Source organism: Aulonocara stuartgranti, assembly GCF_965226115.1.
Source record: "Aulonocara stuartgranti genome assembly, chromosome: 3".
Taxonomy (NCBI): domain Eukaryota; kingdom Metazoa; phylum Chordata; class Actinopteri; order Cichliformes; family Cichlidae; genus Aulonocara; species Aulonocara stuartgranti.
The window spans coordinates 60,950,183-61,092,641 of record NC_138941.1 but is presented as its reverse complement, the minus strand read 5'-3'; the positions used below and the strand labels follow the sequence as shown (position 1 = coordinate 61,092,641).

General features: G+C 41.4%; 9 protein-coding genes and 1 pseudogene across 14 annotated transcripts in view; 4 read left to right on the top strand and 6 right to left on the bottom strand.

Moving 5' to 3' along the window:
- LOC309700487 (alpha-tectorin-like) overlaps positions 1-9,691 on the bottom strand; it is an 18,336-nt gene extending 8,645 nt beyond the window's left edge. Inside the window, exons 1-13 of the mRNA XM_082524032.1 lie at positions 9,325-9,691; positions 8,709-8,784; positions 4,455-4,546; positions 3,942-4,166; positions 3,199-3,273; positions 2,945-3,050; positions 2,689-2,818; positions 2,306-2,555; positions 1,934-2,084; positions 1,719-1,806; positions 1,550-1,612; positions 1,163-1,362; positions 1-102 (exon numbers count right to left, since the gene is read on the bottom strand). The exon at positions 1-102 is cut by the window's left edge and continues 30 nt beyond it. Of these exons, the coding sequence (XP_082380158.1) occupies positions 1-102; positions 1,163-1,362; positions 1,550-1,612; positions 1,719-1,806; positions 1,934-2,084; positions 2,306-2,555; positions 2,689-2,818; positions 2,945-3,050; positions 3,199-3,273; positions 3,942-4,166; positions 4,455-4,546; positions 8,709-8,754 (1,528 nt within the window). The 5' untranslated portion in view covers positions 8,755-8,784; positions 9,325-9,691. The remainder of the gene's footprint in view (positions 103-1,162; positions 1,363-1,549; positions 1,613-1,718; positions 1,807-1,933; positions 2,085-2,305; positions 2,556-2,688; positions 2,819-2,944; positions 3,051-3,198; positions 3,274-3,941; positions 4,167-4,454; positions 4,547-8,708; positions 8,785-9,324) is intronic.
- Positions 9,692-15,408: 5,717 nt separating this feature from the next.
- LOC309703162 (alpha-tectorin-like) lies at positions 15,409-18,734 on the bottom strand (annotated as a pseudogene). Its single transcript, XR_014280828.1, has 11 exons — positions 18,486-18,734; positions 18,095-18,264; positions 17,930-17,983; positions 17,752-17,814; positions 17,394-17,593; positions 17,153-17,284; positions 16,873-17,059; positions 16,561-16,712; positions 16,234-16,423; positions 15,980-16,142; positions 15,409-15,670 (listed from the first exon to the last, which is right to left on the bottom strand). The product of XR_014280828.1 is annotated as an alpha-tectorin-like (transcript).
- Positions 18,735-20,990: 2,256 nt separating this feature from the next.
- LOC309703161 (uncharacterized protein) lies at positions 20,991-28,934 on the bottom strand (the record flags this gene model as incomplete). The annotated part of the gene is made up of 6 exons (XM_082527871.1): positions 20,991-21,142; positions 21,342-21,728; positions 27,262-27,693; positions 27,837-28,223; positions 28,412-28,611; positions 28,888-28,934. 6 exons carry the CDS (start codon positions 28,932-28,934, stop codon positions 20,991-20,993), a joined length of 1,605 nt encoding a protein of 534 aa, XP_082383997.1.
- A 10,124-nt stretch (positions 28,935-39,058) lies between these two features.
- Positions 39,059-57,463, top strand: LOC309703317 (uncharacterized protein). Its single transcript, XM_082528100.1, has 5 exons — positions 39,059-39,306; positions 44,795-45,479; positions 46,762-46,923; positions 48,776-48,980; positions 49,405-57,463. Exons 2-5 carry the CDS (start codon positions 45,335-45,337, stop codon positions 51,455-51,457), a joined length of 2,565 nt encoding a protein of 854 aa, XP_082384226.1. The 5' UTR covers positions 39,059-39,306; positions 44,795-45,334; the 3' UTR covers positions 51,458-57,463.
- A 46-nt stretch (positions 57,464-57,509) lies between these two features.
- cyp17a2 (cytochrome P450, family 17, subfamily A, polypeptide 2) lies at positions 57,510-68,152 on the bottom strand. Of its 2 annotated transcripts, XM_082528104.1 has the most exons (9): positions 67,810-68,152; positions 63,911-64,031; positions 62,209-62,347; positions 61,392-61,621; positions 60,827-60,913; positions 60,263-60,475; positions 59,875-60,044; positions 59,539-59,642; positions 57,510-59,438 (listed from the first exon to the last, which is right to left on the bottom strand). In XM_082528104.1, exons 1-9 carry the CDS (start codon positions 68,043-68,045, stop codon positions 59,173-59,175), a joined length of 1,566 nt encoding a protein of 521 aa, XP_082384230.1. In that variant the 5' UTR covers positions 68,046-68,152; the 3' UTR covers positions 57,510-59,172. The 2 variants fall into 2 exon arrangements, with proteins under 2 accessions (XP_082384230.1, XP_082384231.1); XM_082528105.1 differs by lacking the exon at positions 63,911-64,031 and having other exon boundaries at positions 67,810-68,042.
- Positions 68,153-75,259: 7,107 nt separating this feature from the next.
- On the top strand, positions 75,260-77,521 carry LOC309703320 (uncharacterized protein; the record flags this gene model as incomplete). Its single annotated transcript, XM_082528106.1, has 2 exons — positions 75,260-75,386; positions 75,515-77,521. 2 exons carry the CDS (start codon positions 75,260-75,262, stop codon positions 76,681-76,683), a joined length of 1,296 nt encoding a protein of 431 aa, XP_082384232.1. The 3' UTR covers positions 76,684-77,521.
- A 5,084-nt stretch (positions 77,522-82,605) lies between these two features.
- LOC309703318 (F-box only protein 41-like) lies at positions 82,606-97,530 on the top strand. Of its 3 annotated transcripts, none has more exons than XM_082528101.1 (17): positions 82,606-82,828; positions 84,690-84,861; positions 86,216-86,737; positions 86,819-86,898; positions 88,149-88,221; positions 90,040-90,270; positions 90,394-90,458; positions 90,541-90,696; positions 90,782-90,951; positions 91,089-91,312; positions 92,087-92,202; positions 92,741-92,893; positions 92,966-93,061; positions 93,249-93,367; positions 93,532-93,693; positions 93,781-93,896; positions 94,966-97,530. In XM_082528101.1, exons 2-17 carry the CDS (start codon positions 84,712-84,714, stop codon positions 95,026-95,028), a joined length of 2,496 nt encoding a protein of 831 aa, XP_082384227.1. In that variant the 5' UTR covers positions 82,606-82,828; positions 84,690-84,711; the 3' UTR covers positions 95,029-97,530. The 3 variants fall into 3 exon arrangements, with proteins under 3 accessions (XP_082384227.1, XP_082384229.1, XP_082384228.1); XM_082528103.1 differs by lacking the exon at positions 82,606-82,828 and adding an exon at positions 82,832-82,901; XM_082528102.1 differs by lacking the exon at positions 82,606-82,828 and adding an exon at positions 84,281-84,521.
- Positions 97,531-99,099: 1,569 nt separating this feature from the next.
- Positions 99,100-104,645, top strand: LOC309703326 (ceramide-1-phosphate transfer protein-like). The gene is made up of 6 exons (XM_082528116.1): positions 99,100-99,376; positions 100,591-100,655; positions 101,213-101,394; positions 103,690-103,846; positions 104,080-104,276; positions 104,368-104,645. Exons 1-6 carry the CDS (start codon positions 99,268-99,270, stop codon positions 104,594-104,596), a joined length of 939 nt encoding a protein of 312 aa, XP_082384242.1. The 5' UTR covers positions 99,100-99,267; the 3' UTR covers positions 104,597-104,645.
- A 19,302-nt stretch (positions 104,646-123,947) lies between these two features.
- On the bottom strand, positions 123,948-132,919 carry LOC309703999 (uncharacterized protein). 2 transcript variants are annotated; one of them, XM_082528945.1, is made up of 8 exons: positions 132,839-132,919; positions 129,140-129,479; positions 128,246-128,326; positions 127,358-127,493; positions 127,101-127,216; positions 126,613-126,839; positions 126,288-126,394; positions 123,948-125,597 (listed from the first exon to the last, which is right to left on the bottom strand). In XM_082528945.1, exons 2-8 carry the CDS (start codon positions 129,390-129,392, stop codon positions 124,328-124,330), a joined length of 2,190 nt encoding a protein of 729 aa, XP_082385071.1. In that variant the 5' UTR covers positions 129,393-129,479; positions 132,839-132,919; the 3' UTR covers positions 123,948-124,327. The 2 variants fall into 2 exon arrangements, with proteins under 2 accessions (XP_082385071.1, XP_082385072.1); XM_082528946.1 differs by having other exon boundaries at positions 123,948-125,594.
- Positions 131,372-142,459, bottom strand: part of LOC309703998 (uncharacterized protein) — a 21,350-nt gene continuing 10,262 nt past the window's right edge. The window contains exons 16-19 of the mRNA XM_082528944.1: positions 141,932-142,047; positions 141,333-141,568; positions 138,878-138,984; positions 131,372-138,653 (exon numbers count right to left, since the gene is read on the bottom strand). Of these exons, the coding sequence (XP_082385070.1) occupies positions 137,558-138,653; positions 138,878-138,984; positions 141,333-141,568; positions 141,932-142,047 (1,555 nt within the window). The 3' untranslated portion in view covers positions 131,372-137,557. The remainder of the gene's footprint in view (positions 138,654-138,877; positions 138,985-141,332; positions 141,569-141,931; positions 142,048-142,459) is intronic.

Genomic DNA, 142,459 nt, shown 5'->3' with positions numbered 1-142,459 from the left:
CAAAAATGGCCCGACAAAAGCAGCGAGTGTCACCACTGACCGTCTTCTCACCACAGAACTCGTGATCGCTGCAGGTCCTGTCCTGACAGAAGGCCTCAGAGGCTACAGAGGAACACACTCATCTATTATCCTGAAAACATGGGAGCTCTAAAAATCCACAGTTCAGTTCTTTAACAAAGGAGAGCTTATTAATAGGGGTGGGTTTTGATTAGTGATTTATCGATTAAAATCGATTCTAGCTTGGATAACGTGATATCGATTCATTAAAATCCTGAATCGATTTTTTAATCTAAATTTATTTTGCCCAAAAAGCCAGAATCTCAGGTTAAACCTCACAAAATTTCAACAACCACCAAACAGCTAAAACAGTAAATGAGAGCAGGTACACGGATTCTGCACAAAGACGTAAACACAAAGCGCGGACCCGCGGATCAGGATCAGGATCAGTGAGATGTTGCCTTTCTCACCCGACGGCACGGACTGGGGCTGAAAGCCGACAGCTCGCTGATTCTGATGTTTCGGCGGGTCCACGCTTTTTTGCGCTAGATTCCGAAGCTGCAGGTTTCTCTCTCCAACCAAAATTCACTGAACCAGCAGCAAAAGAAGCAGCAAACTACGCTTCACATTTGATAAACATCGACGTGAATTCCCTCTTACTTTTGCTGTTTTGCTTCCACCACGATACAATCACACTTCATGCACAGCTCTCGCTCTCTCTCTCTCTCTCTCTCTCTCTCTCTCTCTCTCAGTCTACTTCAAGAACAGTTTTGTTGAGCTAGTTAATAGGTATGCCCTCATTGTCATCTGTTGTGATTTTATTTTGAAAGGATGCTTCCTGTTATGCTGCGGAGTATACGCGAGAGTTCAATAAACAAAGTCACCTTTTGGTGTGAATGTTCCGATAAAAGCCGATGCCCCACGTGTGATTATTCCTCCGTCTAGATAATAAGTATCTTCAATATTTGATAAAGTCTCGCAAGTGTCAGCTTTCTTTTTATAGATATAAAAATATAGAAATGTACCGATGCATGATCTGAATTATAATATTTCTGACTGTCTGAGGCCAAATTTCCCCGATTCAATTCAAATCGAATCAGAATTGAATCGATTCTAGAAATCAGTGACAATCTGACGTCTTATTAAGGTCTTATTAACATCTTACAGCAGCCGGTCTTTGATGTCCAGCCATCCAGAGCGTGGTTGTGTTGACTGCAGGCTCTGGCGTAGGCCTTCAGGAACTGACAGTTGAGTCCGTCCACTGCAGGATATTTACACAAAGTGTCGGTGCAGGCGGTTATGTAGGGCTCTGGGTCGATGTCAGTGTTACAGGAGGAGAAGGGCGCCTCCTTCAGGAGATTACAGCTGTACCACAGATAGAGAAACAAAATTGAAGACAATAAAATAATAATCTGTAATCAGTTGTGTTTATCTTCCATCTATGCTACAGTCACATGTGATGTACCATGTAATTTACAAGACAGATCAACACACATGTTTTTTATTACGTCAAAGGGTAAACAGATCCTGCCTTGTGGATCAGTCTGCTCACCGTTCAGTCACACTGGTGCAGTCGATCGTGCTGTCAGCAGTCTCACTGTACTGCATCTCACAGCTAGGGGGCGACAAACAACAAAGTTCAGGCTCATTCATACAAACAGAATATCTGCAACATCAGCAGCAGCAGTCAGAGGGACTCTGAGCTTGTGATGAGGTCTTACCTGGTGGAGCTGTACTCAGAGAGTCTCAGGTCACTCAGAGAGCTGCTGGAGTTTCCACACAGACCCTCCACAGATGAACCAGCAGGTCCTGCACAGGATCAGGACAGAATGAGTCAGATCAGCATCAATATTCAAACTGGAGGAACACAGCAGCTCAATAAATAACAGCACAGTTTACAGTTTACATTACATGATTTAAACTTTATTTTCTGTACCTTCTAAGAGGATCTGTGCGGTGTTGCCATCAAAGAAGACAGAGATGTTGAGGTTGGTGAGTTCGGCAGTGACTCCAGTTTGGTCCTTAGAGAGCTGCACACCATGAACCAACTGAGGTGAGCTGCTGAGGGTCAGTGTGGAGTCGTCCAGCTGCATCACAGCAGAGACAAAGTGGTGGAAACACTGAGTGAAACATGTCAAACACACAAACAGGCTGATTTCACAGCAACAACCACTGAGTTCAGCAGCTCTGAAAGAACTGCTTCTAACAGCCCTGAGAAGAACGATGAGAGGAGACACAGCAGAGGATGAGGGAGGACTTTGGATCAGACTCCACTCTGACACATGAACTGTGGCTGTAGGTCGCTTACCTGAACTCTCCCACCTTGTTCCAGGTGAATGTCATGCCCGTCCACACGCAGCGTCACACTGTCCAAAAAGCTCACATCTTTACGACGTCTGTCCCTGAAGTTCCCCAGAACAAGGAAGTCTGGGAGTGACGGAGTCGAGAACAGAGAGTATGCACAGCGATCCTGGATGGAGTTCATATGGCCGTGGACGTCGATGACAGTGGGGCCGGTCACAGTGCAGGTGGAGTCTAACATGGTGTCCAACACACAGCTAACAAAGGCAACCAACCACAAACATCACCATGAGTTGCTGCCAAAGAAGGTTACCCCAGGGGACCCTCTATTTCTTAAGTTATTTCACTGTAGAACCTTTTAGTAACAAAATATGAAGAGAAAATATTTACATGCCGTTGCCTTGACAATGCTCCAATGGACCACAACCAGAGGTCTGGAGGGTTGCAGTCTCAGAACAGGTGACACTGGAGCAGATTTGTGGGTCAGAGTTGACCACAGTACCAGGTTTATACACAGTATCTGGGAAGAGAGGCTTCACTTTAGTTCAACAGTTTTCCAACTGTAAGTGCAAATAAAACAGTAACAATCAAATCTTTCAGAATTACATAATCCCAAAGTCACGGTAGGAGTTTAAGATTCACTAACCTGAGTGTCTGCATCCACTGATATCTATGGTATGATTTTGAGACTTGTAAACAATGTTATTAACCTCTACTTTGTTGATTACGACATCACTGACCTGAGTATAGAACTAAACAGAAACAAACACAGCTAATGTTATAATCACAGAACAGAAAGAACTGACATCAAGCTGAAAACAGACACAAATGTTGGCATTAAATATAAAGTATTTAACATATTACGTCAAAGTGTTATTGTTCATATACACACAGACTCACCGCCACTAAACCAGTGCCATGTGCTTCCAAACTCAGAGCTGCTTCTGTCCCAAAGTTGAATAGGTGTAAGCTAATCTGTAAACAGGTTAACAGGAAAGATTCAGTCACTGTGAAGAAGTTTCATCTGAAAGTGTTTAGAAAAGCTCAGGTTCACAACATTAACATTGGGCCTGTTGAGCTGCATTGCTAAAACATTTTGAATTTCATAATGGAGTGTTTCCATATGCTATAAAAACTACAGTCATCACACATGTTTTTAAATCAGGTGATTATATAACCAATCATCAGACCAATCCTTCTGCTAGCAACAAAAATAGCAGAAAAAGTGATTTTTAAACAAACACGATCATAATCCAACATGTTGTCATATACTGAAGTGGTATCCATGCAAGTCTCTGTTTTCATGGTCTGTATTGTCTTAAAGTGCTTCTGTTTTCAATCTTTAATAGTTGCTTTTGATGTTTAGTTTGTTTGGTTATGATTATGCATTACTTTTACCATTCACATGCGTTGGTCCTGTCTCCTGTCTACGCTTAGATGCCTTTGCATCTTTGGTTTTCCTTCACCCTTCAGGTGAAAACTAGCCTGTACGGCTGCATCTGACATACTCATGTTAATTAGTCTACAATGTCCCTTTAAAAAATAAAAAAAACATTTTTCATTTTATGTTTGTTTTCAGTGTTGATTGAAACTATTCATTTTAGGCACACCCTTCAGGCTTTGTGATGCAGAGCAGGACTCACCTTTGAACTGCTGATCTGCATGGTTATTTGCACACTGCATCTCAAACTGTTCTGAATTGTTTGTGTTTTATTTTTAACCCAACGTTCAAGAACAGACTCTGCTTGAACTATATTAAAAGCTGCTCTCCTTTTGTCAGGTGAGCTCCCCACGATGCAGTCGCCTTCATTCCTAGGGTCGTAAAACTTGTCAAAACACATCACAATGTCTCGTCTTGTGAAGGTCACCTGTAAAAATCAGAGACACAACAAATCAAATAGCAAAATATTTTGTGGGTTTTTCTGTCATGTACAGCTGAACTGTTGGTGCTCAGGTTTCAGTCAGAGCTCTCGCTCTTCTTCAGGAAGCTGCATCAGGTGATGGTTACATACTCAGCATCACTGCAGAGGACATTAATAAGACGCTGATCTCTGAACTCTTCACTCAGTCTGCAAACATCATCTCTGCTACAGGTGGAGATTAAACAGCAACAACACATAAAGCTCTGCTAAAACATCAGGCTTCATCCTACTCACATAGAGCTTCTCGTACTTCTGTCCATAATATGTGATGGGACATGAGCTGATGTCCACCACTGAAGCTTGAGTGACTGACTGTTGCTGAGCACCTGAAGACACAGACACACGTGAGAGGTGTGAGCTGCAGCTTGTTAGCTGTTAGGACAAACAAAGGTTCACATTCACGCGTTTGTAGAAACAAAGTATTCGTACAAGTTGCCAAAATCTTGGAAAAGGAGGGTAGATTACAAGTTAAACTTGGGGAACTTATATGGATGGGTATAGTAGACTTAACTTTTTTATTACTTACTCACTTTACACTCTCATTTGTAATAGCAGAGCATACTCGATGCAGCGATGGACAGCCGGATAGGTCATGATCAGTCTCATAGCTGGTGTAAAACAACTATTCAAATTATTTTGCTAAAGAAATAGGGTTGATGGATATATGGGGACTTATGAAGTCTTATCTATGTTACGGTAGTACATTAACATGTACTCTCACGACAGGCCTAAACACTAAAGTACAGAAAGGTTACTATGTTGTAACTTCAGATATTGCATCGTATAGATCAGCTATGCAGTGTTTGGAAAAGAGAATGAGAGCTGTTTTGATCTGAATATGTTGAGTTGATAACATTCAGAGTGCCAGTGAGGCTAAAACAAAGTAAAACAAAATGTATGAAATACATGACAGGGACTCACAGATAATCAGGGTGAAGCTGAAAAACCAGTAACAGACAGATATGGACAGGGAAAAAACTCCAAATGCAAAGACTGGAGGTCCACTACGAAGCAGGATTCAAGGCAAGGCAAGGCAAGGCAAGTTTATTTGTATAGCACAATTCAACAACAAGGTGATTCAAAGTGCTTTACAGAGACATTAGAAACAAAAAAAAAATAAAAAGCATGATTTAAAATTGATTAAAACAAGCAAATAAACTAACTAACTAATTAACAAATCAAATCAAATCAAATCACTTTTTATTGTCACATCACATGTGCAGGCACACTGGCACAGCACATGCGAGTGAAATTCTTGTGTGCGAGCCCCACAAGCAACAGAGATGTGCAAACACAACAACACAAACGAGCAAAATACAAGAATGGCCAACCTGAAACTAATAAAACAAACAAACAAACAAACAAACAAACAAACAAACAAACAAAACAGTATATAAAATCAAAACAGATAAAAACAGAACAGTAGATAAAATCAGTAGTTAAATGTAAGTTTTGAAATTTAAGCTTAAAAGTGTGGATTCAATCTTATTTACGCTGGGTTTCCTGTCCTGTGAAAGTGTGACTGGGGCATATCATGATGGTAACTAATACTGCAAACCTAACCTGCACTGGGTAAGAGATCAGTCACCTATTCTCCAGAAATGAGCTTGGCCATTTCTGGGAGATCCCTCGGACCTCTGTATGGCGAGCAGTGTTGGTCAAGTTACTTGAAAAAAGTAATCAGTAACTACTGATTACCTCCCCAAAAAATAATGCCGTTACTTTACTGATTACTTATTTTCAAAAGTAATTAATTACTTAGTTACTTAGTTACTTTTTAAAAACACGATTTACAACCTGAAGAGGTGATAAAGTGATAGATCTTTCAGCCCAATTCTACTTTTTCTGCATAATCCATCATACAAAATGTAATCAAATGGAAAAGTCTCTTTTTAAAGCTTGTTTTATTAGTTTTAATCTTTTAACTTTTTGCATCAAGCAAAACTTAAATTATATGCAACATTCTCTGACTTGAATAAATTAGTTTAACATTTAAACCTATTTTCTGCACATTCCAGCACATAAAATAAAATATTATTTTGTGTTTACACTCACTCTTTCAAATAGATGCAAGTAAAACACAGCAGAAAATAAATAAAATCAAAGACTCAGCGGTCCTTTTGCTCTATTTTCACCTGTGAAGCAGGAGTAGGGTAGGCGGATGCTTGCCCTGGTGCAGGTGTGCCGCGGTCAGTTGAAGAATCCGCGAGTTTCTCTGTGAGATTCCCATTATGTGGTAGCTACTCGGTGCTTGCTTGGAAGTTTAGGGGGTTTTTTTCGCTGTAAAAAGAAGTTTTCTTCCCACGCACGATGGACGCTAATGTTTTTGTCACTTTTTATGGAATCAAACTCAAAGTAATGTTTTTGTATTTCTCTGAGTATCAGTTAAGAAAAAAAAAGATTCTCAACTTTATTTGCTGATTTTCTCCTGGCTGGCTGCAGATATCTTAACACATCTTTTCTGTTTTATAAGCATTAATATATTATTCTAAAAGAGAGCAGATATTTGTATTGGTGACCTTGTTAAACATTTTTCAGTTTTACTAACTGAAGTGCTTGAAGTATAAACTTTTAGTACTATATATTTCTCTACAGTGCCTTTCTCTTCACACACACACTGCTATTTTTGTGTGTAGCGATCCATATTTTCCCCATGGTACAGTTTTATCTTCCTGCATCCAGTAAATATGGAAGCTTGTTTCTGCCACTGAAAAAAATGCTGTCAGTTATCTGCAAGTTACACTTTTGGTTTATTGTCTTTAAATTTCAATTTAGTAACTCAAGTTTAGGATCAGGACTAGGGGTTATAATTTGTCTGAGTCTTATTAGTTCAAAATGCCACGAAAATAACTCAATATTAACAAAAAACAGGACTTGAAATGTTCAGTTATTACGTGAAAAGTTTAAGATGAGTGAGTTAAATTGAATGTGAACAGAAAACAGGAAATAATTTCTTCCACATAGAACCAAAACTATATTTAGTGTGTCTGGACCCTGAAGGACACAAACATGTTAAATGTGAGCAAAATGTTAGTAGAGCTCAGTGTTTTCAATGCAAAAAAGACCATAGCATTGTCAAACGCGCCAAACCTTCCACGAGAAAATCATAGAAACTAAAAGACAAGACAGGGCGTTTGAAAGAGTTCAGGGAGTCGTGTTGAATGTAATTAATGAACCATCAGATTGATGGATGGGCGGATGACAGAGATCTACATCCCTTGAACTCTTTAAAAATGCTTGTTTGTTTGTATGATTGTTTATTCTAAAATAAAGATATGAAAGCAAGGATCCCAGGAAAATCTGTCCATGTTTGTCAGATTATCAGCACTTCAAATGGCCTTCACTGTCCCTCCTCACTTCAGGTCATTTGGTCTTTGTTCCTCAGTCTCTGATTATCAGTTCCTGAATACTAATCACCAAATACTCAAGTCTAGTAAGGATTAGGGATGGGTATCGTTTAGGTTTTATCCGATACCGGTGCCAAATCGGTACTTTTGAAACGGTGCCGGTGCTCAAACGGTGCTCAAACCGGTGCTTAAAGAATGGAGAACACAAAATTGGTCCAAAAACCTCTCATGTTCAGCTGTTTTTTGTAAAAAGACAACAATGTTAGCCTTTTCTGCAGCTATGGGGCATGTATGGTATCACTCTTGGCTGGAAGCAGTGCTTAAACAATGGAAAAAACACCAACTTTGTCCAAAAACCTCTTGTACCTTTTTAAGGTAATGTTCTTTCTGTCTGTTATGAACCAAATAGGGCCAGGCAATGACATGAGTGAGGTTTCCCACTTTTTCTTTGGTCATTTTAGCCTTTTTGGCCAGGGTGAAGGGAGTATCTGCCATCAAACAAGAAGACAGCCGCATGTAGCTATGATGATGTTTGCTAGTTCACCTTACATGCATTAATGTAATAACGTGGTTAGCCTACTCAACGTAAACTACACACGAACAACATTAAGCTACTCACGCAGAGAAGAACGGCTGCTGCTGCATCATCATCCTCATCATTTCTGCTACACTGGCAGGGCTAGGGGCCAGGACTCTCCTCTCGGCTGCTGCTGCCATCAAATACGGCGCATTTCTCGGCTTTTAAAAAAACGCTATGCGTCGCCAGGTGTTTCATCAGATTCGAGGTGTTGCCTCCTTTGCACAGTATCACAGTATCAGCTTAAAGCACTTGTTGCTGCTGAGTTTGCATATTTTGCTGTGAAGTACAGCCAGACTTTTGAACGCTTCACCTTGGACATTTTTAATCTGTAGCTCTGCTCTAAAAGAACGTACGTACCTGGACCCGCCTACTATCCTCGGAAACGTAAAATGATTGGCTAGAATCTAAAGTGTATCACAGCTCAGGAAAAAAAAGCACCGAAATAAAGCACCGAAATGTGCGCTGCTTTTTGGTCTGGTTACTACCGTTTATGTCAGAACCGGTGCACCGGTACCCATCCCTAGTAAGGATACTTTTAAAGTAGCTGCGGTGCATGCTTACCTGCCAGTACAATGAATGCAGACAGGAAGAGCAGTGGGCACAGCATGTTGGAGGGAACCAATCGCCTGACAAAGACCTGAAAGAAAAAAAAACACAGTTGGACGTCTGTGATTGGACAGAAAGTAGCACAAACATCAAATGGTAACACTTGGAGTTATTACTGTACATCATCTGTAAGGTTAGGAAAATCCCAGCATGCAGAATGTTTGAAATTATGACTCTGATGATGTCACAGAAACAGACTAACTGAACAATCATCACTGTGCGAGTTAAACATCTCCATGCTCCTTCAGCTGTCAGTGAAATTTGTCTCCTTGCACCAACACTTGGCACATTTCCTCTCTGAATCTAAGTTTATTTTCTCATTAAACACCAAACTTCAAAGAAGAGAAACATAACAATATGAATAAAAGACTGGAGGAATGCGTATCATGAGCAAAAAAAACAACGAAAACCCTGAATTTATCCTTTAAAAGGAGGACTCGGCATTTAAAAGTTCTAAAAGTCAGTGTGCGAGTTTTGCCCACTCCTTCGTCTGTCTGTTATTTATCCTGTTAAAGCCACAGAGATGCCCGTCAGTGACTCTTTATTGTTCTACTCGTGCAGCTCGTCTTACCTTCTGGAGCTCTGTTGGAGGATGAGGAGGGTGGAGGCTGCTGCTAAGGAGGCTGTCTGGTGATGGTGTCTCTGTGAGCCGTCCGTCTCTCTTTATTTGGATCCTTCCTGCTGTCCACACCCAGGTAGAGAGGAGGGCTGGAGGAGCTACCTGATGGGAACCTCCCACTGATGAATCAGCCTCTTACAGAGAGACACCTGAAATAAGCCCCCGAGAGCTTCAGGTGTTTTTTGAAACCTTTCAGCATATAACATTTATGTCTTCTTAAATGGAATAAAATTAGAAATAATTCCTTATGAATTTTGATTGCTGAGATTTTTCTAGTGACCAACATCTTGTCCCGGTCCCGTTCGTAATCTCAGCTTTCTAATCACCACGTGGCTGCAAACACAAGTGCACACGGGCAAGAAAGTCGTCAAGGCCACCAAGATACAGAGACGGCAGAGATGGAGGAGAGTCCCAAGGCTGGAACGTTTGAGGCCAGAGATATCGTATCAAACAAAAATTCCTTTAGTTCACTCCTTGTGCTGAAAGTTTTCGTGTCACCCTCACTGCACCTCATCTTTGGGATGACTGTGTATTCACACTGTTAGAGTCCTGTTAATGCCATCATATTACAACAACTTTAATCTACATCTGCTTCTGCTCAGACGGTACCTTTTTAGGGACCAGGAACCAGTGGGGTAGAGAGGAGGGCTGGAGGAGCTACCTGATGGGAACCTCCCACTGATGAATCAGCCTCTTACAGAGAGACACCTGAAATAAGCCCCCGAGAGCTTCAGGTGTTTTTTGAAACCTTTCAGCATATAACATTTATGTCTTCTTAAATGGAATAAAATTAGAAATAATTCCTTATGAATTTTGATTGCTGAGATTTTTCTAGTGACCAACATCTTGTCCCGGTCCCGTTCGTAATCTCCGCTTTCTAATCACCACGTGGCTGCAAACACAAGTGCACACGGGCAAGAAAGTCGTCAAGGCCACCAAGATACAGAGATGGCAGAGATGGAGGAGAGTCCCAAGGCTGGAACGTTTGAGGCCAGAGATATCGTATCAAACAAAAATTCCTTTAGTTCACTCCTTGTGCTGACAGATAAACAAAAGATTAATACACTAATCAATTTTTGTCAGAAGCACGTCACATATGCCAGCAACACAACTCTGAGTAGCTACAGAGAGACTGATTAAGCAGTAAGAGTGAGTTACCCAGAATTAAACACAGATCGGCCACAACTGTTATAGGTAAAAATGGAATAATGTCACTCTTTCACTGGCTAATATGATCACTTCACTGTGGGTCATTAGTCGCTCAATGAACATTTCATTAAACAGAGCAGGAATGTTTAAAACAGCGTGTTCAAACATCCTAGTTTTATTTTGAATGCTCACATTACTTCTTACTTTGCAAAAACACAAAACTAGCAGGGTCAGAATTATTAGCATCACTGATGCTAACAGTCAGCTGTGTGTGGTCTCTGTTGGATAACAGCCTGAACCGAGTAACCCCAGCCTATTCTTCTTTTGCAAAATTCTCAAGCACCTCCAGATTTGATGATCATCTTTTATGGAGCTCGGTCTTCAGTTCCCTCCACAGATGTTCAGCAGGCTTCAGGTCAGGACTTTGTGCAGGCCAGTCAGTAATGCTCATTGTGAGCTGGTTTTTCATCGCCTCCTGAAGGAGCCACGTCTGTTTTGTTTTGCGGTTATGTTGGAAGACAAAGTGAAGACCCAAGCACAGTTTTGCTGCTGACTGCTTGATGTTTTCCTTCAGGGTTGTCACATTTTCTTTCTTCATGTTTCCTTCCACTATGAAGCATCCTCACCGTGTTTCACTGTGGGGACGAGGTTCGCTAGGAGTTGGTTTTTCTGGGGTCTTTAGACACGTCTCTCACTAGTTTTCTGTCCAGTCTTTGAGATCTATTCCTTCCAGTCTCTGCCAGGCTTGTTCTGTACTGTCTGGCTGTCTTTGAATGTATCGATGATCCTTCTCACTCCACTTCTTGACACCTGGAAAATTTTTGTTAATGTTGTATTTTTAGCTCCAGCTTTCTGAGCCTCAGCAAGTCTTTTTCTCAAGTCTAAACTGATTTCTTTTGGTTTTGGCACAATGTGTCTGTGTAAGTTGAAAGATAATCCTCAGTTTTAACTTATTTCACAAGTTTTGTGGATTTAAAGTTAAACTAGATCATTTGCACAGCTGTGGCTTAATAAAAAAGTATTTTTTTCAGGATGGGTTTGATTACAATTTTGTTGTTCTTGACAATAAGATTCTGAAACAGAAATAATTTAGGCTTACTTAAGAAAACTAGTATGTTTACACATGCCATGTTGAAGTTTGAAAAGTTTTAACCCAAATTTTAAATTTTAGCGGATGAATGGAGGGAACATATCAGGATGTAAAATATTGGTCATTACATTTAAAGATGTTAGAAGGATCGTTGTGCTTAGTCTTTGGACTCACTGACCCATTGATCCAATCCTTTGTGAGCAGGTTTTCTGATGTTTGACAAAATTCTCTAGTAAGTGTCATTAGCATCAGCTTCATGTCAGAATTATTGGGTGTAACAGATAGAAAAGCTCCCACAGTCCCTTTATCAGCCCTCTGAAATATCAAAAGATGCATTTGAGTACACAGCATGTTTACAGGTTATCGTGTCAGTGTTACGTAGTTGTTATCAGTCCTTAACACACTCATCTGAAAAACCCCATTATACGTCATGTTGCTTTGACTCGGTGTAGACACAGATACAGGATGTGGAACAGTTTGGATAATAAGGACTTTAGTGTACATTTTGTTCCCACTGGGATTTTATTACAGCTAACAACAATACGCACTTTACATTCTGAAAGCCTTCCTTTACTCTGACATTTGGGCTCTGAATCAAGAACCGTTAAGTTTGTACATGCTTCTCTGATGGTGAACATCTGTCAGCGTATGCTTATGTACTCGGGCGAACAAACTGCACCACAGAAAGTACACTATGTGTACTTTCAAAATGCATTTCTTGCAAAAATTTAATTTTTGTCATATGTACATCATCTTCATCACAGTCTCACTTTTTCAATCACATGACATTTTACTATGGTATTCTGGTTGTGCTTTTGTGCAAGAACACGTATTTTAAACTGGCCAGACTGCATCGAGATGGGATTTTAGTGGAGCCGAGTGTAAAATGAGGATCTTTCAGTGCAATGATGTCATTTTGCATGCACTGAAAGTTTTCGTGTCACCCTCACTGCACCTCATCTTTGGGATGACTGTGTATTCACACTGTTAGAGTCCAGTTAATGCCATCATATTACAACAACTTTAATCTACATCTGCTTCTGCTCAGACGGTACCTTTTTAGGGACCAGGAACCAGTGGGGAATGTAGACAATTTAACTTTTAACAATTTTACTTGAGTGAACTATGTGAAAACCTCCTTTATTTATGAAGAGTCAACAAAATATTTGCAAAAACACAAAACTAGTTACAGTATCATCATGCAAGGACACAAAGACAATTTTTAGGTATTTTGAGATGAGACATCTAGAATGTCAAGGCTTGGGAGGAGCAGATATAAGGGCGCATTTCACATTTGATTTTGAGGAAATCAACATACTTTGGGTAAACCATGTGGAGCGATTCTCACAGAATCATAAACACAAAAAACTTGCTGTGCTACAAATTGAAAGACATCACCACTGTCGTGAAGGTAAATGCTACTAATTAGTGAACTAAATGACACATTCAGAATACTTTATTAATCCCTGAGGAAATTATGTGGTTACACATAATTAATGTTAATTAATGCAAATCAAATTAATTTGATTTACATTAAAATTAATGTAAATGTCAATGAAAAGGTGACAGGCATGTTTTCTGGAGTGCATCTTGCCAAAACACCTAGTGTGACAGACCTCATTCCAAAAGGTTGGACAGGATGTGAGATTGAACATTACACAACTTTTTATTTATGTCTGTTCCCAGAGGCCATTGTTGAGTTGTGGGCAGTACACCATCGACAGCTGGAGTGCATCTAGGATCCACCATACATGGAAATTTTTAGGTGTAGGGTGAATTCCAGTGTTTTCTGACAGGATGTCAGGTAAAAGGTGTATTGTGTATATTTGTCTGTAACAAGTTAAGCATGTGATCGTGTTATCATTGTCATTAATTTGATGATTATGTTTAGGTCCCCACCGTGCAGCACAGCTTTATCGCTGCAGTGTGAAGCTCTGACAGGAGCTCGGTGCTGTATTTGGTTGTCAGGGATGAAACACAGGGTTGTCTCTGCGAATGCTTCAACTCTAACTGTTTGGAAAAACTGTTGAACCTAAACTTTGATTGTGTCCTCTGTTTTATGTTATTTGAATTTTCTTTTAGATGTACATAACTTTAATCATCAGCTGTAGTTTTTAAATGTACTTTAGAAATAAACTTGACATATAATTATGACATTTTTGGTTTATTTTGAGTTGGCGTGCTTGTGCTTTCCTTGTGCCATTGTTGATAATTTAGTTCAGCTGGGTCTCGTTCTACATGGCTGTCTGCACTTCCCTGAATTTCCCTCTGTGTATACTTCAGTTGCCACATTCTGTATATACTAGAGATGGCACGATACCACTTTATATGTCCGATACCGATATGAATCCGATATAGTGTATTTTTTAATCATTAAAAATGTTTTTTGAATATCTTGCTGCATTTTGTATAAGTTCATTCTCAAGTTTAAAAAACAAAACACTAAAGCTATTCTGTTATGCCTGTATGCAAAAAACACACTGCACTCAAAATATTTCATAGTTCAGCAATACTGATCAATCTAATAAACTTAAATCCTCCATCCTCTCTATTCTGGTATTTTAAAGAGTACTTGGCAAAAACATTAAACAGCCAACTGAAATAAATTTTTCTAATGTTTAAAGTGTCAGGAGGCTTTTAAGAAACTGAGTGGAAGGACTTGCTTCTTGGAGGACTTTGAGTCACCAAATACATTTCTCACTTCAAAAATGATGTGTTCAATTTATTTCTAGAAGCTCAAAATCATCTGCAAGTATTCAGGCCTTTATTTTACCTCAGATACACAGCTAGAAGCTGCTCCTGTTCCCTGTCAGTCAGTTCCCTAAAATTACTTCTCTGCCTCCACAGATGTCTTCCCAACTCTGCTAACCAAACCTCAAACTGCCCCACTGACATCCTGAAAAATGCACGAAAGCGGTCATGGTACAGATTTAAACTCCTGGATCAAATCTCACCGGCGTTCTTCTTGTGAGAAAGTGAACCCAAAAACTCATCCCAAAAAATTCTGAAATTCTTGTAGTCTTTTGCATAAAACTTAGTTTTTGATTTGTTTTTAATGCTCTGAAATAATCTGGGGTGCATAGTATTGTGTACATGTGTGGTCAACTTCTAAATTCTGCCTAACAAGATTTAAAATAGTTCAGTGCTTGCCTCATCTCCTACAACATTAGTTTCCTGTTTGCTATGGTCACACCTCTGTTTTCATCAAAAACTGTGTGCTCAAGGGGGGAAGCTATAAACAACTGAAACGTAAAGCTTGCAGAAACACAGAGATGAGATGAGCAGACTTCAAAGTCCAATACAGCACTATATGTACACGGAGAAGGGGGAGTGGAGAAAGCCGGGGATAACGAGACACAGGTAAACTAAATTGAAGGGTGAGCCAATGAAAGGGTAGCTAAAATCAAGGCACAAGGAAAATGCAGGAAACCACATAAACAAGTAAACCAAGAGTCAAATAGAATATTTACATAAATAAAACGAAAGTCCAAAATCTTAAAAACACTTGGTCAAATCACCCAGGACCGTGATACACTGTATGCTTTTGAATCCATTAGGTGGCGTAAAAGGAGAAATCGTCAGCTGGATAATTACTGGATTTCTACCTGAATGGTGTTTGAGCCAGAAAACAAGGATCAAACTCAGGCTGGTTGTTGCCACATTCTTTATTTTTTTTTGGCAGAAAGTACAACAATAAAGATAATTGTAGGGCCTCTACAATATATAGTGCCTCAAAGCAACTTTTGGTGTGAATTGGCACTATATAAATAATATTGAATAAAGAAGATGGAGTGAAGTAGTGTTTCTCTGTGTGTCTGCTGAACACTGTCCTCAAAAACAATGTTCAGCATTTGGTCGGCAACTGGTCATTCAGTCGTAGTCAGCATGGAAACCACTCTTGCCCTCTCGTGATTCTGTTCGCAGCCAATCTTACTTCTTACACCACTCATTAGATTTGTCACCTGAAGTTACCTAATGAGTCCAGGACATGCCGATGGAGGCTTCACCTTTGTATTTGGATCCAACTGATCTGCCTCTGCGAGCTGCTGCATTACAATTCTGGATGTTCAAACAAAATACAACTGAATTCACTTCATGTTTTCAGTGTTGTGCTGTGAGTGTAGTTAAGTGAGGATAAAAATGTACAGAACAATATAATCTAGTAATAAACAGGTGTTTAGTTAGAACGTAACACATGCACCTGCTTTACTTAAAGCACCAAAATGATTATATATGACCATATATGTTAATGGTGTGCTTTGGAACAATGAATAGATGGTTAGGTTTGTGCATAACAAATCAAGCCCTCCTGTAACAGGTGGGATGAATAGGTAAAGCTTGCTATGAGTGTTTGACAGCGAGGCCTACCGGTATGCAGCTGGTCTCCTCTTTGGGACACAGGTGGAGTTTGCAGTGCAGGTAGACTTCACCAGAACCCCCAGTGAACCGGAAGATGTTGAACGAAAACAAGGTGGAGGTTCCCAGTCCGTTTTCCTCCACTGCCACTGTCAGGTCAGCGGGGTTTGCACAGCTTTTCATAACCACGAAAATACATACACGTTATTGAGGAGCTGATAAAGGTGATCAAAGTGAACTTATGAGTGACTCTGAGTATCTCTCACCGTTAATGATCAGATCATGTCTTGGACTGCTGGTAGGTGATGCCTGGTTGGTTGCCCAGCAGGAGTCGCTCACCACAGTGACCATGATTCCATCCAGCCCATTAGTCTCCAGCTCTACCCAGATCCTCTGGTTCAGTCTCACTTCACTGTTCAGCTGCACAACTTGTGTCCACCCAGCGTCGGTGTAGGCCTTGATAATCAGAGTGTAATTCCAAGCTCCACATGAGATCTTCTGTGCAACGGAGCTGCAGAATGCACACATTTGCACTGTTAACAATGCCCACATTTTAACAAATATTCAAACAATACCTAGCAGCCACTACAAACCAGTCTCTGATTCTGAAGGTTGCAATGTGGATGCTTGGCTGACTGTGAACACAGGAGAAGTCGATCTGGACTTGGGCGTTGCGAGTGATGACGTCAAAAGAGTAATTCTGGCTCCTGATGGTGTTCTTATAGATGACGTAGCTGTTGTTGGTCTGCAGGGTCACATAATCAGATACTAAGCAAGTTCTTCATTGTTTCATCTTTAACATCTGATACTCTTTAAGATGTTGACTGACTGGTATAAACTTCAGATGACCAAAAATTTTAGAATTCACAGAGATCAAAGCTTAAACAGCAGGAGATGAAACCCACCGTGACCACCGTCCCACATCTCTTGCTGCTGTTGAAGCTGAAGGTCACCATGTGGTGAGCTCGTCCACCTGACCCCTGCAGGTCGGGTCGTTGAGGTGTAAGGCAGAGTAATTGATGTCTTTGTCCTCCAGGAGACAACCAACCAGAGTGACTGAAGCAGAGTCCTGCATGCAGACCGTTGGATCACCTGAACGTCACAATATCAGTCAGAAAAATCACAGTTAGAAGTTTTCCTCCATTATTCAGCCCTGTTGTCATGGTGATGTCACAGCTGTCGTACCCAAAGAGTTGTTTGCTTGGTACTTGGAGGCAAAAATGTCCCGACAGAAGCAGCGAGTGTCACCACCGACCATCTTCTCACCACAGAACTCGTGATCGCTGCAGGTCCTGTCCTGACAGAAGGCCTCAGAGGCTACAGAGGAACACACTGATGTATTATCCTGAAAACACGTGAGCTCTAAAACTCCAGAGTTCAGGTCTTTAACAAAGGAGAGCTTATTAATGTCTTATTAAGGTCTTACAGCAGCCGGTCTTTGATGTCCAGCCATCCAGAGTGTGGTTGTGTAGACTGCAGGCTCTGGCGTAGGCCTTCAGGAACTGACAGTTGAGTCCGTCCACTGCAGGATATTTACACAAAGTGTCGGTGCAGGCGGTTATGTAGGGCTCTGGGTCAATGTCAGTGTTACAGGAGGAGAAGGGCGCCTCCTTCAGGAGATTACAGCTGTACCACAGAGAGAAGAAGAAGTTGAAGACAATAAAATAATAATCTGTCATCAGTTGTGTTTATCTTCCATCTATGCTGCAGTCACATGTGATAATTTAGAACAGAGATCAAGGTACAACACAGATGTTTCCTGCTGTGTGGATCAGTCTGCTCACCGTTCAGTCACACTGGTGCAGTTGATCGTGCTGTCAGCAGTCTCACTGTACTGTATCTCACAGCTAGGGGGCAACAAACAACAAAGTTCAGGCTCCTTTATACAAACAGAATATCTGCAACATGAGCAGCAGCAGCAGCAGCAGTCAGAGGGACTCTGAGCTTGTGATGAGGTCTTACCTGGTGGAGCTGTACTCAGAGAGCCTCAGGTCACTCAGAGACCTGCTGGAGTTCCTGCAGAGGATCAGGACAGAATGAGTCAGATCAGCATCAATATTCAAACTGGACAAACACAGAAGAATAAATAACAGCACAGTTTACAGTTTACGTTACAAGAATTAAACTTTATCTTCTGTACCTTCTAAGAGGATCTGTGCGGTGTTGCCATCAAAGAAGACAGAGATGATGAGGTTGGAGAGCGACAGCTTGGCAGTGACTCCAGTTTGGTCCTTAGAGAGCTGCACACCATGAACCAGCTGAGATGAGCTGTCGAGGGTCAGTGTGGAGTCGTCCATCTGCATCACAGCAGAGACAAAGTGGAGGAAACACTGAGTGAAACATGTCAAACACACAAACAGGCTGATTTCACAGCAACAACCACTGAGTTTAGCAGCTCTGAAAGAACTGCTTCTAACAGCCCTGAGAAGAACGATGAGAGGAGACACAGCAGAGGATGAGGGAGGACTTTGGATCAGACTCCACTCTGACACATGAACTGTGGCTGTAGGTCGCTTACCTGAACTCTCCCACCTTGTTCCAGGTGAATGTCATGCCCGTCCACACGCAGCGTCACACTGTCCAAAAAGCTCACATCTTTACGACGTCTGTCCCTGAAGTTCCCCAGAACAAGGAAATCTGGGAGTAACGCAGTCGAGAACAGAGAGTACGCACAGCGATCCTGGATGGAGTTAATCTGGCCGTGGACGTCAATGATAGTGGGGCCGGTCACAGTGCAGGTTGAGGCCAACACACTGGGCATCTCAGGTAGAAATTCTTAAAAAAAAACATAGGGGAAAGGGTGTCTTAGTATCAGCTCTACAAGTCTTCTGGATTTTGGAAGTTCTAAGTTATTTAGAACTTCTTGAACAGTTTCACAAGATATCATGATAAGTTCAGGAGATGCATATGTGAATATCTAACCATGGTCACACTTTTAGTATGGATGATATAACCTCTGGAAATGACTGGTCTCTTGGATTATCTTTAAGATAACATTTCAAAATATCTCAGCACACAATCTACTTTGTCTTTTGCAGAAATGACCAGAAGTGAGTGACAGGTGGTATGAAGCAGACTTGTTTGGGCATTTTTTGTTGTGTCGTTTTCTGTTTACTGGGGTGGAAAGATTGTTCCTTACAGCCAGTGGATGGAACTGGGTACTGGAAAATTTTGAACAACTTCAGTATGATCGATTTTAATTCTCTTCATGCAGCTAATATTAAATTAAATCATTATCTCTTAAGATACAATTTATGTTCAAATATAATGCCTGTAAATGTCAAAAAGGCCTTAAAATTTTAATTAAAAATAAACATCTGTATTATTTTGTAAATAATTATCAAAAAACCAGAACAGATACAATGAATGAATTCATGTCCAAAAAAGAAAGAGCTTGTGGGTAAAACAGTGTAGCATAAATCAAAAAAATCATAGTTGTTGACTGCAAACCTGTCAGCTAATATCAAGAGCTGTGGAAACGCATTGCAGTTTGGTGTTTTATTTTGGTGTTGTCCCACTTTAACGAAAACTCAAAAGCCTCCCAATTTACCATCACAAAGAGCTGAAAGAAGAGTTGGTTCAAGTGCAAAGCCTGTAAAGAGTAAAAAATCATCCAAATTTGCATTTTAAATAGAAAATGATGGACTTTTTGTTGGGTTTACAGTAAGGCTCCAAGATATTGTCTGTAAATAAAATATTCAATGTGAAAGAGCTTGTGGGCAAAACAGTGTAACATAAGTCAAAGCTATCATAATCGTTGACTGCAAACCTGTCAGCTAATATCAAGAGCTGTGGAAACGCATTGCATTTTGGTGTTTTATTTTGGTGTTGTCCCACTTTAACGAAAACTCAAAAGCCTCCCAATTTACCATCACAAAGAGCTGAAAGAAGAGTTGGTTCAAGTGCAAAGCCTGTAAAGAGTAAAAAAATCATCCAAATTTGCATTTTAAATAGAAAATGATGGACTTTTTGTTGGGTTTACAGTAAGGCTCCAAGATATTGTCTGTAAATAAAATATTCAATGTGAAAGAGCTTGTGGGCAAAACAGTGTAACATAAGTCAAAGCTATCATAATCGTTGACTGCAAACCTGTCAGCTAATATCAAGAGCTGTGGAAACGCATTGCATTTTGGTGTTTTATTTTGGTGTTGTCCCACTTTAACGAAAACTCAAAAGCCTCCCAATTTACCATCACAAAGAGCTGAAAGAAGAGTTGGTTCAAGTGCAAAGCCTGTAAAGAGTAAAAAAATCATCCAAATTTGCATTTTAAATAGAAAATGATGGACTTTTTGTTGGGTTTACAGTAAGGCTCCAAGATATTGTCTGTAAATAAAATATTCAATGTGAAAGAGCTTGTGGGCAAAACAGTGTAACATAAGTCAAAGCTATCATAATCGTTGACTGCAAACCTGTCAGCTAATATCAAGAGCTGTGGAAACGCATTGCATTTTGGTGTTTTATTTTGGTGTTGTCCCACTTTAACGAAAACTCAAAAGCCTCCCAATTTACCATCACAAAGAGCTGAAAGAAGAGTTGGTTCAAGTGCAAAGCCTGTAAAGAGTAAAAAAATCATCCAAATTTGCATTTTAAATAGAAAATGATGGACTTTTTGTTGGGTTTACAGTAAGGCTCCAAGATATTGTCTGTAAATAAAATATTCAATGTGAAAGAGCTTGTGGGCAAAACAGTGTAACATAAGTCAAAGCTATCATAATCGTTGACTGCAAACCTGTCAGCTAAACATCCTGGACATATAATCAAGCAGTGGGACTTCAGTGTAAGCAGCTGCACAAATTTACCTTCACAGATGACACCAGCGTCCTCAGAGTGTCCACAGTTGTGAGATCCAAATCCTAAGTGCTGGCACTGAGTGAGATTTGATTCACTGCCTGAGCAACTGACATCATCCAACCAGATGGGTCCGGTGCCCTGACCAAACTGAGCATTTGCTGGTGCTGAGACGACCCTGCCGCAGCCCAGCTGTCTACACACCACCTGAGCATCCACTAGGTCCCATAAATCATCACACACCGTCCCCCACTGCCCACTGTGGAAGATCTCCACCCTGCCAGAACACGAGCTGTTTCCTCCAACCAGGCGGATGCGCCCCTCCACTGCTGCACTGTTGCTCACTGCTGTTGTAGAAGTGAGCCTGACATGATTGGCTGTAGAGGTCTGCGGTATTGGAGCAGGTGTGGTTGAAGAAAGTGCAGATGTTGTTGTGTTCACCTCTGTTTACAGTCAATACATAAATGAATAAGTGAGAGTACTGCGGTAAAGCTGAGAGCATTTTCCTTCTGAACAGTTGAATTTAGCAGCAGGATGAAAAAGATGAATTTGTTACAGTGTGATCATGCTTAGAGGGCAACAATACCTGCACAGTATGCAAGGTGGCACACAGATGGCCTCTCAAGTTTGTAGACGTAGTAGTTTCCATAGCATAGTTTGACTTGGATGGTGTGTGAAGGAAACTGGCAGCAGCTTCCAGACCAGTTGTTGCACACAGTGCGATTTACAGTTTCACCTGGCTGTGAGGGATGAGGTTGTGTTATCCACAGAGGAGCATGGGTTCCACACCTGTTTGAGTCTATACACCTCTCGGGAATACGAGCATTGGAGCTCCCCAGAAACAGGCGGTACCAGCCTTGCCAGTTAATAGATTGATCACAGTGTAGGTCCTGAGTGTTTGTGTTGTTTGTTGAACGCCATTGATCATTCAGCACAGTGTAGTTGTAACAAGGATCGACACTTTGGGAATATCCTGAAGGATGAAAAGAAGTCATCTTTTTAAACAATCACACACACTGATAGATGCATTGGGGACAAATTGGGTTCAATGTCTTGGCCAAGAAAGCTTCGACATGCAGACTGAAGGAGCAGGGATGAAACAGCGTGTTTGTACCGGTCTTAAAGATTTCTGTTGTGCATATCTTTAACTAAATTGTCTCTTTAGTTTCCAAACTTTTTTTGTTCAATACAATCAGTTTTTGGTATGAACACTGCAAAGATTTGACATCTAAATATTTGGCATGAAAAAAGTATTTAATTTCAAAAAAATCCAGACTATAATCAAGTGACATAATGTCTCGACCTTAGACATGTGAGAAATATCTTAAAAGAATAGTTGAAACATTCATTCCACCCACTTTATTGTGTCAAATAAACTCAAAACAAGCCTGTCGGTGCTTCTTTCCGCATCGCCTCTTCCTCAATTTAAGAGAAAAAAAATCTTAAAACAACAGCAAATGTAAAAGATGATTCTTCTGGTCACAAGTCAGTCACAGGGCTTACAACCACACGGACATTTTAGAATCACCAGTTCACCTATCTTCAGGAACAGCAAGTCATCGAACTGTGGGAGGGATCCGAATTACCCAGAGAAAACCCACAAGGAGAGGCCTTGAAACCAGGGTCCACAGCTAAAAATGGCTGTAAAATACAATGTAAATTCCAACAGTGTGGCCATATGAATTAGTCTAATATGCATGTAAAGTGCTCAATTTACGGATTTAGAATAGAATAGAATAGAATACAATTCAACTTTATTGTCATTGCACATGCACAGGTACAGGGCAACGAAATGCAGTTTGCATCCATCCAGAAGTGCTTTAGTGATATAGATATATTACAATATATATTAGCAATAGTATAGATATGTAAGTATACTACAGAAATGGGTCTATTATGGTATGTTATAATGTACACGGTATGAAGCATGTTGTGAATATTCTATAACTAAGTATGTAAAGGCTGTAGTGAGTACAAGCTATGTACAGGCTATGAACAGGATATAAATATGAAAAACTATACAGAATATGAAATAAATAACTTTACAGAAATCTGAGATATACAGCTATACAGAAATGGGAACTATGCAAGTTGTAAACAGTTGTAGGATTAAAGATTATTGAATGTACAGAATGATTATTTACACAGAGCTATACAGTAGTGCAGTTAAGATAAGTGAGGGTGTAGATAGTTTCTACAGAGGCTATATAAAGTGCTAGTGGTTGTGAGTGGTGGTTCAGTCCATGTTATTATTGTGTGTTTGAGGGTACAGTTGTCCATTGTGGGTGTGTGTATGTTCAGTCCATGAGTTTAACGTGGGTCAGATGCAGAGATGGGCAGTAACGCGTTACTTGTAACGCGTTACTGTAATCTGATTACTTTTTTCAAGTAACGAGTAAAGTAAGGGATTACTATTGCAAAATCGGTAATTAGATTACCGTTACTTTCCCGTAGGAACGCTGCGTTACTGCGTTACTAAAACCGTGATTTTTTTTGCGAGAATGTCTCATGACAGTGACGTAAGCAAGTGCGACGTTGGTGACAGCAGCTGTGTGCAGATCAACAATGGATAATATATCGAGTGCGGGAGAGAGTATGAGCGTGCAGCGTTTAAAGTGTGGAAATACTGACCTTACTTTGAGTTTGATTCCATAAAAAGTGACAAAAACATTAGCGTCCATCGTGCGTGGGAAGAAAACTTCTTTTTACAGCGAAAAAAACCCCTAAACTTCCGAGCAAGCACCGAGTAGCTACGACGTGATGGGAAACTCACAGAGACACTCGCGCGGATTCTTCAACTGACCGCAGCACACCTGCACCAGGGTAACCCTCCGCCTACCCTGCTCCTGCTTTACAGGTGAAAATAGAGCAAAAGGACCGCTGAGTCTTTGACTTTATTTATTTTCTGCTGTGTTTTACTTGCATCTGTTTGAAAGAGTGAGTGAAAACACAAAAAATATTTTATTTTATGTGCTGGAATGTGTAGAAAATAGGTTTAAATGTTAAACTAATTTATTCAAGTCAGAGAATGTTGCATATAATTAAATGTTTTGCTTGATGCATAAAGTTAAAAGATTAAAACTGATAAAACAAGTTTTAAAAAGAGACTTTTCCATTTGATTACATTTTGTATGATGGATTATGTAGAAAAAGTAGAATTGGGCTGAAAGATCTATCACTTTATCACCTCTTCAGGTTGTAAATCGTGTTTTTAAAAAGTAACTAAGTAACTAAGTAATTAATTACTTTTGAAAATAAGTAATCAGTAAAGTAACGGGATTACTTTTTTGGGGGAGTAATCAGTAATTAGTTACTGATTACTTTTTTCAAGTAACTTGACCAACACTGGTCAGATGTAGAGATGGCACGATACCACTTTTTTATGTCCGACACCGATACCGATATCATAAATTTGGATATCTGCCGATACCGATATGAATCCGATATAGTGTTTTTTAATCAACAAAACTGTTTTTTAAATATCTTGCTGCATTTTGTATAAGTTCATACTCAAGTTTAAAACAACAACTACACTAAAGCTATTCTGTTATACCTGTATGCAAAAAAAAATATTTCATAGTTCAGCAATACTGATCAATCTAATAAACTTAAACCTACACCATCCTCCCTATTCTGGTATTTTAAAGAGTACTTAGCATAAATATTAAGCAACCTAACTAATAGGGTTCCAACTCCCAGCAACAACAAAAATAAATAAATAAAAAATAGGGAACCACCCCTCACGCTCCACCTCATGATGCTTAATCGCCGTAATCAACCTTAATTTGATGCAGTGTGAAAAAAAATGCACAGAAATCAATTATTTTTCAAGAAATATTAAATAGATTCAACATCTTTCTTCAACAGAATTGCAGACTGCACAGATGGTACCTTCCCAAAGGAAAAAGTACTATAGCTTACTAGGGTATATATATTAGACTTAATAGTTACTATATACAATAATGGACTTCTATTCATTTTGCATCAAATTAAAACTTTGGGTGTCAGATAATTATTTATTAAAAGCTAGACATTTTAAATGAGAATAAGAAAGAAAAGTATGTCTTTGTGCCCCCTTTTCCCTGTTAATGCCCTATCGGCCCCCCTGGCTAAACTTTGCTAGATCCGCCCCTGCACAGTTACCAGCCGTCAGCTACGTAGAAAAAGATCCTGGAGTAGAAAGTAATATTAAATACATTCTAACAACAGCTTATCAAGCTTAAACGTGCTGCTGTTGTTCAGCCGCTGGTTTCCTCTTTCTGGTGCAAAGTGGGCCAAAAGCAAACTAGAGACACGGACTCGCGACAGAAAAGCCGATCAGCTGATCGTTAAGCAGTTTCATGATTGAAGTAGCAGCAAGAAGAGGCAGTCGTTTGTTAAGCTTAACGCAGCAATGCTTTACAAACATTCAGAGATGGACTTACACACTTGCTTTACTTCTCTCGGGATAACTTTGTCGGAGATGAAATGCCGGGTTGCTAGCGAAGCTCCACATGCTATCCAGACCACCGACAGGTCCTGCATGCCACAGCCGCTCTATCACGTGATGCATACTGCTCCGACGTGCTAACATTCTGAGGTGAGTTACGGCGTGTTGCAAGTTTTGTGAGGTGCTTTCGTGATATTTAATGGATCGGATTACATTTTTTATTTTTCTCCGATATCCGATCCAGTAATTTAGGTCAGTATCGGACCGATACCGATACGTAATATCGGATCGGTCCATCTCTAGTCAGATGTCAGGAGGCAGAGTTCAGGAGTCTGACAGCTGTGGGGAAGAAGCTGTTCCAGTACCTGGTGGTCTTAGTCCGGAGGCTCCTGTGGCGCCTCCCAGAGGGCAGGAGGGTGAAGAGTCCATGTGATGGGTGACTGGGGTCTTTGATGATTTTCCCAGCCCTTTTCAGACACCGCTTCCTGTAGATGTCTTTTATGGCAGGAAGTGGTGCTCCGGCGATGCGCTGGGCAGTTTTCACGACCCTCTGCAACGCCTTCCGGTCCGAGGCAGAGCAGTTCCCGTACCAGACTGTTATACAGTTGGTCAGGATGCTCTCGATGGTGCAACAATAGAAGTTCACCAGGATGTCTGAGGACAGGTGGTTCTTCCTCAGGGTCCTCAAGAAGAAGAGGCGCTGGTGAGCCTTCTTGACCAGCTTGGAGCAGTTGGTCGTCCAGGTGAGATCCTCGGAGATGTGGACTCCCAGGAACTTGAAGCTGCTCACACGCTCCACAGCCGTCCCCTTAATGTGGATGGGTGGATGTGGGTCAGCATTCCTCCTGTAGTCCACGATGAGCTCCTTGGTCTTCTCGGTGTTAAGCAGCAGGTTGTTTGTGTCGCACCACTCAGCCAGACGATCCACCTCCTCCCTGTAGGCGGCCTCATCGTTGTCACTGATAAACGATGTTTATAAACAAAATAAAAAATAAAAGGCATATATTCTCAAAAGAAGATTAATGATCTCGTTCATCGTGCTCTTGCTTACCCTGTTAGTCTCAAAACAAAATCAAAAAGACTTTTTGCTGGATATAAAATTGTTAGATTTGCTGAGACAGACAATTTATGTCTTGCGTACACGGTGTTGTTTCAGCAGGCATGAACACACATGAGCATGTAGGAACAGAGGATCACCGGAGAAAACTCCTTTTTTATTTTTCTCCTTCCCAAGTACCACAACAACAAGGATATTCATTAGCGCCCTCCAGTGCTTCTAGTAAATGCATCTACAGAACAAAATGCAATAGTATGTGGACACAACACAGGGCCATAACATTTCAGTGCATGTCACATGTCCAGCAATCAGGGCATTTAATGCAGTCACATGGGTGTTTTAAGTCTTGGATATTATTTTGCTGCTCACAGTCAGAAAGAGGGACTTCCTGTGGACATAAGGTAAGGTTATAGAGGACCCACTAACTATGTTTCATGCAGCTGTGTATCATTTGCAGAACCCACAGTGAAAATGTAGTCTAGAATGGATAAAGTTTAAGCATTTAATCCTGAAGTCCTGTTTCTACCAGGTGCAAGTATGATTGTGACCAAATATTGTTACTTAGACGTCTCCAGAATATGATTCTCATGGAGCCTGTAAAAGCAGGTACATGTTGGATAACATATATTTGAGTGGAGCAATATCAAGAGCTGTGGAAACGCATTGCATTTTGGTGTTTTATTTTGGTGTTGTCCCACTTTAACGAAAACTCAAAAGCCTCCCAATTTACCATCACAAAGAGCTGAAAGAAGAGTTGGTTCAAGTGCAAAGCCTGTAAAGAGTAAAAAAATCATCCAAATTTGCATTTTAAATGGAAAATGATGGACTTTTTGTTGGGTTTACAGTAAGGCTCCAAGATATTGTCTGTAAATAAAATATTCAATGTGAAAGAGCTTGTGGGCAAAACAGTGTAACATAAGTCAAAGCTATCATAATCGTTGACTGCAAACCTGTCAGCTAAACATCCTGGACATATAATCAAGCAGTGGGACTTCAGTGTAAGCAGCTGCACAAATTTACCTTCACAGATGACACCAGCGTCCTCAGAGTGTCCACAGTTGTGAGATCCAAATCCTAAGTGCTGGCACTGAGTGAGATTTGATTCACTGCCTGAGCAACTGACATCATCCAACCAGATGGGTCCGGTGCCCTGACCAAACTGAGCATTTGCTGGTGCTGAGACGACCCTGCCGCAGCCCAGCTGTCTACACACCACCTGAGCATCCACTAGGTCCCATAAATCATCACACACCGTCCCCCACTGCCCACTGTGGAAGATCTCCACCCTGCCAGAACACGAGCTGTTTCCTCCAACCAGGCGGATGCGCCCCTCCACTGCTGCACTGTTGCTCACTGCTGTTGTAGAAGTGAGCCTGACCTGATTGGCTGTAGAGGTCTGCGGTATTGGAGCAGGTGTGGTTGAAGAAAGTGCAGATGTTGTTGTGTTCACCTCTGTTTACAGTCAATACATAAATGAATAAGTGAGAGTACTGCGGTAAAGCTGAGAGCATTTTCCTTCTGAACAGTTGAATTTAGCAGCAGGATGAAAAAGATGAATTTGTTACAGTGTGATCATGCTTAGAGGGCAACAATACCTGCACAGTACGCAAGGTGGCACACAGATGGCCTCTCAAGTTTGTAGACGTAGTAGTTTCCATAGCATAGTTTGACTTGGATGGTGTGTGAAGGAAACTGGCAGCAGCTTCCAGACCAGTTGTTGCACACAGTGCGATTTACAGTTTCACCTGGCTGTGAGGGATGAGGTTGTGTTATCCACAGAGGAGCATGGGTTCCACACCTGTTTGAGTCTATACACCTCTCGGGAATACGAGCATTGGAACTCCCCAGAAACAGGCGGTACCAGCCTTGCCAGTTAATAGATTGATCACAGTGTAGGACTGGATTATTTATGTTATTCGTTGAACGCCACTCATCATTCAGTACAGTGTAGCTGTTACAGGGGTCAACATTTTGGGAATCACCTGAAGTAAAAAAAAAAAAAAAAAGCAAAAAACTTTCACCGCAAGCAAGAGACAGTCACATTCATACAGGAAAATGTTGACTGGAAAAGCCAGGGATGGAATATGAGGTTTTAAGGACTTCAAACTGGAGGAACACAACAGCACAGTTTACAGTTTACATTACATGAATTAAACTTTATCTTCTGTACCTTCTAAGGGGATCTGTGCGGTGTCGCCATCAAAGAAGACAGAAATGTTGAGGTTGGAGAGCAACAGCTTGGCAGTGACTCCAGTTTGGTCCTTAGAGAGCTGCACACCATGAACCAGCTGAGGCAAACTTTCAAGGGTCAACATGGAGTCGTCCAGCTGCATCACAGCAGAGATAAAGTGGAGGAAACACTGAGTGAAACTTGTCAAACACACAAACAGGCTGATTTCACAGCAACAACCACTGAGTTCAGCAGCTCTGAAAGAACTGCTTCTAACATCCCTGAGAAGAACGATGCGAGGAGACACAGCAGTTTCTTTGCATAACCTAAACTTGCACCACTGATCAACAATCGACCGAATTGTTATGACCATTAATTAATTGCCATGAGCACCATTGAGAATCGGGGAATGGCTGCAACAATGTACATGGCAATATGGTTAAAGATGTACCCTTAGCTTGCCTGACGCAGCTTACCCAAACTCTCCCGCCTTGTTCCAGGTGAATATGAACACCTGGCCCATCTAGACGCAGTATCACGCTGTCCAAAAAGCTCACATCTTCACGACGGCCGTCTCTGAAATTTGCCACGAGGTACAGGTTTGGGATTGACGGAATAGAAACCAGAGAGTAAGCACACCGATCCTTGATGAAGTTGAGTTGGCCGTGGACGTTGATGACAGTTGGGCCAGTCACAGTACAGGTGGTGTCCACTACACAGCTGATGGAAGCAAAGAAGAAAACAATCAACCACTAACCTCATAAGCCGCTGATGAGGAAGAGACCAAATACACTAAATAAAAAAAATTAATTAAATTACTTTAAAAAAAAATCCCTTAACGCGTCAGATCTTTCTTTTAAATATAAATGGGGTTATATTCACGTGTTGTTTCCTTGACAACGCTCCAGTGGACCACAGCCAATGGTTTCAAGGACTGCAGGTGAGTTTGGAGCAGGTTTCTGGATCAGCGCTCACCACAGTGTCAGGTTCATATGCAATACCTGAGAAGTGATGGACGGTTTACTTTAGTTTAAAAACCAGCAAGAGCAAGCAGAAAGGCACAGCACTCCCTGTAACATCCCAGAGTCAAAGTAATGAGCCTGAGATTCACCAACCTAAGTGTCTGCATCCACTGATATCTTGTATTGTATTCTTGTACACTGTAGTCACTTTGATACCACCGATGTAAACTTCCAAGTCCTAAGCAGAACCGCACAAAACTCATATCATGATCTCAGAGTTGAGGCAAATCATTTCAGACATATTAAAGGTGCAGTAAGTAATCTGTAGGTCATCTAATAGACAAGAAGAATGTTGTACTTCCAGATGTACGTTGATTAGTGGCCAGCCAGATACGTAGTACACCTTATAAACTACTTTTTAATATAGTGTCATCAGACAGAAATTAGCTTCACTGACTCATCAACTCATATTGCACTCCTTTCACAAACTTTACAAAGTTTACTTACTCATAAAGAGTAAGTAAATGTGGACGCATTGAGAGCTGAGGTAAACGGCAGACTTACACCCTACACTTAATGCAGAAGAGTGATTTAGGGGTAAAAACACTAATACCACAAACAGTGGTATGGGAATGCAAAGCAGCCAGCTGTGGCTGGTTATGGCGCCCAGTCTCCATTTAGTGTTTTTCATTTTCATGTGCTGTGAGATTTGTGAACTATATGTGCCTTTCAGCCCAAGAGTGAAAAGTATCTACCAGATTATTTGGTGCATAAAATGGTTCTCTCATATTAAAGTACACACACAAGTGTTTACAAACTCACCACATTAGTTGTCACATCTGTGAACACAAATAGAGCTGCTTGTTTCCCAAAAGTTAACAGATACAAATCGGCCTGTAAAGGGTGAACACAGATCCAGACACAATCAGGATGCTTGATTTCATTGTTTTAGCAGTTAATTGTAAGCTGTGGACTCTAAAAGTCAAGTTTGACTTCTCATGTCAATCAACAACACTTACACTTGTCGCCTTGGTGTATTCCATGAAGAATTCCAAGTTGCATTTCAAACTGGCCTTAATTGATGGCACTTCTTGGTGGACTTGTGATTCCAATTTTGAATTTTTTGAATTTATGTGTAAGGTAACATAGCTGGCTGCAGGCCCCACAAGACAGTCTCCTCCAGTTTGAGTTTTGAAGAAACCATCAAAGCAGAGTGCGAAGTTTTCAGTCGTGCTGTTCACCTGGGGAAGTCCGAGACAAACATCAAGAACAAACTTTACTTTATACGCTAATGGTTTCCTTATATATTAAAAACATCATTCAATATTAACTTGTTATTATGAGGTTACTACCACAAATCAATATATAAAAACTTGAATGCAGAGATGGTATCATGATATTACCACAATGTTATTACAGTGTTACAAAAATTACTCTATAATTAGTAACTGTTTTGCCTCATAGGTGTGTGTGTTTCTTTCCACATTACTGCCACATTCTTGCCTCTTATTACACAGTTACACAAGTGTTACAACTCGTCTACAACCACTGTTGATACAGGATAATTACATGGGCATTATCACTGATGATAATGGTAATTAAATGACTTGCTATTTACATATTTGTTCCCACCATATTACTCCACTATTTCCATTTTTATTACTGAGCTGTAATTGAAAATGTTACACATAATTCAAGGATTGCTTTAGTTCATCAATCAATAACAATGGTCTTCTGAAACATCACGTTTCTACTCACATAGATTTGTTCATACTTCTTTCCATAATACGTGATGGGACATGAGCTGATGTTCAACACTGAGGACGGTGTAATTATCTGCTGAGCACCTGAAAACATACAGAGGATGGGTGTTAGCTATACCTTAACAGGAAGTACTGTACGTTCAAGTGTCGACTTCATGAAAGGTCAACACTTCTATCATGATGTCATCATTTAGCAGTTCTTACGAAGATGGCAGAAATATCTGCCCATGAACACTTTCTGCTTTTTCATTCCTATACTGTTCAGATTTAATTATGCTCTTTCTATTCAGGTCTTCTAGGCTGCTGTGCCGATGCTTACATGCAAGTGCAATGAGAGTAGACAGGAAGAGCAGAGGGCGGGGCATGTTGGAGGGGAGACAATCAGCTCACAGAGACCTGAAAGACACAAGTTTTCTGATTGGACAGAAAGTAACAGCCACAATCAAACTGTAACATAGCCACATCAAAGTCCTATACAGAATCAAATTTACTCCATCACCATGGAACTTGAAATAGCTGTAGGCTAAAAAAACAACTGTCAGCGTAAACAACATTTTTACCTTGAATAAGTATATGACAGAGAGTGTATGACTGGCCTCTTAACAGCAATATAATGGAATGACTATATACTCGCTGTTTTCCACAACTTTTGTTATAATGTTTTCCCAACTAGTCATAAAAATATGACTTATCTTGTGAGCATGCTCATGTGTGGGGTCACCTTGATGCAAGGCATGTCCTCCTTATCTTTGTTTTTAAGTTCATTCATGCTCAAACATGGTTTCCAGACTGCTGTTCCAGTTCTCAACACGTGGTGAAAACACACCCACAATGCCCAAGTGTTTTACAGATCTGATATGACATGAGTGGCCATACAAAATAAATTTCAAATACAGGTCACTGTGGCTTGGAAGGTAAAGTGGGTCATTTACCAATTTAAAGGTCCATTTATCACTGTTGGCCCAGCTACCGGAAGGTCCCTAACTCCTCTAGTCTGCATGTTAAAAGTACCTTGGGCAAGGTACTGAACCCTGAGTTGACCTCAATGCATCTATATTAGTTTAGAAGCACTCTGGCACAGAATAAAGCATTTGTATAAATGTGTATATGAATGAGGCAAATGTTCTTGTGTTAAGAAAACACTTTGAGTGCTCAAATATAGTAAAAAAGCACTATATAAGTATTTTTTTCCCTTGTCTTCATGTGGTTAATTAATGGGTGGGCGTGACTGTACGACAAAAACGAAGCGCTCCTAAAAATAAGTCACAATAAGGTAGCTCCGACTTAAACTGACAGGATAGTTTGACAGGAAAAGCAAAAATGGTTTTGAGAGGTGATACAATAGTTCGTATTTATCAACAGCTAACACAGACTGAGTTACTTTAACCATGAATATAAACAGGTGACGACAACTGTCTATGAAGTCCATGGAGGCTGTACTGCAGTAGGTGTCTGACCAGAGTCTGTAACCTGGCTGAGCTGCTGATGCTTGTTGTTGGGAATTGAGGAAGTAACTGCTTATGATGTAATACTGCTGATCAATTAGGTTTCTTTAAAATGTTGTCTTACAGGTTTTATTGTGTCAGAGTGCATGGAAAAAGGCTCTTGTTGGACTAGAGTTTGAAATTAAAGGTTAAAAGTGTATTTCTGACACCAAACTATTCAACTATGAACTACTGCTGTTAAAAAGGAGCCAAAATTCACCCTTGAGTTGAGTTCATTTTTGTTATTCTTCCTGTTGAAGCCTGCCCTGAACTCAGACTGTTGCTTTGTATTGTTCTGCTCACACAGCTTGTTGGGAGTCTTAAACTTTAATAGCAACCAGCTATAAGGTTTGGATTTTTCAAACCAAGACAGTAAAAATTGGCATCAGCATGTGATACGGTACTCTAGGTGGCTTTTGTTTTGAAATAAAGCTACAGGAAGCTATTGTTGACCCTACAGTCCCTCTCACTTGTTTCTGTTTTGGGGGCAAAGTTGATGTATGAACAATCATGAGGATTGAAATCTGGTGAATTGTTGCTGCAGATGTCAGTGGTGTGCAGATCCTCTTACCTTCTGCAGCTCTGATGGAGGATGAGGTGGCTGAAGGCTACTGTTCAGTAGTTCTGAACTGTTCTCTGGTGATTCTGCAGCAGGTGGAGCGAGCCATCAGCTGTCTCTGTTTTCACGTGGATCCTCGCTGCTGTCCCCACCCATGAGGAGTGAAGGGGTGGAGGTGGAGTCCACAGCGGTGGTAAATCATGGAAACCTCCCTCTAAAGATTCCACCTTCTCCAAAGCAAAATCATAAGGTTTCTTTGTGTTAAGAGGGAGTTTTTCCCTTCCCACTGTCACCAAAGTGCTTCCTTAAAGGGGTTTATCTGATTGTTGGGGTTTTCTTTTTATTATTGGAGGGTCTTTGCCTCACACTTGTAGGTGACAGTTGCTGTGATTTGAGGCTGTATATATTGATCAACGGGTACTGACTGACATTTAATGGCTACCTGCAGATGTGTATCCTCCTACTATGGTCCATCTTCATTCTTATGAGAAATATTGGGTTTAAATTAGGGACTTTCTAGCCTTTTTTCCCCTTTTGTAGCTGCATCTCCTGATCTTTGTGCAGCTACAAATACACAGACAACGTCTTCAAGGCCACCATGATAAAGACGACATAGACAGAGTCCAGAGGCTTGAGCCTTTGAAGCCAGAGATATTGTATCAAAGAAATTCAAAAATTATCATCGGTTCTCTCCTTGTGCTGACTGTTGTATTAATCTTTTGTCATACATGAGACACACATGTCAGCAATGCAAAATGAATATGAGCAGTCTGAGAAAGATGCAATGGCTGGTGATCAGTGGGATTAAACAATAAAAGTGTCGGGTGCACAGAATTAGAGACTTAGAGGTTTTGTTTTCACTGAGATGCTTTACTGTTTCAGTGGCTAATACAACAGCTTCAGTTGTAATAACTGTAGGTTATGATATGGTAACGTGAATGAAGAGAACATAGTTGGATGTAAAATTTGGATGATTACCTTCATGTCAGAACTGTTGGGTCTAAAGGAAAGAAGAGCTTGAAAAACTCCCAATGTCACCTTATCAAGATACATCTGAGTACACGGCGTATTTGAGATTATCATGTCAGTATTGCGTAGTTCTGCCTGACACACGTACTATCACACTGACCTTTCAGCTGTTATGTGTTTGTTCGGCTGAGGTTGCAGTTTTGTTTGGATGCAGACGGAAGATGTAGGATACTTGAGATAATCAATGTTGTGGTGTACGCTTTGTTCCCGCTGGCATTTCATTAAAACTTATAGCATTCATATTTTAAAATTTCCTTTTCAAATTCAATTCTAAATTTTAAAAAATGGCCCTCCGCATTTTCACATGTAACTTGTGTTCATTTAACTCATTCACTGCCAGCCATTGGCAGTGAATGAGTTAAAATGACGTTGACAAATATGTTAGTATGTGAATGTCCAGTCCATGCTTGGGTATACTGTCCTTTTTCTGTCTTCAGTTAATCAAAGTTTTGCTCATATGCTTAACTTTGGGAAGAGGAAACATGAACCACTAAAAACTTAGATTTACATCAGTGAGCTTCAGTTAACGTTTACAGTAAAGTATACAATCCAGCCAGCAGAGGGTGCTGTTCCATTTCCAGCCATGTTTCCAGGTGTTAAATCAAATCTTCAGCAGTCCCCACCTCCATCAGCCGCAAAACTCAACTAAAAGTTATATTGTATCCCATTCTTATTTATTTTATCTTTTTATCCTGTATATATTCTTATTGGGTCATATCTTCAGTGTTTCCTCGGAGGGGGCTCTCTGCACCGGGGCTGTGATCGACCGTGGCTGCTGGGGCTCTGCCTGTCTATTCAGCCTGGCTGGGGGGCTTCTTTGACTCCCTCCTGCTGTGTGCCCAGCCTGGTGGCTGCGGTCTGTGACCGGCTCCTGGTGCAGACGGCTCCCTGTGATAGTGTTTCCTCACCTGGCTCATGTGTCCCCAGCCCAATTTTACTCTTTAAGTGTGTGTGTGTGTGTGTGTGTGTGTGTGTGTGTGTGTGTGTGTGTGTGTGTGTATTATATGAAAAGTGCTTTATAAATAAAGATTGATTGATTGATTGATTGATTGATTGATTGATTGATTGATTGATTGATTGATTGATTGATTGATTGATTTGGATGCAGACTTAATTATTTAGAATCGCCACTATCATTTCCTACACGTGAATAATACAAATAAGGAGCAGGATTTTAAAAAAAGTTTTAAAGATCAAACATTTTATTTTAATTTTGACCTTATTTGACCTTGAAGATGAGGTCAGAGATCCAAAGTAACGTGATATTAAAAATCCCCATATATCATTCCCTATATGTCGACATGCTGTCAATACAAACAATAGTTTCAAACAGCCTCATAGTTTATAATAGATTTATAAAGTCCTTGTTCAGTTAAAGAAGAATTGTTAAAGCTCTGAGTTTTCTCAACCCTCTTAATGCATTTCTCACAACTCGGAGTGATTTCTGACACAAAAAACGGTGCGAAGCAGATTTTCAGATGTGTGTCAGAGCACGTGATTCAGCGAAGAAGAAAGTTTAGCAGTAAAAGTTTCAATAAATTCACCACATTTCCTTTTTTACTCTTTTGAGAAAAGTGCGAAACCCTTTGGTGTTTCTTCTTGTTGCTAGGACCGGCAAAATCCCTCAAGGTGTTCTGATTGGCTCCCAGCCCGCCACCTCGAGCCAATCAGATACCAGTGCGTCCGTACTGAGAAACCATGGTCCTCTTTTTTCTTCTATACTAAGATTTATTGTTAGGACCTGTTTATTTCCTGTGAAACCTGAACGTGCCTTTGGTCTGAGGTTTTCTGTACCTGCGCGCGAGGACATGTCGATATAATTGATTATTTCTTGATGAACATACAGACACGTCCTCGTCGGTGAGGTGTGTTTTTTTCTCTCTCCTGGTTTCACCGACACACCGATAGGGATGTGCTGCAGCAGCAGCTGTTGCTGGCTCGTGGCGGTGCAGTCAGAGAAAAGCGCACACGCACAACTTCCGTTTTAGTTTCATGGTTTTTACAAAATAAAACTCGCAATGGGCGACGCTACAAATGTATCGACTTTGCTGCATAAAAAACTGAATAAAGGTGAAACTGTCTTTCGATGATGCCATGTGAAACATTATATTTACTTTAGATATACACTCGTATTTTATATAAAAAACACATGAAACAACATGACTCTACACAGATTTATTCTTTTATATTATACTAATAACTTAAAATATACAAACACTTCTTTAAAACATATTTTATATTTTTAATATTTATATTATATATAGTATATAGTTTCATGGGGTACTTTACTTTAACCGCATATCTGTTAATACTGTATTAATACTGTATTTGCAGTTAATATTGTGCATATCTTTCTAAACATTTTGCTGTTGCTACTCTGCACATTAGTCTCCTCTTGTTCCAGGCTCTTGTTCCAGGCTCTTGTTCCAGGTTCCAGGCCCCAAGCCAACTTCATTTATACAGTTGGCTTGGCAAATGCTGACCAAAATGTTTGGAGTCTACACGATGTAGCCACCATGATTTCACTCACTGGTTTTGAATCTTGAAGCCACAGCTTTTTCACTGCCAGTATGGTGGTTTTAGGCAAGATCTGAATAAAATCCTAGAATTTCATTCACTATTACTAGAGCACAGACATCTTAGATGACCTCTTAGTAGAATTAACTGCACAGCAGCCTTGTTATTTGTCAGATACTTTCATTAAAATGGACTTTCATTAAAATTAAAAGGCATCAACAGCACAAACACAGTTCAGGTGGCGCAGGCTAACTGAAGTCAGCCCGTGCTGCCATCCACTGTCAAAGCACCTGCTTTGGCTCATCATTATCAGTCCATTCAATGGACGTTATGCTCTCCATTTAAATAATTTTACCTGTAAATATTGCCTTATCAACTGGAAGCCAGCAGCAACAGATTATGGAGTCTTCCTATACCTCTGTTAGTGGTCATCTATGTGAATGGATGATTAAAAAAAAAACTTCTAATAAACTAGTAGGTGTCGAAGGCCCCTACTGCCTCCTGTCTATGGGGCTGCGTACCGCCAATAATGTTGATTGAATAAGATCAGAATTAAGTACCACGCCCCCATCATGTACATCATGTACATTTTAAGCCTTAATATAACACAATAGTGCCCTGCACAAAGCTCACAAAGTTCACAAAGCTGAGGGATCTGGGACTTAACAGCCGTCTGTGTGCATGGGTGTTGGACTTCCTCACTGGCAGAACTCAGGTGGTGAGGGTGGGCAGGTGCTTCTCCAACAGCATCACCATCAACACAGGAGCACCTCAGGGATGTGTCCTCTCGCCACTGCTCTACTCCCTCTACACTTCAGACTGTGTGGCCACCCATGGCTCCAACAACATTGTGAAGTTTGCTGACGACACAGTGGTGTTGGGTGCCATCTCCAACAACGATGAGGCGGCCTACATGGATGAAGTGAAGAATCTGGCATCGTGGTGCCAGGACAACCACCTCCAGCTGAACGTCAGCAAGACCAAAGAGCTGGTGGTGGACTTCAGAAGGAGTAAGCACAGAGACTACAAGCCCATTATCATCAATGGAGCTCCAGTGGAGAGGGTGCAGTCCTTCAAGTATCTTGGTGTCCACATCTCCTCAGACCTGACATGGGCTGCCCACATTCAGGTCCAGACCAAAAAGGCTAGGCAGCGCCTGTATCACCTACGACAACTGAGGAAGTTCAGGGTCTCTCCAAAGATCCTCAGGATTTTCTATACAGGCGCTGTGGAGAGCATCCTCACACAGAACATGACATCGTGGTTTGGGAACAGCTGTGTGAAGGACCAAAAAGCTCTCCAGAGAGTGATCCGTACAGCAGAACGCTGCTGCAGGATTGCTCTCCCCCCGCTTCAGGACACCTACACCAGGAGATGCCGGACTAGAGCAGCGCAGATACTGAAGGACCCGTCCCATCCTGGCAACAAACTGTTCCAACTTCTGCAATCTGGTAGAAGGTTCCGCATCTTCCGGGCAAGGACAGAGAGACTCAAGAGGAGCTTCTATCCCCAAGCCATCCGTGCCCTAAACACACACACCCGCCCTCTCACATCATCTATAATTGACTGAGACAGGACTCTCTTCCAGACACTCTAAACCAAGGAACAATGTACATTTCAATTCCTTTAATTTTAAATATGTTTATATTGTCTATCCTGTAAAATAGTCAGATGTCTATTCATATTAATGTACAGAATTCACCTGCTTGCTGCTACTACTGCACATTCACCCAATGTATGTACTATATATATATATATATATATATATATATATAATGTTTTTCCTCTACCCCCCCCCCCAATTCTTTTTTGCACATGTCGAGGAGCGTGTCAGGCTACATTTCACTGTGTGTTATACTTGTATAACTATGCATGTGACAAATAAAGAACCTTGAACCTTGAACCTTGAATATAATTTGATAAGGTAGTTATTTAAAAAGAATAGAAGGAAAAATAACCCATCGATCACTTGTTGCGAGTTGTTGTCGTTGTTTTTTTTTAACAAGAATATAATTTAAACATGAACAAGAAGTATAGGCTCTATATCAGAGCCCTGTGGAACTCCATGGCTTGTACAAATTCACCCCTCATTCCTGTTTTCGTTTTTCCCAATGCTCTCTGTTTAATGGTGCATGCAAGAAAACCCATATTTGAGTGTAAAATCCATCAGGTCAGACTTTCAGAGACTTGTCATAGATGTGTATGTAAAGTGGTAAAAAACAAAGTTTTCGTGATTAGTTGACTGGTTTGCATTTTGTGGCACAGTTATGAAAATACACATTAGTTCTGTTGCACTTTTTAAAAGAGGTATTTACTTTGAAAGGAACAGTGGTGACAGGGCGGAGGTGTGTGGTCTCGCGCTGTGCATGCTTGACGTTCTGCTGGCGCTGATGGCGGCGGGGCTGGCGGAGGGTCGCACTGAGAAGGGAGCGCGAGGAGGCGGGGGACCAGAGAGACTGAGAGAGGAGGCCCCGGCGTACCCAGCACCGACACCGCGGCAGACAAACAGGAATCACACCGACTGCAGAAGCAGCCAGTCCCGCAGACTGACCCAGTGGAGGACGGGCGGACGGACGGAGCGGTAGGGCTGTTTTTGTTTATGAGCTACCGGGGGGTTTTACCGTTAACGGCAGCTGAGGTCTACAGACTGCCTGGGTCTGAGTAAAACCTGCGTTCAGTCAGCGGCTCCAGGCTTCTGCGGCCATAAATAACGTGTACGTGTTTACTACTGACGTCTCTCTGTATGGACACATATGGCCTTTATGTGTGCGCGCGTGTTGCCTTCACTGACCATCAGCCATCATGTTTACCAGGCTGCAAAGAATGTGTGAGTGCGTGTGCGCGCGCGTGTTTGTAGTACTGCAGAATGCAGCTAGAACTTGGCCCAGTAAAGAAAGTCCTGTACAGACCACCAGCTTTTCCTGTGAACTCTGCAGCACTGTGTTTGTCCACTTGTCCATCTGTCAGTGTGGGGACCACTGAGTTTTAGGGAGTGAGGACATCTATACGTACTGAGGACATTTTGGTTTTTACCTTTCTACAGGGCTTTTTTGAGGGTTTAAGTTTATTCCACACACAAAAAAAGAATCACTGTTAATGTTTGCATTATGAATTCCTCCTTTGCTTGCTGAAGAAAAACAAGTATGATCGCATTTTAGGAACTCTCAGTCAGATGTCACGTCCTTCTTAAAATAAGAGAAATCAATGAGTTATAGCAATGCAGTTATAAATGGGGAAATTAGATGCATAAACCAATGCAGAGTTGGATGTCTGATTTACTTTTGAATTAAGCAGTTTTCAACACTTCTGTGCTTTGGCTTTGTTTATCTTTTCTGCCATCTTGTTTATAGATGGTAGTCAAGAATGTGGTAATGATATTCGGCTGGTGTATTTGTGTATAATAGAAACATGAAAATTAACTTCATTTTAAAGACATAACTGTTTGATACAGAGTACAATGTGATCAGGCTACAACCAGCTGCTGCTGAATAATCTGTTATTATTGCAGAGTCTTGACCTTATATATAAAGTGCCTTCAGGTGACTGTTGTTGTGATATGGTGATATGTTTGCTCTGTAATATAGTGTTACAATAAAACGCCAAAAACAAAACAAATTTCACAATCAAATCTCTTTTAAAAAGGTTATTTTTTTCAGTTTACTTCTCCGCCAGCTGGAGCATTAGACACGACTGAGAACCTGAAACTAAAGATTGTTTTACGTACACAGATCACAGATTAATTTTCTTCTTATTGATTAATCAATAAACGGGTCTATACTGAAATGAGTTAGAAGCAGCGCAGTGTCTCTCACTCATCGGACGGTACAGAGGGGAATGTGAATCTTGCCAGAAATTTTTAGCTAAACATTTATTTTACATGCAAAAAAGGAAAAGCGTCCTCAAAAACTGAGCCACGAGTAAGAGAGACATCGGGATGTCGCTAATTTCATTTTCCTTAACTACACCAGTGAAAACAGACTTCCTGCAGACGTGAAAAAAATCTCTTTCAGTTTTAAGGATTTACAAGCTCAGATAAACAAACCATGTGATGTGATTGTGCTGTCATTCCTTATTACATTTTATTTAACAAAAATAAAGCTAAAATGAAGACGCAGTGTGTGAGAATCTAAGCCCACCCCATGATTTCATAGTTTGCAGCCAAAGGTGGTTCTGATGTCCTGTATGACTTTATCAGCTCCTCACGTCGCCTCTTCTTGACAGCATTGTTTCAGCACTCTTTAGGACTAATGGCAGCTTTCCACTTTGCTGTCTAGACTTTGACTGGGCCACTGCAGCACACTGGTTATTATGTTTTTCAGTTGTTGTGTTGTAGATTTGCTGGTGTTATTGGGATCGTTGTCCAGTTGCGTGAATTAAGATGGCCTCACATTTGACTCCAGAATACTTTGTTATATAGGTCACTGTTTCCCAACCTTTTGGAGCCACAGCACATATTTCACATCAGAAAAATCACATGGCACACCACCTAAACAAAAATGTCACAAAAACCATATTGATAATTATCCCCGCACACTAGGGCTGCCACAAACAATTATTTTGATAGTCGACTAGTCACCGATTATTTTTGCGATTAGTCGACTAATCAGATCATCATCCATTGGACGTAAAACGTACAGCTTATTGCACCAGCATGCATCTGCTCTTATATAACTATCATTAGCTTACAGCTTTAAGTGTTTAATGTATGTGCTAACTAAAAATAAAGACAAGATGATAGTTTATTAAATTTTAATGAAATTCGCAGATTGTCTCAGTGGAGTTTAATAAACTCAGCCGTCTGCTTCTCGCTCGCTAAAATATAACAGGACATCGGAGTATATTCTCGACCATCTCACACTTCTGTTTAATCAGATTTCTGTTTGACGTTTATTCTATAACTTTAATCTCAGCCAAACCGATTTACTCAGGAACAAGTAAAACACTGAAAAAATCCAAATAATAACATTTTTAAGTTACCTAAGTGACTTATATATCATGTTTAACTTGAGTAGTGAAAGACGGCGGTGGTTTTAAAAACGATTTGCCGGGAGTCCGGTGTTCTCACGGGCTCTAGTGAGCCTTGAACCCCGGCTTGCTATCGAGCTGGTGGGTAACAGACGTTTCCGAAAACGTTGGAGCGCTTTTGAAAATATGTGGTGTCTTGATAAACTGAGCAGATATTTGAAGTTTACACAGCTACATTCTCGCCTGAAAATATGCTAAACGTTTATTTTGTGACCCAGAAAGAATAATAAGAGTAATATTAAAACTAACTAGCTGCCGCCATTGTTGTAAACTGAGCTGGGCCGTGCTATGAATTCTGGGATAGGTTGGGCCACAAAGAATACACCCAACCCATCCTTCAAATCTGGGGAAATGAAGGGCGCATTTGTCGGCTGCATTTGTCGAAGTCTTCGAATTTGGACAGTCTTCGTCGTGTCGCTGTAACGTAATAGGCCTACAAATGCGGCTACAGGAGGATGTGGTTCCTGAATTTGGACACAGCTACGATACCAGACACTGCTTCTTCTTCTTCAGGGTTTAACGGCAGCTGGCATCCTTGTACATGCAGTGCTGCCATCTTCTGTTTCAGTCCGTTATTACACGCTTAAATCCTACTACTTATTTCTGCGTCTTTTGGGATCTTACAAAGCTTCAAATGACGCGTCGACTATTAAATTAGTCGTCGACCGTGACTAGTCGACTAATTGGGCAGCCCTACGGCACACCAGGTATAGCTGAGTTGGCTCGGCTTGTCCCCAGTATACATTTTTTGCTTTTTTTTCTGACCAGTACTCATGCTAGGGCCTTCATCTGGGTCAGAATTTTCTCCAGGACCCAGGTCAGATAGACTACTTTTTCTTTTCAAATACTTATCTATTGCTATTACGAGCTGCATCATCTCACTTGCAGCATGACTATTATGTCATTCCTTCTTCATCTTCTTCTGTTTTACTGGCAGATGGCAACTTGTTTAATTAGAGCAGGTAGTTGCACTGCCCTCTAGTGGAAGAGAATGCAATTGTTCTGCCTGTTACTCATGCCGATCACTAAGGCTACGTTCACACTGCAGGTGAAAGTGCATCAAATCCGACCTTTTTTGACACTATGCGACCCATATCCGATCATGGTATGACAGTGTGAACAGCACAAATCAGATTTTTTCAAATCCGATCTGGGTCACTTTCGTATGTGGTACTGAATCTGATACATGTCTGATGTTTTACAAAGCGACTGCTGTTTGAATGGTCATGTCGCATTAAATCCATCTTTTACGTCACTGACACAAGACAGACGCCAATTATCAGCGCCAAAGAAGACAAACCTCTGCACGGAAGTAGCAGCCACTGCATCAAACAAGGCCATTGTTAAAGCACGGGCTCTCTTTTTTCTCAGTGTCTTTCTTTCTCTAATTAATTTGTCAAAATTCTGTCGGTTACGACTGCTCACAAATTGATAGACTGCTACAACAACACCTACTAGCTCTGTAGCCGCCATATTTACTTCTGTAAACAGAGCGTGTTGTGTGTGACGTCTTCTTTTGTGCATGCGGGCCGCTTTGAGGGTTCACACTAGAGGGCGTTTGTTGTCACATTTTATTTGTAGTGTGAACAACCAGACCAAAAAAATCGGATCGAAAAATCGGAATTGAGCATTAAGACCTGCAGTGTGAACGTAGCCTTAGAGTACCAATCAGGTGAAACCGGATAATCTTCCACGGCACACCTATATGCCACGGTACAGTGGTTGGAAAACACTGACATAGAAGAGTTCATGGTTTGCTCAATGACTGCACCGTGCCCAGGTCCTGGGCTGCAAAACAAGCCCTAATCATCACCTATCCTCCACTATGCTGACAGTTGGTATGAAGCAGTATTCGTGCTGATGTGCTGTGTTTGGTTTTCTACGTTATGGCCAAACGTCTCTGCTTTGGTCTGATCTGTCCAAAGGACTTTGTTCTAGAAGTCTTGAAAAATAGATTTTTTCAGAAGCAAACCTAAGCCGTGCTGTTGTGTGCTTTTTAGAGAGAGTAGGCTTTTTCCTGGCACACCTGTTCAGTCTTTTTCTGATTGTGCTGTCATGAACTTTAATGTTTAACATGCTAACTGAGGCCTGACGAGTCTGAGATGTTGCTCTGATTTTGTGGTGAATTAGCTGTGATGTCCACTCATGGAAAGATTGTCAGCTGCCTTCAGTGTTTTCCATTTCAGAAAATGATGTGGAATGATGGACTTCAGATTGTTTGGAAATATCCTCATAACCCTTCCCATTTGATATCAACAGTTGCTGCTCTAAGATTGTTGCTGATATCTTTACTCCTCGACATTGTGTTAACACACATCTGAATGCTGCAGACCAGCAAACCACCAGAACGCCTGCTTTCAGAGAGGTGCTCACGCTTCCTGATGATGACTTTAATCAAGTGCATTTGATTATCAGCAGCTGGCTGCTGCTTAGCCTCTGAATTCCTGTAAGGGTGTACTTTTTTCATGCACTGCTTCTGCATTACTGCTAGAGTTACGTTAAACAAACAATGAAACCGTGTAATAAGCTGTGAGCCGTTGTTCATCTTAGGATGTATTTAAATAGTTTTAAGACCTAAGAACTGGAAGATTTTTATATGCTCAGATTCATAAAAAATTAGAATAAGAATGAAGATGTACTTTCTTTTTACCATGACTGCAAACATCAGCAGTTTATTTTAATTGCTACTCATTAACGTTACTCTCATGTCTCAGTGCCACTTTTACTTTCTCACCTGAAGTTTTTTTAAATGTTGATCCTCTGTCCCTGTGTGTGAGCCCGTCCATCAGAGTTGGGTGGGACTCTGGCGGTGAATTATGCCAGCAACGGTTCTCACAAGGACACAAGTGCAAACACGGGTGTGTGTGTGTGTGTGACATGGACAGAGTGGCAGCTTTGTGTCACTTGTGCTTTGACTCGCTGCGGCAATGAATATCAAACAGGCCTGTAGTAGTGTGTGTGTGTGTGTGAGAGAGAGAGACACCCTGTCTTGTTTCTTATCAATTAACTATTGTTTTCTTCTTGTTTTTTTCCTCTCTCTCCAGTTCAGAGCCTCCTACTGGCTGTCATCCTGTCTCCTCCCCAGCGCTCTCTTGCAGCTGCAGTACTAACAGGATTTAGTAGCTGTCACATGAGGGTGGTGTAGGTGCTGCTGTTCTGTAGCCTTTAAATCGTGCATGAGTGGTGCTAACGGATGAGGAAGCCCCTCTCTGCCCCGTCGGTCTCTCTTTGGATGCAGAAGTTCCCGCCTGGTTTCTGGTCCTTCTTGGTGATAAGCTCAGTAATTTGCTATCACAGAGGCGTCGCTGAAACTGCCTGAATCTATCATTTTAGGTGTTTCACCTGCGCTGAAAATGTAGATTAGCTTAATTTTGAAGCTATTTGGATTTACTGACTGACCAGAATTTAAGAATAACAGGCTATCTGCTCCTGAAGTAAAGTTTGGCTACAAAACAGATTACATGAAAAAATGTAGCTGGATTTGCAACCGGGATCACACGTTTTAGCAGCTAACGCCTAGTTAGCGGCTTGCGGCGAGCAGGCAGCGGTGGCTCGGGGCTAAGTGTGCATGAAGCAGGGGTGCTATGGAGTACCACTCCGGTGGCAGCCAGCCCCTGCTGGGCAGACCGCGGTACTGCCCGGGTGCCAGCGTTAACGGAGGATACCTGTGTGAGACAGGACACTGCTGCGGAGAGACCGGCTGCTGCACCTACTACTACGAACTCTGGTGTAAGTTCATTTATTAAGGCTCAGTGTAATGTAGCGGTGACTTAAGGTGCTGTCTCAGCATCATTTTGCACTCCTAATTGGGTCTGTCACTCTTATACATGCATGTATGCAGCTGTAGGAGTGCTTGTACTGAATAATAATAAAGGAAGCCTGCTTTACTTGCTGCTGCTTTACAGTTAGCTGATTTTTATTTATTTATTTAACAGAAAAAGAATATCAAACCACTAACAACCGCTTAATGGGCTGACTTGAATTTTTTATAGAAAAGTATGAGTGAATTATCTCTTTCAAAACAAGGCTGTTATAATATTAGCATTTAGGAAAACAAGTTAATTATGTTTTTGTTCATTTTTTTTATCATAACTTCATTCTTCTGGATGCAAACTAGATAGCTTTTGTGTGATTTCCAACCTTTGATAACATTTTTCTGCTGCTCGTCCAGGTAACAGGACCTGACCAAATCCCCCAGCTCTTGTCCCAGTTGGACATAACCAACATAGCCGAACTCACCAATGAGGCATCACATGATCAGATGCCTGAACTTCTCATGGCTCCTTTAAATGTAAAGAAGTAGAAACCCCTAGTCCCTCCCAGATGGCTGATTTCCTAAAGCTTCAATTTTGCTTCCTGTCCTCGACTCAGTTTATGTACATGCGAATCTGAATGTGAATTTAATCACTAGATGGCGAGAGTGAGGGTCAACCTTTTTTTTTGTGACCACACAGACGCGTCTGCATGCGCTCCAGCACGTCAGCACCTACTCCTCAACTTAGATGTGCCACTTCCCATTAAAGCCATGTTACACTCCAGAGCAAACCGCCCCACAGTTTACTGGAGGTCAACGCATGATAAACCCAGCACAGCAGCAGAGAGGTCCTCCACATCTCTGCTGTTGGCTGCGCCTAAAAAAACCAGAAGATTTGGTGACAAATGGCGCCCTTGATGGTGTTCAACACCCACCAATAATGAGACTTATGTGACAGGGTGGTGGTCCGAGCTCTCACTGTACAAGAACCCACAAAACAGTTTCCTCATGTTTCACTTTTCCCAGAATATTTGAATCTCTCTGCCAAGCTCCTGTAGACTCTAAGCATTTACTGCACTTTGTAAATTACTCTCATACATTTTCAGATGAACAACAATGCTTTGCATCACGTCATGTCATCGTTGGTTTATTTGGTTCTGTATATAAGGACTTATTCTTGTATGTGACTAAACATTTAAAGTCAATGAAGATTTTCATATGATCACAGTGAAATCTGTGTGTGTGTGATGTGTTCAGGGTTCTGGCTGCTGTGGACCGTCCTCATCCTGTTCAGCTGCTGCTGTGCGTACCGACACCGTCGAGCCAAACTCAGAGTCCAGCAGCAGCAGAGACAGAGAGAGATCAGCCTGCTGGCCTACCATGGAGCCAACTCCTACCCCTCCTCTATGCTGGACCTCAGTAAGAAACCTGAATCTGTGTTTTCTGGATGCTTTCAGTGGCTATTTGAAAAATGAGGTGTTTAGATTAGGCTTGTTTTTTTTCTATCCGTACCTCATCACAGCAGGGCTAAAGCGAGAACCAGCCACAACAAGACTCGTCAAAACTGGACAGAAGGTTAAAGATAAGATGCTCCAAACTTCATCTTTTTCTGGCTGATTGGAGAAAAAAAAGGCTTCGTTCTGAAGCTCCGAGCACTGTTACAAAACAACAGAGGCTGGAAAACCATAGGTTTCTGGTTTTCTAGGACCTTTCGGATCTCTGTCTGTATGAGAGCTGCCTCTAAACTCCACTCACAGCATCAAGACAATGAAGCCTGTTCTTGTTTGTGACTGATGCTCGGCTGTCAAGTCAAGTGACGTGCCGCTTTTGTAATCTGTGGCTGTGACGACTCAGTGGAAATTTACAGTGTGGAGGCCTTAAAGAATGATTCCTGTGAAGACGTTTACCCTCTTTTCTTCTTTTTCTTCTCTTTTCTTTTAAACGTTGGAATAATTTTTTGCATGACTTAAAAATATTCACTGGGCGCTACATATCAGCTCATTTTAATGCATATTAGGCTTCAGCTGTGTACAGTCTATGTACTTTTGCTTCTTTATATGTTTAAAAAGGTTTTCAGCACATTTCTTCAAGTGTTGCAGAGAAAAATTTAAGTTGCAGTAGATCTTCATGTGATGCATCTCTTCCACACATCCCATTCTTGGTCTGTGTCTGCAAAATAGCACAAATGAATGGTTAATTTACTGAAGTCTTATTATGCAGTCAGTCATTTTCCAATATGCTGAAGTAGAAGCAGGGGTCACTCAAGCTAGGAGATGTTGGATCATGCTAACGCTGTGCTAATCGAGTTAAAGTGGCATCACAATTGAACCACTTCTTGTTTGTTTGATTTTTATGAATTTGCCTTATGCAGTTGCACCCTTTTGCGGTTCGTCACAGCAGATCATCTTCCTCCATTTCATCCTGTCCCCTAGCATCCTCCTCTGCTACACCCACCCCATGCAGTGGGTTTGCATGATCAAAGAATTCTAAGTGTCTTGCTACTTCCAGATAAATCACACTGTCTTCATCACTTGTTCTGTCTACAGCTGGCAGAAAAAGCTCCATTAGCATATATCTTGCCTGCATAATGAGTTACATAGACCAAAGGTTTTCAGAAACTTTGTGCTAAAATGCACTCCAAAGAGAAGTGCATCTGTAAATGCATCAGGTTTTGTTTGTAGAGCCTCGGCATCAAGCTGCCCACTTGTCATTATTGTAATTCAGATCAAGGCTACGTCATATAAATCACAGATGCTTGCTGGACCACAACACCTCGATCGTCTTTTAAACTCGGGTATGGACTTTTTTGGGGTAGATCACCCAGGCGTAATTTATAATTACCCATGAGGGGATAAAAGCCGCTTTGGGAGTCCAGCGTAAAAAATCTAATTTGTGGAGCTACTCGCTGTAGCGCCCCCCTTGGCAGGGGGGTATTGTTTATTTATTTGGAAAACCATGATATCTTGCATGTCTAGGAATACAAATGAATTCACATTCTATAGAAAAAATATTGCTAAATAGGACAAGATTTTCGAATCTTGGTTTCCACCTTTTGACATGGCTGCAGGAGAGAGCACTTTTGTTGAGTTGGGCTTTTATTAAGTTCAGTTTAACAAAGTTACCACTATCAACCTGCTGAGGGACTGCTTAAAAAAAGCAATCCCACTGCCCTCTAGGTGCATTACATCAAAACAAATGTAGAAAAAAACAAAAGAAAAGGGCCACTGACCAGTGTCTTTGTGCTAACCTTCCTTCCCTCTTCTGCTTGTAGGTTTCTTGGCATCCCTGAAGTTGCCTTCCTATGAGGAGGTGGCAGCTCAGCCCTCGACTCCTCCTCCTCCTTACAGCTCCGTCTTCACCACCCCTCGATACCCTCAACCTCCACGCACCGCCGACCCCCATCTGCTCACACAACACGGTCCCTTGCTGCACCGGCCGCACAGCGATGGGCCGTCCTCCCTCAGCTCAGACAACAGGTAAGAGTTTTTCTAATGGTACAGGAAGTACAAGTGGTGATACTACTATAACTACTACCGCAACAGCAAAAGTAGCAGTAATTACTGATTTGGAACCAGGCGCTTTTCCTACCTCAGCTCAAGTGTAACGTCAAGTGTCACTGGTATTAGTGGTACTATCACAAATAATAGCTACTCCCAGTATTTTTGCTACCGCTATTATTTATTTAAACTACTGATAATACCGTCTTGATGCACGTTCAATCCAGGTAAGAAAATCCCAGAAGGTTCATTTTGTTCATCAACGTAGCATTTTCAGTACTGATAATACCATTCAAACAATTTTTCTGTCACTGATTACTGTGTTTACCTTATGAGTTGGATTTTTGCAGCTTTAGTATATAATATTCAGGTGTTATTCAATATCTGTAAATCTTTCCTGTAGCTCCAGCTGTTCCTGTGATTCCTGCTGCCCCTCCTCTCCGTGTAGCTCCTCCCTGTCGGCACCCATTACATATGAGACTGACACTAGCCATGCCTCCACACCCAGCGAAGCCACGCCTCTCACCCTTGATGTCACCATGGAGACCATCTCTGCAGCTGCAACCTACTTGAATTCAAACGAGACGCAGGTTGCTTCTGAGAGGATGGTCCTTGACGTTGCTGACGTAAGCGGTGCTGGAGCTCATACAGCAGTTGCCACAAACTCATCGGTTTCCAACCAGACTGTTACTGTGGCGGTTGTTACCAGGGCAGCCTCCCCTCAGCCTCCACCCTCACCTGGTTTTCAGCTCACCCTCCCAGTCGGGACTACATCTCCCATAAAGCAGCAGCTTGACATAGCACCATGTACCCCAATAGTCAGCACCTGTAGCTCAAGTACACTCCCTAGTCCAAATGTTGTTGACACAGCACTCCCCTCCATCCAAATAATACAAAGCCCAGCAATGGACACCAATACTGTCCAAAACGATACCCCAAAGATTCCCTTAATGTCAAGGCTTCCTACCCCAACTGCTTCTGACTCTTCTATAACCATAAAATCACTGGAAACACTAAATTTAACAAGGACTTTTGATACAGTCAGTTCTCCTAATAGCCCAGCCTCAGTTCCATCACCAGATGCTGGAAGAACTTTGTCTCCAATAGCAAGCTCTGTTTCTGGTTGCCTAACTCCTGACCCAACTCTTGTACCAATTCCATCACCTACAAAGCTTACCCAGTCTCCAGTCCAAGAACCTACAAAGCTTACCCAGTCTCCAGTCCAAGAACATACAAAGTTTACACAAGGTCAGGAACCACAATCACTATTTCTAAAGCTTACACAACCTCCAGATTTGGTAACTTCAGATCATATCCTGCTTCCAAATCCACAGCCTAAAGCTGGGGTAGTTGCAGATTCACCAGTTAATAGCCTTCTGTCTCCAAGGCATGCAAATCTTGCCCTAGTCACAGATGCAGCACCAACTTTACCCATCCTAACTCAGTGCCAGAACCTAGAACTATCACCTGGATCAGGTTTAGTCGAGGGTCATCCCAGCCCTGGGTCACACTTATCCCAGCATTTAGGGTCTATTGCTGTTTCAACATCTTGCCTGGATTCAACTGCAGAAACAGATCATTCAGGTCATTCTCTGGTCCCGCCTCGATTGTCTGAGTTTGACCATATTCCTCCATTGCCTTCAAATGCCCAGGCGTGTTTTAGTTCTGGTTCTTGTTCTGGATTTGAATTGCGCCCTGGGGCTGGTTCTGAGTCTGAGCCTCTGTCCACCCCTACACCACTTCTCACTTTCTCAGAACAAGTGTCCACTGCTTCCCCCTGCCCAGCTATAACCATAGAGTCTGAATCTTCTTATGCTACTTGTCAGTCACCCCTTGCGACTCTCTCCCCATCCTCACCCCCATCCCTTTCTACTTCTCCTCCTCCTCCCCTAACTCTTCAAGCCCTTTCTTCCACCTCCCTTCCTGCTCCAGCCTTACTTCTGGACCCCCTTACTGCTTTCCACCAGTCTGACAAAGGTGGATCTTCCTCTGGCCACGCATCCTCCCTCTCACCATCACCTCGTGCTACTCAGTCTCCACCAAAACAGACTCTGTTTTCCCCCTGCGTGGATGTCTTTGAGCCAGGACCACCCAGTTGGGAGAATGAGGACGAGGACCAGGAGGAGAAGGACAATGACGAAGACGACGATGAGGACATGGGAGCTGATGAGAGCCAGTATAGACACCGGCGACTCACAGGTGACTCTGGGATCGAGGTGTGCAGGTGTCGAGTAGAGGAGGAGGATGAAGAGGAGGAGGAGGAAGGTGGCAGGAGAGGAAATGGAGGGGAGAGAGATAAAAGAAATAGTGACTCTGATCTCCATGACAGTGTGGACTGCCCTGCAAGGGGTCAGGTGACCACAGAGGAAGGACTTACACTGTGTACTCCGACCGCCACCACAACACCAACATCTGAGGACAGCGGCGAAGTCGTCATTGTCATGGAGACAGTGTGACTGACATAAGTAGGGTCATTTGCCATCCAGACAGGGGTTCCAGACAACAAGAACTGATCGATAGTGTTTACCCTTAAATCTTTCTGTAACTGGAAAGGCTTTAGTTAAATGTGATTTTGACTGAGGATAAAATAGGTCCCGTTAATAGGCATGCACAATTTTTAGATGGCTGACTTGAGAGTTTCTTAAAATGAGTTGGAATCATAAAGAGTCCTTGTGCCAACTTTTGACATATCCAGGTACAAGAGCGGTTTTCACTCAAATACCATGCAATGTTGGAGAAGTTTTAGGACTACCACACTGCAGAGCTGTTGTCAGCTAGGTGGGCCCCATCTCCCTAATTTTATCTCATTTAGATGGTGCTGCAAAAGCGGCCTCTAAAATTTCTACCCATCCATTATTACTTCATTTTGGACAGTTGCCTATTTATGAAGAAAATCTATATCTCTAACAAAGATTATGGAGCATTATCTGAAGCACCCAATCGTAAAGGATCTGCACATCCATTAAGTGGCGTTCACAGTTACAGGAAAGTCTTTGTAAAGTGGGAACTAAACCCTAAAATCTAATCTGTGGTATTGAACAATAGGTTTTTTTAGCTTTTGAAAGTTGTTCTCCTGAGCTTTGGCATCCAGGGCAAAAGAAAAACTGACACAAAACTTGAAACTAGCAAAAATATAGTTTTCTTTATTCAAAACATTAGGGTTACAGTTAGAGTTAACCTTAACTCTGATTGTAGGATCGTCTTGAGGTTGACGTTTTCAGTTCCAACGTGATTTTAACTCATGTACATTGGAGGCTTTCACAACAGATGGAGTAATTTGTTAGCCAGCAACAAAAATTGTAAACACAAAGTAATTGATGACATTATTAGTTTCCATTAAACAAATAACCATCTCAGTCATGGTTTGGTTGTGACAGCAGATGGACATGCCATTAAATATCTACAAAACATATGCTGCATGCAGTCATCAAACACTTGATGATAATTGCTAATAATTTTGGTTTCTACTTCAAGTTCATTTTTCTAACCATGTTTGCACAGCAAGTTGCATGAAGGCAAACAGTCAGGGATTGGATTTGTGTAATTTTACTTGCAAAACCACAAAATCATTAGCTTTTAGGCTTTTGCTAGCCTAAGTTTTGGTGCATTTGTAGACCAATGACTCATGGGCAGAAGTAGTCTTGATACAGACTTTTGTTGGCTACACCAGAAACCTTAAAAAGTGGTTGTTTCCCCCAAATTCAGCAGACTAGCAGATTAATGCTGTTTTAGTGATGCAGAGGATTTAAATGCTCAGAGAGAAACTCAGCCGATCCGATGACTGTCACAATTCGTCATTAATACTGAATTAAGACTGCACAGATTGTCGCTGTAGATTGCATCACACCCCTCACAGAAATTATGTTGTCCACGGTTAATAAAAAAAAATAAGGAACTTTAAATAGTTAGACATGTAGCCAGAGATGCCTCGCTCGTCTTGGGGGATGACGTAGGTTTGGCAATGTGCTGGGGACAAATTGGCTGGTTTGGAATTGAAGAGAGGCTGATGTAGGCGGATGATTCACGCTGACTGACAGCAGGAAAGCTGATTCATTCATTAAGGGGACGTTTTTGATGAAAAAGTCTGTCAGAAGGGTAGAATTAGGTGGGTCGCTTTTTTTATTTTTCATTTACTTTTTTCTGTTGATGTTTTTTTTTTCCTGCGATCCTGATTGTGTGTAGAAGATTTTCGGGGTGGACAGGATCGGCAGGCTTCCTGTGCGTCAGCCATTCAACAGAGAAAAGCTCTTACATAAATAAACGCAAACAATGGGTACGTTTAGAGAGAAACAAAGCGCCAAACACAGCAGAGACAAAACACGTCATGGTTCCCGTCTTGCCTTCTTTGCCTCTTTCACTGAGTTTGAGGTCAGATGATACAATACATCTAAACAGTAGCATCTTGCTTTACGCTTCATGCACCTCTTATTCATAGACAACTCTCCTTTGTCCTGGTAAAATGGGATCAAGTAAATGTATTCCAATCAACGTTTTGCCAGTAAGTCAAGATATTTTAAGGCCTTAGAAATGATGCCCCACAATCTGGCTAGAACTGTGATTTATTTTTTTGGCAGCGGTTGGTACCAATTAATGTTTCGTACACTCTTCACATAATAAACATGTCAATATTGATATTTTGTGACAAAAAGACTTGAAGGTAGAGTATATTTTGTCAGTGACACAGAATAATGTTTGTATAGTAATGGCTAATGTGTTTAAAGTCACCTTAGAGTGTGAAATTAGTGAAAAGCAATATTTTTCAGCAAGAGTCTGTGTGTAAATAGCCAGAGAGAGAGCTGCAGAATAACCACCTCTGAAAGGCTTCATAGTAAGAATGCATCATCATTGATTGTAAAATCTGTAAGGTTTGGATTTCTACTGTGGTTCAAGCAAATTCTGCCTACCTTTGTCTGTGTTTTCTTTTCTTTTTCACCTGACAGCAGTAGAATAATTGTGCAGTTTTAAGGACACAAGTAATTTCCAACGCGCTTGATGGAAGTGCGCCATCACACATTTGTGAGACTCTGTGTGTCGGTGTATAACATCAAGTCGAATGCATACAATTCAAAAATGTATACTGTCACTTTGTTATCTTGTGTTGTAGCATTGTAGCGCATGGATTCTTAAAACTGAACTGGTTGGAGCACAAAGGGTGAGATGCCTTCATATCTGCTCCCACAAAGTGCACTTGTTTTTGCAGCCTGTTAATGTTAGCTGCGTTTGAAAGTTTTCACAGACGTGTGTTAAATTTGCAGTGTGTTGGAAAGTGTGTTGACTCCAATAAGAGAAATAGTGCACAGTGGTGTTATTGGATCGTACTGGCAGGTGAATGCTTAAACCAGAACTCTTAAAGGTTGGAATGTTTAACTGTTGCCTAAAAAAAGCAAAGACATGAGAATGGTCAGGTCCCCATGGTGCAGGGTTCACCTGGTGATATCCTTAAATCCTGTGTCCATGCTGCATTACAACATGTATTTCACGTACTTCATGTACAACTTTCTTGGCAGAGGTGTCCATACGGATACCTCTCACAATATACGACGCTGTCATGGACAGAAGCAGTGTCCCACCATACAAAGGACATGACGAAGCAGACTGTTTTGGTAGCCAACGTACAAAAGACTGGATTAATACTTGGATCAGTGTGCATATATCTGGTTTTGAACCTGGACTTATGTGAGTCTGAACGGATTCATCTTATGGATTGAGATCAAAGAGTTTGCCGTGGCTGACGGACCTCCAGAAAGTTCAAGGATGACAACAAGCCGTTGATGTTGTGGTAAATGTTGTTACTGGTGGTGTTTGTTTTTTTTGTTTTGTTTATTAATTTTGGTTTGTTTTGAAGTTTTTTGTATACCTGAACTAATAAGGTTATATATATCTCCATGGTTAATGAGTGCTATTTCTACTTGACAACTGTTACTACTTAGCATTAGCTAGAGCTGTTCTCGCTCTGTGTGTGTGTATGTGTGTGTGTGTGTTTGTGTGGACTTTTGACCAGAATGACTGGGGAAATGTTGCCTGAAATCTGTCTGCAAGCCCGGGTTCCCAAAGCTGTGGAGCTCTTTAATCTGCCTTACAATTCCTTAGTCACACAAGCCAAGAGACCACTTGGCGAACCTTGGCAAGGTCCAGTCAGTATGTAAAAATATGCATTCCCAACCAGATGTGGAGTATTTGTTGGAGGTAACTCATTGAAATTGATCACAAACAGCAACAGAAATCTCCTTGTGATGTCTTTGATTGTTAGCAGATTGCAGCAGTTTCCTGTAGTTTATACTGAAGATGCAGACTTGTCTGCAAACAGTTGCAAACTACTCACTGGTGGTTCTGAAGGTCTGAAGAGTGCAACATGGGGCTGAAATAGAAACCATTGATACCATCTTGTTTGAAAGGGCATAACTTTTACTTTGGAGGGAAACAATCTTATTAAACTTTATGTTGCACTTTTCATTTTCGAAGCCACTCAGTGATAAGTGTTTGCAGATAATTCTGCATCACGCAACCACTGCAATCTCCTAGCAACCAAAGCAAAGGCAAGAAGGTTTTAGACTCAACATCATCTCTATCTTGTGACTTATTTTACCAAGCAGCATCAAGCAGCCACCTGGCAACCGTTTGGGGAATACACATTTTTCCCTGGTAACTAGTGGTTACCAGAAGTCACTTGCCATTGTTAAGCCACTTGCAACCAGTTGGGAAATGCTAAATATTTCCTTGCAACCAGGAGTTGCCAGTCAGTGTCAAAGAGTCTCTAGAGCTGTGTGATTGTGACTTTAGAGCTGTGACATGTAGACCATCAAGAGTTTTTACTGAAGCTCTTGGAAGCCAACATGGTAACTGTCTCCTTTGGCGTTTTGGGGATAAAATCTTCGACCCATTGTACCCAGTCTCCTTGAATGTGAGGCTAATTTTAGAACTGAATAACTTTTGGAAACCCCAGTCTCTGTCTTTTTGTTAGAGTTAAACCGGGACTTATCATTTTCATCAGATGTTAACAAGTGTTCTCTTGCACTGAAGAGTTTTACATTTACTAGCACGTTGACAGGTTTTGCATCGACAGGTCACATGTTTGTAGTGTCACAATATGTTATTTTAAACTTTTTGCTCAAACAGAGTCAAAAAGTATCCATGTAAAAGCATTTAAGTTCCTGTTTTTCTCTGACTCCATACATTTGAGGTAGTGTAACCATTAAAGGGAACTGATCACCTACCTAGCCCATTGGCTAACCACTGAAATGGTTTTTTTCTTAGACCATTTTATAAAAGTATACCATAGTTGCTGTAATCTTACTCTGTGGTTCCTTATCTTAAAGGCCATACCATCTTGTTATTTTAGCTCATCTGGCCAAAGGATCGTTGAACTTTGACCATGTTGAGGCATCTGCCTTCTCTTAATAGTTCACAAGAATCTCTACTCTTCCTGAAGTATTTGCGAAGTTTTAGTGGAACTTGCACAAAATGATCAACTAATGTGTCTTCACCTAAACTGTACTTAAGGTCAAGATCAGTTTGTTATTTTCAAGTTAATAAGCAGTGAATTGTGATGGATTGTAAGCCAGATGACCTATTGCGTCATTGACATTCTGGCTGAAGTCAGAAGAGACCAGGTTTATTTAACTTCTGGAGAAAGACGCATGCTTGTTTGATGATTACGTGAAGATTGTGGGCGAATGTTACAAGCTAAATTCTGTATTCTCATCATAACTTCTCATCAGAGTTGCTAATGGTGGGGGCTATAAATGGAAGTCCATCCTGAGATCCAGGAGCAGGAGCTATTTGGAGGCAATGAATCATGTTTTAATTTTTGGGGTGACCTGTTCTCTTTATGTAAAACTGCCTACATTGATGCTAACAAAAGACTAAATTTGGAACTAAAGTCTGATGACCAAATGTTTGGTCATGGTCATGGTACAGTCAGTATTTGGTCATGCAGAGTCTGTACCCTGTTATTATTATCTTACCCTGTGAAACAAACACAGATCTTAACATGACTAGAGTCCGTTTAGATTTTTGAATAACCAAATTTCTCTCTTTTTGGCTCTTTGATCAATTTTCACTTTTTGGACGATGCAACTGTAAGCAGCTTCACCTGTGGTGTATAGCAAAATTATTTAATTTTCTGAAAGTGTTGTTGTTCCTTCTATTGTAGGGATCCATCCCTCTGTCTAAAGGATGCTATGCTCTTCTAGTAATCTCTTCCGTCCTTCCTGTATGCATGAGGTTTGTCGGCGATGTCGAAAGAAGCACCGAAGAGATTAGTTGTTAAAACCCATTAATATTACAATGGCAACGGAGCTAATTAGTAGTAATACTAAATTAATAGCTAGCGTGTATGTATGAGTGTATGTGTGTGTGATCCAACTAAACCAGCCTGTTCTAAAAGTGTGTGAAAATATACTGAATAAACTGTCAAATCTAAAAAAAAAAAACTGTCTTTCTGCTCTTTCTAGTAGAACAACATTTCATCCATATAGGACAGAAAATGAAGAAGTGCTACAACCACACTGAAGATTAGTCATCATTTATTCATTTGAAATAATAATAATGACAGACTGTATTTTGTAACAATTACAGATGATGATTGAACAAGTAATAAAATTATCACATAGTCGTTAATACTAAAGTTTAAAAAAAGTAGTGAAAATTTGAAGGTATTAGCAGCTTGAAGCTGTAGGGAAGGTTCCACCATTACACTAACATTTCTAAGGATTTACAGTGTTCTTGTACATTTTTTGTCTGTTATTTAAAGAAGAAATCAGTACCTGGTTTCATAGTGTGGTGGTAAACTTTGATTCCAGCTGGGGACATAAGTTTGCTTGTCGTGTCAGGAAGGGAATTCAGCATAAAACTACCAAGTCAAACAATTTCTTGTCAATCTTCTCAGGGCATTTTCATACCTGTAGTTTACAAACTCATTATATTAGATGATATTTCAGGATGAACTGTAGTCTGTGTCTGTAGTGCTCTGCTGCACACCAGATTGCAGACCATGGCTGGCTACGGGCCGTCTAACTCAAAACTGCAGCATAGACCTAGTACTTGAGTCGGATGGTTCTATAAAAAACTGCTTTGGAGTTTGTTTGAAACCCGACCAAAACCACTAAAGGGTCTCTGTCCACTCATATTGGCCCACGTCTAAGTGTGATGCCCATATTCACAACTGAACACACCTTGAGTGGTTAAAATGAAGTCAACTGGACTATGTGAAGTTGTTTTGCCTTGCATCCAGGAGGATTCTTCTAAAATAACTGACAGCCCAGAGTATTTAACCCCTCTTGGTCATACTTTTTTTTAGGCATTCCTGTGGGTCATTAAAACACTGTTATCATGTGAGCCAAAATGTGGGGAAAAAATCCACAGGACATTCCTGTTACCAAGCGCAAAGTGTGACACCTCTCAACCAGAGTTTGACTTGAACTGACCAAACTGCACGGGTAGGAAAACCCCCTAAAAACGGCAATAGTGGCAGGTGATAGTTGCTAGTTTTATACTAATACTTTATATGGTATACTTCATAATAATTTTATACTAATTAGTAACACGTTTATTGGTCAGATCTACCCAATGTTTATTTAACAAAATAACTGTGTTTTTTGTTTTATCCAAATATGATGGAAGTATGTTACGACAAAGAGCTTCCTAAAGAACAACAACAATATAGAATATTTTGACTAGAATAATGGTTTAATGGGTTAGTTTAATGGTTATGGAAGTGCTTAGCTTACTCTCTTAGCTATATGTGCATTATGGTTATGGTATGGCTCCATCACAGTTCATAAGCTTTAATAAAATCTCCCCTTTGCCTGAAAAAAATCCCAAGGTTAAGATTCACATCTTTATGTAAAATTTCATATTGGATAAAGGACTTGCAAACATGAATCCTCAAAAAACAATGCAACAAAAACATTTAAAAACATTTTTTTTCTCTGTTTTTGTTTTGTTTTGTTTTTTGTGAGAAAACTAATGACAGCAGAGACACCACAAACTGGTATTCCTCTCTCTGTTGCTATTAAGAGGTGTATCTTTCACCTGAATTTGGTTTTCTTCCTTTTTTTTTTTTTTTTTGCTTGGATTTTGGGCAGTAGGAGGCACGTGATGAAATGACATGGAATGAGCAATTTACGTTTCTGTTTCTCATCACCCAGCCTGACTGTCTGCCTCCACTCTGTCATTTTCCTCCATCCTCCCATCCAGCCCTGGGAATAACAACAACTTTAAAAGGCAATGGCTGCAACACCACACCCAACCGTCCCTGCAAGTTGGGCAGAGGAGCACCATGTGGCACCCTGAAGCTCATTCGCTGGAGCAGAGAGGACAAGAAAAGGAAAAGCTCCAGGATAGCCAGTGATTTGCCAACGCAGACTCGAGGTCCCGCCCCAAATGGAAGGAAAGAGGAGGGTGTGACCTGCTGACCACGGTGGTCAAGAAAACGTTCTGAAATGATGGGACAACACAGGAGAAGGTGGTGTGATCAGGTGCTCTTTTTTAAAAAAAGCTGGAGTTACATTGTTGGTGTTTATGTGCATCTGTTAACCTGGTTTGAACAAATCAGGTTTGTCCCAGTGATGGGGGTCGTGGTGAATCGACCACATGTTGACCAAAACACGTGTCCCCTTGCTGACAATGTGGCCTCCAATGCTACCAGAGATCCCCAGTTATTTAAGGTTTTCTTATTATACAAAACAATCAGATTACCTTATAATGCATTTCTGTTGTAATCTTTTTTTAGCTAACAGTGCTTCAGTTCAGCAGAAGACAATGGATGGAGAAAATAAGCTAATGTTTCCTTGTTCACATTTTCATCATAACAAGAAACTTAATGTACTAAACAAATCAGCAATGGCTGCAATACAGATTTAAACTGGTCTACCTGCTGTTGGTCATAGCGGTGTGTGGGATCAGCACGGGACTCACTGGCCGGATCCTCATGCCCTCGTTAATGACACTGTTCAGGTACGGCAGCTGACCACGGTCTGATATGGTCACAGTCCGCTCACTGCCAACATGCTCATCCAGCTCCTTCTGCACGCGCTCCTGGACCTAGAGTGGGTGAAGCATATTGGCAGACCAAATTGACCATTCATAATTAAAGACTACAGAAAAGGCATCGAGCATGATGGAGGGCACAAGATGAAGTGTCTTATATGCCGCCAGTTTTCTGCCCAAACGTCTTCATGTTTTTCTTGTTGGGCTGATAAACAGAAAGTCCTCATAATGCCTTTTCTTTTACATTTCTTTGACCGACATTATGTTTCTACCTCAGGGTGATGCAACAGGTAGGCCAGAATCCACAGTAGTGTGGTGGATGTTGTCTCCACTCCAGCTCCAAAAGTCTCGGCCGCTGTCATCAGGACATGGTCGTCAGTTAACTCGTCGTCTTTTGGCTCCGAAGATTTTTGACCCTGCCCACCAGTCTGGCCCTTTAACAAGGCATCCAGGAGGTCACGTGGTTCTCCGTCACTTCTTGATAACTGAAAACAGATCAGGTAAAACAAAACAAAAAATCAGGCAAGATCAAAGACAATTTTCTAGAATTGTTTGAAGATATGTAAATATATTTTGAAACACAGGCAACAACACGTGCTTCATACATTATAAATTGAAACCTTTATCTCATCTTTAAGGGTTTAATATACCCACAATGCCACACTGTTATGCTGTGTGTTCCTTATTTCCCCAAGACAAAATCCTGACGTTGCCTACTGGAGAGACCCATCTTCAAGTTTTGAGCCTTGAGTGACTCCTGATGCTACGTGATGTGTTTCTATGATAAAAATCCATTCTGTTTGCTTATATTAAAGTAGTGTAAGTTTGTTTATTACCTTGTGTTCCTGCAGTTTGCGGGTCAGTAGTTGGTCTCTGATAGTGATACACTTCTTCAATTTACTGAGAGACTTGTTGGGGAATACCTGCGGGATAGAGTTAGACTCTTACAGTTTATTCAGACAAGGAAAGAAGCAATGTTTTGCTTGTGTTACTATAAATGCCATCACTGGATGGTTTTGGATCTTTTTTTAACTGCCAAATATTTGGGCCTTGTATCATATTTTTACAACTTATCAGTAAGTCCTCATGTTTTATTTTTGTTTGTTTCTATGTAAAGGTTAAGTTGAATCATACAGCTCCAGCTGTCACCAAATGGTGACAATAAGTCCTTGAGAAAGTTTTAGCTGATCATTTTAGCAACACAGTGAGAAGAAATGTGTTCTCTAAAGTTAAATATTTACATGTATTTGTTAATTTGTCAGTTGACATCTTTAAATAAAGTTTGAGTGAGTTTGAGTTTGACTTTTTCAAAAAGGGCAATTTTCTTCTTCTTTTTTTTCAAACAGATATAGGATATAAGATTGTATACAGAGCACCTCAGTACCAAGTATAGAATTATACCTTCAGCCAGGGGTAGATGTCAACCAGTCCTCCCCTGGCAATTGTTTCCACAATCCCATTGTTGTATTGAATCACCTCCTGCAGCTCAGCATCGCCGTGTCGATAGGTGGCACTGAACACTAGTGTGCAAATAATATTCGTGACGGCTCTGGTTACTGCAGAGGATGGATCAAACCCCTGCTTTTCGCTGGACAACAGCTCAACACACAGACTGTCCACCTCAGACAGAACTGAAGAAAGAAATGATAAAAAATGTAAAGAAAAAGAAAAAAGATCAGAAAATGGCACAATCAGAATTTCAACAAAACACTTTTGAAATTAAAGGTTTTTCTGAAGGTACCATAAATCAGGGTTACAGAGAGTCGCTGCACTGTCTTGTGGTAGGAAGTGGTTGTACATAAAAGTACTGCCTGACCCTTTGCCAGCATCAGTAGGTATCGCTTCAGTACAATACAGAGACATTTAAAAAAAACTAAAAGTCTGTTTCTTCATATTCTGAATGAACTATTTATAGTCTATGGAGTTACATGCTGTTTATATCCATCAAACAATCAACATAAACTGGCACATTTGAAAAAGCATTTCCTTTTTGCCTTATATTAAACATTTCTTCTGAATTCCCATGCCAACCTGAAGGCTATTTAGGTTTACGTTAGCTTGATGCTGATTTTGATGAATATTTTTTACTTTGCCTGTCAAACAGCAGTGTACTTCAGCTAAACCTGTTAAAATATTAGAAGTGTGGGGTTTTGTTTTGTTTTTTTTTTACGAAACAGATGGGTGAATTAAAATCAAGTGGCAGGATGGAGCCAAGTACCGATGTCTTGCAATCGAGTTGTTCCTTCTCCGAACAGAGTGAAGGAGTTGTGGACGAGGCGACGGTGATGCTTCCAGAGAGGGGTGTAGTCTGAAAATGCGATGTCTTTGCCTCCTCTGGTCAGCAGGTTGGTGGTGACCTGCAGGGAAAAACAAGGATGAATGTAAGAACAGTTTCAAAACAGTACTTCAAAATAAAATGGAAGAAAAATATTCAGACAAGGACACTGCTGAGAGCAGCACAGAGACAGGAAATGACATTGACCTGACACCAAGGACGAAAACCAACAGTATTATTTCTGTGAAGGGTTTTCTAAAAATGCAGTGGGTTTTTCTTCTGTTGTGTTTTTCACATCAGAGTAGCTGTGAAATGGTTTACAGGCATGAAATATACATAGGAAAATCCACATTACGTAACAGTTACATTACTGAGGTTCTCACTAAGCTAGGGGCATCTTAATGAAAGACTTCACATGTGTTTAATTAAGGGTGGGAAGTACAGTAAAGGTGAAGGGTTTATAATTATGGATAAGCGTTAACCTCAAATAAACTTTGTAAAAAAAAATAAAATAATTTTTGTAAAATGAAATATGAGTTATATAGTTTTTTGATTTAGGTAAAATGTTCCATAAACTGGATGTTCTGCCTTGAGTTTATTGCCCCCTACTGGGCCTTGTAAATTGTTGTTAATGTGACATGCACTTTGACCCAGAACAAGAAGATGACCATGTTAGTTAGGGTAAGCAGGTTCACATGTGCTGAAGGGTTCCTGTAGTTATCCACTGCAATCCTCTTTCTTGTTTATGCCTTCGAAAGCAGCGTCTGTAAGTACTTGTTGACTTAACAGTATAGAGCCATATTTTAGTAACATTTGCTAAATTTGCTAAGCTAACCACATGTCATGTATACATAGGATGACCTATTACATGAATATGTCTTTGTCTTTTGTTGCTAGCCTTGACTTGCTATAGAGTAGATAATGGCATTTGTAATATATCATTGTGTTAATCACCTTACTATTGTATTATTTCTTCTTATGTTTTAGTTTCCCTCAGATTCAATGGTGTATGGCGGTGCAATGTAAAATAAAGCACCTGGAGCTTGGACGCTATATGCTGACTCACGTATTCTTTCAAATGGAGTTTGGCTGGCTGCGTGAATTGTGTACCTGCACACACAAGGAGAGCAGTACACTAAAGCTATAGTGAAGAATTGAAGAATTCTGGTCATTATCAATATATATACAGGTTACAAAAAGGGAGTTTTTCCTTCCTTCGCCAAGCGCTTGGTGGATAACGATATGATTGTTGGGGGCTCTTTAGAGTCATTACCCTATAATGTAAAGCTCTTTTAGGGAGCAGTTGTTGAAATGAAATTTTATCAAACTGAATAAAATTATTTCTCAATTATCACAGATCACATAAGACATGAGTGTCATTAAGTACCAAAGGGTCTAACCAACAGCCTAAAACCCAAAGTATTCCAGAAAAAATCCAGAAAATCAAACACTAAAGAGCCTAAAATCATTTCCCACTTTAGAAACTAACCAGTCCAGTTAAAATTAAATTTAGATCATGAACCTCCATATACCCTCTTTATGCCCTTCAAGCTGCAAAAACATAATTAAATTGAAGAATCTGGGCAATTGTTGGAACAGAATATCATGTGGGTATTTTCTCTGTCTTTACATCTGCATGTCTCACCATGCTCGGCCGTCCAGCAAAGTCCTTGCCTTTCTGCATCAGAACCTCTCTGGCATGTTGATGGCTGTTTATGACCACAGTGTAGTGAGGACCGAGGTAGAGCCCAAACAGAGGCCCATACCTGAAATGGAACAGTGCGGACACTGATGCATAAAAACGTGACCACAGTGAATTGAGATACACTAACTAGTCATAGTAATCAGTAAATTGTCCTTATACACACTAACTCATCCTCCCCCACTCATAAATATTTACTATATTTATTTAACATTTAATATTTACATCACTAACATTTACTTGTCCTCCTCAACATTATCTAGATCTCCAATAATGAATGCATACTTACAAACATTAACCTGTCCTCCTATCCTTTAACTAGTCCCCCCAAACATTAACCAGTACTTCCATAATGGATTTATGGATTTATGGATTTATATATACATATATATATATATATATCTACATATATATATATATATATATATATATATATATATATATATATATATATATATATATATATATATATATATATATATGTAGATATATATATATATATATATGTAGATATATATATATATATACATTTACCTACTAAACATAGCTGGACTGGCCATCGGGCATACTGGGCATTTTTCGTTTTTATGGGCCGATGGTTTTTTTTTTTCCCGTAATGGTATAAACACTGAAAGGTGTTTCTCGTTTGGCTCTCGGTGAAGGCAGTCTCACTTTTTCTCCTCTCCTCCTTCCCCTTATCTTCCCTGCTTAGCCTCTTGTGTCCTTGTCTTGTCTCGTGTGCATTACTTTCCCTTGAACCGTCTCTCACTGTCTGTTTCTAAAACCTAAAAGAGAATTATGGATTTGATCAACTGGTCTCTGAATGCTATTGACACCCTTTTCTCAATGAGAAGTCTGGGCTCGGGAGAGCCCGAGTGCCCTGGAGGGACTTTCCCTGCCGGATACACGATGGACGGGTGGCAGAACTGGAGGATCATGTGCCTGGCGGGACTGTCGATCGAGGACGCTGAAGATATCTACCTATGCGGAACCATGATAACAGGGTTCTTGCTGATCGGAGTTTGCTTGGCCCTGGCTTATCGGAGAATTAAGACAGCGGAACCGACTGTTCAACCCCCCCCCCCCCCCCCCCCCCCCCCGGCCTCTCACAACGAACGCAGCATGGTTAACATCTTGGAGACGCTTACAGCTGCCGTGAAGACTCAAAATAACACCATTGAGCGTATATTGGGATACATCAAAGAGAGGCCTGCTCAAAATGAGACCCTTGAGTGAAAGTTGGATCACATCACAGAACGGCTCACTGCATGTTGTGGGGTCTCAGAATCACAAGAATGACAACACCACGGAACAGAAGTTTGATACCATCATGGGGAGGCTCGCGGTTCTCCAACGGGAAATTGAGAGACCAGTGTCGGAGTGTTAAAGAACAACTTTGAAATTCTCCTGAGCTGCTTGCATAAAAGAAAAATCAACAATATTCAACATGCGGACACCACGGTGCCAGCTGCACGGGCCCAAGGCTGGAGCCGAACAAAAACTCCCTGATAACGACTGTGTGATGACTATTCTTCCCATCCCATGCAAGGCCACCTGGGTTGGCTGGTAGACTGTTTACTTAGCCTGATAGGGTGAAGGACACTGTCTCAGCTGAACTATGGACACGCTCACACATACACTTACACTGATAAGCACTCACATATCCCCCCCTCCTTCCAATGCCTTCGATGCTTGTTGCCTCCTGGGAACACAAGGCGGGTCTGGGCAACCTGCATGTGGCGAATAAAATTTGAACTTGAACTTGAACTTGAGGTGGTGGATTGGCCAGATGAAGGGAGATGTGTAAAAATGACTGTTTGGTGGTGGCTATTGCGGAGCTTCCACAGATTCAGTAACATTAGCAAGTGGTGGAGGCCAGCAGGTGCAACACGCTGGCAGGTGGATGACGGAAAGGCAGGAGGAGCAGAGACCTGAGGTGGTGAACTGAACTTCAGGTAAGAAGTTATGACCTGCAGTCTATCTGGGTCAGATATAAAGTTTAAGTGTAGTTTATTTTCGTTATGCTGACTTTTTACAGTCAGTTACAATAACTCGAGTAGCTAGCATGACGGAGTTTCTATACAGCTGGGCGGGTGCTATGATTTTATTGATGTTGAACTTGTTTTATCTTATTTTATTTATAAGGTTAGTTATTAGAGTTTCCAACTGTCCCGTAAAAAACAGAGTCGCCTTGTATTCAGAGAAAATATTGTGCGTTTGGTATTGAGGTGAAAAGGAACAGTTTGTCACGGACACAAAGTTGGAGTTATTCTGTGTCTTTGCTGCACAGCTGCCTCTTCCTCTCTCATTCTCTCCCCCCTCCCTCTCCTGTTTCTACTTCAATCATAAAACTGATCAATGATCAGCTGATCGGCTTTTCTCTCTTGTTTGTTTATCGCCCACTTTGCGCCAGAAAGAGGAAACCAGCGGATGTCGCGCTAAACAACAGCAGCACGTTTAAGCTTGATCAGCTGTTGTTAGAATTTATTTAATATTAATTTCTAGTATCAGCTGATGTTTGCTGGAGCCACAGCTGTAAAGCTGTTGGTCATGATGTCGGTTTGGTTATCTGGTGAGAGGGAAACATGAAGATGAAACCAGGAGATGTCCTTACTGAATCATCAGAGCTGTGATGAAGAAACAGGTTTACCTTTTAGGTGACATGAATGAGTTGAAGGGAAGTTATGAACTGTTTCTGAGAGACAAATAACACCAGGATCCTTTTTTAGGTAGCTGACAGCTGGTAACTTTGCAGGGGTGGATCTAGCAAAGTGTTGCCAGGTGGGCATGTAGGGCATTAACAGGGAGAGGGGGGCACAAAGAAATACTTTTCTTTGTTATGTCATCAAAAAACTTTGAATAAATAATTATCTGAATCTTACAACAAACCTTTTCATCTGATGTAAAATATAGAAATCCATTATTGTACATAGTAATTTTTTGAGTAGCTAAGTACTGTACATGATGCCAGTATTTTCCCACATTTTCTAGATACTGCACCAATACTTTGTGTAAAATGCCATCAAAAAGTCACTTAAGCTTTATTCTTTCTCACCTGTCTTTCTGTCTCCTTTCACTTTTTAAAGGTTGCCATGTTAGAAAAAATATTTTGCCCTGCCATGCTGTTTATTGATGTGGTAAATGAATGGTTTATGGAAATATATCTAAATCTGTCATCAGTAATCAGTAATGATCATGTCTCACCTCTAGTCTTCTCCGTCTTAATTTCAGGTTTTCACCATGTGTTGTAGATAGTTCAGGAGGTTAACTCGACCAAGCAGTCTACTTTCAGGTACTGTTTAGAATACCAGAATAGGGAGGATGGTGTAGGTTTAAGTTTATTAGATTGATACATATATACCAACAAGACAGTGTACATCACTGTGACAACGGCGTTTGTTTTCATTCAGAGGATTTGTGGTTTTTCCTATAATACCTGGTGGGCCGGTCTCCAGTCAAAATGTCTGGGCCGATTTTTTGTCCCAGTCCAGCCCTGCTACTAAAGTTAATATTAAGTATTCCTCTCAAACATCAACTACTCATTCCATGATAAGTAGTAGTAGTAGTCCCCCAAAGATATACATATTTGTATAGTTTGTCTTCCTAAACATGCACTAGGTTTTCCACTTATTTTGTCCCCCAACTGAAGGAATATTTGCCGACTAACATTAACTAGTCTTCTCAAACATGACTACACGTTAAAAGGTCCTGCCAAAGTGTCCCTAAAAATGAACCAGTCCTTCCATATCTGTGACTGATTGCTGTCTTGTAAACATGACTGATTCCTCCTGACAAAACTCGTGACCAAACTCACGACCAGAAAATTAACATGCCGATCTCACCTGTGGGACATCTGCGTGAAGAGGAGATGAGGTGGGAGGCCTCCTCCAAGCCAGGGGAGACTGCCCAGGAAGGGGAGCCGTGGCAGGCAGGGGATGGAGCCCCGAGCCGAGGGTTCGGTTACAGGAACGAGCCGGCATGTGGTCAAGAACAGGACGACCACTACGACAGTAAAAAGGGTGATAAGGACAGAGGGAGAGAGCGAAGGAGACAGGAATGAGAGGAGACAGGTGAGCATGTCTGCGGTGAGGTGGAGGAGAGTGCAGGGAGACGCTGGAGAGCCCCGGCTTTAACCTCTTACACGCACAAAAAAACCTTGGAGAGGTCGCTGTGTGTGTATGCGGGAGTTGTTTTTGTTACTTACGTATGACCGTGAATGTGTGTGTGCGCTCGCTGGCGGGTGTTTATGTTGGTTCGACAACCTTGATGTTATCAAGCTGCATATCTGGTTCCCATAGCAACCTTAAAGGAGAATACGACCTCGTCAGTGGGTTTCATCCAAGTCAGTTTGTTCTGTTTCACCACAGGATGAAACTTCAAGGTGATATTCGAATTTATCTCCTGGATAGCTGTAAATCAATGGACCACATGCCAGATGCACACCAGTGGATTTGTGAGCGTTTCAAAGCACTTATTAATGTGTTAACGAGCTGTTACTGTTATTAGTCTATCATTCGTTGTCTGTTTGTTCAGCAGCAGCACAGATACCCAAATGTCCACAGGAGGCTCAGCAAACATTTACAACTGCTGCTCTAAAGCTGAAGGGTTTCAAAATAAAACGCCTTTAACCATGGACTGAGACTCACTCTAAACTACCATTTTACATCATATTTATTATATATTTATATTTATTATAATGACACAAAATGAGATGGTGTGTGTGTTTGTGTATACTTATGTGAGTTTGTATTATGCTGTCTGTTGTTGCTTAATTATATTTGTTATGTTGTGTTTGACAAATTAACTTGTTTTAAAAACTAGTTTTGAGCTTTGTTTTTGGCTTCATTGTGGTCTCTTTTTAATTTGACTCTTGTTTGAGTAACTCTGTGGTACAGTGATACGGGAAAAGTCTGTTTCTGTTCTTATATAAAGACCCGTGTAGCACTTATTACTGGACCTCAGGTTAACTCCATGAACATTTCAGAGAGTCAAAAAGGCACATATTCAATTTCAATTCAGTTTTATTTATATAGCACCAAATCACAACAACAGTCACTTCAAGGTGTTTTGTATTGTACAGTAAAGATTGTGTAATAATACAGAGAAAACACCAACAATCAAACAATGCTTTATTTAGAATACCACCTTTTGCAGTCATTTCCTGTTTCATATGTTAGGCTATCCCCTCTCTATCGCTTCTCCAATTTTGGTGATTAAACAGAGTTGGGTCCACTTTAGCTCAGTTGGCTGATCATGCACTCATATGACACATGGTTAAGGGCTGCTGGCTGGGGTTTGAATCATTTTTATTTATTTATTTTTTTACTCAATTTCCATCTGGGATTAATGCAGTTTCTCTGATTTGGATTCTGATTGCCCAAAACGCAAACAAAAGACATAATAAGAGGCTCTAATGTAAGTATTCTGTTAATGTTGGTGGCCTCAGTTACACAATGGACTCAGAGCCAGCGGTACACGGGCAGGAATGCTTTTCTTACTTGGAAATTCCGACACCACTTCATAAGATGAATGGGATGGGCGAAACTTCAGTATCTGCCATTATTAGCTGGCGTTAGCTGAGGTTAGACTGACTCGTAATTTAACTGTGATTAATATTTGCAATGGAAATTACACATGACATAAAAAAATTACAGATGATGTAGTAGGTTTCTTTTTAAAAAAAAAAGATAATTTAAAAATATCATTGGTTTCATAATATCTAATAAGCTTCATACAGTTAACCACAATCACTACATGACAGAAACACAAGCTTCATCTCTTAATAAAAGCAGTGCAAATTTGTACCTGAATAAAAACAAACATGGGATGTTAGAACACTTTAAGCACTCAAAACTTACAATAGACAGCTGGTTTGGAAGAGAACTGAACAAATATTTAAAGTATAAGCTGATCATTTTTGGAGCAGCCTTCAGGATCTCCATGTATTAACATGCTGTTTTTAGACTTGATGGATAGCATTAACAACCTGCTAGCTGCAAATAATCATGTGCAGTTCCACATGATTATTAACAGACAAAAAGAAAACATATTACTGATACAGAAATGGTTTTCTATACGAGATGACTGCAAAAAGTGCAGCCTTTCGTCCACCCTACTGTTACTCATTTTATGTTAAGATTTAAATTGGTATTGGTATGGGGAGTAACCTTCAGTAACAGTAATAAATCACACAGCAATAGTACATTCATGATATTCAAAAATACGTTAGCCTACTCTCAGTGAGCAACTTATAGGAATACATTACAAAATACATTTTGGGGCATGTATTCTGTAATCTGTAGTGGAATACATTTTAAAAGTAACCTTCCCAACACTGTTTATGAGCAAGCACTGGGTGACAGTGGGAAGGAAAAACACCCTTTTAACAGCAAGAAACTTCCTGTACCACCCAGGTGGCCATCTGTCATGACCGGCTGGGGCTGGAGGGAGGAAGACAACACAAGGACATTCTGTGAAAGAGAGACAGAGATTAATAACAGGTATGATTCAATGCAGAGATGTCTATTAACACATAGTGAGTGAGAAAGGTGACTGGAAAGGAAACACTCAATGCATCATGGGAATCCCCCGGCAGCCTATGTCTATTGCAGCATAACTAAGGGAGGATTCAGGGTCACCTGGTCCAGCCCTAACTATATGCTTTAGCAAAAAGGAAAGTTTTAAGCTAATCTTAAAAGTAGAGATAGTGTCTGTCTCCCGAATCCAAACTGGAAGCTGGTTCCACAGAAGAGGGCCCTGAAAACTGAAGGCTCTCCCTCCCATTCTACTTTTAAATACTCTAGGAACAACAAGTAGGCCTGCAGAGCGAGAGCGAAGTGCTCTAATAGGGTGATATGGTACTACAAGGTCATTAAGATAAGATGGGGCCTGATTATTTAAGACCTTGTATGTGAGGAGCAGGATTTTGAATTCAATTCTGGATTTAACAGGAAGCCAATGAAGGCAAGCCAAAGCAGGAGAAATATGCTCTCTCTTTCTAGTCCCTGTCAGGACTCTTGCTGCAGCATTTTGGATTAACTGAAGGCTTTTCAGTGAGTTTTTAGGACATCCTGATAATAATGAATTACAGTAGACACTCTGAGACAGGATATTTCTAATTTTAGAAATTTTGCACAAATAGAAGAAAGAAGTCCTACGTATTTGTTTAATATGTGCACTGATGGACATATCCTGGTCAAAACCGACTCCAAGATTTTTCACAGTGTATTGGAGGTGAAGGTAATGCCATCCAGAGTCAGCAAATGGTTTTTGGATCAGTGCTTGGACTCCTTTAGTTTTTCCTTATAGTCCTTCGCTACAGGAGTATGGAAAGTTTTAGGCTCTAAATGTAAATTCAGAACAAAATAAGGACTTTTTATTAAATAACCACCTTCTTACAGAGTAAGGTACAAAACACACTTGTGCCCCACATTTTGAAGTTGGTGGTGGACTCGTCATGCAGGGCTCGGTTGATTTTAGACGCCATGATGTTAAGATTTGTGCTCTTGAGAACCTGAAAGAGCACAAATCTCATTCCTCTCGCAGTTGAATTTGGTTCTTTGTGACTGTGGCTGGATGCTAGGGCTTGCTGTCCTGCTGCAGGATGAGTCTGGGGCCAATGAGATGCCTCTGCGATGTAGGAGAATCTGGAAAATCTAAAGCAGCCAAATACTGTACAGAGTGTGAGTCAGTGGCTGCAGATGACAGAAACTGAAGGCCGCAGCGCTTCTGACGCCACATTAATGTCTCCATCGCAGTGTGTTATTTGTAACAGGTGGAGGGAACAGGAGGTGGCAGAGTGCCATGGCAACAGCCTCTCTTACTTCGCCCACACACACTCCCTCTTCCATCATCTTTCTTGATATAGCTTCCTTCTCTCTTCTCTCTGCATCGTCAGCTGACTGTTTTTTGCAGCCCTGTCGCCTGAACGCTCTCACGCCGATGTGATCGGGCTTATTTTAGTCACCCGGGATCCAAACACTCACAAACGTAAGCAGCACCAGAACCCGAGCTGATTAAATATGAATATACAGAACAGAGGGTGCTAAAAATGCCCGAAGCCGCAGTTCCTCTGAAAGCCACCAGATGCTCCCGGGGAATGCTCTGAATGTGTGGAAGTAAAAGTTAAACTAAAAAATGAAGCTTGTCTGTTTGGTCTAACAGCATACTCAGAGACTTGAGCTAAACCCTCCCATCAGAAAGAGTTACACATTCAGGGTGTTGTTATACTAATATTACCTATTCATTCATTTATTTTTATTTATGATAGCATATAACATATTTCATTTATGTTTTTCTGTATACACTAAATTGAGCAGTGCTCCTAACTTTGTTGTATGCTTACACTTAGAGCGATGCTGAAGGTCAAAGAAAAAGTATCTGAAAAGTTTGGGCACTTTTCTGAAATATGTCAGAGATGTTTTCAGCAGAAATCAGAGCAGCTGTTTGTTGTTTGTTGCACAGTTTTCTGTTTTTAATCAGTTTTTTTAATTGAGGGCTGGGTTTGATCTTAGCTTAGTTGAACCACCTTTAGCAGCAATAAGCTAAAGTGATTATTTTCTCTATGACTTTGTCTTCTCTGCTTCAGGTCACTGAGGTTCGTGCACAGCTCTCTGAAGGTCTGGACTTTGACCTGACCGCTGCTGCACTGACTCTTTTAATATTCAGGGAATCTGTTGTAGATTTGCTGCTGTGCATGTGATCATCATCCTGTTCCATGTCTCAGTTTCAGCCAAGCTTTAGTTGTCACACAGATGGCCTTACGTTAGACTCGAGCATACTTTGGTACACAGAGGAATTCATGACGGACCAAGTGACTGCAAGGTGCGCAAATCATCACCTCCCCACCACCTCGCTGACTGTTGGTCTGAGGTGTTCGTGCTGATTTGCTCCACACAACATCATTTTGGTCCCATCTGTCTAAAGGACGTCGTTCCAGAAGTTTTGCGGTTTGCTCAGGAGCACCTTCTGTTCTTTTTAGAGTGAAGAGGCTTTCTGCTTCCAAACAACTAGTTTTTTTATTTGTACCGTCATGAACTTCACTGTTTAACATGCTGACTGAGGCCTGTAGAGTTGGATATTTTGCAGTTTCCCTGATCATCAGAGGGTCTGAACTCACAGTGAATTTCTTGGATGTGGGAACACAGCTGAATGCTCCAGACCTGCAAATGTGTAAAACTTCTGCTTTTATAGATGTGCTCGGACTTCCTGATGATCATTTAATCAAATGCATCTGATAATCACCCCCTGGGAGCTATTTTGTTTTGCCATGACTGTTAAGAGTCCTGTGAAAACTTTATATTCAACATGACCGTATGTCATTTGTTTCATAGTTTGAAACTAATAACTTTTTATTAAAATCTTTTTCCACCTTGTGTTTTTAACTTAATGTTATATTTCTTCTTTCAGGTTAAAATAATCATAATGCAGCACTATAGTGTGCTAATGATAATAATTAATATTAACTAATGCTATTAGTTAATTATATTATATGTGTTTCACTTTTTTAAGTGATATTAGTATAAGATGATAAGATGTAAAACTCATGTGTATATGTACTGTAGGTAGTCTCTGTAAAATGTGAGATGGGCTCCTTTATTAAAATTATTTGAATATTTACTTCTCTTTACCTCACCCTGACAGCACACTTAGCCCAAATTTGGTGTATCGAGGCTCCTTGTAATTCAGTCGCCATTGCTGATCACCCTAACACTAACCTATCAGAGGATGTAGTTTGGTCTTTTTAATCAGGGACAAGAGTCATAATGTTTTGACTGTCACACATCAAAAATTATTGATTGCGTTCTTCTAAAATCTCTCCCACATTGGCTTTCCTTCATTGGCTCCCTGTTAAATCCAGAATTTAAAATCCTGCTCCTCACATACAAGCTCTTTAATAATCAGACCCTGTCATATCTTCATGGAAATATATTGTCCCATTAGAGCACTTCAATCTTAGACTGCAGGCTTACTTGTTGTTCCTAGACTAATAAAAAGTAGAATGACAGTCCTTCAGCTTTCAGGCCACAGCTCCCAGACTGGGTTCAGCAGACAGACACTAGCTCTGCTTTTAAAATTAGGCTTCAAACTCTTATAGCAGAGGTCGCTGATGTCCACTCGGAGCCTCTGGTTCATCCTTTAATAACTAAATTTAATTTTGAACCGAGGCAGACACTCACATGTGGACATGTCACACCCACATAACTTCTGTGTGGAGCCGTAGAGGCCACTGGTCCTGCTGTGCTTTTATTTTATAAATGTGCACACACAGAAATGTGCACACCACCAACCAGCGCTCAAACACAATCTTAATCAGCAGGGTATATGGGTAAATGATTCTATTTGTCCTCCTGTCTGTGACAGCTGAATCGAGGATGGATGGATGGATGGATGGATGGATGGATGGATGGATGGATGCCTCCCTGAGCACTGATATCACCAGCCACCTTCAGTATTTTAATGCTTTACTGTAGTTGTCATTAAGCTGCAGTCTGTGTGGCTTTATGTAGAAAAATGTACAAACAACATCAAATAAAAAATAAAAATCTAAGTAAACTCTGCTCCTTTTACATGCCCTGAATCTCCCTCATCTCCATGGAGACAACATCACCGCAGCTGAGCCAGAACGAGGCTGTGCAGGAATGTCACTAACATGTAATCATGCCACCCTCTCTCTTTATCGCTCTCCGTGTTTCCTCTGGGTGTCTCTCGACCCTTCTGCAGCACTGCGGACTGTGTTTACCTGCAGGTCTGAGCAGAGCAGCAGCCTCTTTGTCCTCAAAACAAACTTCACTGACACCGGTCACAGCCTCAGTCTCCCCGCGAGGCCAAATGCTCCTAACTTGGAACTCCAGCTTCAAAAACAGCCCGCTCCTCTCCTCCTCCATCTCCTCCTCTGCTTGTGTAACTCCTGTCTTGCCGCAGTGGAGGAAACCCCTCTCTCCTCTAGCTCTACGTCGCTCTGCCGCCTGTCCTTTTAAGGCATGGGGGATACCCGCCGTCACGGCCGGATGCTGCCCATATTTGGGCAGCTACGAAGCGTCGCGGCGGGGGGAATCCCTCGCGCCGGTGTCGACCAATAAGGCCCGGACGGGAGTTACCTAGGAGACGGAGAGTATAAAAGCGCAGGGAGCCCAGCATCCTCAGCATCTTCAGCATCCTCAGCCTCAGAGCGTGGACTAACCGACCCGCTCCGGATTAACCGCCGGATTATCGTTTTTAAAGGGAATCCCGGCAGCACGAGCCCAGCAGCTTTACGTTTTTACTGGATTTTTGTTTGTGATTCGTGTAAAAATGCTTCTGGAACGCGAGGACAGCTTCATGTCGGAGTTTGAGGACGCGTGCAGCGCCTGGGTGGACAGTGTGGGCTCGAGCCTCAGCGACCCCGCAGACTCGGACGTGGGATCACCTTTCTGCCAAGGTGAGTGTGATAGAGCAGCTGTGCCAGATGTTTGCACCTGTGACTGATGTGTGACGAGGAGGCTGCCCGCTGATTATGCAATGACAGTAACGCCCCCTCTCTCCCTCCCTCTCTCTCTCTCTCTCCAGTTTTCTCTCCGGGCACCGACGCCTCTGACTCAGATTTCTTCTCCGACTTCAGCGACTGCTCCTCGGACACGCTCTCGCCCTCCCTCGGCTACACCGGCAGCTTTTTCGCGGAGCCGGAGGCGGCACCGGCGGGACTGAGCAGCACCGCGGACGCGATCCTCAACATGATCACAGAGATCGTGGGAATCTGCACAGAGATGGAGCAGCAGCAGCAGCCCGCCACCAACACCATCACCTCCACCACCTCTGCAGCCTCCAGCTTCGCCCCAGCACCTGTCCTGGACCTCCCTCCACCCCTGCCTGCCGCCCAGCAGCTGCCCTCCACCTCCGCTTCCCTGCCAGCTGTGGTCAAGAGCGAGTTTGTGGCTTCCAGTTGCAGCAGCGGGTGTGAGCCGCTCTCCACAGCCGGAAACGACGCGCTGTACCCTTCCAGCGCGGACTCGCTTCTGCCGCTGTCAGCTCTGGAGCAACAGGTAGATGTGGCGGATCTAATCGACTCGCTGCTGAGCGCTGACGCCGCACAGGGAGACCTGAAGCCCGCATGCGAGGTGAAGCAGGAGCCGCTGGGGCTGGAGGACTGGCTGAAGAGCCTGTCCGCCGCTCCCGTTACCGGGGGAGATTCCGGCAGCTACGTCATCAACAGACCGCCGATAAAGACGGAGCTCGTGCAGAGCGGGAGCGACCTCCACTGCGCCCCCTCCTCCCTCCCCTCAACCCTCGACTCCCAGCTGCTCTCCTCCCTCCTGCAGGGCGTGTTCCCGATAGTCAACATCGGCGGCGTGCACGCGGCAGCAGCCCCCAAGCTGTCGCGCGGAGGCAGGCGAGCCCCCGCGAAGGGGGGGCCGAAGGCGAAGCCGTTCCCGTGCTCCGTGCAGGGCTGCGAGCGCCGCTTCTCGCGCTCCGACGAGCTCAACAGGCACGTGCGCATCCACACGGGACAGAAGCCGTTCCAGTGCACCATCTGCGCGCGCAGCTTCAGCCGCAGCGACCACCTGACCACGCACACTCGCACGCACACCGGAGAGAAGCCCTTCTCCTGCGACGTGTGCGGAAAGAGGTTCGCGCGCAGCGACGAGAGAAAAAGGCACGGGCGCGTGCATGTCAAGCAGCAGCTGCGCGCACAGATGATGGCCGCCTACTCCCTGGCCCTGAACGCGCCTGGCGTCTAAAAGCAAAGAACAACAGCAGACGAGCTCACTCAGAGCTTCAGGATTTGAACCGTCGACCGGAAAGCGTCCGAGACACCTTTCCACATAACGTCACATCGTGGACGATTTTGGCTGGACCCGAAAGAGGAGGAGGACGTGCCAGGCGTTTACAGGTGTTCGGGGGACTACCAAGTGCACGTTTTGGTTCCTCTCAGGGCGCATGCGCAAGCGCGGTCCTGCAGCTGGACTGTGAGCAGGGCCGCACAGGAGAGGGCTGTACCGCAGGTGCCACTGACGTGTTTCCTGTCTGCGCCCGCCTGCCTGCTTACTGTGGTGGACTGTTAAAGGAGCAGTCCGCTGCCCGCTGGGAGGTTTCTCCTGTAAAATACCAACCTGTGACTTTTCTGCATGAGGACGTGAAGAAATGTAGACGTCAGAATGTCGTGCTTTGTTTTGACTGCTATTTTTATGTGAACATCTTTATATTCGAGGAGTTCTATGTTTGTAAGATAGCTCTATTTTTCTAGATGGCTCGTCTACCTCTTCGTGTTTACAATCAGATTGTATATATTTCTAAAGATGAATGTGCTGCGATGTCACTCTTTCTTTTCTATGAGACTGATTATGAAACCAACGCTCGCGTCTTTGGACGCTGACTGAACTTTATATTACTGCGGGTGCAGGTCTGAGCTGCACCGGTGCATCGTGTTGTTTGTACTGTGACGGTGGAAAAAAAAACTGAACACATACCAGCTCAGTGAGAGCTGAGCTCCAAGTAGCACACATGGCTGTGCAGGTTTACTGTTCCCTCGTTCTGCATGGAGGCTGCTGTCGCTGTCAATAAACAAACAAACAAAGAGTGAGCGTGTCCGACTAATTCTTCTGCTGCTTCATAACACAGGTCTAATTTATATGGGTCTGTACGGGGGGGTTCAGGCTCTCTTCACTCAGAGGTGATATGAGGGGGCACTCTGTGTTTTTCTTTGATTTCCACCCACTCACAGGGCAGACACCCCTGATCTCAACCTCAACTTCTTTAATTATATTTAATCATTACTCATTTAAAAAGGAGGTTGAGTTTCAGCCCGGTCCTCCGTTGTTCTGCTTTATCAGCATTTTTAAGTGTTATTAGCACAGACCTTCCCAAAGTGTGGGGCCCGCCCCCTAGGGGGGGCGCAGAGCCATGGCAGGGGGGGGGGGGGCGCGGTATGAAAAAGAAAAAAAACAAAACTCTTGGACACTGCTAGCACGGGGCTCCCACAGAAATGCAAAGCAGGAGGTGAAGCATTGCTGAATATGTTTCCAAACAAACTATCTTCCAAGCCAAAGACTAGAAAATCTGCTGAAGCATATCTTCTCTTTGGTTTCACCTGCACAAGTGCCGAGGTAGGTCTCCCCTGCGGGATTGGTTTTCCCTTCGTTGGGAGCAGCGCTGGGCTTTTCATATCACAGACAAACAGTATCCCACATTATTGATTTTTAGTTCACAAACACTTGTTGTAACGACTAACTACTCCTGACATTTTGGAGACGTTAGCTCTTTATACAGTAAAGTTACAGCGGGATACAAATAACATCCGGCTGATCCTGCCACGATTTGTCACCCCGGTTCAAATCACGGACAAACAGTATCCCACAGCTGTTTATATTTTTAAACCCATTTTGCACAGAGAGGCCTTTTTTTGAAAAATGTATTGATAGCAATCTTGAATATTATTACACAGAAGAAAAACCCCCAACTACATGTAAAATAATCATAATAATAATAGTAAAATAATCACACGGTGACGCCTCTGCCTCTGTAAATGGAGAGACAGTAACTGCCTGTAAAACCTGAGGATAGTCAGATTAACAGTAACAGTATTTTGTCTCTCTCTGCCATTCTGCAATTCATCTCATGTAAACAATAAGTGGCGCACAGCGTGATGTGAAAAGAGGCACATACCAGACGAACTCTGTATTCCTCGTCCACACGTAAACCACAAAAAAGGAGTTTTAAAAAATCACAGTTTTCGGTGATTTGAAACGCCATTTACGTGTGGACGAAACAGCTGCGTTTTCACAAATACCCGTGTAGGTGCGGACGTAGCGTAAAAGAGTTAGTAGTTTATTTTATTACTACCTGTCATTTATTGCTGGTTACTTGTATTTGCTTAATTGTTTACTAAATATTTGAGGTGTGGAGCAAAATATGGGTGTGTGTGGTTGGAGGATGTGTTAGTGCGTGTGTGCGCGCGCGGGGGGCAAACGTTTTTCGTGTAAAACAAAGGGGGGCCCAGCAAAAAAAAGTTTGGGAACCACTGTATTAGCAGCCACTTAATACGATTAAGTCCACAATTCACACCAATTAAATGGTAATTGTTGGGTCTGTCTAGCACAGGCCCACCGCTGGAACGAGACAATTTAAAAACACAGCAAAAGCATTGAACACCAAGTAGGCAAAGTTCTTCGTGTTACTCATGCATGAGGGAGACCTGCCTGGAGCCAAGTGTCATTCCACCACCTGATCTCCATCAGACTCTCAGCCAGGTTCCCCATAGCACTCCTTTTATTGTGGTTAAATGAATATGCATAGGGTCATTAACGCCACTGCTCTACTCCCTCTACACTTCAGACTGTGTGGCCACCCATGGCTCCAACACCATTGTGAAGTTTGCTGACGACACAGTGGTGTTGGGTGCCATCTCCAACAACGATGAGGCGGCCTACATGGATGAAGTGAAGAATCTGGCATCGTGGTGCCAGGACAACCACCTCCAGCTGAACGTCAGCAAGACCAAGGAGCTGGTGGTGGACTTCAGAAGGGGTCAGCACAGAGACTACAAGCCCATTATCATCAATGGAGCTCCAGTGGAGAGGGTGCAGTCCTTCAAGTATCTTGGTGTCCACATCTCCTCAGACCTGACATGGGCTGCTCACATTCAGGTCCAGACCAAAAAGGCTAGGCAGCGCCTGTATCACCTACGACAACTGAGGAAGTTCAGGGTCTCTCCAAAGATCCTCAGGATTTTCTATACAGGCGCTGTGGAGAGCATCCTCACACAGAACATGACATCGTGGTTTGGGAACAGCTGTGTGAAGGACCAAAAAGCTCTCCAGAGAGTGATCCGTACAGCAGAACGCTGCTGCAGGATTGCTCTCCCCCCGCTTCAGGACACCTACACCAGGAGATGCCGGACTAGAGCAGCGCAGATACTGAAGGACCCGTCCCATCCTGGAACAAACTGTTCCAACTTCTGCAATCTGGTAGAAGGTTCCGCATCTTCCGGGCAAGGACAGAGAGACTCAAGAGGAGCTTCTATCCCCAAGCCATCCGTGCCCTAAACACACACACCCGCCCTCTCACATCATCTATAATTGACTGAGACAGGACTCTTCCAAACACTAAACCAAGGCACAATGTACATTTCAATTCCTTTAATTTTAAATATGTTTATATTGTCTATCCTGTAAAATAGTCAGATGTCTATTCATACTAATGTACAGAATTCACCTGCTTGCTGCTACTACTGCACATTCACCCAATGTATATACTATATATATATATACAATGTTCTTCCTCTACACCCCCCCCAATTTTTTGCACATGTCGAGGAGCGTGTCAGGCTACATTTCACTGTGTGTTATACTTGTATAACTATGCATGTGACAAATAATAAAGAACCTTGACCTTGAACATATGACGTCTACATACAAACGAAGAGTACCTTGCCTTTGTGTGTGTGTGTGTGTGTGTGTGTGTGGGGGGGGGGTGGGGGGGTCAGAGTGTGGCCCCATAAACGACTTCCCTTAACCTGCTGGTCTGGAAAATCCAACAGTTCATCTATATGTAAAAGGCACTTAGACTCAACTACGTTAATCCTGCCATAAAACAATAAAACAAGGTACGACCTCTTCCCGTGCTCCCAGGATGTAGGGGTGCATTCCAGAGTGGAATACACACAAAGTTTGCAGACTATTAAGGATCAAACCTCTACCAATCTAAAACTAATTATAAAACTCTAAGCATATATAAGTAGATATTTCTAAGCATAAATGACAATCAACAATACAAAACCTAACAGTAATTATTATACCAACTTATCACCTTCATCTTCCTCATGACTTATCTATGCATCATCACTTCAGTCGTTCTCGGGTTTCTCCAGATTTCTCTGTTTTCCGTGCATCAACAGGTTTCTGTTGCCAACACTTTTTTGAACAGTGAAGGTCATGTTGCTATGGGAACAGCAGTTTTACCCAGTCTTATTCTCTCTCCCACACACACACACACACACACACACACACACACACACACACACACAGGCACACACACACACACACACACACACACACACAGGCACACACACACACACAGGCACACGCACACATACACACACACACACACAGGCACACGCACACATACAACACACACACACACACACAGGCACACGCACACACACACACAGGCACACACACACACACACACACACACACACACTCATTTTCATATCTTCGTGAGGACATCTCATTGACATAATGCTTTCCCTAGTCGCTTACCCTAACCATCAAAATTGAATACCTAAGCCTAACCCTCAGCCTAAACCTAAACATAACCAAATTGTAACCCTGATACTAAAATCAGTGCGCCCCAGGGTGGCTGTGGCTACAATGTAGCTTGCCATCACCAGTGTGTGAATGTGTGTGTGAATGGGTGGATGACTGGATATGTAAAGCGCTTTGGGGTCCTTAGGGACTAGTAAAAGCGCTATATAAATACAGGCCATATAAATACAGGCCATTTGGAAACACACGTTTGCTTTCAGAGATCTTTGGCCTCCACTGCAAACTAAATAGGATAAAAGCTTTTCCTGAAGGCCGCGGGATTCTGGCGCCCTCCAGTGGCCACCACATTATCACAGAAGCAGAAAAAATAATACACTCATGCACAAAAGAATGTGTCACAAAAAATGCCTTTTACACAGATTGCAAAACAGAGACCACCTAATATCCACAAACTTGTAGTCTTGCTGTCGCTCTGTGGTCATATAGACTGTACAGGGAGCCATCTCATGATGAAATTTCAACATGATTACAGATTACAGAACAAAACTTCACACGGAGGAGTTTCAGTGATTCAAACATCTTCATCCAGCAGGACTGTTCTGTGTTTGACATCCTAATCAGTTAATCAGTTCCACTGGGAAAACAGATCTCTTAATTGATTCTTTCTGCTTGTGGTTAGGGTTAAAGGTCAGACACTCTGTAGAGGAACTGGCTGGTGGCTGGAGTTATTACAGTGAAATCTGGGTAGTGATGATGATGATGATGATGATGATGGCAGGCTGCTGCTTATGTATAAAACACAGACATTTATTTCCAGTCTTATTAAAAGCGGCACGAAGCCCATTCTGTCATTTCTGTGGTATGAAAAGTTCCCCCGGACAAACAGAAACACCAGCAGTGTCACTCTGGGAGAATAAAACTTGTCGGTGAAACCAAATATACTCATAAAATAAACACTGTGTCACTGCACTCCTTCTACATTACACAAATGACTTTAATTAAGGATGCTTTGAGCTGGAAGACTCTGAAACATTCCCATGATGCTTGAAGTTGTTTTTTTTCTTCCTCTATGGAGAGATGTTTTGGAGTACACGTGTCTCCTTGGTTACAGGGGTGAAGAAGTGAACTGATTCTCAGTTGAAAAAAAAAAAGTGGTCTGAACGCCGTGAGAAGGACACAGTTTCCGTGACTTCCAAAGACACACTGAAGCCCGCGCAGTGGATGTGTGTTAATGAATATCAAATTATCTACAGATCGCCTCGCGCGCGTCGCCGTGTTCATGCTTTTATGTCCAATTCAGTCTAATCTGAACGATAAAAACACAAATGTGTGAAACCAGAGAGCCTTGGCAATCATGGCCCACATCACGCGTTCTCTACGTCAGCAACTGCACGCACACACACAGACACGCACACATTCGCTCCGTGTGCAATGCTGCTGCTGCACGATAAAACGTGGTCGGTACCGGGATGATGGACCATCGATCCGAGAGGAACTGGGAAGAACCGGGAAGAACCGGGAAACCATGGCAACGGGATTTTGGGGTTGAGTGAAGCAGGCGGTCGATAAGGGTGGGTTCAGGCAGCGCGAGGACCAGACATCCGCGGATCGATTGTCACAGGTACTGATAGGTGAACCGGGCGCTCGCGCGTGTGTGTGGCAGCACAGAAGCTGTCATCAGTCTCGATATTTCGGTAAGAACCCGAAGAGCAGCTCGTTCTCCTCACAGCTGCAGGCAGATGTTCGAATAATCTATCAGTTTCTGTCTGTGTGGCTCAACTTTTACGTTCTTTTACGTAATAAAAGCTGTAATGTAAGCTGTACTCTAACAGCTGGACACAGAGTGGGCGGGCTGATTAATCAGTGAAACCCTGTCCAGTGTTCATACTTTATGCTGCAGGTCATTCGACAGTCTTTTCTTTGATTTGTGCTCAGGTCTCATTTTTTTCAATTCATGAATTAAAGTTTTCTCGTGTCACAAATCAAACTTTTCCAAAATAGTTCTGACCAATCTGTCATTTGTTAGTGTTGACTTTTTTTTTCTAAAAGCTTTGATTTTACATCATTGTTAGTTTTTTTTATGTTTACATTTTATAATGATACATTATAGCAACATTTTCTTTATATTTTTCACGTTTTTTAAAAAATATATTTACATTTTATATTTTTTTCATCACAGAACTAATTTTACTTAATTTCTTATTTTGACCTTTCTTTGTAATGTATTATTTTATTTATATTTTAATTAATTAGACTGTTTTGCTTACCTTTTCACTTATTAGGTTAAACGTTTTAAGTTTTAATTTTCCAATTTTGACATTTTTGCGTCATAATTTGACTCTTTAGAATAGAATAGCCTTTATTGTCATTGTACAGAGTACAACGAAATTGGAGTGCCACTCCCTTGGTGCAAGATTCAATAATAAAAATAAATGTAAAATATAAAAAGTAAAATAAAACAATCACAAGTACTCAAACAATAGTAAGTACGATATATACAGGATAGCAGCATTAATATAATGACAGTATGAATAGCAGCATAATTAGTGGCATAATTTAGACTTTTTATGTCAAAATATCTCAAAATTCTAAGTTTCTTAGTGGTTAGTTCTTAAATGTATACTTTTCTTTCAGTTTCAGTTTTCATTTAAAAATGTTGCTGTATGTTTAAAGCTTTAATTTTTCTGATCACTTTTACGTTTTATCTCATGATTTTGATTTGGTGACTAAAACATTTTTGTTTGTTACGCTGGTGTTGGTCTGAGTGACATAAATTTAATCATCAAAGGCCTCCACACCAATTTGTTTGTGAGTGTAAGGACATTCAGTAACTGCATAAGTCCCTTAAAACAAATGTAAAAACTGAACTGTGAACAAATCCTCCTCTGTGGCACACAGAGGTAGAGCATATTTGTGCTGCTTAAAGCACAAATCTGCTCTTCTTCTGTATTTGTATAAGCTCTCAGGCGAGTCACTGTAATGCAGCAGCCCCTCGCTGTAGTCCTTACCAAATAAAAACTCCTGAATGGAGGGCATGGAAAGAGGAAGAGGAGGCTGAAGTAGGCGAACACAGAGACTCCACGCCCCAGACGTTTCTTTCTTCCTGCTCATCCATGCGTGCTTAAATTCCTCTGCACGGGTCGGAGCAGCGGCGTGAAAGATTGCTGCCTCACAGAAACAAACACACACATGCGCCCCACTAACATCAGACCCAGCAGCTCGCCACAGGACACGCATGTGATGCTCCAGCATGGATCCGGCTTATCCGTGAAGAATAAATCAAACACACGTGTTCTGCTGTCTTTAATGTTCAGGTCTGAGCCTCGTTACATCTTCATCTGCATAGAATCAATTATGTAGAGCTCACACGCACTCTGACCCAGTTTTCACTCCGGTTTACTCTGTGTGTTTCTTCTTCTACTCTTACTATCTCGTTGCAGTCTCTTTGTTTTTCTCTAATGAGCTCATATCTTTTCTTCCAGGTCTGCTGCTTCCTCGTGAATCATGTCTTCCTCCTCGTCCTCCTCCTCTTCCATGGAGCTGCCCTACTTCTGTCCTCGTTGCGGGGATGGGTTTCGGTTCTCATCTGTAGCTGAGCTCCGGGCGCACCTGGTCAGCCGACACACCTACGAGACCCTGCTGGTGCTCTCCCAGGTAACCAAGCAAATGATCATTTTCACGACTGGTTAACTGCTAAAGTACTTTTGTTGTGGAAGATTTCATGATATGTGACAAACTAAAGAGATTTGAGTTTACTGTCATGTGGAACAAAGAAATAATGTGTCCTCCCAGAGGCCACATCGTGGAAACGATTGCAATTTGGACACATAATAATGGATCTGATTGGGAAATCTGTCTGACATCACCCGGTGAATACGGAATATGGATGGAAAGCAGCTATATGGAGCTACAGAGACTCATTAGTTATTCTACATTAAAACAAACTGATGTTGTCTGTTTCATTTTTCAGCCTCTCAGATTTAAGATTTTCTGTTTCTGTTTGACACCTGCTGGTAATGAAGCTAGCCAACAATACATGACTTTGGTAGCTTTAATTTCCTAGCAAACATGGTTGAATTCCCAACATAATCTGCCTGGTCATAACTGATCATGCTAGGACTGCAAAAATAAACCATAGATCGATGGATGTTCGTGCTGTTTGCACACAGAAGTGAGGTCGTGTCAGACCTTAGAAAGGGAGAAAAACTGACCAGATTATTGCAACGAAGAAAATAAGTGGCTGTGTCTGACAGTTAATCTGGTTAGTGCATGGTTTGTGAATAGAAACAAACACAGGCTTTTATTTTTATTTTTCTAAATAATTAAGACTCTTAAACTGTTTAGATTTATGTGAATTCTGTCAAGCATCACCTCTCTGATCCTCATGTCAGCATCATAAACTCAGGGATGTAACTAATATTGTGAGTTTGTGACACCCATGAAATTTATACCAGTGTTATTCGTTTCTTCTCCTTCATTTTATTGAGAATATTTTAGTTCTTTGCATTCTAAAAGCGGTGCAGGACACATTTGAAGACAGTGAGACAGTAGGAGTGGCAGGTGGGTAGAACCACATTAGGGTTTGGCTTTACCCCCCCTTATTTAGAGTTATGATAGACAGGTAGAGGAAGATAGAGGAAGTCAGACGGGAGTCTCTGTGGACTCTGATGTTTGCAGATGACACTGTGTTCTATAGTTTGAGCAGGGAGAGGTGGAGGTATGCTCTGGAGAGGAAAAGAAGGTGAAGGTGAGTCAACCATCCAAAGCAATAGACAGTGCACAAGAGCGATGAGGAAGAGAGTGCAGGTAGGGTGGAGTGGGGGGAGAGTGTCAGGGGTAATTTGTGAATGAACGATAGCAGCAAGAGTGAAAGGAAGATTTACAGGATCGTTTGGAGACCATTGAGATGATCCAGATCTTCCACCTGTAACTAATACATTTTTTTTAATGTCATCAGCCCTTGAACTGCGTTACCAGTGCCAGTATTAACTTTGTCTTAATGTTTCAGGCTCGGGTCAGAAGCTCCAGAACCAGTTCTCTCCTCCCACTCCCTAGCCCAGCTGTATCCCAAAGTCAGAGCACTTCTCTGGACATGGAACATCAAAGCCTGCCCCTGCCACTGGCCTGCTTGGATCTCGCCTCATCATCTGCCTCCGTCCAACTGCTCAGGGAGATGTTCGGTGCTTCAGATTGCCCTCTGCCTTCCTCTACGGTACATTCAGAAGGCCCCTCCACTGCTCTGGCCCTTCCTGGATCTGTGGATCTTTTTGCTGGGAAGAACCTTGGAGAGGTGAGGGTCCAGCTAGGCTTGGTGGAGATTGGGCTGGAAGAGCGACTGGGGCTCGGGCTGGATCATAAAATCGCCCGGACTTTCGCGGAGGTTGAGGAGAGGGTGAACCGACGCATGGCCCGACTGAAAGTAGAGCTACAGAGGAGAGAGATGGAGCTACAGCGGGCGAGGCGAGACAAGGAACGACTCAGGAGTGAGAAACAGGAAGTGGAAGAGAAAGCAGCCTACCTGTCCCGACAGGTGGGTGGGGCTTTAAGCAATGTTTTAAACACGATTTTGAAGTCGCTGTATATTCACTGTTCTATTTTTGTATTCCTGCAGGTCTCAGCTGCCATGGAGATGATGGAGAAATTAAAGAAAGATCTTACAGGGAAAGAGAAGGAGCTGAGCAAACGACAACAGTCAGTATCTGGACGTTTAGTGGATAAAACTGTGTTTTCAGGATTTATTTTCCCTCTTTTTATGGAACAAACAAGACATTTTTAGATGAAAGTTTTCTTCATTGCACCATTGTTATTATTCATTTATGATCAGCCACTTTTCTATGTTCTATGGACTAGTCATCACAATAACAATGGTAAAAAGTTTAACATGTTCACGTATTTATTTTAAATAGTGTACATTTTTTAACTTGTTCTGTAAATAGACAAGGTTGAAAAGACTAAACAGCAGTTTAGGGCTGCAGTTCCCCTATTGTCCACTTGGGGCAGGGTGTAAAAGTAAATGAGTGCCCATAGACTTCCATGTTAAATTTTCCAACTTTACAGCAGAAATAAACATGTCTGCAGCCTGCTACAAAACCAGTTTCTGTTGGGTGTTTTAATTTGTTTATATCACACCTTTTTATTTTGTATGAAGGACTAAAGTTTGGAGTCCCTTTCCGATTTATCACCAATAAAATGACCAAGACATCCATAAATTCTTCTGAAAATTATAGAAAAAAAACACTTTTTCTTAGTGTAGCGCTTACCTAAATCTTACCGAGCTTTAAAGTTTCCTCTAGTACTACACTCATCCAGTAATAGATCTCCAAGCACTGCAGGCAGCAACTGCTGAGGTTGTTTTTGGCTAATTTTACTCAGCCCTCAGTGGCAAACTTGAACTCTGGTGTAGAATGTAAGGCAAGTATGCGGAGGTGAATGGGGTCAGATTTAAATACCAAGTAGGAAGTGCTTTGGGCATTAAAATCTTTTGCACTCGTATCCTCTGGCAGCAGTAGATGCAGTGTGGCAGAATTTGTCGTGTGGTCAGTTTTTGTTTGTGGAAAATGAAACACTAATAGCAGAAGCAAACAGCATGTAATGTAATATCATGGAACTACAGCGCGCTGAGCACAGAAACACGGTGCACAGGCAGAGGACACGTCATGTTTAATCTGCCTCACTCTGTGTTTCTCTCTGTCTCTCTCTAACACACACACACACACACACACACACACACACACACACACACACACACACACACACTCTGCTGCGGTTTGCTGGGATGATAAATGTAAGATGACAATGAGGCAGAGCAGCCCGAGGGTGTGTATTTTTGGGAGGTCACTCGGTTTGTTTTGCGTGTTTTTTGTGCCGTCTATCTTATTTAACTTATTTATCATTTGGGTCACTGAATAACGTGTACATTCTGAACTGTGTGTGTTTTTCAGGGAGATGGTGGACATTGAGCATTTTTTGAGGGAGACGGCAGACAAAGAGGCCGAAGCCAAATCCAGGCTGCAGGTGATGCAGGAGATCTTCTGTTGTTGGTTCTTTTGTAATTAAACTCTGGGTGGTTTATTTTGATTTGTTTGACAAGAGTGATGCGTGAGATTAATCTGACCCAGCTCACACAGGGTAACCCGACAGTTTTTATAGTGGGGTTGGCCAAGATGAGGCTGTTATTTACACATGAAACGACGTATTGGAGGGGGGCAAGTATGCAGCATGTGCACTCGTCTATGAAATAATCCTTTGTCATTCAAAACCTGTACAGTTTTATATTATACTTTATATTTTAACTTAACCTTTTCTTCCCACATAGTTTGGTTAGATTTTTAGATTAGAGTTTGGGTCAAAATCATAGAGTTCATGTACAAGAACGTGTTCAGATTCCAGAGAGAAAATAAAGGACACTGGGCAGAGTTAATATACAAAAAGCAAGCTTTTGTTGGCAACTTAAGAAAACTCCTGCAAAATGCACAGATGTTAATTCTATTGCGAGTTAAATATGTAAGTATCTGTCATAGGACTCCTTTCAGGCCTTAGTGTCATCCAGGCTGTTTAGTCTGTGGGCCCACAAACACTGTTGTCACTCAAACTAGAACTGTAAACAATTTTAAAACACATCCATTGAAATTGGATCTTAACCCACACTGAGTTAAGAGACCCACAATGAACATGAGGAACATGGGGGTGCACATGCAGCGCAAACAAGAAATTTAACTGACACGGGTGCAGATAACAGTGCACACACACAGTGAAACTAATGCGAGTGGCGTGAACAATCACAAAGGAAGGAAAACTACAAGACATTCACAAAAATACCCAAAATATTCGATTTCAATAACAAACCCAAAAGTGACTCATCAAACTTGCTCTAAGGCAAACCCTGCCTTGTTTGCCTCGTCCTCTTCCCCTACTACAGCTTTCCAGCCAGTCCTGGGTCTGTCCCAGAGCCTCCTCTCAGTTGGACATGCCCAAAACACCTCACCCAGAAGGGTCCCAGGAGGCATCCGAGTCAAAGGCTAACTCAGTGTGGAGGAGTAGCGGCTCTACTCAGAGTACCAACCAAACGGCAGAGACCCTAAACCTCATTCTTTCTGTCACTACCCAGAACCTGTGGCCACATGTGAGGGTGGTAATGTAAAACAACAGCTTTACTTTCATGCTCAGCTCTCTTTTCACCACATCAGACCGGTACAGGGTCTGCATCACCGCAATGCCACACCAGTCTATTCATCAATCTCCTGCTGCTTTCTTCTCTCACCCATTAACGAGACCCCGAGATACTTGAACTCTTCCACTTGGGGTAGCGATCATTTCCAACCTGTCCTCAGACTTTGAGGTCCAATTTCCTGATCCATGCTGGAGCTCATTGCTCAATAAAGCCATCAGAGCCAGACTGTCCAGTAATGTCCTGGTGAAGTCCAAAAGCCACTGAGCACAAGTCTGTCTTATTGCCTTGGGCAAACGCCCACATATTCCTGAATATCCTTGAGAAGAGCTGGTCCAGTGCTTCCTGACTAGGATGAAAACCTCATTGTTCTTCCTGAATTGTAACTAAAGACAGCCTCTCTTCTCAAGGACATTGGCTGCTGGCGATGCTAAGGACTGTAGAGCTGGAATGAGATATTCCACTCAATTCAGTTTTCTTTAGTCATGTCTTGGTGCTTCATAGTGTAAGAGAACCTCTTACAACTTCATGTTAGTTCATGATTGTGGGGTGTGTTAGTAATTCCTATCAAAAACCTTTGGTATTCAGATGCAGCTTACAGTAAACATACAGAAGTCAGCAAATCTGATAAAATCTTTCTGTTGTGGTGCTTCGCTTGATTACAGATGTTCATTGAGACACTGCTGGAGCGAGCAGATTGCGCAGAGAGACGGCTTCTGATGCTTGGCTCGCACGAACATCGCAACCTCTTCCCAGACAGTGACGGGTACGCATACACCGAGCCCTATTTGCTCACTGAGGTTTACGAACCTACACGGAGCCAAGGGGGACGCAGTCTGGATGGCAGCACTGATGACATCATTGCAAATAAGATGCAGGAAACCATTGGAAACAGGGTGGGAAATACAAACAAACATCTTTGATTAAAGTATTCATGAGAGTATGTATTGTCTATAGAGAGGAGCAGGACCTGGAATTTGTTAGGTCTCACTCAACATTTCCTCATCCTGCTCTTCCAGAGGAGTTATAGCGTGTCGAGCTCCTACAGGCTGGGAGAGCAGCTGCATGGACACCATTGCTACAGGTACCTGAACACACCTGACTCTTTCAAAGAGTTTACAGTGTCAGTGAAACGCTCACACCTCCTCTCGGTTTCTGTCATCAAGTGGTCTTGCTGGACGAATGCGAACCTCGTCTCTGGGTTCGGGGGGTTGGAACTGCGAGGCGGCATCAACCCATCTCCATCCGAATCCCTACGCCCAACCCTGGACTCAACGAGAGAGAGGAGAAGGAGGAGAAGATGGGAGGAGGGAGAGGTTCTGGTATGCAGATGTTTGTTTTGTGACTTTTATTTTGAACAGGGCTTAAAATTTTAAAGAGCAAGTCTTTCTTCTGCTGTGATTTCAGGACTGCGGAAGAGGGATGGGGGAGAACGTGGAAGAAAAGAAACTTTCGTCACCATAGCACCGAGGAGGAAGACGAGGAGGAAGAGGAGGAAGAGGAGGAAGATGAGGAACTGTGGACCAGTGCTGAGATGAGGAGACTCATCTTTGCCAGGACACACACACCTGGATCAGGTATATAATTTCTGCCCATCATTCCTGTGGTCTTTCTTTTCCCCTCTGGCTGTTACAGGCTGCTTTAATGCAAAACTTCCTGTGGCTGCTTCACAATAAAAGCTTCTGCCTTTCATTACTCTGCTCTCCTGACCCAGATACCCCCTCTTCCGTCCGCTCCACACCCTCCCGTTGCTTTGGTGACAGACAGCTGGTAGCAGACACCCTGCGGCTGAGGGCGGGCCTTTTTTGCATCTTCCCATATTTGGACGTGCGCTCAATGCTGCGTGCAGCCGAGGTGTGCTCTGATTGGCGGTTCGTTGCCAGGCACCCTGCTGTTTGGACACGCCTCCAGCTGGAGAATGCCAGAGTGTCTACAGAGGTATCGAAGTCCTCATCATCTTCAGATAGTTACTAATGTCATCCTCTTATAGCTGTCCCTGATAATCTGCTGGCCATGTAACATTTAACTTGTCCGCCATTTTGGACATGTGACAGTCATGGTGACAGTGTAGGGTGAAGGGAATAACGCCCCACTCACACAGGTTTAGAAACTAGTCAGTGACCCCCTGGCAACCACTGGTTGCTAGGGGAAAATGTGTATTGTGCATGTTTGCAAAAACATACATGTGATTGCTTTAGTCACTAGCAGAATGCCAAGGTCACCTCCACTTTGCATGAAAGAAACTGAAAACTGCAACACTAACCACTTCATGCTTTCAGTTTGGGTATTTCCATCCAAACTTAAGCTTGGCTGGTTGGTTTTCTTTTTTGACTTCATACTTGGAATTTGTCTTTTTTCCATAATTTTAGCCCTACAATTACAAGATGGGGCATAGTAGCTTCAACAGAAAGATAAAAGAAAGAGCAGCATCTATACAAAATAAATATGTGTTTGCTTTTTGTCTCAGTTTTAAAATTGTTGCTAATTTAAAACTGTGTTCACACATAGAAACCTTAATTAGGCAGAATATTCTTTATTCAGTAATACTCCAAAATCAGATTTTTATTCAATAAACAGTTACTGTCTTGTAGTATTAAACTGTGTGGCAGAGTGACTACATGAAAGATGTTGTCAGGGAAAAAATGCAGGAATTATTAGGTTTATACTTTAAAATGTTTATTTCACATTTAAAATGTTTTTCTTTGTGTGTAGTTCCTGACGACGCTGTCACAGTGGTGCACTCAAACTCAGGCCGTGGTGCTCAGCAACCTGAAGCCTCGAAGTCGTCGAGCCAACGAGACGCGAGAGGATTACCACAGAAACATACGGTAAATTAAACTCAAGGTTTGACTTTCTGTACTTCTGAGGGCCCTGGTTGTAGCCCAAGCATAGGTTAAGTCTTTAATGTTACTGGCAAGCCAAAATGTCCAGACGGTGATGATTTAAACCAAAAATAACCACTGAGTCAATAATAATAATAATGGATTGGATTTATATAGCGCTTTTCAAGCCACCCAAAGCGCTTTACAATGCCACTATTCAAGCCCTCATTCAAACCTAATTATTTACATTTTGAGGATTAATTTTTGTCCCCACAGTGTGACTGTGTGAGTTGTGTCCCTACAAAATCAAAAATCCAAGCCCACAAACACACACCGCTCTCAAGGATTAATGCTGCTACCGAGGAAATGTACAAGCTTTTCTTATCTTTTTGAAATGCATGTTGTCATGGTAACGCAGCTGTTATCTGATTGGTCAGTGCTCAGTGCATTAACAGGTTTCTGAGACGTTACAAGAGAAGAAAGCTGTCCTGTGAGTGGATTGTGGGTACTGTAGTTGGCATACGTCTGTTTGTGTGTCAATCAGAGGGAGTGTGGAGCCCGGGGTGGAGGCCCTGCTGCGGTCAGCAGGGGGCAGCTTGCTCCATCTGTCTATCTCTCAGTGTCCCCACATCCTCACCGATAGGACCCTGTGGCTGGCCAGCTGCTACAGCAGGAACCTGCAGATGCTCACATACAGGTGAGGCTGTTTACCTGTCCCCTTCTTCACCTGTCTGTCCGCTTACTCGACTGTCTGTCTGGTCCTCTGCAGGAGTTCATCAGATCCTCTCGGTCAGGAGGTTCTCTGGGCTTTGGGTGCTGGATGCAGGAGCATCACCAGCCTGCAGGTGGCGCCTGCTCATCCCTGGTTAGTACACACACACACAGTCCACTGTGATAGCTCCATACTGAAAAACAACAAATCTGTTTCCCTTTTTCTAAAAAAAAAAAAAATTCCTGTCCTGTCTGCTGTGAATCCAGTCTAGAGTGCAGGAACAAATGAGCAGATTTGAGTCACCTTGACACCAGTCTTTTTCTCTCTTCAATATTTCCAGCCAACAGCCAACTCGTTTTGGTAACCGCTGCTTGCAGACAATTGGCCGTTGCTGGCCACACCTCCGCTCTCTCAGTGTGGGCGGAGCTGGCTGTGGGACTCAGGGGTTGGTTGCTGCTGGTCAGTGAAAAATATGGTTATTGACATTTTTGTTTCTTCTCCTACATGCTTGTACAGATTAAATCCGTAGTAACTGTAAAGTTACAGTTTATTTTGGTGTAAAAATACAATGCATTATACCATTAGCTGTGTGGGGGTTTTTTTGTTGTGTGTTTTGTGTGCAGTACGCAACTGTGCTCAGCTACAGGTGCTGGAGTTGGAGCGTATTACTGACCTCGGCCTGCAGGCGGCGACAGAGCTGTGTAAGGCTGGACTGAAGAAGAACCTGCAGACGTTGATCTTGACACACACGCCCGTGAGCGGTCAGGCCATCCTGCACTTCCACAGTGAGTCTCTGTAACTGAAGGCAACACAGAAATGTGAGATTATTATTAATCAATGATTGCTGATGACTCCTCTGTGTACCTGTGCAGGTGAGTGTGAGAACATCAGGTCAATCATTGTCGAGGTCTCTGCGTCAGATTACTTTGAAGAACCGGACACTGAGGAAGCACAACATCTGTTTGGAGAGATTCTCAGTACACTGAAGGTGAGTTATAAATACTGCTCTTTGATTGGCTGTCAGGACAAGCAGACAAATATTTATTTCAATGTAAAGTGTGCACTGAGAGAAAATAAGACTGGGCTTATGGGCAGGGGGCTAAATCAGCTGCTCCTCAGCAGGCTCCACAAATATGATCAATCACCCTTGAGGAACTACAAAAAAGCCAAGTATAAGACAAAGAAGGATTATTTTTAACTGTGAATCACTAAAAGATAATCTAGAATAAAAATGTGGAACAGTAAATTAGCAGAATAGTTCCCCTCAAATGTACTTCACTTATGTTTAACATGAAACATTAAAACATCAAATAAAACACAAATATAAACAAGAGTAGCTCACATTTGCTGCTTGTCCCACAAGTTCCTGACACTGCCCCCTGGTGACTGTACATAGCTACAACATGGGTCTGCAAAGCTCTGGACTTGGGTCTAATGTTTTTCTTGGAATGATGTGCCTGAGACGTGCCAGTCATAAATAAACCCCGCTCTGAATTGCTCAAAGACAAAAACACTTTGGTCACTATCGGCTTCATGAATACTTAATAAATCATCACAAACATCACAAACAACTGACATCACTGACAGTCACTTTACAACTTGCTTTGTTTTTAGAACTGCAGAAGCAGTTCTACAAGTTTTTCAAGCTCTCAAAATACTTCTGGAAGTGTGCTTTCAACAAGCAGAGTGCATCAGTTCACTCTGCACTCGTGTGATTTTCGGACATTTGTGACAAACTGTCTACAGACAGAAACCCTCTGACCAATTCAGGATATATCCGTATAACGGTGCAGGCATACAAATCTGTACAAATGCAATCCCACAACGTCAAACTCAGTGGTCAGAACATGCTTGTACTACTTAACCACAATGTTTTTGTATTTTCCTGTAAATCTGTAAATGGTCATGGTTGGATTTACCAAGGATCTAATTTCCTTTAAATAAACCCAACTCTGGAGGACTTAACTGGAGAGGAAGTTTTTTTTAGGTCAGCTTTAAAACTCAGAGAGACTTTAAGCACAGACCACCTTCATGTTGTCATTTTTGTGCCCCTTCAGGTTCTTCAGACGCGTCCTGGTGTGAGTGACGTCCTGCAGGTTAAAGCCGACAGTTTCTCCTGACCTCAGCGCAAACTGCTTTCTTTTATACGTGAGAACGTCTAAATCTGGGTTTTGTGTTTGTTTTTTTTTACCTGAAGCCATTAATCTTTCCCTGAACTAATGTGTGCAATATTTACTACACACTGGCCCAAACTGTTTATGAAACTGTTTTTTGAGGAAATAGGCTACCTGTAGCTTGATTTATTGAAAAAAAAAAAGAAAAAGAATAAAAGGTATTTAATGTGTTTTTAGGAATTTAGGCTAAAATAAACCATACTTATCCCTTAATATCTGTGCTAAACCCATGCAAAGCAGTCAAGTCCCATGGCGTCAAATACTGCCACTCTATCTGATGCTGCTGTTGTCCTATTGATAGGTTTCCTTTGGCTTGATTGTCCTGACATATCTAACAGTCCTCTTTTAAAGCTACTTATTTCAAAAATTGTTTAAATCCTTCAAAATCAAATTAAAGCTGAAAAGCTCAACAGAACTAAACACTGTGTTAAAGAAAAAGCAGTAGTTTGGTGTAATACCACTGTATACCCAAAGAGAGTGCAGCGACTCAGTGGAGACTTTTTTAACCAGAAAAATGATTAAAGTTATATAAGAAAAAAAAACCTCTCAAGGAAATGGGGCTGCTAAAAGAAATTAGTTAGCTGTAGGCACGGAAAACTACTTGGTCAAGTTTGTTTGGTTTTTTTTTAAAGGCAATAAGTAGGGCTGTGCGATATGACCAAAATCTCATATCCCGATATAAAACATCTATCGTCCAATAACGATATAAATCACAAAAAATGTAATATTTTCTGTAAATTCTGTGAATCTCGGGTAGGTGAAGTGTTTCCAGCTGGGCATCTTGTACCTGGAGTTGAGTGTTTTAACCGATGCATGAAACTACACATTTTTAGACATAAGTTGTAAAGGCCGCCGTTTTCTTTGTATTTATTACACGGCGTGCTGCGGGGAAAAGCCTGTTCTTTTTAGCACCTGACGGCTCTTTTTTTGCTTCTCATCCGTCAATACTCTGCATCTTTCACGTGATTCCGTTTATTTTGAAAAGCCTCAATAGGATCTTGAGCTTTATTGTGAAAGGTTTATGTGGAAAATAAACAAGCGGACATGCGATGGTTTTACCATCGTTGTTGCTAACGACAACCCATAAAAAGAGACGCTTGTCCGTCCGTAGTGTGGTTATATTAAATATAAGAGAAAGAGAGAACTTTAAGAAATTAATATAGCCACTACAGTGACCATCAAAACCATGAAAAAATATTGCCGTAAACAGTTTATTTTGCGACACCACGAAACAAACGATAGCGTAAAATGAAACGTTTTTATATCGTCATCCGATATATATCGTTATATCGAACAGCCCTAGCAATAAGTATGGCCTTATGTTAAAAAATTATGTTTAAATGGCATGATACGAAAGGGCCCTTCACAAGCGTCGATACATGAAGAACAAACACCAATTTTCATTTTATCTTTGAGATGCCACTGGCTAAGAAACATGGCAGTATTTGGAACTCTGAGAATGAGACTGGGCTAATCGAGGTCATCTTAAAGCTTTTAAAATCTATTAATAATACAAATAGGACAGACTAAGTGGCAATCAGGCTAAAGCAGGCTAACCCCTGCTCACTCCAAAAGACTAAAACTCAAAAAGTACATCTGAGGTTTCATATTTTCTTAAGCTTTAATTTTCCTGCAGGTCTTTTTTTTTTATATTATGAACAGCTTCTAACATTAAAAATAAGACTTAAAATAATTGTATGAGTCACTCATTGAGTGAAATGGGAAGGCAAGACCTCAAACTAAAATCTTGATCCTTTAACTTTTACTTAAAAGTGTGAATAAGAACTTTTTCTACCATAGTGACCTCTTTTTTTAGCACTCTTTCTCCTCACGAATCTTAGAGCCCTTTAACTTTTATTCATCTCTTCTATTTTTGCAATAACTCAGACCTCAACAAAGTTGAGGCACCTCTAATAAACCTTTATTTACCCTTATCAAACAGAACATCGTTGTTCCGCAAATAAGAGCCATACTTGTTGTATTGAAGTAATCATAACCTTTAGTCTTACCTCAAGTTTTAACAGAACCCTTGTTCATTATTTTTACCTTAAATATAAGCACAAGAACCCACATATGCACAAAGACTTTTTGCACAAGCAAGCAGGGCGCATTGAATTATGCACCAAAGACATCAGTCGAATCAACCTGTCAGTGAGACCTGCAGATGTGTTGATAAAAAAAATGTGTCTTTTAGCAACCCCTAGAAGCTGCAGATGCTACCTGTGTGGTTTCCCCATCAATAAATCACTTCCTCATCAGGTTTGTGTCTCCTCTTGATTAATTATGTTGTAAAACAATCAAGATATGTTCGTCTTCTACAATCAAAGGTTTCTGTTTCTAATGTTGGACTGGAATCTGCTGTCCTTAATTGTGCCCTATGCAATGCTTTGTCACATGTGAAACACTTTGTATTTCCACTTAAAAATAAAAATGTTCCTTGAGTCTCTCAGTTACCTCAAACAGCCTTTGGACTCATTCCTGTCTGATGAACGTGAGATGGAAATCTAAAGGATCTAAGGATGTGACGTTTGAACACAAAAATAAAACCTGATGTGGCTGCACACAGGATTTAGGTCCCAGTCGCACAGGCTTAAAGATCAGGGGTTGTGAGGGCAAATTGTTTGCAATCCACCCCTGAGAAGTCGTGGCTCAGTGTTTGTGGACTCAGTCATTTGGGGATTTTTGCTTAGAACCTAACCGATAATTGTTTGCAGAACCCCCTGCCGAATCTTTAAACTGTTTAAACTATAAAAAAATAGGCATTTATTGACAACATTAGCATTTTTTTACCATATCCAAAATTCATGGTTTTCAACAATTCATGCGTGCTCTAGGAATGTAACCCTCGTGAATTCTGGGGGTCTACTGTATTTGCCAAGTGATTCCTGGAGGTTGAGACCTGTTACTAAAGTTACATTTGCTGAGGCTTACAGAATCACTTCCAAAATAGAGAAAAGTTTATATTTCCTGACCTATTGGTGACTGGTTACCAGTAGTTACAAGGGGAGACTGGTTGCAAAGAGGTGTACAGTGCTGCACCAAAACCCTCATTCTTGTTGGTTTGGTTGCCCAAACAAGTGTGTGGAAAATGCAAACTATGGGCATGCAGCTGTTCTGTATTTTGAGCTCTAGTGAAGTTAGAAAAAGTGAAATGGAAATTGGAGATAGAGGACTCTAAAAGTAAAAGTTATGCCTCTGCATTGTCTCCGATTCTGGTTTGCAAGCTTCCTACAGCTCGGTGAGTTGTTAGCGAGTGTTTCGGAACAAGCTGGCATCTTCCATACAATATTCAGGTGACCATGGCAAACTGCTAGCAACCAAAGCAATCGCAAGATGGTTTTCGCCAGCCAGGAGGGGAATGCCCATCTTGGAAGGGGGTCACTAACTGGTTACTAGGCCTTTGTAACTGGCAGGTTTAAGTCATGTAACTGCAAAACCTTAATATGTGCTGCCTTTTCAGCTGCTGTACAACACTCATGACATACAGTATAGAGTAGTAATACGTTGTAAGTGGATGTTGTGGGTGATAGCAGCTCGCTGCCTGCAGTTCAATTAACAGCCACAGGGGTCATTCATAGTAACAGCTTTTTGAAGATTAAATGTGGGCCACATTATACCCACCACATTGATTGCTTTGGGCACGAGGAGTGGTGTCGTCACACAACCATATCCATTTGGAACTGCCATACAGCACTGTTGTACCAAGGGCAAGAACGGTGAGTATAATCGCCGTAAAAGACATTGAGAACCACCAGCTTCCTCTGCAGCTTCCGAGATACACAAATATCACCTGGTCAGCGTTGATGTTTTTTTTTTTTTTTGTTGCAAAAAGATCCAATCAGTGTATAAAAAAACTGTCTCTGTGAGGTCTGATCAGTGCAGGTTTCAGTCAGCAAAGCTCTGCGGATGACATGCGGTTAAGATAAAATGGGCTAAGATAAGCTGCTACACAAAGAAGGTCAGGAGCAAAGGTTGTCCCCGTGTGTTTACACCTGTGGGAGTGAGCGACCTTTGATCCCGAGAGAGTGACTAATAGTGAGAGCATGGTATGAAGTAACGGTAGATGATGTGTGCGTGTTTTAATTTGTGTGAGAAAAAAGTGAGGATCCCAGGCAAATCTGTGTGGTTTGGCTGATTGTGTGTGTGTGTGTGTGTGTGTGTGTGTGTGTGTGTGTGTGTGCGTGTATGTGTGTTTTGGTCACCATGGTTTTCCTCAGACGGACACCGCTGCTTCGTTACGTGCTGCTGTCGGCCATGTTGGCTCTGCTCCTCTTCATCAGCTCTTTCTGGCTGCGTGAGTTTCCTTCGTCACTGTTGGTTCCAACTCTCAGTTATTTTCTACCATAGACTGTAACAAAGTATATTTGCTCAAGTAGTGTTAAGACACTTAAAGATGATCTATTCTGCTTATTCTGTCATAAATAACTAGATACAGATATATGAAAGACCATACATTTTATATGGTCAAAGTATCAAATATTGAGTTGAAAGTATATAAATTCAACCTCGGGAAGCAAAAATTCACTCCTAGACTCTGTTTAAGTTTACAAAGCACTGGGTGCTTCCCCTCAACAGGTTTCCAGAAGTTGGCCAATCAGGTGAAGGTGAGTTTTTAGGGAGGCTCGAGATAGTTTGTGTTTGGTTTTGTTGCTTTGTTTTTGTATCATTTGCATTAGCAAGCAAGCTAAGGTTAGTCAGTAAGTGCTTACCTGATATTATTGGTATCAAATAATATCAGGTAAGCTAATGTTTGCTGATATCAGCCAGAATCACTGATCTGATAAACGCCTGCCTGGCTTACTTTTTATGGGGGGAAAAATAACCCTCAGTAAATAATCACGTTAGTAAGGCTTCATAAAGTAATTTTAGCATCAATGTTAGCAAGTGAGTTAAGGTACCCCCTAACCCTAGCAAGCTAACCTTAACTCACTTGTTTATGATAACATGTTCTACAGATAAGCTCATGTTAACTTACAATTTTATCCGGTAAAGCTGTCTTCCTAGCTTTTTATCAGCCTAAAATACCCTGCTACTTAGAAAAAGTGTGGACAGAGAGAAAACTAGACTTCAGCGGACTTCAGCTGCCCCTCAGCAGGCTTCCAGAATTTGGCCAGTCAAAAGAAAGTGAGCTCATTGTGTAAGTCGGGCTGTATAAAAGCCCAGTATAAATAACAGAGCTACTCTACGAGTCCCAAAATAAATTTAAAAAAAAAGTAAGAATAACGCACATTAGATTTTTAGAGTTTGGAAGCACTGCACTAGCTACTTTTATATTTTTATTTTACATTGATAAACATATGATGAACTCTAAAATCAAAACTACATTACCAGAAATCCTAAAGTTAATAATGTTAACTGAACATTGCTTCTTTTTAACCAACTTTATTACCAAATGCAATCATTTAATATATTAACTCTGCAATTATTATGAGTCACAGCTGATGAGGTTTGCATCTTATTTGTCTAACCAGAGTTTTGTTTGGTTGGTTTGTCATCTGTTTGTTTCAGCCCAGGGTGGAGTCCGGGACTGTGGCAGCCCCTGGCAGCCATGTTTGAGTTTTTACCACCAGAAGGTAAGATTAATTCCACTTATATACATGTAAGTTGCACAATAAATAAAAACCTGTAATGTTCACAAAAAATCTAAACCTTTAAAAAGCTCTTCTGAGTGATCCAATCAAATTTTTCTTAGAGGACTGTTGTTTTGTTTTTCCAGAACACCTGTATGAATACAAATGTCTGTTTTAAGACATACCTGGTGAAATAAAGCTAACAGTGACTTGCTGCACCATCATGCAGTACAAACTGGTACTGCTGGAAAGTACAGCCTGCCATAGGAGAGTTTCGATTAATATCTCTTCAACAAAATGTTTGGACATAAAATTAGTCAATACTTCACCTAAAGTTAATAGTTTTAGTTAAACTAGAACGGTTTGAATGATATTTAATAATATATATAATGCTATATTTTTAATTAAATTATTAAAACTGACTAAGGACATGTGAACGCAAATACAAAGTCTATCATGAAGAGACTAGAAATGAAGAAGAGAAACAAAGAGAAACTAACATGATCATGATAACAGTAACTATCTTGTTGTTTAGTAAAAAAAAAGTTTCTCTCTTTTAGCCGGAGCCTCCATGGGCCCCTGAGCAGTGGGCGGAGCCAGATGGAGCCCTGTCCCTCGTAAAGGAGTGCCCCGGCCAGTCATTTCAGGCTTCACATCTGCTGCTGTACCTGAAATCCAGCCTGGCAAACAACGAAGATATCCTGCTGGAGCCATATCTGAAGAGCTGGGACCAGCTGCTGAAGTACACAAACAGCTCGACAGTATTATTACTCTTATTCTTTGACTTTGCATGATTCACAGTTGAAAAAAGTGTCCTTTTTGTTTTACTTTAGGCCTTTTAGTACGGAAGCGTATTTTGCCACCCAGGCAAAATAAAAATAGAGCTATATCACAATATACAGGGAGTGCAGAATTATTAGGCAAGTTGTATTTTTGAGGAATAATTTTATTATTGAACAACAACCATGTTCTCAATGAACCCAAAAAACTCATTAATATCAAAGCTGAATGTTTTTGGAAGTAATTTTTAGTTTTAGCTATTTTAGGGGGATATCTGTGTGTGCAGGTGACTATTACTGTGCATAATTATTAGGCAACTTAACAAAAAACAAATATATACCCATTTCAATTATTTATTTTTACCAGTGAAACCAATATAACATCTCCACATTCACAAATATACATTTCTGACATTCAAAAACAAAACAAAAACAAATCAGCGACCAATATAGCCACCTTTCTTTGCAAGGACACTCAAAAGCCTGCCATCCATGGATTCTGTCAGAGTTTTGATCTGTTCACCATCAACATTGCGTGCAGCAGCAACCACAGCCTCCCAGACACTGTTCAGAGAGGTGTACTGTTTTCCCTCCTTGTAAATCTCACATTTGATGATGGACCACAGGTTCTCAATGGGGTTCAGATCAGGTGAACAAGGAGGCCATGTCATTAGTTTTTCTTCTTTTATACCCTTTCTTGCCAGCCACGCTGTGGAGTACTTGGACGCGTGTGATGGAGCATTGTCCTGCATGAAAATCATGTTTTTCTTGAAGGATGCAGACTTCTTCCTGTACCACTGCTTGAAGAAGGTGTCTTCCAGAAACTGGCAGTAGGACTGGGAGTTGAGCTTGACTCCATCCTCAACCCGAAAAGGCCCCACAAGCTCATCTTTGATGATACCAGCCCAAACCAGTACTCCACCTCCACCTTGCTGGCGTCTGAGTCGGACTGGAGCTCTCTGCCCTTTACCAATCCAGCCACGGGCCCATCCATCTGGCCCATCAAGACTCACTCTCATTTCATCAGTCCATAAAACCTTAAAAAAACCAGTCTTGAGATATTTCTTGGCCCAGTCTTGACGTTTCAGCTTGTGTGTCTTGTTCAGTGGTGGTCGTCTTTCAGCCTTTCTTACCTTGGCCATGTCTCTGAGTATTGCACACCTTGTGCTTTTGGGCACTCCAGTGATGTTGCAGCTCTGAAATATGGCCAAACTGATGGCAAGTGGCATCTTGGCAGCTGCACGCTTGACTTTTCTCAGTTCATGGGCAGTTATTTTGCGCCTTGGTTTTTCCACACGCTTCTTGCGACCCTGTTGACTATTTTGAATGAAACGCTTGATTGTTCGATGATCACGCTTCAGAAGCTTTGCAATTTTGAGACTGCTGCATCCCTCTGCAAGATATCTCACTATTTTTGACTTTTCTGAGCCTGTCAAGTCCTTCGTTTGACCCATTTTGCCAAAGGAAAGGACGTTGCCTAATAATTATGCACACCTGATATAGGGTGTTGATGTCATTAGACCACACCCCTTCTCATTACAGAGATGCACATCACCTAATATGCTTAATTGGTAGTAGGCTTTCGAGCCTATACAGCTTGGAGTAAGACAACCTGCATGAAGAGGATGATGTGGACAAAATACTCATTTGCCTAATAATTCTGCACTCCCTGTAATGTGAAAAGTTTATTGTGGGTGTGGCTTCAAGGCTCACAAGTGATCATTTAAGGAAATCCCACAGAAAACAAGTGTTTAGAGCAGTTTGAGATTTTGGCTTACGGCAGCTACTTGTGCTGATGTCATTGTTTAAAACTTTGGCCATGCTTCATGTGAGTATCCACCATTGGGGACAGTAGCTATCTATCTGTCCATCTATCTGATTTTATGCTAATAAATGTAACATTTCTGGGTTTAAAAATCAATCAGACAAAACATGTTAGCTTTAACTCACCACATGTTTCTATGGGCAAGCCCAGTGCGGGCACACTCATTGGGGGGTGCATTGGACAAGTGTTGGGTTGTCTTACCCACACATCCCCAGAGTTTACCCACAGCTACCCACTGTGGTCTCACAGGGGCATGTTTTCTAGGTATGTGCTCTTGATTGACTAATTTAACATAAAACCAAGGTCCAAAATTAAAAATGACGATGCAGGGAAAAACAAAAAGTTTTAAAAAATACTAAAATCTGTGAAAGCTGATTCTCACAGCACTCGTGTTATCTTCACAGAAGGGTCTCATCAATGTTTTTGCCCTCAGGTTCATGGAGTCGCTTGGGCCGATGGTCAGTTTCTTCTCTCAGAAGGTGCAAGAAAAGGTTGTGCTGATTCGAGAGCTGTCACTCAGACACAGTGCAGAGGCTAATGGGAAACCCGCTGGACTACAAACCCCAGAAGCATTTGGATTAAAAACAGGGGTGAGTTTGAGGATTACTGTGTGAAATTTTCATCTAACACAAACCATGTTCTAGTATACCTGCCAAAAAAGAAATGTGAATTTTCTTGTTTGTTTTTTTTTAACATTTTGGTTTATTGTTGATGTTTTTAAATGGTAACAAAGACATTCCTGAAGAAATAGTGAGGTCAAAGTTCACAAAATCCTGGCATCACACTGTGACACTGTCATTTTCGGTTTTATTTTTCTCTGGAGGCGTATCGTTCTGTTAGATCCATGATGGAGGCGGAGTTGAGAGCGGATATGGTAAACTTCTCGTACCGCACAGACTCAGGCTGCAGGACGCTGCTCCGGCTGCACCGTTCCCTCCTCTGGCTGAAGCTAATGTTGGAGGGTTTGGCTGAAGGACCGAATGAAAATGGACAATACAAAACGCCGGGGGAGCTGAGCAGGTAACCCCACCAGTCTGTTTTTAAGTACTCAGACTCAAACTCTCATGTTTAGAGTAAAAACTGACTAACATACATACTATTATCCGTTCAGGGATGCCTACAAGGTGGCGCTGGCCCCACACCACCCCTGGGTGCTCCGGCAGGCAGCAGAATTTGTCTTCCTCGCCCTTCCCGACAGACAGTACTTTCTGCAGCTGGTGTGTGTGCAGAACCAGCAGGAGGCTACGCCCATCCTGCGCATCATCATCGACGCCTTGATGCTGGTGCACACACGAACTCAGCAGCTTCTGGCCGAGCGAGGCATGCTGGATCTGCCCTGACCAGCCAACTCAGTCTCACGGCAGTTTGTGAGACAGTCACAATATTTAATCTTAATCTTATTTAATCCTATTTTTTCATTACAAGAATTTTCTCATTTTTCTGAGAGAAGAATGTAAAGTGTGAAACTAACTTTGAGACTACTACTACCACTACTATAAGGTTTAGCAATTGTAGATCTACTTGGTTAGGTTTGAGCATGATGGATTAGGTTTAAACGAAGATCATGGATTGGCTTAAAACACAATGGACCCATGGATGTGAGCAGTCAAACTAAGAAAAAACTGGAAACATCAGGAACAAAACAAAACTTTCACCTCACAAATTCAGAGAGGATTCTACAGACTATTCTGACTCTGGACATGTTTAGGATTTTTCAATCTTTGGTTTATTTGGAACATAAAATTCTGTCGATTTTTTTCCCTTTTTTCACACATGAGGAACAGAGGTTTGTATGAACAAATGAAAAAAGGTTATTCGCTGAGGAGGAGCATGAAGATGGCAATAATTGTAAATGACCTCATTAATATTTTGTAAAGTGTTTTGTAAAGTTATGAGTGACTATTATATTGTTGGAGCGGGTGCTTTTATTTTGAAAGTCACAGAGCGACAAGGTGCCGTAAATTAAGTGGCGTAAACCATATAGCAGAAGCGCGAGTTTTAATGCACAGAGAGGTGGTGTGCTCTATGGTTAATGGACGGGAATGGGAAAAAGAATGGCTATTAAGGTGCAACACTGAGTCGAAAGCAGTTTCTTAGCACCTGGTTGATGAGGGAACAAGGTTTGTAACAAAGTTTGTCCTGTAGATATGTATTTGGTTGTTTTACGGAGCATATAGCTGCTGACCGCTACTAAGCATAAAGGCTAAGTTTTCACCCACTAGAGGGCGCTAACGTACCTCGTCATGTTTAGGCAGCGATGCAACGATTTCCCTGTTATATGCAATAATTTACAAGTTTTAGTATTATTTGTTATGTAAGGTAAGGAGAATTAATTTGTGATTAATGAATAAGTCAAAAGGTTAAAGGTAACACACTGTTTGATTTACTAATAGTCTTTTATTCTGTATGTTGTAGCTCTTACAGTGTGTTCACATACACGGCTGTTTAATAAAAGGATTGTGAACCATTTTCAACCGGGGATGCTACAATAATATCAAAAGAAAGAACTCAGGATTTCAAAGTTTCATTAGAGTTATTGTTGACAATAATTTACACAAATGTAATAAAACTTTCCATGACTGGTAAAAGGTTCGTGTTCCAGGGTCAAGGCTTTTTAACAGACTGAAGAAGCTGCAATGGTTTATGTTTAACATTCATTCAAAAGGTCACAAAAACTGCAGACAACTATGGGCCTGAAGTTTGTTTTGTTTGGAGAATTTTGTTAGTGCTCTAACTAAATACTTTTATTTATTACAAGCATTAACAGAAAGCTATTTGAAAGCCAGCGTTTTTCCCCTTGTTTGATTATCAATACTTAACTGCTTTTCATTGCTACCACTAAGATGATGGCAAGATGGCATTTCACTATAAAATATACAAGTTATACAGAAAATACAGACAAAATACAGAACACGATCCAGGTTTCACCTCAGTGAGCATGGACACTGGAGAGAGGACTGCCCCAACTGGGGCCAGAGCCAGGATGGACAGCACTGTGAGCAGCAGCAGCAATGGTCGCAAACAGCCTGAAAAGGAGGGCAGGACCCCAGGGCAGGCTTCAGGCCGTGGTTTACCCAAGACACCAGAACAGGAAAGTGTGTATTAGGTTTATTGGGGTTTCCTTATTCATACTTACAGCTATTTGGGTAATTTGTGGTCTATCCGAGGATTATTGGAAAACAGGGCTATTGGGGATCGGACATGAGCAGACATGATGATGCTTGATGGCTTTTAATAGTGTTGATCTGCCATGGGGCAGATCAAAGGAGGGACTGTTAGAATTAAATAATTTGCAGTGCCTCAATAATGCTATGCTTTTTGTTAATAAAGTTATATAGTGTAGTATTGAGTGGACAGAGCCCTGAAAAATAAAGGCATTAGACCATGTGTCCTTGGGGAGTAGAAAGCTGCAGACTCTGGCTCACGCTTGCTTTGGAAAATGCAGATAAGTGAGGACCATCTCTAGTGGAAAGTTACTGAGACACTGTTGTTTAGACTAGAATGAGAGAGTAAAACCGAGAGTAATAGGCTCTGTTTTGTTGTGTTTTTTGCTCAAAAAAGAATTACTTCATATAGGGAAAAATGTATACAGTGGGGCAAAAAAGTATTTAGTCAGCCACCGATTGTGCAAGTTCCCCCACCTAAAATGATGACAGAGGTCAGTAATTTGCACCAGAGGTACACTGCAACTGTGAGAGACAGAATGTGAAAAAGAAATCCATGAATCCACATGGTAGGATTTGTAAAGAATTTATTCGTAAATCAGGGTGGAAAATAAGTATTTGGTCAATAACAAAAATACAACTCAATACTTTGTAACATAACCTTTGTTGGCAATAACAGAGGTCAAACGTTTACTATAGGTCTTTACCAGGTTTGCACACACAGTAGCTGGTATTTTGGCCCATTCCTCCATGCAGATCTTCTCGAGAGCAGTGATGTTTTGGGGCTGTCGCCGAGCAACACGGACTTTCAACTCCCGCCACAGATTTTCTATGGGGTTGAGGTCTGGAGACTGGCTAGGCCACTCCAGGACTTTCAAATGCTTCTTACGGAGCCACTCCTTTGTTGCCCGGGCGGTGTGTTTTGGATCATTGTCATGTTGGAAGACCCAGCCTCGTTTCATCTTCAAAGTTCTCACTGATGGAAGGAGGTTTTGGCTCAAAATCTCACGATACATGGCCCCATTCATTCTGTCCTTAACACGGATCAGTCGTCCTGTCCCCTTGGCAGAAAAACAGCCCCATAGCATGATGTTTCCACCCCCATGCTTCACAGTAGGTATGGTGTTCTTGGGATGCAACTCAGTATTCTTCTTCCTCCAAACACGACGAGTTGAGTTTATACCAAAAAGTTCTACTTTGGTTTCATCTGACCACATGACATTCTCCCAATCCTCTGCTGTATCATCCACGTGCTCTCTGGCAAACTTCAGACGGGCCTGGACATGCACTGGCTTCAGCAGCGAACACGTCTGGCACTGCGGGATTTGATTCCCTGCCGTTGTAGTGTGTTACTGATGGTGACCTTTGTTACTTTGGTCCCAGCTCTCTGCAGGTCATTCACCAAGTCCCCCCATGTGGTTCTGGGATCTTTGCTCACCGTTCTCATGATCATTTTGACCCCACGGGATGAGATCTTGCGTGGAGCCCCAGATCGAGGGAGATTATCAGTGGTCTTGTATGTCTTCCATTTTCTGATGATTGCTCCCACAGTTGATTTTTTTCACACCAAGCTGCTTGCCTATTGTAGATTCACTCTTCCCAGTCTGGTGCAGGTCTACAATACTTTTCCTGGTGTCCTTCGAAAGCTCTTTGGTCTTGGCCATGGCGGAGTTTGGAGTCTGACTGTTTGAGGCTGTGGACAGGTGTCTTTTATACAGATGATGAGTTCAAACAGGTGCCATTCATACAGGTAACGAGTGGGGGACAGAAAAGCTTCTTACAGAAGACGTTACAGGTCTGTGAGAGCCAGAGATTTTCCTTGTTTGAGGTGACCAAATACTTATTTTCCACCCTAATTTACGAATAAATTCTTTACAAATCCTACCATGTGAATTCATGGATTTTTTTTTTAAATTTATTTATTTATTTATTTTTATTTATTTATTTTTTGCCTGTCCCGTTTGGCTCTTTTGCCATCAGAATTATTGTCTAAAGGCAAAGAAAGATGCCCAACGGATTTACTTTACCAAATTGACCATCCCAGCCTTGCCGTAATGGTCCATTTGATTCACCTTTTATTGTTTATTTTATTTTCACTTACTGAATACGGGACAGACTTGACTGGGGGAAAGAAGGGGAGAAAGAAAGAGGGAAAGAAAAACAGCTGAGAAGAGGGACGGGGGAGAAGGGCAAAAAACAAAAACCGACAGAATGAGCAGAGAAAAAAAAGAAATAAAAAATGCATATATCAATCACCTGGATCACCTGCTGAGAAAGAAAAAAAGAAAACAAGCAGAAGAGAACAAGAGTAATAGAATAAACAGCATCACAATGATACATGGGAATATGACTGTAAATACTAAATATTAAACATTATTGTGCAGCACATAAGATCAACAGAACACAGTGTGCTTTGAAGTAGGAGCCAAAAAGGGTGTAGTTTGTGGGTATGATCACCCGTGTGTACACCTGTGAGCATGGACGCGCTTGTTTTTTTAAAAGGTTCCTTCATGTAATGATCTGCTAGAGGGTGTGGGGGGGCCACACTCAACCAACGTGGAGACAGACACACGATCACACTCCCCAAGCGTACTCTACAAACTGGGTCTAGGTACCCTTGCCCCTGGAGGGGGGAACTGCACCCAGACCCAGGTGGTGTTACCCTTTTCCCTGCGGTGGGGGGAGGCAGACCGCCCCGACTCCGCAGCAGCAGGGAGGCCCCACACTCCAGACCGCAGTCGGATGGCCAACTCCTCCTCCTAGCCCCCCCGCTCCAGCAGGTCGCAGAGAACGGGGGTGAGAGAAGACTCCAACCCTCCCTCCACCCGCTCATTGTAGTGTTGATGCATGTGTGTTCTAAGGTGCATTTAAAACCCAGGAGGGCATGGAGCTACCTGCCAGAGAGCAGCAGGTAAGCGCATGGTCCCTCCTGCTAGCCCTCAATGTCTACGTGTATTTAACCTTGAGAGGTGGGCAACGACGCCAGGGGTGGGGTGTACACCCTGATGGTACTTTGGATTCCGTGTATCGTGCCCACCCCCAAGATCCTACATGTATGTGTAATGAGAGTGTGAGTAATGTGAATGTCTAAGTTGTGGGATAAAATTGAGGCAGAGGCAGCCAGAAGGGGACAGAGGGGGGGGGGGTAGCCTCCTCTGCACCCTGGTGACATACCCCTACTCCAAGGCCCTGCATGTGTGGGTGGTTGTGGTGGAGCGGGAAGAGGGAGGCAGCTGGAGATGGGGAGGGAAGGAAGGGAGGGGCAGGTGACCCCTCCCTTCCCCTCCCAGTAGGCACCCCCATACTCCGCGACCCGCCAGGGAAAGGGGGCCCAGGCCCATCCAGACCGGGGCCCAGTGCCGCAGCGCCTCCCGGCCCCACAGAGCCCGGGACAGTCCACCCAACCCCACCACAGAGAAAACTGCACCCACCCCACCATCCACTCATCTTCCAGACTACATGAGACAATAAACACCCAGGCTGAGATCTTCCTCCACCTCTCCTGTATCTCCCCCTCCTGCAGAGGGAGCTCCCGAGGAGAGGAAAGCTCCTGCAAGATGTGACAATCTCCCCCACCAGTTGAAGAGCCCCCCAGGTGGCTCGATGCACCAGCGGCACCCTGCTCCAGGGGTGGGCCCCCAAGCACCCACCCGCCCACAACCCCGGCAACACACCAACCAGGACCCAAGCCCCCGAGGCCCGGCCCGGGCCCCAGCCCAGAGACGGAGCGCCCCCAGAACCTCACGCCCATCCCGGACCCACCCAGGGGCAGCCAGGCTACCAGGTCAGTAACCCACGTCCGTCAGCACAGACCCTCCCCTAGCCCCGCTGCACGCAGCCGCGAGGAAACAGTCACATGAGAGCCAACAGAGCCCCTAACTGGACATGACCGCTACCCCGGGTTGAGCCCCCCAAGGAAGATGCCTCCGGGGAACCCCCCGACGCCCTAAGCCTGTCCCTACCCCCACACCAATCACAACAGTGAAGGTGGGACCAAACTATGACCCCCCACCCCCACTAGGTGATGGAGCTGATCAAAGGAGCCCAGAGCAATTGATCTGATGTGGTGGCAGAGGCTGTGTCAAGACTAATGTAATCTAATAGATAATTTCTATATTGGTTAGAATTAAGATTATTTTTATTTTTCCAGTTCATGAGGACTGTTTTCTTGGCTATGCATAGGGCAGTGAAAACCATATGGGCGATATTCTTTTCTGAAGTGACATTATCTAAGCTGCCCAACAAACACACTAAGGGGGAAGTTGGAATGTTACATTTCAGACACTTCGATAAGTCTTCACATATCTCGCGCCAAAACTTCTGAACTGGTGGACAGAACCAAAGAGCGTGGATATAATTGTCCGGTGAATTGGTTTGGCAGTGTGAGCAGTTGTTGGTAGACGTAAAGCCCATCTTGAACATCCGATGACCTGTATAGTGCACTCTATGTAATATTTTGTATTGAATTAATTGAAGACTGGGATTTCTAATTAGATGAAAGGTTTTTAAGCAAATCTGAGACCAGAAGTTTAGGTCTAAGTTAACTGATAAATCCGCTTCCCATTTTGCAATAGGAAGTGATATTGATTCATCTGTTTTGGAAAGCATTCTGTATATTTTGGATAGTAATTTGGGGGTTTTAAGAGCAAGAAATTGAACCACACTTGGTGGTGTTTGTAGTTCAACTTGACCTGGTTTAAATTTCTTTTTTACTATGGATTTAATTTGTTGATATTCTAAAAATCTTTTCTTGTTGATTCCATATTGTGTAACTAGTCCATCAAATGAGATAAATTCTGTTCCTTCTAGTATATGTTCTAAATATTTGATTCCTTTACCACTCCAATCTGAAAAGTTTATCATATTATTGTTTTGTAATATGTCAGGGTTGTTCCAGATAGGTGTACGTTTGCATGGGATTAATGAAGACGCCGTCAATTTTAGAAACTCCCACCATGCTGTCAGAGAAGAGCTGATGTTGATGCTTTTAAACCATTCATGTCGTTGGATGTTTGAGCTGATAAATGGTAGGTCTGAGATCTCTAGATTATTGCAGAGTGCTTGTTCTACATCTAGCCAAGGTTCATCTAAGAGGGTATGTTTTAGCCATCCTGAGATAAACTGAAGCCTGTTGGCTAAGAAGTAGTGCTGAAAGTTAGGCAGTTCTAGTCCTCCTTTATCCTTGGTCTTTTGTAGTGTTTTTAAGCTTATACGTGGGGGTTTATTTTTCCAAAGGAATTTGGACAGACATGAATCTAGAGATCTGAACCAATCTTGTGGCGGTTTAGTTGGGATCATTGAGAATAAATAATTTATTTTTGGTAAGACCATCATTTTTATAGCGGCAACCCTTCCCATGAGTGATATGGGTAGACATTTCCATCTAGCCAGATCATCTTCTACCTTCTTTAAAAGTGGGATATGGTTTAATTTAGTTAGATCTGCAAGCTTGGGAGAAACATTAATACCTAAATATTTTATATTTCCCGATTGCAGTGGTGTAGAAGAGGAATTATGGAGGGAGCAATTAATCGGTAGAACTGTAGATTTTGACCAGTTAATTGAGTAATCTGATATTCTTGCAAAAGAGTTTATCAATTCAATCACCCCAGAGATATTGGTTTGTGAATTTTGGAGAAAGAGTAACACATCATCCGCATAAAGGCTGATTTTATGTTCCACGTTCTTGCATTTTATGCCCTTAATTACTGAATTCTGTCTAATTGCTGCTGCTAGTGGTTCAATAAAAATTGCAAACAGTGAAGGGGAGAGTGGGCATCCCTGCCTGGTGCCCCTCAAGAGACAGAAGCTGGAGGATGTCTGGTCATTTGTTCTGACACAAGCTGTTGGGGAATTATATAATATTTTTAACCAGTTTATGAAAGAGGATCCAAAACCAAATTTGTGTAAAGTTGCAAATAGAAATTTCCAGTTAACTCTGTCAAATGCTTTTTCTGCGTCTAAAGAGAATATTGTAGTTTCTAGGTTTTTACTGTATGAGTAGTCTATCAAATTAAGTAATATACGTGTATTTGTTGATGAGTGCCTACCTTTTATGAAACCAGTTTGGTCAGGATGAATTAAGAGGGGGGTTATTTTCTCCAGTCTCTTTGAGAGAGCTTTGCAGATTATTTTAAGGTCTACATTTATAAGGGATATTGGACGATAGCTTGAGGGATATACAGGGTCTTTGCCTGGTTTTAGCAGGAGATTAATGTTTGCAGAATTCATATTTGATGGAAGTCTGCCCTTTTCTTTGATTTCCAACAACGTTCTGTAGAAAACTGGTGCTAGAATCGACCAGAATTCTTTGTAGAATTCTGCAGGAAAGCCGTCTGGACCTGGAGCCTGCATGGATTTTTTTTTCACATTCTGTCTCTCACAGTTGAAGTGTACCTCTGGTGCAAATTACTGACCTCTGTCATCATTTTAAGTGGGGGAACTTGCACAATCGGTGGCTGACTAAATACTTTTTTGCCCCACTGTATCACATATGCAGGACACCTTAAACTAGTTTTTTAATTAAGCAGCAAGGCAGAACAAAGTCGGGGCTGTATCAAGACACGCGGAATAAACCCCAATTCAACCAGACCCAGAACTGATCCAGAATTAAAACAGGATGTAGTCCTGTTTTAATTCCAGTTCAAAATCAGGACTACTGAGGATTTAACCAGGACAGAACCAGAATCAGAACTAGATGATAGTAGCACTAAAAATCATCATAGACCTGCACTACACTTATTTTTTTTAATTCTACCAAAGTCCACTATTTAGATTGAGAAAAGTTTATATAATTATTCAGCCTTGTTGTGCAAACAAGCCTGCATAACTTAGTAAATATAGAATTTGAAAAATAGCAAACCTAAAAAGAAACACTAGGTACGAGATACATGAGTACCTATGATACGGTGATACTTTTGGCAAACGACCATTTGACTAACATGTGTGTCTCACCTGCTCTTGTTCATCTCTGTTCTGTCCTCATTCTCCATCTCCCTCTCTGCTCCTCTCTCTCCCTCTCTGCTCCTCTCTCTCTCTCTCCCTCTCTGTTCCTCTCTCTCCCTCTCTGCTCCTCTCTCTCTCTCTCCCTCTCTGTTCCTCTCTCTCCCTCTTTGTGCTGACAATCATCAAATATACAGTTGAAACCAGATATTTACAAACTCTTCAGATAAAAACACTTTTTTAATTGTAACATCAAATCAGACTAAATGTTTATTTTTTAGATTGATAAATATAAAAAACATATTTGTTAACTTTAAGAGTAAAGAGAGAAACTATCTGTATTTCTTAATTGCAAATGGCACCAAATTGTATTCAAATTGAGCCACACTTATGGAGCTCCACAATTGTTTTCCTGGTGTTTTGGTTGACATCTCTTAATTTTCCCATTTCAAAGAAACAGGCTCTGTGTTTTGCCTTATATGCATCCACAGCTGTGCCACCAATTTACTCACATGGACTCTACTAACCTATCAGAGGCTTCTTCAGCTCAAAATGGAATCGTCTGGAGTTTTCTTATTAATTAACAATAAACTTAGTGTACATGTACTCCTAAATTTGATGAAAATGATAAAACAATAGACAGCTCTTTCTCTCTTTAACTAATTCAAAAGATATTTCAATATTTATTTATCCAAAACAGAACAAGTTTACTCTAAATTGATGTTGTACAGTAAAAAAATTCTCTTGTGTTTTCCCTAAAGTGTATGTAAATATCTAGTTTAAACTGTGAATATCCTGCTGTGTATTGAAATCCCTCTTGTTTTGCATAGAAATATGCTGAACAACATACAAACCATAATATATAAAATACTACCAGAGTTTTTTCTTTGAAAGAAGCTCCTTATGTCCATTCTTGTATATTAGTGTATTACTGAAACCGATTTATTTAGCCTGGAGGGAAACAACTGAAAATATGAAATAAACACACATGTAAGCTAAGACTCTCTAAAGAAACAGCATTGTTGTTGTTCGGCTTTTCATTTCGCCATTTGTTGATTCACTTGAAGAGCAAGTAACGTAATATGGGTCAAGCGATCAGTTTGATATCAATCTTTCGTGATACACCGTCATATTTACATTATTTGTACAGTACAAATGATTTGCTTTGGTATCTGGTCAAACTTCCGTTCTCCTCTGTCTGCCTGGCTCCGTTTCTCCAACAGCGCACTCGCAAGCAGCAGCTGCCCCGCCCCCTCGCTCAGTCGCTTAGTGCCTGAGCTCGGATCATACCAATATTAGGGGGGATTTACGCACAGTCGTAAATTCCCACAGTGTGCACTATGTGCTTCGAATATTGTGTGTAGTTTTTGTTTTATACAGTTGTCAGCCAGGCATCTAACTATGAAAAAATTACACTCCAAAAGACGCCAGGCTTCTGAAAAAACAACCCGGGCTTAAGCCCAGTAAGCCACCCCCCCGCTCTGCCACTGCATTAGCTAAGGCTGCACTTTTTGCAGCGAAACTATTTCTGTATCAGTAATATGTTTTCCTTTTGTCTTTTAATAATCTCGTGGAACTGCACATGATTATTTGTAGCTACACTAAAAAAAAGGGATTGGCCAGCTCTTGGATTTACGTAAGCACCTTGCGTGTATTTAACACAATTGCCTCATGGTTTAAAGTTAAGTGTAACTATATAGTGTAAAAACTACATAATATGCAGAGCGGATAGATAAGAATTGTTCATATCATGTTTGAGTGAAGTAAGTCAATGATATAGCAATGTTAATTCTCGCGACACTGCACGGGATTTCAGTCTTGCACGCTTTGGATCGTGGTTTCAGGAAGGCATCCATCTCAGTCAAGTCGAACAGCTGCCTCTACGTTTTTTTGGTATACCGAAAAAAGTAAATTGGGTGGTTGTTACATTAAAAAAGTCTACCTTGTAATTTGAACACAAAATTTTCATGTTTCTATCTTGAACGTAATTAAATCATGTAGGATCTGTACGAAATTCAACAACTTAATTTGTTCTTGTTGAGATGACCTGATACAATCTAGTAAGAGTGGTTAGTTGCTGGACTAATGAAATTAACAAGATCACATGAGATTTCAAACTGCAGGAAAATCACTAGAGTTATAAGAGGCAGACAACTACACACACACAACGTATATGCTATTGCTATTTATTGTGGTTTAACCTGTCAAGGACAAAAACGTACAGAAAATTCTGCATTAAGCCTTGATATTGTAGCTTTCCCACTCAAAAAAATGAAACGTTGACTTTAATTAAAATTATTTTGTCAACAGGTTCCACGAAATTGCGTTGTGTTAGTTTAAAGCAAAAATCTTTAAGTCATCTAATTTTAAAAAACTACTTAGGATTAACAAGAGATATTTAAGACTAAATCAAGTTATGGTGTATGAACATAAATTATGTATTTACAGGTTAGATAGCTTAGATTAGTTACTTAAACACATTTCTTATTTGTGGCAGTAAAATGTTAAATTTAAGTTAGATTAATTCAAATATTATATTTTCAGCCACCTTATGCTTTACTAATTAGTTTTACATAAATCTATTTTGTCAACAGGTTCCACACAAATGAATTAAGTACATCCAACTTATCTTTTTTAAATTCCTTTATTGCCAACACATTCAGTGAGCATTTGTGTAAATCCAGTCCGAAACAAAACACAACAGCTCATTAGGGTTAGTAACTAACAGTATGTAGACAGAAGCAACATCAAGACTTTAAATTAAATGTCTGTATCTGCCAGAAATAGAAGAAAAAACATTGAAGACCACATAACACATTGATAAGATGACACTTGAGTTATGCACATGTGATGTCTGTGGAGTTCTTTTTCTTTAAAAGTGTCTGAAATGAATAGCAAAGTTGCTATTTGCAATGATTGCTTAGGGTCAGTCCAGTAACACAACTTTAACAATGCAAAGGGAAGTGCCCACTTTTAATTACAATTAAAAAAATTTATGTAATAATTTTGATAAAAATATAGTCCATTGATATTAGCAATTAAACAAAATTATATCAACATCCCAAATAAAACTTTAATAAAACATGCCAACATATGGTCTAACAATAAAACAGCTTTCAGTTTTTTTGCAACAGCACAGCAGTAACCATTTAACACTTGCCACTGTCAACATTTCTTTTACCAGTGTATCGGCAAAGAACTTGAGTTGCAAACATTTTGACATGGAAACAACTGTTCATTTTTAAAAGTCCGCAAAATATACATTAATCCTGCATTCCTAAATTACTCTTATTCTTAGTATGTATTGCAATTACCTTTACAATGCACACAATGTAGCCCAAACACAATATGAACATACTTCCACCTCATAACAATATGCCTTGAACGTTAATATACACACCACCCTTCAACATTTCTGGTGCAGTATCATCCCTCAATTAAATCTCGATACTTTTGATTATCTCTTACTGCCAGTTCCCAGATCAGGATCAACATTGCAAGTGACCAATCAGAATGTTGTGACGTCATACTTTTTCGACTTTGGAAAAAAACGCAGTAAAACAAAAAACTGTACTTAAGCTGCGAGAAACCGCCTCTGTCCGCCGATCAATGGACCCTGACCCTAACCCTAACCCTTTAAGCAGAACTGATATTGTCCTTGCAACATTGGAATTTCATAAATGCACGAATGGCTTGGCGTGCCAAAGAATAACGTCACAAGAATGTGATTGGTCGCTTGCAATGTTGATCCTGGAACAACATTTACTATGGCTGTCCCAATTCAGGGTCTGCAGCCTTAAAGTACGCAGCCTTAACGGTCCACAAGGGCCGCGTACTCAAAGACCGCTAAGGCCGGAAGTGAGAGCCTTGTGAAATGGGACGGTCTAGCCTCCATCGCGCTGCCCAGGTTGCCTAGCAGCCATGACACTAACAGCTGGAAACCTTTCATACAGCTTTGTTTGACAGAAATGAAGGAGAAAATCTTTTGTTCATTTGTTTGTTTGTTTCTACATAGCTTTGATTTGATAAGTATCTGAGGCTGAGACCACAGGACTGTGAAATCATGATTATTGGGCTTCACTTCTGTACTGAACAGTCATTTAAGATTAGCTAGTAAATAACAATTAGCTAGCCGCATTTCAAGCAGCCCTTGAATTGGGACAGCCTTCGTCGCGTCGCTGTGACGTAATTGGCCTTAAAATGCGGTCTTTAAGGCTGCAGACCCTGAATTGGGATACAGCCTATGTTGTTCCAGGAACAACACCAACACGATAATATCAGATCATCCCAAGAGGCACAGTCAAACACTCATGCGCTGTCCATGGTCCTGAAATGATCACAGTTTCGCAGGGGTGTAATAACAGCACTTTGATTTGGACCCATATAAATAAAACCGAACTGAACTAAATACTTTTTTCACATGTTTTTAAAGCTAACATAACATAACATAAATTAATTGATCAGACTGATGTCCATACAGGGGCTCATTATTTTTAGGACAGTCCGTGATGTCATCCCTCTGCTCTGCTCTCTCTGTTTTGCAGCCATTTCTCTTTGTGATTGTCATGCTGGCTCCATGTTTGTTCTTCATCTTTGAGTAGATGATGCTTTTTCCACACAGCAATAACTGTGACCATAGCAAGCACCCTTTTTTGACGTTTAATATCTGTGTAATTAGCAGTGAACTGCAAGTTGCAGATGTTAGAAAATCAGTTTGCGCCCTTGATTTAAACAGTGTTGGGGTTCATTATTTTTTTCAAAGTAATGTATTACACTCTACACATTACTTTTCTTAAAAGTAATGCAACACATTATTATTTAATTACTCACTGGAGAGTGTAATTTGTTACAATACTCATTACGTTACATTCTCATTACTCTATAATTAAAAAATATAAACCTGTAGGCTATAGTCCCACATAGAACACTGTCCTAATGAGGACACATATTTTTCCCTGAGTCTACATGTGAATGCCAACAACACAAAGTAACTTTTAAAGTGTTACACCAGATTTTTAAGTTCCGCCCAACATAAATATTCTCCAGCATATATTTTGCACCTTTAGAAAGGAACTTGAAATGCATATGCAAGAAGGTCACTCGCAAAAATCTCTACACATAGTCCTCTCTCTGCGCGCTCTTGGTAAATACAGAGAGTGTTATTATTATGCCAAAACCTAGTTTGTGCTGATGCAGCCCATTATCAGAGACGGAGGTTTGGGCAGAAAAATGACAAGATGAGATGAAAATGACTGACATTCTTCTACCACGGCCTTGTGGAAAATCTCAGATCAGTGCCCCTCAGAAGCATATTGAATTCAGAATCTGCATCCTGGAGGACTCTCAGATTGATATGCTCTCCGACAAGGTTAACAGCTTGTTATTTAATCACAGAAACATTAAAAGAATTAATCTATGTTAAAAAGTCTGAAGATTTCATACTCTCCCAATCTGAACTCCAACTGATTCCTCCCTCAGGAATATTCTGATATTTTACAGTGACGGTGTCTGCTGTAAAATAAGAAGGCATAGGATACATTATCACTGATATGCAAATTACACCCAACTTTATCTGTCTATGAAGCCAGATAATACACACCAGTAAGTTAAACTGCAGGAATGTCTTAAAGACATTTAGACCTGGATGGCTGCTAACTGAACTTAAATTCAGATAGAACTGAGGTTATTGTACTCGACCCTGAAAATCTTAGAAATATGGTATCTAACCATGATGAACTCATGATGAACTCTTCCCTTCCAGTGACTAAGTATCCAGTGCAGTACCTGAAGTGTCCTCATGGTCTACAGGAAGCTGAGTTCCTGGACTTGCTGAGGTCCGCATTTTTTCATGTGTGACTTTTATTACTATTAATGAAGGCTACTCGCCACCGAGCTAACATTGTTAGCTGGCGTTAGCTACGGTTAGTTCATAGACTGCAGACTGTTTGGCCGTTTCTAAATACAGGGAGTGCAGAATTATTAGGCAAATCAGCACGTCACTTGGCCACCAGTTTGGCCATATTTCAGAGCTGCAACATCACTGGAGTGCCCAAAAGCACAAGGTGTGCAATACTCAGAGACATGGCCAAGGTAAGAAAGGCTGAAAGACGACCACCACTGAACAAGACACACAAGCTGAAACGTCAAGACTGGGCCAAGAAATATCTCAAGACTGATTTTTCTAAGGTTTTATGGACTGATGAAATGAGAGGGAGTCTTGATGGGCCAGATGGATGGGCCCGTGGCTGGATTGGTAAAGGGCAGAGAGCTCCAGTCCGACTCAGACGCCAGCAAGGTGGAGGTGGAGTACTGGTTTGGGCTGGTATCATCAAAGATGAGCTTGTGGGGCCTTTTCGGGTTGAGGATGGAGTCAAGCTCAACTCCCAGTCCTACTGCCAGTTTCTGGAAGACACCTTCTTCAAGCAGTGATACAGGAAGAAGTCTGCATCCTTCAAGAAAAACATGATTTTCATGCAGGACAATGCTCCATCACACGCGTCCAAGTACTCCACAGCGTGGCTGGCAAGAAAGGTGATGGGTTTAGATTTTATTATTGTCATTTGTATTAGGAAATATTTAACCATATATGCTTAGAGGTGTATAATCATTGTGTAGTGATAGGATGTGTGATCTTTAGCAGGCTGCAAAGGCTTGGTGTGTATTCCACACTAGAATGCACACCCACATCCTGGGAGCATGGGAGAGGTCATACCTTGTTTTATTGTTTTACAGTAGCATTACATTAACGTAGCTACGTCTGTTCTAGTCTAAGTGCCTTTTGTTTAGATGAACTGTTAGATTTTCCAGACCAGCAGGTTAAGGGAAGTTGTTTATGGGGTCACACTCTGACCACACACACACACACACACACACACACACACACACACACACACACAGTATTCTTTGTTCACATGTATACCTATGTAAGATGTTATATGTTAATGACCCTATGCATATTCATGTAACCACAATAAAAGGAGTGCTATGGGGAACCTGGCTGAGAGTCTGACAGAGGTCAAGTGGTGGAACGACACTTGGCTCCAGGCAGGTTTCCCTCATGCATGAGTAACACGAAGAACTTTGGTGCCTTGTGTCTTGCCTTTTGCTGTGTAGCAAGTTGTCCTTAACATTCCAGCGAATAGGTTTATGCTACAAACCTATCAAAAGGGTATAAAAAGAATAAAAACTAATGACATGGCCTCCTTGTTCACCTGATCTGAACCCCATTGAGAACCTGTGGTCCATCATCAAATGTGAGATTTAAAGGAGGGAAAACAGTACACCTCTCTGAACAGTGTCTGGGAGGCTGTGGTTGCTGCTGCACGCAATGTTGATGGTGAACAGATCAAAACACTGACAGAATCCATGGATGGCAGGCTTTTGAGTGTCCTTGCAAAGAAAGGTGGCTATATTGGTCGCTGATTTGTTTTTGTTTCGTTTTTGAATGTCAGAAATGTATATTTGTGAATGTGGAGATGTTATATTGGTGTCACTGGTAAAAATAAACAATTGAAATGGGTATATATTTGTTTTTTGTTAAGTTGCCTAATAATTATGCACAGTAATAGTCACCTGCACAGACAGATATCCCCCTAAAATAGCTAAAACTAAAAACAAACTAAAAACTACTTCCAAAAACATTCAGCTTTGATATTAATGAGTTTTTTGGGTTCATTGAGAACATGGTTGTTGTTCAATAATAAAATGATTCCTCAAAAATACAACTTGCCTAATAATTCTGCACTCCCTGTATGTTAAAGATCAGTTTTTGTCATTCATTCATTTTGCGTATAATGTGAGTTTGTGTCATCCTAAAGTATTTCTGTTTTCTCTTCCTGTATCTCTGCCACTCTCTACAGAAGCAAACTATTGAAAAGGGGAGAGAGTGTGTCCTCAGGGCACTACCTCTTTACCTGAATGAAGACCCAAGACAAACAAATTACCCTTGCTATCTTCACCATCGAAAGAGCTGATGCGAACACTCCCCCAGCCGATGTGGGTATAACCATCTAGGGTGTTAGGGTCAGGGTCCGTTGATCGGCGGACAGAGGCGGTTTCTCGCAGCTTAAGTACAGTTTTTTGTTTTACGGCGGTTTTTCCCGAAGTCGCAAAAGTATGACGTCACAACATTCTGATTGGTCACTTGCAATGTTGATCCTGGAACAACATTTACTATGATGATCTGGGAACAACACCAACACGACCATATCAGATCATGCCTCTTCCCTCCATCACAGACACTTGTATCACCCGCTCTATCCACAAGCCACCAGAATTGTGGAGGACCCCACACAACCCTCACACACACTCTTCACCCTGCAGCCCAATGGCAAGAGGTACTGCAGCATTCGGGCCTCAATGCCAGACTGTGAAACAGTTTCTTCCCCCAGGCCATCAGACTCCTGAACACTCAGTGACTGGACTGGCACACACACACACACACACACACACACACACACACACACACACACACACACGCAGAGCTACATACACGTCACTACCAAACACTTATCTGCAGTATCACACACACACTAACACACACATGCAGACCATCAGACACCAAGTTACTTTTTGCACAACACTCAGTATTTTGCCTATTTCCATTACACTGTTTTGTGTGTGTATCGTCCTGTGCTGTCCAGTGTTGCACTGTCTTGTCTTGTTTCTTTGCAATTTTTGCACGTTGGACTTTATGTAGTCCTGTGTTGACTGTCTGTTATATGTCATATGTAGCACCAGGGTCTCAGAGGAATGTTGTCTCATTTCCGTACATGGTTGAAAGGACAATAAAAGCCGCTTGACTTGAAAAAAGAACCAGACATGTCTGACAGAAATTTCTCTCAGTTCTGTGTGACTGGTGGTGCTGCTGGATTTAGTTCAGTAAGAAAAACAAAACACTTGCACATTTCATGAGTGTGTGTGTCACATACCATCAGAGTGCATGCAGTTGATGTTGTGTAGCTTTACCACTAAAAGCAGTCACATGTTGGATCACAGCCCACGAGATCACGCACGATCTGATATCGTTGTGTTGGTGTTGTTCCCAGATCAACATAGTATTCTGATTGGTCACTTGCAATGTTGATCTTGGAACAACATTTACTATGTTGATCTGGAACAACATGAACACGACGATATCAGATCGTGCGAGGGAAGAGAGGCAAGGTTTGATCCCTCGAAGTGATTTATAGGAGTTTTTTTAAATATAAGAACGCTGCAGAACGCAGAATCAAAACACTGTTGTACAGTTTAGAGTCCTACTTATTCCCACTACTTGACATCAATATTTTATTCTACTTTCAGCTTGTGCTTGTAAGAATGGATAGATTGCCAGGTCTTCCACATTGCTGCAGACATAACAGAGTCAGTGCTCTGCTCCCTCACTCGCATACACAACCCCCTTTATTTTATTTGTATGACTGATGTCTGCAACTAATGTGATATTTTAGGCTATTTGTACTAAAAACAATAGCAGTACAAGGTAGTTTTGTATATATATAATTGCAGGGTTAAAGGTTTAAGACAAAACGTAAAGTATTGGTCAATTTTTATACAAACTAACAGTGTAAAATGACACAGAATACGACAGAAATCCCCCCAAAAAGATTGTTTTTCAGCTCCTAAGTTTAGAGAAGCTTCTGGATTTCAAAGTTTTATAAACCTGGATGGTTGTTTCTGTGTGGAGATTTTTTTTTTTGTTTAAGTTAACTCTTTCGCTGATCTCTCCGCGCCTCCTTTATCTCTAGTTAATTATGTTTTCATTGCGCACTCAAGTGTTTCTATTTTTTATTTGATGTTTCTCAAGGTTGGTTTTTGTTTTGTTTTGGTGAGGCTCTAATTCCTTTCCTGTGATGAAAGGCGCTGTATGAATACAGAGGAGTTCTGGGTGACAGCAGATGTTTGGCTTTTTTTAAAGCTTTTTACTGGTTTTCGTTATTCTGACTGCCCACTTTTACAATTATATGCTGATCTAAAGTGTGTGTTAATGTACATTTGAGCCCTGAAATTGATGGGGGGTTACGGTCCAAGAGCACCCGTGAATTTTGAAAAACCTTGAATTTTGGATGTGGTAAAACAAAACTGCCTATAAATGATTTTATAGTTTAAACCCTGAATATATAAATCTGGGGATGAATGACTTTAAGAACAAAATGAAAAACACTCGAGATAGCTACATGTATGATGTGGGAACGCTGGACTGCATCTGCTGGAGATGCAATTAAGAGAGATGAACAACGCTCTCGGATCGGCTACTTTCAAATCCCCGCCTCTGAGTACACTGGCATTTCAACACTCAAAGGTGCGTTTTCCTTTGAAACAACTGCGGAGGATATCTGTGGTTTCTAAGAAAAAATCTGGGAACATCTGTTTACAATGGCTGTTGGCTTGATATTAGCTCACTTCTAAAACAATTTGATTAATACAAAGTTCCCCCTGAAACACAATTAAGGGGAACAATTAGGAAACAAGATGAAACTCAAAGACTTTTAAGATGGCCAAAATCATACTAAACTAATTTTGAGAGTTCTGATTATCAGTATTACTGTGTTAAAAGAGAAAAGAAACAAACCAAGAATTCAAATAGTTAACTTTTTTCCCCTTTTTATTTAAAGCAGAGTGGTTTACACGACTAACATTTTACTGCACCAAATTTTTTACAGAACTTTGTGATTTTTTTTGTTTTATTTTATAAGCAGGTCCTTCAGTAACTTAGGTCTTTATGCCCAAAAAAATAACGATTTAGTAGAACTGTTGGTCACCAGACTACATGTTTGCTGTAAGTGACATGATGATCTAAGAACCACGTGTTTTAGCACAAAAAGTTATAAAAAGAAGAAAAAAAAAATCCACAACACTTTTTCCAGTTTAAAAAAATGAAATATAAAGTTCACAGATTAAAAAAAAACAAAAACAAACTGCATCTGTAAGTATATTATGATAAAAAAAAGTTGTTTTCAGTGTCGTTTAGGTTGTGGATGGACTGGGGACAGAGGTTTCCTCCACCTGGTGGCTCTTCATGTGCGTTTTCAGACAGTGGCTCTGGGTGAAGGCTTTTTCGCAGATGGTGCACTGGTACGGTCTCTCTCCGTTGTGGGTCCTCATGTGGACCGTCAGGTGTTCCTGGCGAGAGCACGCCTTCCCACAGATCGCGCACACAAACCGTTTGATGCCCAAGTGGCTCCTGATGTGGTTGGTCAGGTGAGTCTTGCGTTTGAAGAAACGGCCGCAATCGGAACAGCCGTACGGCGCCTCACCAGTGTGCACTCGCATGTGAACCTTGAGTTCGCCGTTGGACACGAAGCCTTTGCTACACACGCCGCAGACATGCGGCCTCTCGCTGCTGTGCGTCTTCATGTGAGTCATCAGGCTGCAGTTTGACAGGAAGGATTTGCAGCAGACGTGGCAGAGAAAAGGTCGCTCCCTAGCCATGTGGATCTTCTCGTGGGACTTCAGGTTGCCGGAAAGTTTGAAACGCTTCCCGCAGATTTGGCAGCCATACGGCCGCTCTCCAGAGTGAGTGAACTTGTGGCGGGTCAAAGATCGAAGGTCACAGACAGACTTTCCACAGATATTGCAGACGTATCTGTCTTTGCTGGTGTGTATCTTGCTGTGAGCTTGGAGCTGCGCCTTCAAACCAAAGGATTTTGGGCAAATGTCACATTTGTGTGGTTTCTCTTCCACATGGACCCAATGGTGAACATTCAGACCAGACATGTAAGCAAAGGTTTTGCTGCAAATCTTACATTTGAATGGCCTGTCTCCTGTGTGCAGAGAAACGTGGCTGTTAAGACCGACGATGGTGAAGAAAGATTTCCCACAATATGAGCAGTCGTGAGTTTTCTGGTGAATTCTGATATGTCTCTTCAACTCATCCACAGATTCAAACTGCTCTCCGCAAACTCCACAACCACCCTGTGGCTCCTCCAGGTGACTCCAGGTGTGTTTGATCAAGCTGCCCAGGTTCAAGTACCACACTCCACACACTTTACAGGCTATTTTACTCTTCTCTATCTCCTTCATGTCACTTTTGCGCACTTGTTTCTTCATCTTTTTTGTCACCTGGAGCTCAGAAACAGGTTTAAAGCATTTGTCTACAGCCAAGGCTTTGTGTTCATCTTTGCTGTCCACTTCCCTCTCACAGGCCTCTTCATCTGTTTGCAGGTCTTGCTTTTGTGATGTTGAGCTGCTGGCCAGCATGTCCACACTGGGACTGTCTGTATGCTGATCAGAGCTGCTGTGGAACAAAACGGTTAAAGGTAAGTTTTAAGTACTGAGCGCCTGTACATAAAAGCCATAGGTTTCGTCTACTTGCAATAACTAAAAACAACAAACTCATCCATTAGAGAACTTGAACCACAGAATTTTGGGTTTGGTATTCGTTAGATCAGAATTTGTTCCCTCAATAATTTTTTAAATTTCATGTTTTTCATTGAATTATCACAATCCAGCGTCTAGATTGAGTGAAACCCTGATCTCTGATCTCACGTAGTAGTAAAAGGTCTCTTAAGTTATGATTAATGAGTAACCGATCGTGGCTCAAGAGTTGGCGTTCGCCTTGTAATCGGAAGGTTACCGGTTCGAGCCCCGGCTTGGACAGTCTCGGTCGTTGTGTCCTTGGGCAAGACACTTCACCCGTTGCCTACTGGTGGTGGTCAGAGGGCCCGGTGGCGCCAGTGTCCGGCAGCCTCGCCTCTGTCAGTGCGCCCCAGGGTGGCTGTGGCTACAATGTAGCTTGCCATCACCAGTGTGTGAATGTGTGTGTGAATGGGTGGGTGACTGGATATGTAAAGCGCTTTGGGGTCCTTAGGGACTAGTAAGGCGCTATATAAATACAGGCCATTTACATCAACATTCTAGAGTCTTGTTTTTGATATCGTCGGTCAATCAAGAGCACACAAATCCTTATACCCGTTTTTATTTTTACCTTGACTGGAGTTCAGCTTCATTGTCTTTTGTTATGTCAGCATCGCTGGATGGACAGTCATCGTTTGTTGGTGAAGGGGGAAACTCTTTCTCTCCCTCCTCACTAGTCTGTAAGAGTTCATTTCCAAATTATTATCAGTACTTATGTTAACTGAGAGTAAAATAGCTAAAATTTCTTTAACATTTTTGTAAAATCTTAAAGTGTACATTTAAATCACATCATGATTGTTACATTTTAAATCTGTTATTGTGGTATAAAGAGGCAAAATTATCAAAATCCTACCAAAGTCAGAGGCAAAAGCAGCACAAACAGGTACAGCGTCTACCTTCAGGCGGATGTAGAGGGCAGAGTTTCCAATGAACATGTGGATCTCCTCTGGAGTCACAGTCTTCACTTTCAGGGGCTGGAGCCTCCGGCTTCTGTCAGTTGTGAACAAGTCAAAAGGTTCATCATCTGCCAGCTGAGGAAAGGTTGACTTCAACAGGTCCAGGAATTCAGCTTCCTGTAGACCAAGAGGGCACTTCAGGTCGTGTGCTGGGAACTTCTTGAATACTGGAACAGAAGAAATTCATCTTAAGATCAATAGTCCTTAGGCAGTCAGTAAAACCAAACCTTGCCCTAGTATTCATTAGTTCAAGTGATTAGTTGGCCAGTCTTTGACTATTTCTGATGATAAATAATGTAATTAAATATTTTTGTAAGCATTGGAAAATGCTTTGAATTAGGAACAAAGAAAAAATGGTATTAATAGCACGGCTAACACTGTACCACATAACAGACAAATACAAAACCTTAATGATTAACATTTCATACTCGTCTTAGAGAGCACATTGGTGTGAGAGTCCTCCAGGATGCGGACTCTGAGATCTATATGGTTCTTTGTGTCACTGATGCGAGGTCTGCCGGGCTTCTTCCTGATAGTCGGAACTCTGGCGAAAATGCAGGAACTAAGTCAGTGCCATAAAAGACTATAAAGCAAATGCAAATAAACTTGGGGACCATCCACATATTGTTGGCCATATCACAAACCTCTACAGTTTGTTGTTCCTTAAAGTGGTGTTTGTTCTAACCTTGACGGCATTTTATAATCTGGGTCCTTTAGATCTTCTCGTTTTTGTCGGGAACTTGTTGGTTGCATCAACTCCTGCTCCTCTTCATCAATGTCGTCGTACCAAAGCAGGCCCAGGCTCTCAGTGTCCTCCACACCTGGATACATCAGAAGTCACTTTTTGTTATGGTTTTTAATTTGAATCATATGATGATAAACACACGATACATGTGGTTTAGTCAGTTTGCTTTAGTAATAATTTGATTAATTGAACTCGCCTGGCGCACATTATATAAGCACTGCACTCACTTTCATGCCCTCTTTTCACTCCCACATGGGGCGGCAGCTTAGGTGAGTTTGATTTGTAGTTCTCAGTTTAAATCTTTATTTAAGTTAATGACTTAAAGTCATTAACTTAAATGACTTGTTTTCTCTTTCAGAGTTTAGCAGTCCATGCGTGTCTTCCTTTAAGTTACTACTGATTATAGTGAAGTAAACCAAGATATACGGCAACTAATTGATAGCAGTTTTCTTTGCATTCTGACCAGATGAGGCCATGGTGATAAAAAATAAAAACTTTGAACCTCCTTATTAACACACAGTAGGAGGCAAATTGGTTCTAAACAGTCAGGCTGACTTTTGACTGACTGCTGGTGACAAATTGGTGATGTTTGCAAATAACTGGAGGCCAATTTACAAACATGGACAGACTGCCAACATGTTGCAATCAATCTTAATCAGTCTGTGCCAATAAGCGCAACTCATCTGGTTGTATTCTGGATATATACCTATATATGGGGTTACCCATGTTATAGGGTGCCTGTGTCATTTTGCAATATTCTTTATAAAAGCCTTGAAACCCCCCCCCCCAAAAAGAAAAACAATTAATGGTAAGACTGTTCAGACGTACCTGTCTGTTGCTTGGGCTGTTGCTCCTCTCTGTCCTCAGGCACGACTTCCACCTCATGCCTCTCCACATCAGGCTGTAGGACTTTGTGTTTTTTGGTCAAAAAGAACATTTGATCAATATATCAGCTTTGTGTGACTGTGGTGTTTGACTGCAGCTCCAAAGACGCTCCTTCCTGTTGATCATTGTTTTTATTATGTAAACCACTAAGAAAAAATTAACTCTAGATTCCAAAAAGACAAAAAAAAAACCCCAAAACAAAACAAAGAATGACAATCTGGGATAAGAATTAGACCAGACTCTTATGCTCTCAAGGATAACTACATTACGCCCAATGGCATATCTTGTGAGAAGAAGGGCGTGGTTATGGGTTATATGGCCTGTTGCTACATGCTTTTAAGAGTCTGTACAACAGCCATGAGAGCGTGGATAATAAAAAGCAGTAAGTCAGATTGCACGCTCAAGAAGAGTTTAGTTGGGTGGTCTCAGATGTTTTCTGTTGGCGACCTCCATCTCACTGGAACAGCCTGAAGCAGCAGAAATTCTAATTAGTCCCTCAAAGTCTGAGGTCATGGCACTAAAAAATGTATGGAATAACCACTCCAGGCTGAAGGTTCTACCTCAAGTAGAGGCTTTATACACCTCAAGGTCTAGTTCAGGGGAAAAAAAAAAATTGAATCATCTGCTCTTCTCTACACTTAAGCTGAGAGAGATTCATGCCGAATTGCAAATAACGCTAATATTATTTTCCCTGCATTCACATTTTATTGTAATTACACATCTGTATGTTTAACAGCTTGTAAACGCAAAATCAGCGATTTTTAAACGAAGTTCGGCAAATTCTAAATTTACAAATCAGCTTTTTGTGGCTGCGAGCAGCTTTATTTGTCCACTCACCTCTTCTCTCCAGAGAGACGTTAGGCTGCAGGAGCTCCAGCAGTCTCCTCTGACGGCCGATCTCTCGCCTGAAGCCCGCAGCCTCCTCCTCGTAGTCGGCTACAGTCCTCTCCACCACCGCTAAGATCTCGCGGGCGGCTGTGCTCATTTTCTCGGTGACGATTCCTCTCAGTATGTCGCTCTTAGACATGTTACCGACGCTGTCGACCGGCTCGGGGCCGCCGCTGCTGCCGCTCTTCATCCAGTAAAACATGTTTGTTTGTTTTCTCAGCTGTGTTTTGACGAAGAACACATCCACACACTACAGCGCAGAGTGCGTTTCCGGCGGATTCTGGTGCAGCTACAAATTGTGTCCGGAAAAGAAAATCAGGCGTTATTTAGTTCCCCTGCTGGTGTGACTTTTACTAGCTAACCCCAGTAAGACTGATGTCTGCTGTACATTTAAGATGCTGGTGAAAATCATGGCATTATAGTAAAGTAAGTGAAAAGCATTTTTAATGTAGCACCTTTAAGGATAAACATCATAACAAAAATGGTTAAATGTTAGAACAAAAAGTTACCCAAAAGCAAGCTTAAAAAGATTATATTTTTAGCTGCTTTTAAAACAAATCACCACATTCATAGATCTCAAGCTTCAAAAGCTCTATCTCCTCTTTTAGCCCTCAGCATTGGATGATGCACAGTCTGCATTGACCTCGGGGACCTTTACATTAGGGGCTTCTGTCCAATAGCACAGCACCGACAGAAGCACAGCATGTTACAGATACAGTAAAGGGGAATGAGAGTAAGGATATAGGCATAAATATACCACATATACACATATATAAACACAGAATATATAATATGGATAAATAGGAATACCAGTGGATTGCACATTTGAGTGATTTTACACAGTGATTATTGCTCAGTCGAATATAAGAAAATACAGTTTTATACCTATTAAACTTATATTTTTGTCATTTTACATAGAAATTGAAGAAAATATGTGTTTTTGTGACAGGGTGATAGTAACAAAGTGACTAAAGATATAATTTAAAATTGGTGCTTTGTGACGTTGTCTACACATCATTAGAAAAATTACAAGAAAGTCTGGCTGCTCGAAAACAAAATGACAGGTGACATTCAAGTATGACAAAAATGGTCATTTCTGTTATTTGGTTAATTTAACTTATTGCCCTTTTATTAAAATGGTTACATTCAGGTATTTAGCTTAAAATCATAAGGAAAAAACTATAAAGAAAAAAAAAATCAAATCTACTAATAAAGTGTTGTCTGTTAATATTCTGACTTTAATTCACTAAAGCCTCTAGATTAATTCATATTGTTATACATATATACATTACTAAATATAAAAAATAATTAAAACAAACATTAAAATTTCAGTTTAGTACTATTAACAACCAATGGTTTAGACTAAATTGGCTATATTAAAAGTAATCTAACAAATAAACAAATTAACATATTTGTCATTATTTTTATGTTCTCCATTAAACAGTTAAAATTTCAATAATTCAATAAAATGAAAAGTTAACACTATATCACATAAGCTAATATATAACACAAAAATACTCTTAACATAGGTATTTTCTAATTATTATTTTATAAATTGCATTTTATATTTAAATTTTAAAATATTAATAACTTTATTTAAACTAAATTTCACATTTTAAGGTATTTTAAAAGTATACTTTTGAACAAAAAGGTGTTTAATGTAAATGATTTTTCAAAATGTTAAGAAATGGGTATAGTGTAAGTTGTACTTTTAAATTCACATTGACATATAAATCTAGGATTTAATACAAGAAACTTCTATTTAATTAGAAATTATAGAGAGGAATTAAGAGTAAACAGGGAGGTTATTTTATTACATGAAATCTCTGAAAACTGTCTAACAGATTTTTCTTTCTGGACTTCTTCAGCTAAAATTGATAGACTTAGTGAAGAAAGGACAGTAAAGTAGGGGAAAGCATGCGGCAAGGGGCTGCGGGTCAGACTCAAACCCGGGCGGGCCGCTCTCAGCTGTATGGCATGTGGTCACCCGCTCAACGCACTGATCTAAATTTGGCTTCTTATGAAGTTACTTTTCACCCTAACCCCCTAACACAATCTTTTGATAGATTCTGCACAGGTGGGATTACTGCAGTAACCTCAAACACTGTCACAATATTGATCCAACTAGAATATTTTCCAATAAAATGTTTAATAGAAGAAAAAACAATTGTGCACACAGGGTAAAATAATGAAGTGGAAAAATAACAACTTTAATCCAAATTTCAACAACAAACCAACAAGACATTACACATTAAACAAAAGTCAAGACAATCCAAGCAGGACGACATTCACAATGACTAACCCCGAAGAGTTTTAAAATGACTGTGTGCTGATAAAAGTCCCACAGATTGCGGGGGCGGTGCAAGGGTGTTCACAGACTCTGGAAACAATTTGACGTTCCCTGTAGAATATCTGTAGCGAGTATGTCAAACACACCGCCTGTGGACCAGAACCGGCCTTCTGAAGTGTCCGATCTGGCCCACCGGATGGCTTTGCAGTTAGTAAAAATGTCAAACAACTTTTCACGGCATGTTGCAGCAGCAAGCAGCTTTTGAGTTCTTAAGTGTGAATCACACCGTGAGAGTCTGAACTGTCAATCTAATGTGGAGTCAGAGGAATCATCAGTTATATGCCTCCTTACTGTCAAATAATCTGCCATACTTACAAAGTAGTGTTCTCGACCCCCACCTATTCACAGTTCAGTATTATCAGGTTATCTTCATTAGGATGTCAGTTTAAGTTATATTTGGTGTTTGAACTATTAAAACAGGCAGTTATAGGTGTTTTTAGAGGGATCTCAGGTATTTGTAGATTTAAACTATTCACATGTGGTTATTGGGGGTCAACTGCAGTTGATGAACCTTTAAATAACACAAATGAAACAATGTTGTCTTTTCATTATTGAATTTTTTTTCACTTCTTTCTTTGCATTTGGGCACTTTGTTCTTGTTCATTGTTAGTACAGCGAACTTTGTGATACAGGCCTCTGAATTAATTAAGAACAACTATAACTAAGACCTCAGTCACACAGGCATACAGACTGGTTGCCAACCAACATATGTAATCCCAAGTCAATTGTTGAGTGGTTCGTGGAGGACGCTGGGAGTTGTCTGCCTAAAACTCATTGGAAAGACTGCACAGTGATGCACCAAAAACCTGCTCGTGATTGCTTTGGTCACTAGCAGATTTCTGCTGTTTCCCTCAGGTTGCATGGAAGATACAGACGGGTCTGCAAACACTTGCTAACTAAGTCCCAAGCTGTACTGAGACAGAGACCATTCATCTTCAAAATAAAAGTTGCACCTTACAAGAGCAGTTAGCTTTTTCTTTAGAGGCAAACTTTTCAGTTTTAAAACAACTCTGCAAGTAGTTTACAACCATTGTCTCCCATATTAATTGTTGAGACTGTGGCAACCTGAGTGTCACCAAAAGAAATCTCACAAGGAGGTTTTCGGTGCAGCGCTCTCTTTACAAACAATTTCACCCATCAACAGCCAGAAACCTCCAGCAAACAGTCGGGTTGCACTACTTACCGCTGATTGCCAAAGAGGTGCAGGCCGATCTGTAGGCCTGCTTTACCGAGGTCCAACATAGGAAACAACCCACCAAAACAACATTTACTGTAAAATGATCAAATATAAAACTAACCTTCATACAACCGGCGTCAATTAGAGCTGGTCAAAACTTATCAAACATCTCCTGTAAACATAAAAATAGTTTTTGTTCTTGAGACTAATACGTAAACAGCAAAGAACTCATCCAGCAAAATTACTTTTGCCCCCATAAACAAATTACTCTGAAATACTAAAGATAAATAAAGGTTCAGATCTGAAACGGGTAACAACAAACTCACATTTTCTTATAAAAATAAGATGAAATAACATAAACAGGACTTTTAACTTTAAGGGACCTCTAATGAACGGAATCACATTTACTTTGTTAAACTTCCCATAGAAAAGTCTTCTGATGGCATCTGGTGATCATCTGTATTTCTCTTATTGTCAACAACTCTCCCAAATATGAACTAAATGTTTATTTTCAATGAAAACTATGGGCTCAAATTGTGCTCATACATATTTTGCATAGTTGTGAACTGAGTTTTGTAACCTTGTAAACCAAAATATCTGAACATTTTAGGTTGGTACATCTATAAAATTTCACCGAACTCTGACACGCACAGAATGTTTTCCTTCGTGGTGATGAAGGACAACGCTGGGCTGGCACGTGAAAGGACCATCACCCTTCCAGGACCTGAGGCTCCGTAAGGTACCCCTCCGACAACCACATCCATCTGTTCTCTGATTGGATTGTTAAATTTGTGATTGACATGACATTGACCAATTAGCTGAAAGGAAGAACAATTGGGTGAAAATTCATATTTGTAAGTTGAAACTTACACACAGCAAGGCAACTTGAGCACAAGGTTTTACACTTTGTTTGTTGCTGTGTATCTGTAACTAGACCTTAATAACAAGTGTAACTTGTGTAATTTTTTTTATATACAAACACATTCTAATCTACAGGGTGGTCCATTTATATGGATACACCGTAATAACATGGGAATGGTTGGTGATATTAAAGTCCTGTTTGTGGCACATTAGTATATGTGAGGGGGCAAACTCCTCAAGATGGGTGGTGACCATGGTGGCCATTTAGAAAGAAAACTGTCACTAATAAAGAAACATCAGTGGCTGTCCTAGCTTCATTCAGCAAGAGCCCACATGTCACTGGAGAGTGGGATTAGTCGAACATCCCTTCAGCGGATATTAGCTACTCACAAATGGCACCCTTACAAACTCCAGCTACTGCAGCACAGAATTTGCAGAATGGGCAAAACAAAAATTGGAACAGGACCCTCAGTTCACGCAGACGATTTTGTTCAGTGATGAGGCAAACTTTTATGTGAATGGTGAAGTTAACAAACAAAACCACCGCTATTGGTCTGACACTAACCCACATTGGATGGATCCCTCCAAGACTGTTGGAACAACAAAAGTGATGGTTTGGTGTGGTATATGGGGTACAACGATAGTGGGTCCATTCTTCATCAATGGAAACCTCAAGGCCACTGGATATTTGAAATTGCTACATGATGATGTTTCCCTCTTTATGCACTGAAGCTGGCACGTTCCCTGAGTTTTTCCAGCAAGATGGTGCACCACCACATTATGGGTGCCAGGTCTGAGCATTCCTAGATGGACAGTTTCCTGGAAAGTGGATTGGTCGTCGTGGGCCAGTTAAATGGCCCCCAAGGTCTCCCGATCTGACCCACTTAGACTTTTATCTTTGGGGTCATCTGAAGGCAATTGTCTATGGTGTGAAGATACGAGATGTGCAGCACCTGAAACTACGGATACTGGATGCCTGTGCTGGCATTTCTCCTGCTGTGTTGCTATCAGTGTGTGAAGAGTGGGAGAAGAGGGTTGCATTGACAATCCAACACAATGGGCAGCACATTGAACACATTTTATAAGTGGTCAGAAACTTGTAAATAACTCATGAAAGAATAAAGTTACGTTGAAACCAAGCACACCATTGTTTTTCTTGTGACATTACCGATAAGTTTGATGTGTCACATGACCCTCTTCCTATTGAAAAAACAAAAGTTGCATCCAAGATGGTCGACTTCTAAATGGCCACCATGGTCACCACCCATCTTGAGGAGTTTGCCCCCTCACATATACTAATGTGCCACAAACAGGACTTTAATATCACCAACCATTCCCATGTTATTACGGTGTATCCATATAAATGTCCCACCCTGTATAGACGCACAACCATAACACTTTCAGAAATTTTGGTTTACAAGGTTACAAAACTCAGTTCACAACTACGCATTTGATTTACAAGCACAAAATATTTTTGAAAACAACTTGAGCCCATAGAAAATGAGCAATGGTATAAGGAAATTAAACTTTTGGATTTGGAAAGTATTCAATGCAGCAATGTTTTCTTTACTGGTATCAACAATATGTGACATTTAAAAAAATTTTAATTTTTAATTTTTTTTAACAAAGCACTCAGAGAGCGCAACTCCTCCCAAAAAGTGAGGACTATATACTATAATGTTTATGTTTGATGTTTTTATTAAAACACGCTGGTGTCAGTCTGCTATGGCGTCATAATGGAAAAAACAAAACAACACAAATCATACAATCATACTTGGTATGGTTTCTTGAAGAAATTTTTTTAAGAAGACTTTGACCTTGAGCGCTAACCATGAAGGTCAAGGTAAAAGGGTTTGCTAACCTTCAAGACCTAGTATATTGTTGCAAGGCTTGAAGACTATCTTAAAAAAACAAAAAAAAAACAAAACGTGGGTAACAAAGCGCTTTATTTCTTTTTTTATTAACTGATTTTTTTAGGTTTGGTGTGACCTTGATCTGATGTTGAGCTGTTATTGGTATCTACCATCACAATATTTGAAAACTGTAGACACTAGACTGGCTGAGATGGCTGTAGCTCAAATGGTGCAGGTGACCACAAACCATTACCTGGAAGGTTAATGGTTTGATCCCAGTCTTCTCCCATCTGCATGCCAAATATCCTTGGAAATATACTAACCCCACGTTCATATTCCGATGCATCCATCAGAGTATGAATGTTAGATAGAAAGCACTTCGCATACAGCGTTTGAAAGAAAAAAAAAAGTGCTTGGGTGAATGTACAAGTTGTGTAAAGCGCTTTGAGTGCTCAGAATAGAAAAGCACTACATAAGAACCAGTCCATTTACCAATTAGACTGCTAAGGAACACTATATGGATAGTGCTTTTTGTAAAGTATCATTCCCTAAACTTGTAATCTATTGCGATACTATAGTTATCATTAATCCTGGGGTCTACATGTAGTAAAAACAGGACAGCTAGAGTTACAACTATGATTTTTTTTCAGGGGGGTTGTTGACAATGAGATAATGTAATCTTTAGGGCACAGAGGTACTTTTTTTAAAAGAATATGTAAATCTAAAAAAAAGTGCAAACAGAGAACAAGATCATCTGAATGTGTATGAAAAATATTTAACATTTCCTGCAGATTAGCATCAATCCATTACTTCCGTCCAAAAGTCACAGAAACACTAATTTCCCTGTACCATTACGCTTTGTTTGTAGTACTGAGTTAAATCTGCACCATGTTCATTCTCAAGAAATGTAACTAATAACATTTGGTGGACTACTGATTAGCATGACTTCCGTAAACGCTAGTTATGCTGACACAATAGTTGGAAATGTACCTTTTTTTCCTCCCATTTTCACAGCTCTGGCAGTTCATGTGTAGACTCAGTCAGTTTTGAAGTCTTTTTGTCCTTCCCCAGTTTCAAAGTAACTGCTGGTCAAGATTTAACAGCTCCTGGTTTATCACAATCAACTCAGTTTCACAAGTGCAGGTAAACGCCAGTGCAGGTTCAGCGCAGTACTGCTAATTAAGCTTCAATGTCCAGGATCTTTCCAAGGACTAAAGGTTCCTCCAGCTTAAATTATATCCCAAAAAAAGGAAGCTAGGCTTTGTTTACCATAGTAACCTTACATTTTAGTTCTTCTAACCTTTGAGTCGCTAACCATTATTTTGTTTTCTTTGATATTCCTTTGCCACATTGCTGCTAGCATATAGCAGCATAAACACGCCTTAATATGCTGAATCTTTGTCGAAAACAAAAAACCATAGTGAAGGAACTTGGAAAATTTGTGGACACTACATGCAAAAAGTTACTTTTAGAACCTGACCAATACTGGAGTTTTAAGAAGGATACCGGTAACTGATATTCTAATATCTCAGGTGATATTTTTTATTTTTCCACTTGAAACACGAAACATAACATTTGTTATGTGTACTTACTAATGTACTTATTTCTTTATTTTAAATTTTCATTTACTGGCAAATATCTAATACTGGCCAAAAAAGATAATGCCCTACCTGCTTTAAGAGCACTAGTTTTATTGGTAAACACAAAAAATACTCAATATTTACTTTGTTTGTAAACTGAATAACCTTTGGGTCTCAGAGTTTTGGTCTGAACAAATCAAGGCATTCGAAGGCCTCAGCTGATCCTGAGAAGTTGCCTTTCTGACATTGTGAAGAACACTGAACGTAACCATTAGTTTAAGTAAGAATAAAAAAAGCAGCCCACTGTTAAAAAGTGAAAGAAAACATGAAATAACTGGATGGTACCCTCTTACATTGGTGACGTTATCAGGAACCACTGTCATCCCTTGAACTTCAGCCGCTACCGTCTGGGCCGTCTTGAACACTCACCTTCTAACTATCTAGAAACCTATAAGCTAACTTTCCCCAGAGATCGGTTGGTATTGAGGGTGAGGCACATCTTTCCCCCTCTGGGTCACTACTGTACACACCCACCACATTTTAGTTTCATTTTTGGGGAGAGGGCATGCTGTCCACCTTAGCATAACTGTCTTCAGTTTCAACCCTACTAAGCTGCTCTGTTTGTTGGTGGTACTTCTTCTGGTGGATCAGGAGGTGTCTTCTCACACAGTGGCCCTGGCTGAAACCTTTCCCACAGTGTGTGCACTTGTAAGGCTTCTCTCCAGTATGGACTCTCATGTGAGTCACCACGTTTGACTTGTGAAAGAACTTCTTGTTGCATTTATCGCAAGCGAACAACCTCTCCCTGCTGTGGTTCTTTGTATGGATCCGTCTGTCTGTGGCTGCCGTGCTACCCGAGTGAAGTGCCACATGTTGAGACAAAGTATCCAGGTGGCGGAAGCGCTTCCCACACACATTGCAGCTGTGTGGCTTCCCCCCCGCATGATTGGTCGGCCGGTGAAGTTTGAGCTTCAACTTGGAAAAGTTTTTTCTGTGTGGCTTATCCACTGCATGGACCCGGGACTCATGGTTCTTCAGCACCCACTTCTCAGGGAACGCTTTGTGGCAGGTTCTACATTTGTACGGCGTGTTTCCCTTGTGTCGAGCGAGGTGACCCCTGTAGCCAACGACGGTGAGGAAGGACTTCCCGCAGATGTTGCAGGTGTGCGTTTTCTGGTGAGTCTGAAGATGACTCCTGAGCTGCTCTGCAGACACTGACTGCTCTCCACACACTCCACAGAGCCTTTCTCGCTCGTCCACATGACTCCAGGCGTGTTTGATCAGCATGTTTGTCGACCCACGTAAAATCTGGCAGACTTTACAGGACAGCAGAGCCTCGCTGTTGTGAATCAACATTTTCTGCTTTGCCTTCTTTATTCGGATGACTGAATGTTTGACTCGTCGATTCCCTTTCGTCTTCTCGGGTTCACCGTTCACCAGATGATCATTGGTTATGTTTGGTTTCTCATTGGGAAGCCCATCACTCAACTCGTTGTGTTCATAAAGTATTAAAGATTGCAAGGTCGAGAGACCAGTGTACTCCAAACCACCCTCAGATTCCTTCAGCTCCACATCTTTGTGACGTGATGTTGAGCTGTTTGAGAAAATGTTCACTGGATTTTCTTCCGGTTGATGAGGGCTTCTGTGGGAACAGAAATTTAAAGTTTAGGGCTTATTGTTGTTATTAATGACAAACAGTTTACTGGTGAGTTGAGATATTCAAAGTGGTGTCTGTGTAGCATCTTCTAACACCACAGAGCATGAATTGATTGGGAGTGAATGTTTCATAAAAAGCAATCTGTCCAGTTAGACTCTTTCAGCAAACCTCAGACTTTTTAACAATTGGATCTAACAGGTGGTGCTTACCCCATGTGCAGCCCAGTTTGCTCGGTAAAGGACGGAGACTCTTCAGTGCCGTCAACTTTTCTCTGTAGGTCAAGCTTTTTCGCACTAGTCTGGACTTCCTCAGGTGCCTGCGTGAATATCCAAAACATAAAGTCGAATTAGAAATCATTAACCTCTGGTACGTGAGCATACATCAAAATAACTTTTAACCCTCTGGGGTTGCCGGACGCGCCGGTGCGTCAAAATCACATGACCAATTTAAGACGACACAGCTACAAGATGCAGCACGTCGGAGTCTCCATTTCAACTTGGCTCAAAAGTGCGGACTTCAAACTATATACCAGTTTTTGAATTGTGTCGATGGGCCACGTAAAACCAGAGTTATGATAAAAAATACACGCGATGTTTTTTTCTGAACAAAATAGTGGCGTTTACAGCGGGAAGGACGGTAAAAACTGCGTTTTCTACAGATATCGCTAGTATATCTTCCTTTGCGAGTGAAAAAAGAAAAAGAAATAACACCCCTTCCCTATTGGTGTTAGAGTTTACCATGTCAGCCAATCAAAAAAATGACAAGGCAACCTGTGACACTTGGTTGTTTAGGGAGAAGAGGAAGTTTTTAGGAGTGACACCCGCGACAGAAAGCGGGCGAGCGAAAGACAGAGTGAGAGAGTTTTCCTATGTGAGACATTAGTGACGTTTAGCGTGTTTGGAGGCTGTAGTTAGTGTGTTGTGTAGTTATTGTCTCGTATTGTGTGTCAGTTAGACTGCTGAATTTCATATTTGCTCTAAAAAAGCCGTCAAAGGCAGATTCCAGTGTAAACGCTGGTCCCACATGGAAAACTGGACGGATGCACCTCCTGCTGTCAGACCTGTGGTGTTCTCCTCTGTCTTATACTGAACACAAACTATTTTTTTTGGACTGGCACAAATCATTTGTGTGCCTTCTTATTTGGTGCAGAACACCTGATTGTTCTGTAAATAGATTTAAATGGTTATATAAAAAACGCCTGAGGCCTTGGCTGCATTTTTAGTAAATAGTACCTGATAACTTTGTTGTTTGCAAAACTTGTGCATAATTTTTAGAAATGTACAATTTCTATTTGCATTTCAAGTTATGAAAATGATTCGTTAAACATGTTTGTGGGTTTTACAGTAAAAAATATAACTTTTTTCTACTCAGATTTAGAATTTTTTGTCTGAATTTAGATCAACTGTCCTAATATAGTATACCAAAATGAAAAAATAACTCAAATTTCAGATATTTGAGGTTGTGCTGAAAATAATGATACCAAACAAGGCAAGAAAAACATATTTTAAAGGTGAAATATAGAGGTAAAATCAAAAGTAGTCAAAAACGGCCAATTATACCCTGGACGCCAGAGGGTTAAGGCCCCGTGATTATTTCCATTTGAACCTAGAAGTAAGAATTTTAGAGCTCCCAGTTGGAATTTTCAACTGGAATGTACATCTCAAGTTGAACTAGCCCTGACTTCACAGTCCAAGACATCCGACTTCTGAGGCAAATATAAAACGCATCAGTCACAGAGGCGTAGAGACTAGTAATCACTGGTTGCTAGGGAAAAGTGTACTTTACCTCAGTTGGTTGAGAGAGAGAGGCGGATGCTGTCCAAGATAAAGACAATGTTGGATAACACCTCCCACCCACTCCATGACATGCTGGTCAGTCACAGGAGCTCGTTCAGTGAGAGACTGAGATTACCGAAAAGCACCACTGAACGACACAGGAAATCATTCCTGCCTGTGGCCATCTCCCTGTACAACGCATCCACTTAACACACTGTTTACTGCTACAGCTACACATGTTTCTTTTCCAACTATTTATTTATAAGTGACTTATGTATGTATGTATGTATATATATGTATATATTGTACTATTCTTAGTTAGCGTATTGTCTGTCTTGTCTTAATGTTGGTTTAAAATGGAGCACTGTAACAAAAAAAAAAAAAATTTCCCCCAGGGATCAATAAAGTATTCTGATTCTGATTCTGATTAGTGGTTGCTAGAGGGTACTTGCTGTTGAGCGGGCGACATTTGCGAAATGAATACTGGAACAAAAATGTCCTACGATTGATTTGGTTGCCAGTAGACCTCACAGAAGGAGCCAACTTGTCTGCAAACACTTGCCAAATATTTGCTAAGTGGTAGTAAAATTGTGAAAGATGTGATGCAAAGAACTGGAGAACATGTGCCTTCAAAGTTGCACCTTATGAAATTTTTTGCCGACTGCAGCATTAAGATGGAAACTTTCCTTTGGAGGTGAATGTTATTAATTTACAGTTTGCATCTTGATTTGCTCTACCTTTGTAGAATGAAGGACACACATTTAAAGCAGAGAGCAGTGTTACTTCAGTTTTTGTTGGACTTATTAGACTTTTGGTCAATTAATCTATCTAGATCTTTCACAGACATTCTGAAGGACAACACAAATATCTACCCAGTCAGATGCAGTACCTTGAGTCGAACGAAGAGGACAATGCTCCCACTCGCCTTGATGGCTCTGTACAGCTCCTCTGGAGTCAATAGCTCTACTTTTAGAGGCTGCAGTCTTCTGTTCCTGTCAGCTGTGAGGACGTCAAAAGGTTTATCAGCAGCCATCTGAGGGAAAGTGGACTTCAGCAGTTCCACAAAGTCGGCCTCCTGCAGGCCTCGAGGACACTTCAGGTGATGAAGCGGGTACTTATTATACACTGAGAAAAAACAGAGAAGCTCCAATAGTCAGGCAGGTAGTTATCCATGAGACAAACACAACAAACAGTATGCTGACTGTACTAACATTAACAAGAAAAAAAGAGACAGCTCACCTTACAAGCTACTGCTGCATTAGGCCTACAGATTTTTTTTAAAATAAATTTGATATAAAACCCTAGTGACAGCAATCCTAAAGGCAACTTTGTCCAACTTTGCCTAATTTTCCAAATCCTGACACTGAAAGTTGAAAACCTAAACAAACACATATCTAAATAATCTAATTTTTAGGTATGGCCCTAAAAATACATATCAGTGCACATTTGTTACCAATCTGAACACAGAATGAGCAGTTTTAAATTTACCTTTAGGTGAAATCACATTGACATCCCAGTCCTGCACAAAGCGGATCCTGAGATCTACATGGGAGCTTGATTGGCTAATCCGAGGCCTACCAGGCTTCCTCCTGTCGGACTGATCCCTGGGAAACAATAACATTAGAGACAGACACCACAGCGTTACACTGGCCCCTTTACAGTTATTACCTTTATCTATTTTAATAAGTTGAACAAATGTGAGAAATATTTCCGGAAGCAGTAAAGATTAGCTTCAAATTTAAGTCCTGTCACTGCAGCAGAGTAAGACAATGTTCAGTACGTTTTTTTAATCTGCAAAAAAATACTTTTTTTCTTAGACCGGAAAAGTTGGAAGAGCGAGTGTCTCTGAAGGTTCTCAGTCATCCAGGTCATCGATCCCAAGACTTCAGCAGCAGGTCCTTGAGCTCCTGAACTGGGCCCATTGTTGAACCACCTTGGAACAGTCTTCGTATCTACCAAGCACTCCACACCAAGAACAACCCACAAAAAAGCTGGATAGAGCACGTTTTAATTTTC

Bases quoted from the DNA above. Each gene is read 5' to 3' on its own strand.
- LOC309703317 (XM_082528100.1), top strand. From the start codon at position 45,335: ATGGAGTACCACTCCGGTGGCAGCCAGCCCCTGCTGGGCAGACCGCGG. The intron at 46,924-48,775 runs GTAAGAAACCTG...TTCTGCTTGTAG, and splicing joins CTCCTCTATGCTGGACCTCA to GTTTCTTGGCATCCCTGAAG. The intron at 48,981-49,404 runs GTAAGAGTTTTT...TCTTTCCTGTAG, and splicing joins TCCCTCAGCTCAGACAACAG to CTCCAGCTGTTCCTGTGATT.
- cyp17a2 (XM_082528104.1), bottom strand. From the start codon at position 68,045: ATGCTCACCTGTCTCCTCTCATTCCTGTCTCCTTCGCTCTCTCCCTCT. The intron at 60,476-60,826 runs GTAATAAACAAA...ATCTGTTTTCAG, and splicing joins GCAAACTGCAGGAACACAAG to TTATCAAGAAGTGACGGAGA. The intron at 59,643-59,874 runs GTAGACCAGTTT...GATCTCTGGTAG, and splicing joins ACCGCTATGACCAACAGCAG to CATTGGAGGCCACATTGTCA.
- LOC309703318 (XM_082528101.1), top strand. From the start codon at position 84,712: ATGTCTTCCTCCTCGTCCTCCTCCTCTTCCATGGAGCTGCCCTACTTC. The intron at 86,899-88,148 runs GTCAGTATCTGG...TGTGTTTTTCAG, and splicing joins GAGCTGAGCAAACGACAACA to GGAGATGGTGGACATTGAGC. The intron at 93,368-93,531 runs GTCAGTGAAAAA...TTTTGTGTGCAG, and splicing joins TCAGGGGTTGGTTGCTGCTG to TACGCAACTGTGCTCAGCTA.
- LOC309703326 (XM_082528116.1), top strand. From the start codon at position 99,268: ATGTGTGTTTTGGTCACCATGGTTTTCCTCAGACGGACACCGCTGCTT. The intron at 99,377-100,590 runs GTGAGTTTCCTT...TGTTTGTTTCAG, and splicing joins CATCAGCTCTTTCTGGCTGC to CCCAGGGTGGAGTCCGGGAC. The intron at 101,395-103,689 runs GTACACAAACAG...TTTTGCCCTCAG, and splicing joins AGCTGGGACCAGCTGCTGAA to GTTCATGGAGTCGCTTGGGC.
- LOC309703999 (XM_082528945.1), bottom strand. From the start codon at position 129,392: ATGTTTTACTGGATGAAGAGCGGCAGCAGCGGCGGCCCCGAGCCGGTC. The intron at 127,217-127,357 runs GTTAGAACAAAC...CATTTTCGCCAG, and splicing joins GATTATAAAATGCCGTCAAG to AGTTCCGACTATCAGGAAGA. The intron at 126,395-126,612 runs GTAGACGCTGTA...GAACTCTTACAG, and splicing joins CCCTCTACATCCGCCTGAAG to ACTAGTGAGGAGGGAGAGAA.